The sequence below is a fragment of the Ambystoma mexicanum genome, chromosome 2q (genome assembly GCF_040938575.1).
Source record: "Ambystoma mexicanum isolate Mex_15411 chromosome 2q, UKY_AmexF1_1, whole genome shotgun sequence".
In the NCBI taxonomy this organism is placed as follows: domain Eukaryota; kingdom Metazoa; phylum Chordata; class Amphibia; order Caudata; family Ambystomatidae; genus Ambystoma; species Ambystoma mexicanum.
This window is the reverse complement of record NC_090924.1, coordinates 992,439,926-992,584,104: the sequence shown is the minus strand read 5'-3', so window position 1 is coordinate 992,584,104 and position 144,179 is coordinate 992,439,926.

Below are 144,179 nucleotides of genomic sequence, written 5' to 3'. Positions count from 1 at the left end.
TTGTCTGGGCAGTGGAAAAGTTCAGGAGCTTTGTTTGGGGAATGCAGTTTGAAGTAAATACAAACCATAAGCCACTTGTAGAACTATTTATGAACAAAGGATTGGACAAAGTGTCGGCAAGGATACGGAGATGGGTACATAGGATGCAGGAGTTCAATGTGGTGGTTAAGTATATTCCAGGAGTGAGGAATTATGCTGCAGACTGTTTATCTAGACTTACGAATACCCAAGAGGAAAACAAAAGTGATTGTGAAGAGAACCAACAGGAAATGATATGTGTTGTACAGGACACAGCTGTTACTAAGGAGGAGTGGTTTGAAGGAATGAGTAAAGATGCCAAGTTAAAATTTGTGATGGAAAACATACACAGAAGACAAGTACCGCTCAACAAGATCAAGGAAGCGGATGTACAAGGACTGTGGAGTGTTAGGGATGAATTAAGTGTGCAAAATGGATATTTGCTCAGAGGAGATAGATTGATTCCACCTGAAAATTTGAGAAAGAAGATTATTGATCTGGGTCATGAAGGCCACCAAGGTATCTCCAAAACCAAATCCAGGATAAGAAATACGTACTGGTGGTCAGGATGTGATGCAGAGATCGAGAGGGTCACAAGAAACTGTATCCTTTGTAGTAAATCGGATAAGGGGTGTGTGAGCAATGAGTACCCGATGGTCATTACTGATGTGCCGAACAGACCATGGTTGAAAGTTGGAATGGACATTATGGGTCCTATATGGAGTGAGGGCAGTCAAACATTTTGTGTGGTTATGATTGACATTCTAACGAGATGGGCAGAAGTGAAGATGATGTTGAGTGTCACGACTAAAAATATTATCAGTTTCATAGAAGAGGTATGTGGTCGGGAAGGATATCCAGGAGTTATCCTATCTGACAATGGTCCACAATTTGTTTCGAGAGAGATGGAGGATTATCTAGAAAAGAAGTCGATCAAACATGTTACTAGTGTGATCTATCATCCACAGACCAATGGTGTAGTAGAAAGGTAGAACAGGATTCTGAAAGATGCTATTAGATGGGCATGGGCCAATGGAGTGTGCTGGAAAGAAGCAGTTAGGAATGTCATTATGACACACAGGTTTACTCCACATAGTTCTACTGGTGTATCACCATTTGAATTAAGCAGAGGTAGAAAAGCCATCTCTAAATTGTGTCCTGGATGGATGAGTGAGGTGGTAAAAATGGGAGTGGTAACCAGTAATGCGGTTGATATGATTAGACATAGACAAAGTAGGAATAAGGCATGGCATGACAAGAAAAGATTCAGAGGTAATGAGGCATTGGAAGTAGGTTGTTTTGTGAGAGTGAAGTTGGCAGAAGTTCTGCGAGTGAAAGATATTAAGTGGTCGGATCCCATTCAAGTGATTGAGGTGTTCAAACATGCGGTGCGAACCAGTGATGGAAGGGTTTGGAATAACGGTAGAGTAATGGAAGTTAATAGATTAGTCAATGGTGAGAGTATGGATAAAAGTGATTTAGTTCAGAAAAGAGAGAAACAGAAAACTTCCTTACTAGATAATTCCATACATGTTCCAACGGTTATGAAGACATATGTATCAAGGTTTGGAAGAAGGTACCAGAGACCAATGTACTTAACTGACTATGGAGAGTAGCGTCTTCTTCCGAAAGAAGAGGGATGTGTAGCATGGTGTAGAAAAAGAAGGTCAGGCGCGCACTCTGGTTCCAAGTCATTTAATCCTGATGTAAGTAATAACAGGGTTGAATCCCAACACAGTTCAAAAAATAATAACAGGGCTGAATCCCAGATGCAAATAGTCCCAACAATGTTCAAAAATTAGCAGGGTTAAATCCCAACTGCTACAGTTCCAAAGCACAATAGTTAGTTCTACTCCTCCAAGTACTTTCAAGTCTCAAACTCTCATCAGGGAGGCTGTGTTAGCTGTGTTCCTTTTCAGGTGTTGCTAATTACTTTTTTCAATTTCAGTCTCAAAGGATTCTGGTTATTGTAGTGATGGCACAAGTGTTTCATTCAGGAGACTAGGAGCCAACTCCCCTCCAAACACAAATCTTACCCACAATTGGGGGAGGGGGGGGAAACCATGAATATGGCTCTCCAAAGTGGGGGCATAATAACCCCGGTGCTGCTGCCTCTGGAGCCCGGGTCTCCTGTAACATTAAGTAGAAAAAGAAGGTCAGGCGCGCACTCTGGTTCCAAGTCATTTAATCCTGATGTAAGTAATAACAGGGTTGAATCCCAACACAGTTCAAAAAATAATAATAACAGGGCTGAATCCCAGATGCAAATAGTCCCAACAATGTTAAAAAATTACCAGGGTTAAATCTCAACTGCTACAGTTCCAAAGCACAATAGTTAGTTCTACTCCTCCAAGTACTTTCAAGTCTCAAACTCTCATCAGGGAGGCTGTGTTAGCTGTGTTCCTTTTCAGGTGTTGCTAATTACTTTTTTCAATTTCAGTCTCAAAGGATTCTGGTTATTGTAGTGATGGCAAAAGTGTTTTATTCAGGAGACCAGGAGCCAACTCCCCTCCAAAGACAAATCTGACCCACAATTGGGGGAGGGGGAAAAACCATGAATATGGCTCTCCAAAGTGGGGGCATAATAGCCCCGGTGCTGCTGCCTCTGGAGCCCGGGTCTCCTGTAACATTAAGTAGAAAAAGAAGGTCAGGCGCGCACTCTGGTTCCAAGTCATTTAATCCTGATGTAAGTAATAACAGGGTTGAATCCCAACACAGTTCAAACAATAATAACAGGGCTCAATCCCAGATGCAAATAGTCCCAACAATGTTCAAAAATTACCAGGGTTAAATCCCAACTGTTGCAGTTCCAAAGCACAATAGTTTGTTCTACTCCTCCAAGTACTTTCAAGTCTCAAACTCTCATCAGGGAGGCTGTGTTAGCTGTGTTCCTTTTCAGGTGTTGCTAATTACTCTTTTCAATTTCAGTCTCAAAGGATTCTGGTTATTGTAGTGATGGCACAAGTGTTTCATTCAGGAGACAAGGAGCCAACTCCCCGGCAAACACAAATCTTACCCACAATTGCGGGAGGGGGGAAACCATGAATATGGCTCTCCATAGTGGGGGCATAATAGCCCCGGTGCTGCTGCCTCTAGAGCCCGGGTCTCCTGTGTAGCATGGTGACATCAGCTGCATGGATGTGGAATCTACAAGGATTCCAGAAGGAGAATGCGGAGGAGGAAGGAGAACATTGGAGAGACAGCTGGAGATACTGAAGTACCTCCCTTCAGAGACTCCTCATTTATATCCCCTTTAAATATCTATCTAAATACCCATTTCTTTATGTAAACCTATCAAATAAACCCCAGTTATATATATATTCAGCCTCAGCCCCTTTGTGATGCTACACTTCCCATAGGAATCATATCATTGTATTGATATCTTTGAGGACGCCCTACGTCAGTCTAAGAGGGAGCATAGACAGAACACAATTAAGTCTGTGTGCTATATTCATTTTGATACTCTTTACCATCCCCCACAAGGAGAGCTTTGGGAGCGACCACCCCTGTAGATCTGAATTGATTTTGGGTAGAAATGTTAAGAAATTAATCTGCTTCAATTCATTCATCTCCAAAGAGATCCATAGTCCCATATATTTCATCTTGGTGAGACCCCACGTGAAGCTCCATTGATCAAACATATGTTTTATACAGGATGGGGAAACTGGTGACATGTCAGATTTACTCCAATTCACCTTGTAACCAGAAATTATGGAAGATGTTTCTATTTCTTCCATAAGCAAGGCCATACTTAAGTCAGGGTCTTGCATACCCACCAGAAGGTCATCGGCATATAGCCAGATCTTCCCTGACACCCCCAACAGCTGTATGCTTGGCCATCTCCATTCTTCATCAACCTAATAGCCAGGGGTTCTATTGCGATAATCAGTAGCAGCAGGGAGAGAGGACATCATTGTCTGGTACCATTAGGTTACATTTTCTTGAGATGAGGCAGTTTGTAAGGACACTTGCAGGAGGACCCAGATAAAGGAGGTTCACCCATTACCAGAACTTAGGTATGAATTCAAACATTTTAATGGTCGCAAAGAGGTATCCCCAACCAATCCTATCAAATGCCTTATTGACATTCAAAGAGACAATGGGATAGGAGGTTCAATGTCCTTGTTCTAACATGCTCTCTGTACCAGGACTAATGCCTGGCAGAGGGACTCCCAGGACCCCTCTTGTTATTTGTTTTTTGTAAGTAACTTTGGGTCTCACCCTAAATTACTAGGGGAATTCAGACGTGGACCCCTTGCTCACTATTCTTAGAGAGGCACAGCTCCACCCTACTGATGACGTCCAACCAGACCAAAACACGTGTCTGGGGTTGCTGTTGGTACTCTTGTTCGGAGAATTGCCTAGCATTTCATCACTGGACTGCCCCAGGTCAGGACAACGACTGATATGTTTTGGATATTTCTCCTCTGTGAAAGATAGTGAGCTAAATACTATGGGTAAGGCTCTTGTAACCAGGACTAATGTCTAGCAGAGGGACTACCAGGACCCCCCGTCGTTAATTGCTCAAACATCAAAAGTAGCTTTCCCATATTATATGTCTTCCTTTCACAAAACCAGCCTGATTTTAATGGACCAGCTGGGATATCACTTTTTCGAGCTGTGTAGACAGAATTTTGCATAACTTTTACAGTCTTTATTTTTTTTTTTAAGTTATTGGACTTTGTAAGGCCTCTATACAACAATGGTGTTTCAAGGCACCACAAGACAAGCAAAAGGCGGGGGGACAAGGGAGAAAGATACAATAATCGTCCTACTAGGCCTTGTGAAATTTGGATTGTTCAAGTACTGAATGACAAATAGTCTCAGTCGGCCTACTGGATCTCACGTCTCGCAACGTGTGTCTCCCAGACCTCGTGAGACGCAAGAGAGCGAGCATTCTACAACAGTGATATATATAGAAAAGGACCATCATACAATCAGTTTGTGACACATCAAAACCGCCCACAATGTATCTTCTTGAGCTAGGGTTTGGTGATTGACAATTATGACGAATATGACACCTTCTGAGACGTTTCTTTGTTAATCTGTATTACTTCATTTAGCAACAGTTGCAGTTTGCAAGACACAGACAGGATTCTTTGTTACAGAGAACATAATGCTCTTGTTCAGTGAGCTACTGTGTTCGTAGGAGAGACACATTCCAAAGCATGCTATCTTCTAGTTTCTATTCTTGAAATAGGGGTCAGCCTGATCTAAGAGGGCCCAAAAAGGGGGGCTGTAAGGAGAGTATAATTCATGCCTTTAACGGCCTGTTTCTATAGTTTCAGCGAGAGCAGCTGGCACCTGGCTTGGTGATTAAATGCCTCTCTGCTCGCCTTCAAGGACTTGTGAGGGAGGAAAACAATGTATTTCTGTACTGCTTTGGCCTTTCTGTCTGGGCTGGTCTCTCAACATGTAACTTGTGGCCTTGCTTTGTGCAAGAGCAGAACGATATTAAATACATTTTTGCAAAGCGTTTGAAGAGAAAAGCAAGAGAAAGCAAATGGCGGATCCTGCGTGCACAAAATGGATGCTCTATGGTTATGCTGACGATTCTGTAATTGGCGATTCTGGACATATGATGCGATTGGTTTTCGGCCAACGTAATATAACATCTATGCTATGGTAGGGTATTTTCTAGACTCACAAACCCTCCTTTTGGCCGTAAGCCAAGAGCATCAACCATAGATCGCATCTTCCTCTGACCATGTATCTAATTCTGAACTATGCGTACTACTGTAATCGTCATCATCAATATTAATTGACATAAACTCTTTCATAGTTTGTGTTTCGTTGTTTGCATTCGTATCCACTTTGGGAGTTCTTTTCTCTGTTACCATGTGTATGCATTCATCAGTTCTTTCATAGCAAATAATTGGCAGGCAGTGTATGCAACAACAACATGTCATGAAGATTCAGGGTACCGTTGCTAAAATTGCAACTAGTTTCCATCCCCATGAGCGTAGTAACTCCACAAAACTGGAACTTATATTCAGTTCCCAACCACCTGTCGGGGGATGAAGGTCAGAACTCAAAATGTTTAACTTCTTTATTGCCTCAAAAATCGTAGGGGAAGAGTCACTTACAAATAAGAAGCACGCTGACCCCACAATTTTACAAACACCTCCACGGTCAGGCAAAACTATATCAAGAGCCATTTTATTCTGAAGTGTCATTAATTCAATTGCCTTCTCTTCTAGGGTAATATTATACAATATATCGATCGTTCCATTTATTGTTTTTTCAAAAATTCTGGACATTCTTCTTATATTCCACGAGTTTATTGCTAGGCCCCAATATGGTTTAAATGATTTTGCTATGTCTCCCGCAATAAATCCTGCTTCCTCATCCCACCTTGGCCTTGATCTTTATAATTTCGATATATCTGATGTTCAGGAAAGGAATACCCCGGGGAAGAGGATCCCTAAGTAACAGGTCCCATCCCAATTTCTAGGTAACCAGGCATAAGCTTTTTCTCCACATACAAAATAGACGGGATCGCCTACATATATTGGTTCTTCTTCTCTCTCAAGTACTGCAATCTTCATGCATCTATTGAATGTCCCTACTGAATAGGAAAGTTTCTTTCGTAGACAAAATGGGATATTGCGAGGATTGTAATTTACTGTATACGAGGGGGACACTACATCCTTATTCCCTACTGGGTTCATGTGAAATGTCATTACAGATGACTTATAAGGCACATACAGTCTGTCTACTGGCCTTACCACCACTGGCTTTATCACCCTTGTTCTGTTAAATATGGAACAACCTACAGGTTCCATTACCACTTTCTCAAATTCGTCTATGTTTGTCTTGTCTAATTGACCTGTGCCACTCTTATTCAATTTTCCATGAAATAATGCACTTAGTGATGCATAGCATGCTGTATTAAGGGGTAATGGCTGTACATACCAACCCATTCCTTTTCCGCCATGCTGGGGTAAATGGGTGCAGCCCCAGCAGTTAGTTTTGTTCAGGATTGAGTGAGTCATATTCAAAATTAAAAGCAACATGTTATTACCATATCCTTCCCTGTGTCTTTCTTCTATTGGAGGCAGAGTATAAGAGAGTACATGGACTGGACTGTCTGTGGGCAGGTGCTTTCGTGGCAGGCAAAAGATAACTCAATGGATGCACGCTCTCCAAATACCATAATACTGGGATACATACTACTGTGATAATTGTACACACGATACACAGAAGTGTTGTACAGCAACTCTTTCTTGATTTATTTATAGTCTCTACATCTATTACATCATCATTGTTGGTCCAGGAGGGAACAGAAGCAAGTATAGGCATTGTGTGTGATTCTTCTTCTCCAACAGTGTTCGTCGTAAATACTTCTCACAGCAGCGCCCGTTGAAACACCAATATGTTCCAAGGGGTTAACAAAGTGTTTAGGCCAGTTTTTGGCAGCCTGGATTGCTAAACGTGTGGCAAGATTAGTGTGCCTCTGCACATTGCTCAAATGACTCCAGAGCAAACATCAATTGCCTTTGTACCATAAGCGCCCCGCTTGTTCGCACGGGGTGATCAACAAATTGATCTATTTTTCAAAGATAGCACCGGGAAGCCGCGTTCCAGAGCTCCCAAATTGATGCAGATTGGTGCAGCCCCCACGCTCCACTTCCCTAGGACTCCAATTCCCAATTCATCCGTGATGGGAATAGAGGCAACAACAAAACATGAATATCAGATCACTTTCGATTTGAGAACGTAGGTTGTACCTTATTGCTCCAGGTACTGTGTGATCAATGAATAGTGCAGATGCACTTCCAGATGCAGGCTCAGGGTCAGCCTGTGATGCAGCAAGTGATGATGGAGGCTTTATGTCAGCCTGTGATGGTGCAGATTCAGCTGGGCAAAGTTGGGGCACATTTAGCCCTTTCTCCTTTTTAGCAATCTTCTCAGGCTTTCTCTCAGGCTCAGGCAGAACTTGTGGTAGAGAACTGGGAATTGTGTCTTTCAAGTCGAGGGCAGCTGTTTCTTCGTGGTTATCCGGATCAGGCAGTTCTTTCAATGGCGATGGAATTCTTTTCGTGTGGGTGGCATGGATCCACGCCTTGCGACCATCCACACGGACTGCAGTCTGCGTTGCCAGGAGTATTTATTAAGAGCCCCGCCACCTTGGTGTGAGTTATGACTTACTCTCGACATTTTTCACCAGGACCCACTCGCCCAGCTGCAGACAGTGCCCCAGGCCTGTATATCTGACAGGAAGAGCTTCCTGCACCTGCTGATGAATCAAACAGAGTTTCTGTATTAAAATGTCACAATATGTACTAAGCACACAGTATTCAACTTCACTCAGGCGCTTAGACTGTGGTGCACACCAAACATTTGCAGGTCTCCACAGGACAATCTCGTATGGGGAGAGTCCAGTCCTCGCTTGCACAGATGTGCGCAGGCACAACAAAGCTAAGGGCAGAGCGTCTGTCCATTTTAGTTGACTCCCTGAACAGATCTTACTTATTTTATTCTTTAAGATGCCGTTCTGATGTTCAACAAGACCGGCAATCATCAGGTGTCTGGCCGAATGGAATTGTTTATCAATCTGAAGGCCTGCACAAATCTACAATATCACGGCAGCAACAAAATGTGGGCCGTTGTCTGACCATATGACCCGTGGCACGTCGAATTTAGAGAAATATTCTTTTAGCATCACTTTTGCAGTGCTCATTGCTGTGCAGTCCTTGAGTGGGTATGCTTCCACCCATTTACTGAATGCACAGACTACCACCAAGATGTATTTGAGGTTCTGATATCTTTACAGTTCTATGAAATCAAAATGGATGACTTCAAAGGGCATATGGGGGGGGCAAAACTACCTGTTGGAGTAGCAGTTCCTTTTCCAATATTATGTTGCAAACAAGTCATACAATTCTGGACTAGCCTCTCAGCATTTTTTATAATATGTGGGTTCTGCCATACTGTAGCCAGATGCTGAATCATTTTCTTAGCCCATATGTGTGTGGGGCTGTGGCCCATGGCGACATTGCAGTTACGTAGGAGTTGGGCAGCATCCACTTTCTACTTTCTTTGTCCACCCAGCAACCTATTACATCTAACTCTGTGGAGCCCTCAGCCCACCCTTTTATTTCATCGGCAGTTGCTTCCGCCTGCATCTCTTTGACTGTGGCAATCCCATTCTCTATCATGCAGGCCACTTCTTCTGACTGAACTATCAACATTTTCGTGTGCAAATCAGTGGCAGTTTGTTTCGCTATTTTGTCTGCAAATGCATTTCCTTTTCCAACATTACATGGTACATTCTAATGCGCCTCGCATTTCGTTATTGCTAGTCGCTTTGGACACGTGAGTGCAGACAACAATCGTGCTATTAAAGGGCCATGTTGAATTTTAGTTCCATATGATGTTAGAAAACCCCTCTCAGCCCAGAGTCGACCAAAATTGTGTACCATCCCAAATGCGTACTGACTGTCAGTATATATGTTTACATTAAAATTTTCAGAAATTTCACATGCTCTTGTCAATGCTATTATCTCTGCAACCTGCACTGAATTGTATGGAATTCCTTTGCTCTCTACAATACTATTCAGTGTCATGATGGCATAGGCAGCAGTTGACGTGCCATCGGGCAATTTAAAACAGGAACCGTCACAAAACAGTTCTCTGGCTGGCTCTTTCTGTGGGGTGTCTGTTAGGTCACTTCTCCCTTTCGTTTCTTGTTCAGTAACCATTATACAATCATGGGGTGGGGATTTCTTCTCGCCCGTATCTTCACTGGGAGGGGGCATTAACTCTGCTGGATTCAAAGCACAACATCTCTGAATTTGGATATGTGGCGCAAAAAGGACAATTTCATATGTAAGATGTTGCGTCTGCGTTCTATTTAAAAGAATGTCTACTGTGTGAGGCACCATTAAGGTTAAGGTGTGACCCAAAACCATTCCCTCGGTTTGTTTTACTGACGGGGCAGCCGCAGCGACAGCTCGTAAACAGTGCGGCAAAGCGCATGCAACAGGATCCAGCACGGAAGAAAAATAACTGCATGGTCTATTTCTTCCTCCTTGTTCCTGAGTCAAAACAGCCAGCGCACAACCATCATTTTCATGCATAAAAAAACTTAAAATCCTTTTCATAATTTGGTGCGCCCAAAACTGGAGCTGAGCACAACGCAACTTTGAGCAGATCAAATGCATTCTGACATTCCTCACTCCATGGTAAAGGCAAAGCAATATCCTTCTTTGTCAATGCCACCATTGGTTTCACAATCATAGAGAAATTTGCTATCCACTGCCTGCAATATGAAGCCATGCCTATTATGGCTCTGACTTCTTTCTGTGACTTTGGAATAGGCATACCAGAGATACTTTCTATTCTCTCAGGTATCAGTCTCCTTCCCTCTTTCGAAAGGAGGTAGCCCTTACTTGCCTGCGAACCCCACTGAAACATTCTTTTGCCCTGACAGTGGTATCCCTGGAACCAAGTGATGGTCTATTGAGCACTTCTGTGCACCTGTGCCCACTAGAAAAGGTGCTCCTTATTCCCAATTTTCATTTCTACGCAGGGTCCTTTCTGATCAATGGGAATAGGCCCTGGCTCCGACCCCTGTCTTCGGATGTCCTAGCAGAACAATACATCATCCGATGTAAAGTCACCAGAATAGTATGTGTTGGACTAAGCATCAAAAACATTTCCATATCCTGTTTCATTCTGCTGATTTTGATTTTGGTTCTGATTCTGGTTTTATTTCCTTGGTTATTCTGATTTTGTGGCATTCTAGTGTTTCTATTTTGTCCTTGTGTTCCCGGGCAACCTCTATTCTGTCTTCTCGGGGCATTCCCATTCCTATTCTGTAAATGTGGGCACTTTGCTCGCCAATGACCTTCTTCCTTACAATATGCCAATTGGACCTCTGTGCATGTTCAAGTAATTCCCTCTCGTTTGTGTATTACCTTACCACTATTATTATTTGATACCTGTTGCAGTAACACTCTTGTTTTTAGATTCACTCTATCCCTTACCTCTTTCTCTTTCTCTGAATTTACTCTATTCTCATAATATTGTGCCATGTGTAATACTTCACTCTGTGATTGGTTTGCCATGCACTCTCACATGTCATTATTAAATTTAGAATTTTTGGCAGCAACCCTCTCACATATTTGTCAACAAATAGTCTTTTCCCGGTTCAGTGCTTAAATCTTGGCCACTAAAATGTGCAAACACTTCTCCAAATCTATTGAAATAGTCAGTAGCCAATTCATCTTTTCCTGGTACGCATTCAGTTAATTTGTCCCAGATAATTCTCCTTTCGGGTACCGAAATCATCAGTTTCTGTACTATTCGCGCTGGTAAAGCTAACATATTTGACAATGGCTTCTTGCCAGCCTTTCTGTCCGTATCCTCTTTTATCAAATGTTCCCAGGAATCACCCAGAATTTCAGAGTCATCGACATTCCTAATTTGCTTCCATATATCTACTGGGAGAATTACAGGAAATAATAGGTCAATATCGTTCATTGTAAAAATGGACGACTTCAAATAGGACTCAATTTCTTTATAGAATCCTGCCGGATTCTTTCTCAAATCAGGGATTGTTTGTTTTATATTATTCACCTCTTCTGTAGAAAAAGGGACATGTACATATTGTGCTGTATACTGTGCTTCTATTGCCTGCACTGTTTGTCCATTTATACCAGGAATTTCTACTTTTGGCACAAAGGTGGGATGGACTTCTCTCATGGGAAATATCGCTCTGGCCCTTCCTTCTTTCTCTCTCTTATTAAGCACTATAGCTAGATCAAGAGATAGAGCAGTCTTTCCAGTTTCAGTTAAACATGCTCTCTTATACACTGTCATTAATTCAGAGGGACAGCAATAATTTCTCTTAATATATTTATCTTGTAAATATTCAACCATTACTTGCAATACTTTCCTTTGCATTTCTATCGTATACTGTTAAAACGTATCATACACCTCCATTATAGGAATACTAGCACCCATAATCCATCTAAGTGCCTCTCGTGTACATATTTTTATTTCTTCACTAACAGGTTTTGAAGGTGGAAAAAATCGCCGCACGACATATGGTCTCACCTCTTATCTCCCTCTTTTACCTCTTGGTGCCGAAAACCAGGAACAGAAAACATCTCTGAATATAATTCATCTAGTTCATCTTTGAACTGAAATAGCCTGTCTATGTGCTCTTTTATTTCTGCCTCACTTTACCTCATACGCAAAAATGCATTCAGATCTCGTAACTTTTGCGGCGCTACCATACCAATTAATTGCTTCCACCTATTCATAAGATACTCTCCCATGCATTCCAACAATACCTGTTTTTCACTGAGCTTCTTGTAGTCATACATTGAACTCAGTGTCGATCCCTCGTCATTGCTTTCAATGTACATTTCTGCCTGTTCTTTCAGCTCTCGCTTCCTCTCCCTGCTAACGGTACTACGGGTTACTCTAGTGCTTCCTCTCTGTGCAGGCCCCGCCTCTGCAGCACTGTCTTCTCTGATAGCTGCTGATTCAAGCTCTGTAGGTGGAGGGGGAAATGGGATCACGTGTTCAGGGGGAGCTTGTACAGATGGAACAACTGGAAGGGGGGTGGCAACTGAGGTTGAGCAATGGGCACTGGTGCAATTGTGTCAATTTTACTTTTAGGGCGTTCTTGTGCCTCATTACGAGTCCGTCGGTAACCTGCTGGTTTTTCCGGCTCAGTTACTGCCAGACTCGTATTACCATTCCGCCTCTGTGATTCCCGGAATTACCGGGGCATTAAAACCCCGGTGGCCCAGGAATTCTGGAGGCAGAATTCAGTAAATCCCCATTCCCATTGTGTCCTATAGGACTCAATGGGAATGGGGACCATGGAAACACCGGCACCATCTCGTGATGGTGCCGGTGTTTCTACGTCCGCCTGCAGGCGGGTGGTGTTAAACCCGGCAGGTCAGACCTGGCGGGAATGACACCTCCACCTGCAGGACTCGAGATCACCCGGTATGGAAACAACGGTGGCGGCGTGTTTACCGCCACCATTATTTCCATACCGCGTGACTCGTAATGAGGCCCCTTGTCTTTTCTCATTCAAAATCTTATTTATTAGTTCATCTGATGCATGTAACTCTTGTTGTGGATATATTTTTTGCATGCCTAATTGAAGACTCCTATCTGCCCTTCTGATATCCTCATCCCATTTCTTTCCTTCCTGTTCTAGCGCTCTGTCTGCATTAGACTTGTGCCTACGTGCATGTTTCTCTCTACTTCTTAAACTGAGGTTAGCTTCCTTCCTCCAGTCTCTAATGACGTCAAATGTCGCAGGGCGTGCTTTCTTGCGCAGCAGTACTGATTCCAAATGCTCTATTCGAGGCATCTCAAAACTACCATTTTACGGCCATTGCAAATCTTCTACGTGTCTGGTTTGCCTATGCCAAATTTCATTAAACATTATTGCCCCTACTCCATACTTCACATACATCTCGAATGCTGGCGACCCTACGGGTGGTGCCGCCTGGCCAGTTTCCAAAGATTGTCTACCGCAGTGGAAAAATCCCACTAGAAAGGAAGACAATTTCCCAGGAATGTTTGATCTTATGCGTACCTTACCCTGGGCGTTTGATCTTGCAAGAGTAACTCTTAACCAATATCAGGGCTGTTAAGAATCGGGGCATGACTCACCTGATCAATCAGCTCGTCTCTCAAGATGCAATTGGTCCGTATACAGACGCAACCAGGGATCGTCGTGACTGCGTATCTGGCTCAATCTGCCTCGTTTCGGGACACTCGCCTTCTTGCTCTCTGGCCAGACACGTCGATCAGGGACCGGTTGTTTACAGATCTGCAAAGGAGTCTCTCATCACTTTCACCAGGGCACCCTGAACACCTCTCAATCCCGGCTATGGCCTCGTCCTCGATTTGTTTTTTTTCGTCTTCTTCAAATTCAATGTACACGATGGAGCAAATGGGGGAGGGTCCCTATTTGGGCGCCATTTTTTGCTAGGCCCTGGAGACCCTCGCGCATGGAAACAAGGCACAATCACCATACACGAACTGATATGCCAGACACGAGGGTCAATTCCCAAAATCTAGGGTTTATTGCAAAGCAAATAGTCGCAGTTGGCCGACTGCATTTCACGTCTCGCAACATGTGTGTCCCAGACCTCGTGAGACGCAAGAGAGCGAGCATTCTACAACAGTGATATATATACAAAAGGACCATCATACAATCAGTTTGTGACACATCAAAACCGCCCATAATGTATCTTCTTGAGCTAGGGTTTGGTGATTGACAATTATGACGAATATGACACCTTCTGAGACGTTTCTTTGTTAATCTGTATTACTTCATTTAGCAACAGTTGCAGTTTGCAAGACACAGACAGGATTCTTTGTTACAGAGAACATAATGCACTTGTTCAGTGAGCTACTGTGTTCGTAGGAGAGACACATTCCAAAGCATGCTATCTTCTAGTTTCTATTCTTGAACTAGGGGTCAGCCTGATCTAAGAGGGCCCAAAAAGGGGGGCTGTAAGGAGAGTATAATTCATGCCTTTAACGGCCTGTTTCTACAGTTTCAGCGAGACCAGCTGGCACCTAGCTTGGTGATTAAATGCCTCTCTGCTCGCCTTCAAGGATTTGTGAGGGAGGAAAATAATGTATTTCTGTACTGCTTTGGCATTTCTGTCTGGGCTGGTCTCTCAAAATGTAACTTGTGGCCTTGTTTTGTGCAAGAGCAGAACGACATTAAATACATTTTTGCAAAGCGTTTGAAGAGAAAAGCAAGAGAAAGCAAATGGGGGAACCTGCGGGCACAAAATGGACGCTCTATATTATGCTGACGATTCTGTAATTGTCGATTCTGGGCATATGATGCGATTGGTTTTCGGCCAACATAATATAACATCTATGCTATGGTAGGGTATTTTCTAGACTCACAGGAGAAGGGGTTAGTGCAGGTGATACAACGTGGCAAAAGGGCAAGTGCCATTGAAAGCAAGTAAGCAAAGGGAAGGGGGATTGGGAGAACTGGGTGGAAGAGGACTGGGACCCAGAAGTACTCAGTGGCAATCAGGCATCCAGTCATAGAGAAGGAGGAGGGAGTTAGGAGGGCAGGGGCAAAGTGAAGGAGGAGAAGAAAAGGACGGTCTTGAGAAGCTTCCAGAACTTAAGGAGTTCAGGCTCAAGCCTGAGAGGGGCAGGGAGACCATTCCAGATGGAGGCTCCTGTGGAGGACCAACATCTATCCCCACTCTTAGCTTAGAGAAGCAACAGATTTGCAGAGAGTTGGGGCTAGCAGACTGGAGGGCTCCAGCAGGGAGATATTTGGGAAGAGAGAGTTGGATATAGCAGGGTGCCAGACCCCAGAAAGCCTTGTGGATGATGCATATGGTCTTGCATTTGATTCTAGCAGCAACCGGGAACCAGTGGAGAGAAATAGGGCTGGAGAGATGTGGTCCCTGGGCTTGAGGCCAAGAATGCGTCTTGCCATCCTATTCTGGATTAGTTGAAGGACGAAGGCAGGAAGAAGGCAGAATGAGGAAGGGGCTGTTACAGTAGTCAAGCCTAGAGAGGACCACAGATCTGGAGACATTGAGTTTCTGGGAGAAGATGAGGAAAGGGAGAATACCTCTAAGTAGGTGCAGCTGGTAGTGGGCCTCCTTGGCAGGGTCAGTGATCTGAGGAGAGATGGAGAGAGAGAAATCAAAGATGACACCAAGGTTTTTTGCCTCACAGGAAGGTGAAGGGAGGGTTCCCGTACAGAGCAGACAGAAGGAGGGAGGAAAGTTGAGAGGTGGGTACCAATGGAATGGATCCCAGTCTTACTGGTATTAAGACAGAGATCCTGGGCAGCACACAATTGACTGCATGGCAGTCAGACAGTCAGGGATGAGAGAAGAGGAAGAGGAGGAGGGAGAGGGCAGCTTGAAGGAGAACTGTGTGTTGTCAGCATAACACTGGAATTGAGGAGAGAAAAAAGAGATAAGAAGGGCCAAGAGGGCAAGGTAAATATTGAAAAGCCACAGTGAGAAGATAGAGGCTTGAGGGACTGCGCAGGTGGAGAGTGGAACAGGCAAAAGAAAAGGGGCTAGTTGAACCTGGGAAAGTCTTTAGGAGAGTAAGAAGGTCAACCAGTCAAGAGCCAGACCTGTGATGCCAAGAGTGCCATGGAGCCAGTTTAACGGGGTGGCATGATTGACTGTGTCAAAGGTAGAGGAAAGATCCAGGAGGATAAGAATGAAAGGAGAGTTAGAGTCAAGATTAGAGTGCAGATCGTCACAGGTGTTCAGTCGAACAGTAACTGTGGCTCTGGCAGCTCTGAAGCCAGATTGGTGGTCGTGGAGACATTTGATTCTAGCAGATTTGGGTCAGTTGGGAGATGGCAAGCTTCTCAAGGAGTTTGCCAAGGAAGGGGGTAAAGGAGATGGGGTGATAGTTAGCAGGCCAGGGGGGGTCAGAGGAAGGCTTTTTATGGAGGGGGTGCAAGGCAGTGCTTGAGGGCTTGAGGGCTTGAGGGAATTAGCCAGTGGCAAAGGAGTAGTTACAGAAATCAGCATGAGAAGGTAAGGCACAAGGGAGGCAATGTTGTCCTTGATAGTTCTAGATGAGCAGGTGAGTACCTGTTTGGAGGTGACTTTCATAGAGAGGACTAGTCTAGAGACCTCATCCAGTGCTATGGGAGAGAAGGAGGAGAGAGGAAGGAGAGGGGAGGGGCAGTCAAAGGAGCAATTACAGCTGGAGGGTGAGGAGAGAGCGGGGTAGAGGACAGTTAGGACAGAATGTCCTGGGTTTTAATTAGCAGTCAGTGTTAATTCAACTAATTGCTCTGTAATTAGTGCAGTGTATTAGCGATTTATCTTTCTTCAATGGGAAAGTGATTATGGGATGTCTCAGAGAGTTCTTAAAGAACCTACCTCAAGGGATTCAGTAAACATTTCATGGAGGAGCGTCATGGCAGAGTAAGGAAGAATACTGCAGAATTCAACCTGTAGTCTAACAGTCGCTGGTGTTTTATTTCTGTTTATGCTTAGGATGGGCAAACACAATTCTTCCATTGAGACTGATTCTTCTAGGATGTTTGCAGCGTCTTCTAGAGTTTCGGTATATTAGTTTGAGTCAGAAGAGATTCTATGTCCGCTATATTACACCAGACCTCAGAGTTGTAAAGTTTATCATAGAACTTCCAGAATTTGCTATTGATTCCCTCTAGGATCACAGTGAGAGAGCCCATGTCTTCTCTGATAGCAGTAATAGCTCTTCCACTCTCCACTACCTAGATTCTATGGGTAAGAAGGTTCGGGTTCTGGTTCAAAGTAGTTCACTCTGCACCTAGGCATGGCATATTATTCCTTGCCTGAGAGGATCTTTTTCAGCTTGTATTTTTCCTTTCTGAGTTCTGCCTGGAAAGTTTGGTCTTTTGTGGCTGCATATTGTTGCTCAATTGCTTTTGCTTCTGTGGGTACATTTTATATTTCTTTTTCTTTCATTTTTCTGTAGCACCTTGTCAGATTCATTATCACACCTCTTATGAAGCATTTAAGTGTTTCCCATATTATAGCACTGGATATGCCTTCGGTTCACTTGTGTTAAAAAAAGTCATTGATGTCCTTTATAATTTCATATCTTGTGATTTCATTCTGTATTATGTATGTGTTCCTCCTCCAAAGGAAGGAGTTATTGAGTGCATATCTCAGTGCTAAACAGACAGATACTGGTACATGGTGTGTCACAGCAATGGTGCCTTTCTTTGGACCATAACAATGTGAGGTTATCCGACCCAAGGTCAGGAAGAAATCCAGTCAGCAATAGACTTCATGACATGATGAATGGAAACTGAAGTCCTTTCCAGTTGTATGTTCCAACCACCAAATGTCGGCCCAGTGGAACTTATTAAGCAGGTCGCCCAGTGCACGCCTACTTCTTGTAGTGCGTTGGGCCTTAGATGAGTAAATGTGGTCTACTATGCGATCCAAATCTATGTTAAAATCACTACCTAAAATAACTGAATTCATATTGCAAGTAAGAATGATCAGAATTAGGGGCATAGACACAACATAGTAATACTTCTGTATCTTGTATTCTGACTTTCACCAATATAATTCTGCCCTCTGAGTCTTTTGCACTTGAAATAAACTTAAAGGGCAGGTTCTTCTGGAACAAGATGGACACTCCCCTTGCCCTTGTGTTGTAGTTAGACTAGAATGTTTTGCCCACCCATTTGTGTCATAGCTTCTCTATTTCTATGTCATTAGGATGCGTCACCTGAAGCAATGTCACAAGAAGTGGATTTAGACAGAGCAGGATTTTGTTGCGTTTGACAGGGTTATTCATTCCATTCACATTCCATGAGATCAATTTGAGATGCTTGACTGTAGAGGTGAAGTTAAGAGCTGTCATGTTGAAATTGAAAGCAGATATCTGCATAGAAGGTATGGGTCAGAAGCCCACAACGCTGTGCCTTCTTTTTTTAAAGCACCCCCTATAGTGAGGTAAATTGATCAGCACCAGAGAAAGAGACAGGAGACAGCAGGAAACCCAGTCAATTGGTAGTATATTCTGATCTACCTCAAGATATTTCCATTACAGCGTATACGTGATACTTTCATGAGATTACGATTAAAAATCCTTCCGACACGTGAAATCCTGGCAACAAGAAAATTGATCCCGCTCAACCAACGATACTGCAGTTTTTGTAACCACAAAGACACAATCGAAAGTCTACACCATATTATAATGAGCTGTCCTGCATTGACCGAAATGAGAAATCGTAACAGAGACATGTTCGTCAAATCCCAAACCGCGTTACCTCCAGCAACCTGATGGGCACAAATTCTACTGGGAAATAACCAAAAAATGATATTCACAATCGTCCAATTCTGGAACAACATTATGGAAGATCCAGAAAACTGTGGGAGGTGAAATTAAAATCTATCTCTGTCATAATGGAGAGACATTGTAATCCTTTCAGATTTATTCTGCTGCCTTAGAAGGAAAACTACTGACAGAAAGAAGAATACGAAGTGACACAATTGAAGGAAATTTTTTAATGATTATGTTATAGCAATGCAGAGATGAGAGGTTTACGAAACAAACCATAACATTTAATTTAAAAAAAAATAATAATATAAGATGTACCACTAGAGCTGGTACCCAAAAAATGTAATACCGTTATGCATTATCACCCACCACCCATGTAAGTATGCCAGTGGCAAACACATATCAGTGTGTACCCCACCTCAGATGACACCACAATCTGCCTACGGTATTTCTCAGATAGCATCATGCTTCCTATTTCTTTCATAACAGGGAATAAATAGAGAAAAGTCTGCCAGTACCGACATGTAATCCTTTTTTACTGAGTAGCCGAATAAGGGAGTAATGATATTAGTTTGTGAAGGTTTTTTGTAGTACACATCTTCAATCTTACATGTCAGAGTTCATGAAACCCCAATTTCTTCTTGTTCTGTACGAACAGTGTCTGTCAAAATTAGAATGTATGAGTCTCATAGGTAATATTTGCCCCCAATGTCCCTTTCAGTCCGTAGTTCGTGTACTACATAGTGTGAGCATATCAGCAGTCATCTGTCCCAAAAATCCTTTGTTGTGTTTAAGGCAACGCTATTGAGTGATAGCAGGAACTGCGTGAAGTGAAACCAAATTTGAATAAAGTCACAAATCATCCTAATATTTAATTGGCCACATTACCAGAATCATACACCATTCTGTTATTATTAAAATGTATGTTCCATCTGATAGATGTCCATTGTTCCATAAAAAAGAAATACCTCTGTAATCGTTGCATTCTCCAATGTCTGTAATCCGATGTGTAAAATTCTGTAAAAACACAACCTCCATAATGTTGCAGTGTCTCTCCCTCATTCCGTCCAACCCAGAAGTCAAAGAGCAACGATCGAGCTAGGCAACCACTACGCATTAGCCAGTGCGTGCATGCCCGGATGACATTAACAGCCCGGAAGAGGGATACATGACCCGATACTGGGATGCATGGTACGAGGAGGCAAGGAGTCGAACGGAGGGGGTGTTTACATTAACTAACACATGGCACTGTGATTATTGGAGAGACGGTTACTATTCACCATTTTTAACATGTCTGTTGGAAATATAATGGAAAATGCAATAAACAGATATGTACAGATATAATAAGTTGCAATGTTTTACCTACATTTTGCACTTAGGTTTTGGTAACAGATATAAGAAGTGTATCTGTTTATCATCTGTAATTTGTAAAACATCAGATTCTAGAGATATAAATGGGGTATGTTATTGATCAGTTGTTTTGATGAATGAATTGAATAGTCTTCATTGTGATGTTTTGATGAATGAATTACTGATGTTATGGTTTATAAAAGTTCTTTGGAACTAATACAAATAAAATAAATAATAAGATACAAGATCCAGCTGATCAAGTCAAAGGGACTTTTTCAAACTGTCTTCCCATGCTCACAGTCATTAAGCCAAGAACATAAATCCCACGGGTCTTGTGTCAACTTCACTCATCCTGCTAGAAAGAACATCAGGATTGCGGGTTGGCCTCACAAAATGCCTTCCTTTTTGCCACAACATCTGTAAGGTAGTCCGGGTAAATCTGTATCAGGTTACCACACCATAAAAGTTATCATAATCTTCTAGCCTTTTTAGAACAGATTACCTTATGGAGGTTTTGACAAAGAGACAATTAACTGCCTGGGTAATCCAGTGTCCAACTTTGCAATCCTAAAAACCGCATCAATGCCACTTTCATGTGGAGAATCACTTCCGCGGCAGCCCGACAACACTTTAAATGCTAAATCAGTTTGGTCACCCTGAAGATCGTGGCTCAGGGCACTCAAGGAGGGCGTTGTTTCCACATTTAATTCCAGGTTAGAGTACCAATCTGCAAATGGGCACCCAAAAAGAGTTTGATGGATTGCACCAAGGTATAAGTACTCTAAAACAACAGAGGACACTGGTGATTCAATAAGAAAACCTATTCAATCAGGATAACAGGGTCCTATTACAAAGGATAAATCAGTTGGAAATGGAGGTAGAAAAGGAACTGACCAAAATTAGAGAAGATAGGAATGAGCTAGAAAGGCGTATTAGAGAAAATTAGAAGCTGAACTATCAGAGGAAGTGAACTGTAGGGATGAGCAAGAGAACAAGATTATTCTCTTGAAGGAAAAGCGCCTTCAATATGCATGCAGCATACAAGGCTCACAGAGGGAGAATGAATCACTTCAGCATGAGGTGCAGCAACCAAAAGATTGGTTGGTAGCAGAGAGCAGGGTGCATGAGATTAATCGGGCCTTTGTGTCGGAATTAAAAAGCCAGCTTTCTGAATACCAACAGGAAATAAGGGCAGAGAGAAGCAGGTGTGAGAGTCTCAACAAGGAAATTGAAAAATTATAAACAGGCCCTGAGACATCCTGATAAATCAGGATATGGGGCAAGACCCACTGATCAAGTTGAGGCACCCTTTCCAACAGGGGCCTCATGTTAGTCATTTACAACCTCTCATGCACAAATGAGTCAGTTAGAGTTATCCATGCTTAGCCCAACTGATCAAGAAGGCCAGTCCCTTTCTGATAGTGATGAGTATTCATCTCTACCACACATAAGGGAAAGTGGCCCGAGCAGTGTGTCTTGGGAAGTAAGGAATAATACTGTAAGTACTTCAGACCATGAAAACGCTTATGATGAGAAAGTCAGGGAGTTAGATTGGTTGAAGATGCAACTACAAAGAGACCACCTTGCATGCTTCACTGAAGGTGAAAATCCAGACCGTCAGTCTAGGAAGGGCATTCTAAAAACCTATGTATATTCAGGGGAAGGGTGAATTCCCCAGACTCCCTGGTAGGAGGGATGAGGAAACTGGTTTCTATCCTGAGCCTAAAAGGAACTCCAAGAAGAGTAACCCTGAGAGTTTACTTTGGTCCAGGCTAGAGGACTCCAGGCCAGGTGGTTCTAGGGGATATTCCCAGTCTCATAGAGATAGGGAGCACATAGGAGACAGGGAATGGAGTACCAGCATCAGTTCTGAGTCAGAAGGTGAATGGACTCCAGTGCAGAAGAAGAAAAAGACAGTGAAACAGAGCAAGGGATTTTTGAAAGACCCAATAAGGCAAATCAAGCCCATAAAGAGCTTCCTGGCCCCATACCGTAAGAATGCCAAGTATTTGGTATGGGAACACATAGATCTTTATGAGCAGATGATGGCATCCCTCCAGATGAGGAATGATGTGAATTGCTATGATATGATATGGCATTTTTAACGCGCCTATACACAATTGTATGGCACTTGATAAATGGACGTTTTCACCGGAGTGCTCCCGTTTCACTGCAGGACTGGAGGACCAAGACCATTATAAATGGTCCACTTATAAGGTGTCCAGTATTGAAAAATGTTTCCACCCGCTGTAACCCACAAGAGGCCCATAAGGCTACATACAATTTGCAATGTGGGGAGGATCAGGCGCTTAGGGAGTTTGTGCAGGAGTTAAAGCAAGCATTTGTTCAGACTTCCGGGCGGGTGAACACCAATAGCAGGGATGTCATAACTATATATTTCCATGTGCTCCCCAAATACATAATGACTCAGTTGGTGTGTGATTTTCATGAGCTTAGGACCATGGATTGGGTGATTGAACAGGCCACCAAGCTCTATGAGGTTGAAAAGCCTGCTGAGAGTAGAAATACTGCCAAAACCCCCAAACCATCTGACACCCCTGCTGCTACGAAGGTGGCAGAGATAGAAACTACCCCTCCATTGGATTTGGAGACGGGGAGCCTACAAGTAACCATTCTGCCAGCAAGCAAAATGGAAGGCATAAGCGACCCCCCAACCCGGTCAAATGGAATAGTAATCAGGCAGGGGCTCAGGACAATGATGTCTCTGATGCTGCCACCGATATAAGCCCTAGCTACAAGGGTGCCAAACCAATTCTGGGGTATGTATACACTCCCCGGCCCAAGGGGGGAGGACCAATCAGGTAAGCACTGCCCCGGGAAACTTCCCTCCAAACTTCCCTCAGGAGAGAAGTATCACTCCACTTCCCATCTGAACTTTCTCCCCAGATAGCCCCTCAACCAGAACTTCCCCATCTCCCCAGTTCCAGGACAATAGATCCCTGACCCTGAGAGCAGGGAGATTCAGGATGGAAAATGATGGGGGGAATTTTCAGTACCTGAGCTGCTCTGTGTGAAGGGACAGTTACCCTTTTCGGGTGTAGCAGAGGTATGACTTGAGACATCCCTACCACCCAGAAAAGGTCACGCAGCTAGAGCAACAGCTCCAGCAACTGACCAATGACCTGGGGTGAATTCTGAGGGCTCATTCCAACCCTCAACCTGACTCTACTTCCCAAAATTCTCCATCAACCAGGGCTGATGCCTAGGGGGGGGGTGATGGGAGGAAATGTCTGACAACACACAAGTTCCAGAGGAGGGGGCCCAGGTGGAGGGAAGATGCCAAGCCCTAAAGGAAGCTTCCTTTCTCACCCAGACAGAACTTCTAAACACCTCCCAACCTGAAAGTGTCTCTTCTACCCCAGAAATGTTAGAACCCAAAGAGCAAAGGGTAAGGAGAAGAGGCCAAAGAATAACCCACTTTGAAAGAGAATAATCCCTGGAGGATTCAGGAAACCAGACCTTCTCTTTCAAAAATGGGGGATCCCTCTCAAAGGAAAATGGGTCCCAAAAGACTCTGAGTGTGACAGGGCAAGTATCGATACTGACTCAGAACCAGAAACTATTCAACCCCTAACATGTGTGCCCGACAGAATTGAAATGGAGGGGGTGTCCTTTCTTCAAAGAGGTTCTGAAAACTGTCACCAGGCAAAAGAGGACAGTCAAGGAGCCAGGGAAAAGGAGGAATGCCCAACAACTCCCATTGCGAGTTGCAACTTTTTTTTTTACAGATTCATGAAATCTGACACAGAAAACTGACCAAGATAACACATGTCGGAGTTCAATATTTAGAAAATGACCAACAGGCTGTCAAATAACTCACACTTTCTTTGCACCTTGGATGAGAAAGAAGGCCGATTTTATGCACCGGTCAAGGAGCAGGGTCAGTATGAATTACCAGCTCTAGTGGATACTGGATCCCAAGCCACGCTCCTATCCAAAAATACCTTTGGCCAACTAAACTCAGGACGGGGGACGCCACCAAATTCCCTTCACACCACTTCCCGGACAAGTCAAAAATATTGACGGGAATGATATTTCCATCAAAGGGTTTGCAGATCTGGAAATAGAAATTGGACAGCATTGGCTGAAACATCCAGTGATAGCTGTGACTCCAGGGGGCACAACTTGTTTACTGATTTACTGGGGAATGATCTCCTGAGGAATTTATCACCTTGGATCGACTGTGTAAACAAGGTCCTCTGGACCAGTCAAATCGCCCTATAAAATTAAAAATGAATATCAATTATGTAAGCCTGAATGGAACCTGTCTGTATTGATCAACGTTCCGAGAATGTACAGTTCTATTTCAAGAATACCGAAGTATCAGACATCACTGTCATCTCTGTAGGAGAACAAACTGTTGATGGGAACCCTTTTCCATACTTGAAAATCAAGCTTCTTGAAACATCAACTTTTCTCCCATTTTTAAGTGTCAATCCACACTGGAAGGAACACCCTGAAATGTTACACCAGTCCAAAATCCCAGAAGAAACAACAAGTCCGGTGAAAACAGACAAGGAAGAACCTGCTCAAAGTCTGACGGACATTCAGAAAAAGGGCAAGCAGTTGTTTTTCCCCATTCAGTTAAATGGGGGGGGTGCCAGTGCTCACCAGAGTATGCCTGAATAATGGAAGGAGCTTCATCAGCAAAGAATTATTCAGGAAAATCCCAAATGATCAGACCAGTCCCATATTTAAACTGATTGACAAATGGGAAGTAGGTCTGGAAACCCCACATTTCAATCATCCCCTGCCTAGCAAGTGTATATCAAAAATGTCCATTGGTAACAAAAGCATAGAGCATAATTGTTGGGTCGTGAGAGATGTCCCTCCCACCTTTTATTTGGGCTTTGACATTCTCAATTGGTTCGCAATCACTTTGGACCTAATTAATAATAAAGCCTTGTCCCATCTGATGGTTAACCCCGTGGGCTTTGACAACACTAGAAAAGCATTTCAGTCAGCTCAATTGCTGCCTTATGCCATTGAAGTTCAAGTGTGAGAAGATGTTATCCAAGGGCAGGTGCAACAATTTACTCTGCCCCTCAAAATTAAGCGAGGACAGAACCTTGAACATGAGGACGCCTATATAAATCTAAATTCCCATCTCCAACAACAAGGTTTGTATTTAAATCTGACACCTCTAGTAGACCTAGCAAACAACTCCATTTGAATATTAGTGGATAACAGCGACCCTTGAAGTATAATTTTGGCGCAGACACCTTTATTGGGATGACTGTTGATGCCCAACATGATTCCATTGATTTAGGTAATTAAATCATGGGATCAATCTCAAATGACTGTTTCGACCTCAGCAATGGTATTCCTCCAGAAAATATTTTTACTAGGCATGGGGGGGAATTTCATGGGAATTTCACCCCTACAGGGTGGAAGAACTGACCTGTGACATTAGGAAGGCGGAGGTCGTTTTCAGAGTCAAGGACCACCACCTCAAATCGACTTCCCAGGTCAACACAATCAAAAGAGATCTCTCCACCAAACTGGAGAATACTGCTCAAATTGCCAAGCCTGAGGTCTTTCGAGGTTTCATGCAGATGGTCAAGGAAAGGATCAATTTTGCTGATGCCCGTGAGAATGTGGAGCAAAGACAAAAGCTGAAACAGGTATTCCTGGAATGCCAAGATATATTTTCATTGCACTCATACAACTGTGGATGCTCATCCATTCATTCAACCACCATTCCCACAGACCCTGAGATGGCTCCAGTATTTGTGAAACAATACTGGTTACCTCTTGTGTCCATGAAGACAATCACAGAGATTATTAAGAACTTAGAATCCTGTGGGATAATTTGCCCTCTCCACAGTATTTTCAATAACCTGGTACTGCGGATACTGAAACCAAACAGCCAACAGAGACTATGTGCAGACCTGAGGGAGCTGAACGGACGGGTCCACATGTCAAGATGACCCCTTTCCTACATCGATCAGGGACTAGCCCAGATCCATGGGTGAAAGGTGTACTCCGCCAATGACCTGACCAACTGTTACTAGACAGTACCCGTGAGTAGGGAAGACCAGAACAAGCTTTCCTTTACCTTCGGGGAGCAGCAGTACACATGGTTTGAACCCCCTTTGGATACATAAACTCCAGCAATGAGTTCAACATCTTCCAACATAAGGCCATGCCCGATGTGGGAGAAAGGGGAAACCAGGCCTTTGTGGATGATGTTCTGATCAAGAGCACAACTGTGGAGGAACATATAGCAGAAATCTGTTCTGTTCTAATCCAGTTGCAGAAAGCTGGAGAAAAACTGTCCTTTCAGAAGGCACAGTGGTGTAAGACCTGAGATCACACCTGAGAGTCTTAATCCTCAAGATCCTGCTACTCTGCGAGAATTAAGAAGTCTTCTCGGACTCACTAATTATAGTCAGAAGTTCATTGAAGACTACACAGAGGTCACTCGACCCTTGACCCATTTATTGAAGGCCGGAGTCAAGTGGGATTTGGGTCCAGAACAATCTGAGGCAGTTAAACAACTGTAAAGAACCCCTTCCCATGATCCTTGTTTGGCTTACCCCATAAAGAACAAGTTCTTCTTGGAGACAGGGTTCTCAGATACTTGCCTAACAGCGGTATCATACCAAAAGCATGAAAAGGTGCACAAAGCCATCACATACGTGAGCAAGACTTTGTCCTCTGTGGAGGAAAAATTCAATGACTGTGAGAAGGCACTCCTGGCAACGGTGTGGGCGTTGAACAATTACTGCGCATTCATACAGGGGGAGCACATCATTGTCGAGACTCCTCAACAACGCTTGCAATCTCTACAAAGTGACTGAATCTGTTTGTGGAACGTTAGTAATTCCAGAATTACTTCCTGGATTCTGTCCATGCAAGGCTTTACTTTGGAGGTCAGATATGGCCAAAACACGAAGAGTCCCCTAGCACAAGCACTTGCATGATTGTGCTCAAGAAAACTGTCTTGAGGACGAAATTTTAATGACCTAAAACAACATGGAGGTGTACTTAACTTTCCCACACAAGGTCTATGAAGAACACACATGTCAGGGGATATCCACAGTTTATGTGAATGGGTGCTCCTACCATGTTAATAACAAGGGGGGAAAAGAACTGGTAACTGGCATTGGAAATGCCTGGGTGAATGATACCCCGGAACCCTCTGCTGGTTATAAAATAGAACCCTAAAGTAGTCTGTTTGCAGAGATGATGGGTGTTTATCAAGCCATCCTCACTGCAGTGCACCACCAACTCAATAAACTGGTCATAATCACTGACTATGATTATGTCAGGAATGGGTTCATGGAGCACCTGATTAACTAGAAAAATCGAGGCATGTTTTGTGCCTTCAATAAACCCTTAAAGAATGCCAAACTGATCCAGTCAATTGGTGTTCTGGTGACCTCCAATAAGATGGCAATCTATTGGAAGAAAATAAGGGGTCATTCCAAAATAGAGGGGCCAGATAAGACTGAAAATGACCTGGCTGACCAGCTGGCTAAAACTGGAGCTCTGCAGGGGGATTTCATAGAAACAGAATCATTGCTGGGTGAAATCCAAGTTGCTGCCTTCACCAGGTCACAAACTCGTGCTCACAGCAGACTCTCAACAGCCCAGTGGAGTAAAGATACCCCAGATGAATATTTGATAACTGCACAGAAAGAAGACCCAATCATTGGGAAATGTTATCGACACATTGATGACCCTGTGCGCTTTCTTCTAAAAGAGTTGTATTATACCGGTAAAGAGGACCTCCAGATGTTGAGGACGTTTTCCAAGATAAACTGGATCCAAGACGGTTTGTTGGTAAGTAAAGCCCTTTCTGGCTGTGACCAGTGGGTAGTACCTACCTCATTCCGAAGCCTAATGTTGAGCCACACCTGTGATTTGCTCCTCTGAAGGAAACAAGTACATGTTGACTGTGACATTCTTGTTTACAAAGTGGGTAGAATGTCTTCGAGCCCCGAATTGTAAAGAGGAGACAGCTGCTGCACTAATGATCAATTACATCTTCTCTCATTTCGGCCTCCCAAAAAGGATTGAGTTGGACTGAGGAAGCCATTTTACCAGTGGGGTGATGGCAAAGATGTGGGATATTATAGGGGTAAAAAGAAAGCTCAACATTGCCTACCACCTGGCCTCAAGTGGGGAGGTGGAGAGCTACTACAAAACAATTGTGAGAATCTTGGCAGACTCTGGACCCAGTTGCGACATCTGATTACCGCTTGCTCTATAGGACTCAGGAGCAGACACTGATTAATGTGTCCAAAACTCATGAGTACATTGAAAATTTAAGGAAGCACCTATAGCATGTTTTTGCATATGCTCAGCGCAATTTAGAAAAGTCAGTTGAGGCCTGCAGGACTTCTGCGGCTGGTTAAAGGTGGATACGCAAACTGTGGAATCCAGGTCCAGTTTAACCAACAGGGTGATCTCTCAAGGAGAATACATTTGTATCAGGCCTCAGGCAGGGGTGTGTGTTGGCCCCTTGACTCTTTAATCAATACCTGTCTGATGTTGTTGACTGCTTGGGTGAAGGGGGTCTTATTTCTCCAAAGGTCAGCCAGTTTAAGATCTCATGGATGGCATACGCCGATGACATCTTGATATTTGATAAAGCTAGGATCGGCCTTCAAAGGCTGTTGAAGTCATTTGCAAATTATGCCAAGGAGAATGGGCTCATAATTAACCCTAGAAAGAATGCATTCCTGGCATTCACAAGGAGAAGGAAGAATAGTAGCAACACCTCCTGGTTTCTTGAAGGGGTAAACATTAAAAACAGTCTTAGCATTGTATATTTGGGGTTTCATTTTGGGGCCCATACAGGCATAGGACACATTATAGAGATTCTCCTCCAAAAGGCAGCCCATCTCCACAGCCCACCTCCAATGCCAGATCACTAAAATCGATCAGACATTTGGCAGATTGTCTCTTAGACCGGCCCTCGTGTTTTATGAAGGGAAAATGTCCCAAAATGTATTTATAGCCTTGAACTATATAGTAATGCCATATTTAATATATTTGTCAGAATTTAGGGTAACATGGCGATAGATCTTGGGTATTCGCAATGCAATACCTCTAGAAGCCATCAGGTTTGTACTTGGGGTGATACCCTTAACTGTTTGTGTTAGTGGCAGCTCTTGATGCTATACTCAAAATAAGCTTCACCTATTGCAGATTCCTTGTATAAGATATAAGGTGATTCCATCAATTGTAAAGAAGCCTCTCATTTGAATTCCAATTATTTGATTCAGCTGTGGATGAGATGTAAAGCAATTCTTATCAGAATTAGCCAGGATTCGGAGACCCTAATTTTTAATCAGATGAAGGTTAAAAGGGCTATGTTTGACTTGGATTGGGCAATTACAACTGATGTATTCCATCTTTTCCCATCTATGGGACATCTATCCCACAAGCATAATGTCATGGAACTTTATCTACACTGCTTTACCAATTCCCTAATCAATGTCATAGGGGAATTCTTCTAAGGCTACGCTGGAATCTACTCCCTACTAAGGAGATTCTGCTTAGGAGAAGCTTAATCATGGAGACGGGGAGTGTATGTAGATTCTGTAATGTTGGTCTGGAATCAATAAAGCATCTGGTTCTCAAGTGCCCTGCATTAATTCTGTGCAGGACAAAATATATGGGGCCTCTCCTGAAGTATCGATTAGGATGTATTGATGAAAATCTACAGAAACATTGCTTAAACATTCAAAATGCTCATGAAGGTTTAGCTCTATCAGGCTTTATTAAAACCCTTAATCTCTCATAGTACAAGTGTGTCAATATTATTGGTTATCAACTCTGGAGTGCTCTGCTTTTAAATTGATTCTTATTTTGGTTCCTGAGTATTTGAAAAGGTTATAAAGAAATGCACTTTTTTAACTTTGCTTTTTATTCTAAATGTTTGCAGCAATGGATTGGTATCTTGTAAATTATGTAAATTATGTAAATGCGTTGCTTATTTGTAAATTGAACTTGTGTACCTTTATTTGTGATATTCATTTAGTAAAGGTTTCATTTAAACCAGATACAATAAAAAAGTCAGCTGAAGGAATGAAGATCTATTATGATCTAAAGACCACCAAGAAAGAATATGAATTAGGTGATAAGTTTTACCTGTATAGTTTTCAAAGGAATCAGGCCAAGCAGCAGAAATTCCTTCCATCTTGGCGTAGTGCCTTTGAAATTGTAGATAACATATCACCTGTTGCCTACACGATCTGCATCCCAAAAGGAGAACAGACAGAAGCAAAATGGGTCCACATCAATTAGTTGAAAAGCTGTCATACCATACACGCTTTATGACTGATTGAGGTGCCAAATGAAAATTGAGCAGAGGAACCATCTAAAGAATGAAAAGGAAGGATGAAAAATTTGATGGAAACTACGACAAATATATAATAGCCGGTAGACATTTACTTGGTGCTCATGCCAAATGGGACGAAAATAAATAAAATGTGTTTTTCGGAATGGTGAACATTTCTTTTTATACTTGTATGCTGTTGCTGTTTTTGCTTCAGTTCATTGTTGCTTCAATTGTATGTAAATTTTCTGCATAAATATGTGTGTAGAAAGTACTGAACCTCTTGTTCTTTCTATTATTCAAGAATTAACCTCCTTAACTTCCAGTCTGGAGGAGAAAGGGGAGTCCAGTTAGAACCCCAGGACCCCAGAAAGAAGGAAGGAAAGGAGGTGCTGTCCTATACCACCCAACCAAAAGATGGAAGAGGAGGCTGGAGAGCCCACTCCCAAATGAAGGAAGAAATGGGTGTTGTGCTACACCCCCTCCCCAGAGACCGAAGGAGAGACTGAAGTGCACTCTCCCTAATGAAGGAATATCAGAAAAAAGAGGGTCATCTAATGAAACCCTACTCTACCCTGCTCTACCCCCCAAAGAGTCATGGAAGAACAGGGGGGCATGTGGGGTGCATTCAAAGGCCCAAACTGAAGGTCCCTTTCACATGAAAAAAAAGATTTTCAAACACTGGTCAAAAACGGCTGTGCATGTGTGTCTTTCAAGTTAAAACTGAAGGCTCATGTGGGAAAGGCCTACCTGTCACTACCAAAGGAAAACCAGTGTTTCAATCCACAAAAGAAGAAAGAATGAAAGGTTCCTCTCACACAGAAAACTGGATTTTTAAACAATGACACAAAAACGGCTTTGCATGTGGGTTTGCACTTTAAATGTGAAAAAAGTACCACTGCTAACAGTGCACATAGTGGAGCATGCAGAGATGCTGTTCAGTGCCGATCAACGGCGTGCCACACAGCAGCGGAGGAAGGAAGTGTGGGCAGAAGCAGCACGCAAGTGCGCCGCTGAGGGCGTGACAGTGAGGAGTGTCAAGGACTGCCACAAGCGGTGGGGTCGACCTCAGGCTGAGGGTTCGTAACCTCATCTCCACACACCGCCAACACAGCAGTGGGACAGGTGAAGGACCCCCTTCCCCACTGAGGCTGCAAGCATGGGAGGAGCGTTGCAGCAGTGTCCTCCACCTTGAGGGCATTCATGGGATAGGGGAGGCTGAGGCAGGAGTGAGCCCACCTGCAGATGCTGGTAAGTGGTCAAACATGAATGCCATATGAGAATATGTTGATGGCATTACAGTGCCAAAGGACCCATTAACCCCCCCGCCCAGGCAGTGCATGACTGGCCCAAAGGACCCATTAATAGCCCCCCCAGGCAGTGCATGACTGGCCAAAAGGACCCGTTAATAACCCCCCCCAGGCAGTGCATGACTGGCCAAAAGGACCCGTTAATAACCCCCCCCAGGCAGTGCATGACTGGCCAAAAGGACCCATCAAGATCCGTATGGCACCCAATATCACAACAATGCATACCCCCAGCAATCAGATGCATGTAACGAACACTATACAATGACCAACCTGTATGATGCATGTGATGCACCCATCAGCCACCACCACAACACTAATTGCATGTCCTCTGTGTCCCCACAGCCGTATCCAGTGACAGTGACACTGCACAACAGGCCAGGCAATCAGCACCGGCACATGCCCAAGCCACCGCCCCCACACAAGAGGATGCTGCCAGCAGTTCGGCATCTCAGCCCCCACTACCAACTGCAACAGATGTGCCGGCCACCACCACCGACATCCCCACTGTCTCCACGCTGCCTGAGGCAAGACAGGTGCCACGGGATCCCACCATGCCCACCCAAACCAACACAGAAGGCAGCTGCACTGCAGAGGAGGCGGCCTGTAGTGACAACAGTGTCCCGGTAGAGCACTCTGATACTGGGCCACAGGGGGAGACGCCCACATTTGATGACCTGGGTTCCTTCCATCAGCTGGAGTTTAGCCCCACTTCACTCAGAAGTCCCATGAGGTCACCCACCCCATCCATGGCAAAGCTGAATTCCCACATGCAGCGGATGGAGGAGCAGCAGGCAACCCTCACCCAGCTGGTGGAGAGGCAGCTTGAAGAATCTAGGCTGCAGAGGGAGTGCTATTGCACGTCAGTGCGTCGCCTCTCAAGGTCTATTGGACGCTTTGCAAGCACAATAGTCACCCTGGCACGCCATGTGCGGGAGGGTAACAACAACACCTCCAGGATCATTGAGGCCATGTTGATTGGGCAACAGGCAAATCTTGCACGGATGCCATCCATACCGGATTCTGTGCCATCAAATACACCACCCCATCAAGCCCCACTACTGCCAGTCCAAGGAGGCGCTCAAGTCGGCTAACGGGGCTCTCGGGCAAGGATGCACAGGCACAGAAGCGCACACGGAAGTGATGATATGTGTGTGGGGCACTGCAGGACACACGTGGACTTGAAGGGTGTGAGGGGTGGGTACGTTTGGGTAGTGGAGGAGGTTGTTTTGGGTGTTTGAACATTGGGGCCTGGGTGGGGGTGGGTGCGTTTGGGTGGTGGGGACGTTGTTTTGGGTGTTGGAACATTGGGGCCTGGGTGGGGGTGGGTACGTTTGGGTGGTGGATGGGCTCGGGTGTACAGCTTCCCTAACCATTTCACCTCCTTCCCTGTTGTGAATTCATCAATATATCATCATTTGAAAGCAAAACATACATGTGTGGACATCTATCATTTCATTTGCAACAAATCATTTATTGTCATCACTCTATGCATTGCTGTGAATGTGCTGTGTCTCAAAAGTAAATGCGAATCAGCTCATCTCGTGCTCTTTGGACATCAAGTGCATCCCCAGGGGGAGGTGGTGCCACCCCATCCCCATCTCCATCCCCATCCCCATCCCCATCTCCATCCCCATCTTCTTCATCTGCGTCTGGGGGCATTGGGATGTTCCTGCGCAGGCACAGATTGTGCAGCATGGCACATACGAGCATGATTTTACCCGTCTTCACTGGGCTGTACAGCAGTGATCCCCCAGATCTGCTCATACAGCGGAAACGGGCCTTCAGCAGTCCGAATGTCCTCTCAATCATTCCACGTGTGCGGACATGTGCCCTATTGTATGCCTCTTCATGCCTGTTCCTTGGTCTCCGTACAGGTGTCATCATCCATGGCTTGAGTGCATATCCAGCATCACCTACATGGGATGAAGATGGGGGGACATGTCAGTGTTTGTGGTATCATGTCTTAATCTGATGCTGTGCTATCTTGTATCATTGTTCATTCATGCATAGGTGCCATGCAGTGGTTTGAAGTGTTCATTGGGCATCACAGTGGATGTCCCCAACTGGATATTGCCTACACATTTATGTGAATGTGTACTGTGCCCTGCGGGTGACATTGGATTGTGAGTATGTCATAGTGCAGTGATGTGCACACTTGGCAGAGTGACTCCACTGTACTGAAGTAGTCAATGCACAATGTCTCATTTATAGGCAACGCGTGCATTGGGAGGGCAGTGTTCCATTTGTGGGTGGGTGTCTGCAGTGGCACAAGGTGTATGGGACAGTGACAGGATGGGCTGTGGCAGGATGTGTACAGGCACACTATGGTGACCTGTCATGTCTTCCTTTGTGATGTTTGGTATCCGCTGTCTATTTGGTAGATGCAAGGGGGGGTGATGCATGTGCGGTCCAGCGGCACACTCACATTGCTCATTGGCCTGGACACATACATAACGCTTCAACAGGGTCAGAGCATTGTCAGCTGTACTCACCCAATAGCCATGTGCTTTGTCCGGCATAGCGTTCCATGTACCGTGGCAACGTGGAATTCTGCAGTACCATTGAGTCATGGGTTGAGCCTGGGAAACGTGCGCAGCAGTGTGTAATCAGTAGCGTGGCATCACATACCATCTGTACATTCAGTGAGTGATACTGTTTCCTATTGCGGAACACCATCTCAATTGCACGTGGTACTGTCAGCTCAATGTGGGTGCAGTCAAGTGCACCTATGCAATTTGGCATGCCTGCTATGGCATGGAAGGCCAACTTTGTGGCAATGACCTTGGGGAGGGTACGGGGTAGGGCTATGTGTTCCGACACATGGCGCAAAAGGGCATCCAGTACCTGTACCAGGATTTTCGATAAACAGGGTTGTGATATGCCGTGCAGCTCACCGACTGTGTGTTGATAGGTGCCAGTGCCAAGGAAATGCAGCACAAACACAACCTCCAGGAGGGGGGGTGGCAGTGGGGGTGTCTATGTGGCTGCTGATGTTGTCCTCAATCATGGCAGCGATGTATAGGATTGTTGGGCGGTCCAGCTGGTATAGTGTGTGGATCTGTCCTGGGGTAAAGTTCCAGGGTGAGGCCCTGATGCGTGGTATTGCAGGCTGCCAGCGGGGTAGTGGCGGCTGAACAATGGGTTTGCCATAGGTGCAGGGTTGGCTGGTTGGCGCCTGCGCCTCCTCCACCTCCGCCTCCTCCTCTGCACCATTACTGCCATCATGTGCAGTGCTGCCTGTTGGTTGAGTAGGTCCAGTCCAAGTGCTACTAGAGCTGCTGCCTGCATGGTTCTGTGTTGTGTTGGGCTGGGTGTGGCCCTTTTGTGGGCTCCCAGTGTGCTGCTGGGTCCAGCTGGGCTGATTAGGTGCACCTGTGCCCTGATTCTGTTCAGCAGGCACTGTTTAACGTCATGTTTGCGGTGGCGGTGGTACTGCCACTGTGATCACGGTTTTAATGCAATTTTTCTGGCGGTGTTTCCATGTCCGCGCTAGTTGTGATGCTCGCGGTGTTTCGTGTTGCCGGTAACGGAGGGGTTTCCGTGCAGGTGGACTTTAAGGGACCCTTAACTCCGTGGTGGTGGTTTGAGGAGGTGCTATTTCCAGGGCCGCGGGTCATGATTGGGCGGACGTGGAAACGGTGCCGGTATGGTTTTCCTGCCGGCGTTAACTCCGGACCGGTGTACTTGTAATGAGGCGTGTGTTGACAAAAAGTAACGTATATTATATTTTGCATGCAAAATATCAGCAGACATTTGAAAAGAAAAGCCCACTTTGGTTTCCATGGAAAGGTTTCTGTCGCCAGAGGCAAACCCTTTTGCTGGCTGTGGGACACATGGAACAAAGAACTCCCCCACTAGACGGGTGGCATCCTAGTGTTTAAAACTACTGTAAAATGTGACCTCCCTGAAAGGTGGTGTTCCTGAAGGCTGGGCTCTGTGCAGAGACAACTGGCCTTGGCTGGAGCATGACCAGAATGTAGAAATAAGGTGTGAAGACAGTGGGGCTACAATTAAGAGAGGCTGAATCTCCAACTTCAAAGACCAATCTTCTAAGACAAATAGACTGATTAAAAAAACTGTGGTTAGAGGCAATCCCATTGAGAACAAATGGCTTGAAGGCAGGAGAATTGCCATTTGTCACACATGAAGATTTACCATTCATTTAAAAGGACTATTATCATTTAGGCCTTTTTCCCAGCAACCATAAGTCGGATTTTCTTAATTTATGTGGCATGTTTTAGGTAATGTCTGTGTCTCAGGGAACTGTAATGGCCATCTAGAATAGGTTTCTAGCTGATCTAAAAATATTCAAAATTTGGGAGTTGGTGAATGGATGATGAGTAAAATTAGGAATATGGGGAAAACAATACATTTTTCTAACAGTTATGCTTTTGGTGAAAACAGCAGAAAAGTGTCACATGGCCATGCAAAATGGTGCAGACCTGGCTAACATTTTATTTACTTCCCCATGATTAGCTGAATTAGAATATATATATATATTATGGCAGTTGCAAGTAAATTTATGAAGTTTTGCCAACTAACTAGATTGTTGCCAAAATTTGACATTAGAACAAATGGGGATTGAAAATGGGAATTGCCATATGTTGCTCCAGACCCCTAAACCAATCCTGAGAGGGAGGCTGTATTTGGGAGTTGAGAGAAGGGTAAATGTCCAATCCTAGTTGTGAGAACTCTTACAGTGTAATTCCGCAAGATTGTAAACTTGAGGATGTCATCGCTGCTATATAAGGGGGACTGCACTAGGAGAAAGAGACAGTGCTGTGAAAATTTACCATCAGGAGGGTTACTGAAAATTACCATCTGACAGCTGCAAGGAAACACCAGAGGAGATTGCTGAGAGTGCATCTCGGTGAAGCTGTCTATTTATAGGAAAGCCTAAAAGCTGAATCGGTCCTATGGCGGAGAGCGGAAAGCCATCCTTAAGAGTAAAGTGATCAGACCCTGCCCTATCTTTCCAGAGTGACCTGAAATGCAAGTGGCTTTCCTGAACTTTAAACTGAGGCTTTCTATGTAAGTAGAACCTACCCCTGGGAAACCAAAAGGTGGGTGAATCGGCTTGCCTTAAATCCTTACCCTTTATAGTGGGCGGTAGGGGAGGGGGCAAAACTGTTCAGATCCTTAGCCTACTTAAGTAAACATATTAATGTAATTAATTCCCCATTTGGTGGAACACTACAGGGTGATTTTTGTTAACATTCAAAATTAACACAGCACACTTCCCAGTGTACTAAAAAACTATATCCTATAATTTAATTGTGTAATCCTGTCTGTCCTGTTGACCCAGACTTCTTTAAGGAAGAGGGGTGTCTTTGTTCTAAGATCAGTCCAATCTTTTTGCCTAACTTTCCACTAACACCGGTCTTTAAGGGGGGCTGAAAATCCAAAATTCTCAAATCATCCCAATTTTTAACATCCAGCTTCCCCGGCTTTTCAATGGAGGGGTTTCTAAAATCCAAAATTCCCAAATCATTCAACATTTTCTGTCAGACTTCCCCAACCCAGATCATAGTAGGGGGAGGTCTGAAAAATATGAAGCTAAATCACCCTGTGTTTATTTTAAAGCGAAGGTGTGGATGAACTAATGTCATATGCATTTGCACAAATTTGTAAAAATAAACTGCTAGCCTTTTAAGCGCGCAGGAAAATTGAAATTGCACAGCATTGCATCTATTGACCAGCGCTAATTATTTATTGAATTGTAATTTGTAGAAAGTAAAGAATTGTGATGTGTGTTATTTTCAACTCAAGTTTGTGAGTTGTTTATGTTGAGAGAAATGTATAGTGTTGTGCCATGGATAAAGTGGTGTTTAACATTTCAGTGCGAGTTTCATAACATTGAATCGAAATAAACCTAAACATATTCCCTGTATACCGGCCTGGTTCTTGGCTGATTGGTAACTCAGGGGGAGGGATCCAAGGGGTATTAGATGAATTGGAGATAGGGCTGAAGAGAATGATCTGTTAAACAGTTTGTTGCGTGACACCTTGAGTGAGGAGGGAAGGAACTCCCTGTGTTGAGGGTGGCCTCTCAATAAAACTGTTACACCATCTTTGAGCAGGTGGTGTTTTTAGGTATTTCAGTAATTTCTAGGTGTTGGTTAAAGCTGTAATCTGGTAGAGGTTACCTCACTCATTATTTCACAAATACTTCCGGCTTTGAAGTATTTTTGGGATACCGTCAACAGTTTTTGGGCCAAAAATACATTGGCAGATTTTTCCTAGAGATTCTGGATGTGTAAGGGGCAGACGGTAAAAAAGTCCAGTATGTCCAATATGACCACTTCCACCGAACGTGTAAGGAATGCTGAAGTATTTGTAACTAAATATTATAAATAATTTTTTTTCTCACTCTAGGTAAACAGGATATTACAGGATGGAGTTCTGCAGCCTTATAAATACATGTAGACTTCTGCCTCAGTGTGTAGGTAATTTGCGATACCCGTATAGCATATGCGTTTTCTCCAAAATATAATCCCACTCTGCTGTTGGTCAAATAAAGGCACCCTGCCTGGCCCTTGCTTTTTGTTGATGGTGCCTGCTGCAGTTCAGTGTTTCCCTGGAGGGAATAGCAGGCTAAGAAGGCGAGACAAGAGAAAGGAGCCTGAATTGCATAAAAGTTCTTAATTTTCTTTTTAAATGGGAGACAAGGTGAAGGAAAATTATGTTTACTGGGAAACGCATGGCTGCCTCTCTGTGTGCAGTCTCACCTCTGTTGACATGAGGACTGTGACGAGGACATTCATTAGGGCTTCTTGCTGATCATCCTGCAAAATTGATTGGTGCTGGCAACCCTTCTGATTGTTGGGAGGTTTGGTGCCATGTTGTTCCTTCTCACCTCCCCTTCTGACACTCATCAGTCTATATTGAACAATCCTTCCCAGTTCTGCTCAGTGGTCGAAGGTGGCGGGAGTAGTTGGGAGCGGTGCTTCTCTACTTTTTTTCATGAAGTGTTACTGTTCCCATCGTTTATTTTCAACAGAAACTGCTCTGGTATAGTTTTGTTTTAAAATAAAAGTGTATGAAGAAGTTGAAACTTGCACTTCAGTGCAGTGCAGTGCACTGAACATTCCCTTAAAAAGCAGGCGTGTGTGTTTGGGAGGTTGTATTGCCTGTGGTAGGGGGCGTGGTGATGGGGTTTTTGCGTTTTTGGTTTGGCCATGGGCCTATTGCCCTATAAGCCAGTGCGAGCCTGCCAGCAGGGAACACAGTTCCACTACTTCTTTTTGTGCACTTCGACCAATGGTTCTGGCTCACCTGCCATCTCACAGCACTTGTCCCCAGCCCCTCGCTCTCCAGAGCACTTTGTATTCACAACACGCTGTAAAAAAGTTTCCTGACACAGACTGCTGCAGTGGCTGATGAGCTGAGGAAATGTAATAATTCTACGTGGGATTCGGAGCAAATGAGATGTTGACTGGAGCATATTCTGCCGACACTTTCGATAGTTGACTCTAGCAGGGGAGCGCCATTTCTTGGATAATAGTCACAGGCAGTGCCCGAATTCCACGGCCTCGTGCATCATCGACAAGTCACTCCGCAAATCGCGTGCCCTAAAGACATTCGATATTTTAATGACCCTTTGCTATTCTTTGCAACAACTCAGGTGGTCGCCCTGAGTTTCTGAGAGGGGGGCTGCGTGACAGGCGGAGAAACAGAAAGGACTGGTCCCTGTGCTGGTGGTCGCAGTCAGCGGGAGAGGAAGCGATATGATAAAGCATCTAATTAGCAGTGGAGGCAAGAAAGCAGAAGACCCTAGCGGCACCAGCCTGAGATTAATCCTGCTGCTGGTGGCCCATCATGCTGTACTGTACGCGGCTGACACGTTCCAGTCCAGCTTGACTAGCTGCAATAGATTCATGTCACATTGCGGAAGCCAGGGATTTGTCATTTCGTGTTCCTGAATGAGTGCACAGCAGACACGCCTGTTCCTTTCCCAACATTGATGTTTATTAACACCACGGGGACCCGAGTCCAAACATTTGCTTAAGCATACCCTGCAAACGAAAACATCTTAGAGTTGAAGCTGAGATATATAAGATTCATTCCAAATAATTTCCAACCTCATTTTCCTAAATCCGCAGATAGAAATGGTCATCGTCCGTATGGGTATTGTCAAGCATGCAAGACTGATCAATGGGTTTAGGAGCGAGCTTTCATTAAAAAAAAAAAAATGCAGAACATGCTTTCAAGTCAGCACTACCTGAACACATATGTTAAGTTGCGCAAGGGCATTTAATCAGGTAAGACAATTTCTCATTTTGGAAGAGGGCGAACGGCTCCCCAACTGGTCTCTGACTTCACACAGTGCCCACTCCTGAAGTCTCCAATCTTGTGGACTCCGGTTTTCCTGGCGACATTTAGAGAGTAATTCATAGAATTTCGCACAAAAGTCTGCGCCAGCCGCGTGCAATAAAATCGATTTCCGTGCACAGTGCATTCATGGATTTTAGCCTCCAAAACCAGCCGTGGCGCAGAGTGGCGCAGCGACCCTGCAGCAGTGCCAGTTACGCCCCCAAAAACGCCCTCGCGCAAGGAAAGCCATCAAAATTCCCAATTCATCGCAAAGGGCTGCGCTAACCCTGGACCAGTTTACAGGGCTGCCAAACAGCAAACGCCAAGCGGGGAACGTGTATTACTGGGGTGCGCGTGAAGTTACACACGCGAAAGGGCCTGTGCGAGTGGGGTACGTGTATGGGGTTGGCGGGAAGTTTCACACGCGATTTCAGCAGGGTACATGTATTATGGGGTTCGCGGGAAGTTTCACACGCGATTGGCCTGGGTACGTGTATTTCAGGGGTGCGTGAAAAGTTTCACACGGGATTGGCCTGGGTACGTGTATTTCAGGGGTGCGCGGGAAGTTTCACACGCGATTGGCCTGGGTACGTGTATTTCAGGGGTGCACAGGAAATTTTACACGCGATTGGCCTGTGTATGTGTATTTCGGGGGTGCGCGAGAAGTTTCACACGCGATTGGGCTTCTGGGCTTCGTATGTGTATTTCCGGGGTGCGCGGGAAGTTTCACACGCGATTGGCCTGGGTACGTGTATTTCAGGGGTGCTGTCATGATCTCTGCTTCCAAAAGGTCAGGGTTTTCCCAACTCCCTTGGAAGCAGATCCATAACCCAGCTTCCGAGTGCCAACCAGTCCCAATTGGGACCTTTTGGACCCAGTCCTGGCGCCAGTGGCACCAGGCTCATAAATATGCCCAGTCCCAGCGCTGGAAGCGCCGGGCTCATAATGCTTGGGTGGACTTACCTGCAGCAGACCATGCTGCTTACTTGCCTGCCAGTTGAGCCTCTGATCCTCTTCTGTTTGGAACTACTTTTCCTGTTGGGTGGGGCAGGAGCCACTCCCTAGATTCAGAACACTGGAACTCTTCTGGAAAGCAGGAACTCTTTTCTTACCTAGGCGTGGCTGTGGAAGGAGACACCTAAGCACTACAGGAGGCTATTTAAACCACACCCGATGGATGAATCTTGCTTTGCGTTATTCTGCATCCTCTGCAGCAGAACGCTCATCGTGTCTTCTGCATCTGATCCTGGGCCTAAGGAAAAAGGCTTACCATCCTGAACCCAGTCTTCAGCAACACCTATAAAGACAAGAAAGAACAGGTTAGCATTAGGGGCTTCAGTGACAGCTCTTCACTTACCTGGTCCATCGGCTGTCACCAACGCCTCGCGCTGCATTCCGGCATCTGAAAGACAAAAGCTTACCAACTCTTCGCACGCTCCGGAGGCCTTCGGCGCTGCATCCCGCATCTGAAAGACAAAACAAGGTGCGTTTAAAGACATTGGGGAACTTTAATACTCACGTGCCATTACTCCTTTCCACATCTAACCCAGTGGGTATTCCGGCACCCTGCAGCCGCTCTGAACTTGTACCTGCAAAATAAAAAGACAGTTAGAGCTCATCGTGAAGCAGGCAACAAGCGCTTACTTACGTGCTTCCAGGCGCTTCTATTCATCACACGGGCTCCATCTTCAACTCACTTCAGCCCGTCATCCGCCATCGCCGGAACCCTGCAAAACAAGAAACATCATTACTAAAGACTTTAAAGCCATTAGAATTACTCGAAACTTACAGTTCGTGCAGTAAACGACGGACAGCAGTCCTCTGAAGTCAAGAGGCCTGCTCCCCTTATCCAGTGAAGAAACTGGTTACAGCACCCTGCCCCGAGGCAGATGGAGAGCACGGCGTTCACTTACCTAAGGTGAGAGCGTTAACCTTTGGGGTTCTACAGGAGAAGAGAAAGGGAAGAAGAGAGAGACATTCAATAACCCAGTTCCTTAATCCCATATTTTCTATCTGCAGACATCTTACCCTTCAAGTCAGACATACAGTGCACAGAGGTCCAGCCCAAAGAGCCAGCCGTGTGTTACACATCACCTTTGAAGATACGGTATACGCCCAGTCAAGACCGGCGCTTCTACGGGAATCAGGTGAGCGTTACAGAACGCAAAGCCTACCACAAAACTCCCGTCCAGGCGCTATGGAAACCTCGGATACCGACCAGCTAGCCCAGTTACTTGGGGAACTAAGGGCAGAAGTGCATGCAGCCCGTCAGGAAACGAACGCTCTAAGAAGGGAACTGATTATTTCCAAGGAGCGAACAGATGATCTCGCTAGACAATTGCTACAGTCACAAGCCGGACAGACCCCGTTACCCGCATCTGGGGGAAATCTTCCTTCTACATCCTCTATGAATCCAGTGCAGATCAACCTACCTGGGAATGTACCTCTGGCTCCGCTCGAACGATTTTCTGGTGACCCAAAGAGGTTTGCAGTATTTATCAATCAGTGCCGGTTGCATTTCTTATGCCGGCCAGCAGCCTTTCCAACTGATCAAGCTAAAGTAGCTTTCGTGATTTCGTACCTTAGTGGCAATGCGGCAGACTGGTCGATCCCTCTAGTAAATCAAGATGATCCGGTCCTCCATGATTTTCAAGCTTTTCAGCTCAGTATGGAAAAACTGTTTGCAAGACATTCACAGGGGCAGGCCTTGGACAATGAGCTTCTTTCGTTGCGACAAGGTAATCAAGACCTTTTGGCTTATATTGCGTCTTTCAACAGACTGATAGTGGAAACTCAATGGCCTGAGGACAAAAGGATTACGCTGTTTTATAGAGGTCTACGTGGAGAGCTCAAAGATGTGTTAGCCCAAATAGTGAATCCCCCACAAGATTGTTCGGACTATATAGACTTAGTCGTTCAAATAGATCACAGACTGCAGAACAGGAAGGCCGATCGTTCCAAGTTTGATGCTCGAGTATTTTCCAAACCGCCAACTCCTTCCAAAGGAGTAGACTCCGTGGAACCCATGCAAATATGGGGTCCGAAAGGTCCTCTAACACAAAAGGAGCGGGAAAGGAGAAAACAGTTGCAATTATGCCTCTATTGCGGAAACTCAGGGCACTTTCTTCGAGACTGTCCGGTGAAACCTGCCAAGAAGGCAGTAGGAGCTGCAGTTACCAAAGTTACAAACTCTGAGCAGGGAAACGACCTCGCCCGACAAGAATAGAGGTCCTCTTGCCGAGCGTGAAAACCAGTTCCGTGACCTCGCATTTCATGATACCTATGGTCCTCATTAGCCCTGATAATCCGGATCGATTACATGCAATTGAAGCTTACGTCGACAGCGGTGCCATCGGCAATTATGTGGATTATGAAATGGTTTTGAGGATGAATCTAACTCTTTGTCCCAAGGCTGTAAAGGACGTCATTACTACGGTGGATGGTACGGAGATAGCCTCCGGGCCAGTAACGCATACCACTCAAGAGGTGACGCTAGTAAGTCAAGATGGACACCATGAGAAGATCGTGTCCGATGTGATCAAGGCCCCTCAGTTTCAGATTATTCTAGGAATACCTTGGTTAGAGAAACACAATCCTCTGATCGATTGGCGAGCAAGAACGGTCCAGTTTCCAGAATGTGTCTCTACTTGTCACCCTCCACCTGGTGTTGCACTGGCAGCAATTTCTTCAGAGACTCCCCAGTTACCTCCCGAATACCTAGAATACCAAGATGTTTTCCGGAAGGATCAGGCTAACTCTCTACCTCCTCATAGGTCTTATGACTGCCAGATAGACCTGATACCTGGATCTACTCCTCCTTGTAGTAGAATTTATGCCCTCACCGAGCCTGAGAACCTTCACCTTCGACAATACCTGGATCAATACCTGGCAAATGGGTTTATTCGTCCTTCCAAGTCCCCTTCTTCTTCAGCTTTGTTCTTCGTTCCAAAAAAGGAAGGAGACCTTAGAACTTGTATAGATTATCGCTCCCTGAACCAGATCACCGTTAAGAATAGATATCCGTTACCTTTGATCCCTGAACTCCTGGACCAAGTCAGAAAAGCATGCATATATACAAAGCTGGATCTTAGAGGAGCTTACCACTTGGTACGAGTAAAAGAGGGCGATGAATGGAAGACGGCCTTCCGCACCAAGTATGGGCTATTTGAATATCAGGTCAAGCCCTTCGGACTTTGCAATGCCCCGGCCGCCTTTCAATATTTTATGAACGATGTCCTCAGAGAGCTCATAGATGTGTGTGTTGTTGTTTACATTGACGACATCCTCGTTTATTCTTCATCGGAATCTGAACTACGGAAACACGTGAAAATGGTCCTCGAAAGATTGCGTCAACACAAACTTTTCGCTAAGTTGGAAAAATGTGTTTTCAACGTGACTGAAGTTGAATTCTTGGGATTCATATTATCACCTGGCGGAGTGCGTATGGATTCAAAGAAGGTCGATGCAGTTCTCAAATGGCCATCACCATCCTCCGTAAAAGGTGTGCAAAGCATGTTAGGCTTCGCTAACTCTTACCGCAGGTTTATCCCCGAATTCTTTCGAATAGTCCAGCCCATCACTGCCTTGTTAAAGAAAAACAAACGTTTTGAATGGTCTACCGAGGCGGAACAAGCTTTCAGGATTTGAAGACTAAATTTATCTCTGCACCAATCTTAAAACACCCTCGCCCCGAACTCCCCTACATCATGGAAACTGATGCTTCAAGCCTTGCCATGGGGGCAGTTCTATCACAAAAGGACCTGGTAACCAATCAGTTGCATCCCGTGGCATTTTGGTCCCGCAAATTCTCGCCTCCTGAAATCAATTACACGATTACTGACAAGGAAGTTCTGGCTATCAAGTCTGCCTTTAAGGCTTGGCGGCATTATCTGCTGGGGGCCCGACACACCGTTACTGTGATTACGGATCACCGAAACCTGCAATATTTGAAAACCGCAAAAGCCCAATCCTCTAGACAACTCCGTTGGGCATTATTCTTTGCCGAGTTTGACTTCATAATTACCTATCGACCTGGTACAAAGAACGGTAAAGCTGATGCCCTTTCTCGGATGGGAGTGGAAGAACACTTGATCAACCCTAAACCTGTACCAATCATTCCCGAACAAAGAATTCTGGGTGTAATCACCACAGAATCCATAGAGGAAGTTAAGGATAAAGCCAGGCAACTTGTAACTCCAGCAGACATACAGAATTGGCATCTGCAGGGAAAGGACTTTGCAGTAAAGGACAACTTATTGTATTTCCAAGAACGATTATACCTACCCAGCACAGATTTACAGAAAAAAGTAATCTCTTGTTATCACGATTCTTTAATGGAAGGACATCCCGGTATGGCCAAGACCTCAGAAAAGATCAAGCGCTACTTCTGGTGGCCGTCTTGGAAAAAAGATATCAGAGAGTTTATAATGTCCTGTGGAGTATGCGCCCAAAACAAGAGTCAAAAGGAAAGACCAGCAGGCCTCTTACGCCCTATTGACATCCCACCTCGCCCTTGGCATACGCTTTCTATGGACTTCATCACCGATCTACCTCCATGCTCCGGATACAATACGATTCTAGTAATCGTGGACTTATTCTCCAAGATGGCGCATTTCATTCCGCTCAAAGGCTTGCCAACAGCAGCAACTCTGGCCCGAGAATTTCTCGAAAACATCGTCCGACTGCACGGTTTTCCTTCGGTTCTAATTTCGGATCGAGGTAGTCAATTTATTTCTCATTTTTGGCGAAGTTGCTGTCGGTCGGCTCAAATTGATGTGAGACTATCGGCCAGTCACCACCCTCAGACCGACGGACAAACCGAGAGGACCAATCAAACTCTGGAACAGTATTTACGCTGCATGCTGCAACAAAGTGAAAAAACTTGGAAAGACATCCTTTGGATAGCCGAATATGCCTACAATAACTCTGTCCATTCGGGAACTGGGAAAACCCCGTTTTTTCTTTTGTACGGCAGTCACCCTCGAACCTCAGAGTTGGATCCCCTCCAAGATCTTGAAACACCAGCAGTAGACTACCTGCATTCTACAATCACCCAAGCCTTTAAGGAAGCTGTTTCTCACCTTCAAAGGGCTAAAGAACAATACAAGAAAGGAGCAGATCAACATCGGAAGGAAGCCCCTCAATATCAAGTAGGGGATCAAGTCTGGTTATCCACCAAATATCTACCTCTAAAAGGGCCACGCACATTCAACCCAAGATACCTTGGTCCCTATTCCATCACTACCATAGTAAACCCAGTAGCGGTCAAGTTGGACTTGCCCCCGCACATGAAGATACATCCGGTCTTCCACGTCTCTCTATTAAAACCCGTGCAACCTCAAACCCGACTAACTAAATCTCCAAAACCTATCCTAGTTGATGGAGAACTCGAGTTTGAAGTCAAAAGCATTCTGGACTCCAAGATCTCCAAATCTAAACTATTTTACCTAATTGACTGGAAAGGCTACGGCCCCCAAGAGAGATCCTGGGAACCTGCTGAATATGTCCACGCTCCTCGCCTAATCAAAAGATTTCACCGAACATTTCCTGACAAGCCAAAACCCCCGGAGAAGCCCGGTTTGGGAGGGGCCTTGAGGGGGGGTACTGTCATGATCTCTGCTTCCAAAAGGTCAGGGTTTTCCCAACTCCCTTGGAAGCAGATCCATAACCCAGGTTCCGAGTGCCAACCAGTCCCAATTGGGACCTTTTGGACCCAGTCCTGGCGCCAGTGGCACCAGGCTCATAAATATGCCCAGTCCCAGCGCTGGAAGCGCCGGGCTCATAATGCTTGGGTGGACTTACCTGCAGCAGACCATGCTGCTTACTTGCCTGCCAGTTGAGCCTCTGATCCTCTTCTGTTTGGAACTACTTTTCCTGTTGGGTGGGGCAGGAGCCACTCCCTAGATTCAGAACACTGGAACTCTTCTGGAAAGCAGGAACTCTTTTCTTAACTAGGTGTGGCTGTGGAAGGAGACACCTAAGCACTACAGGAGGCTATTTAAACCACACCCGATGGATGAATCTTGCTTTGCGTTATTCTGCATCCTCTGCAGCAGAACGCTCATCGTGTCTTCTGCATCTGATCCTTGGCCTAAGGAAAAAGGCTTACCATCCTGAATCCAGTCTTCAGCAACACCTATAAAGACAAGAAAGAACAGGTTAGCATTACGGGCTTCAGTGACAGCTCTTCACTTACCTGGTCCATCGGCTGTCACCAACGCCTCGCGCTGCATTCCGGCATCTGAAAGACAAAAGCTTACCAACTCTTCGCACGCTCCTGAGGCCTTCGGCGCTGCATCCCGCATCTGAAAGACAAAACAAGGTGCGTTTAAAGACATTGGGGAACTTTAATACTCACGTGCCATTACTCCTTTCCACATCTAACCCAGTGGGTATTCTGGCACCCTGCAGCCGCTCTGAACTTGTACCTGCAAAATAAAAAGACAGTTAGAGCTCATCGTGAAGCAGGCAACAAGCGCTTACTTACGTGCTTCCAGGCGCTTCTATTCATCACACGGGCTCCATCTTCAGCTCACTTCAGCCCATCATCCGCCATCGCCGGAACCCTGCAAAACAAGAAACATCATTACTAAAGACTTTAAAGCCATTAGAATTACTCGAAACTTACCGTTCGTGCAGTAAACGACGGACAGCAGTCCTCTGAAGTCACGAGGCCTCCTCCCCTTATCCAGTGAAGAAACTGGTTACAGCACCCTGCCCGAGGCAGATGGAGAGCACGGCGTTCACTTACCTAAGGTGAGAGCGTTAACCTTTGGGGTTCTACAGGAGAAGAGAAAGGGAAGAAGAGAGAGACATTCAATAACCCAGTTCCTTAATCCCATATTTTCTATCTGCAGACATCTTACCCTTCAAGTCAGACATACAGTGCACAGAGGTCCAGCCCAAAGAGCCAGCCGTGTGTTACACAACACCTTTGAAGATACGGTATACGCCCAGTCAAGACCGGCGCCTCTACGGGAATCAGGTGAGCGTTACAGGTGCGCAGGAATTTTCACACGCGATTGGCCTGGGTACGTGTATTTCAGGGGTGCGTGGGAACTTTCACATGCGATTGGCCTGGGTACGTGTATTTCAGGGGTGCGCGGGAAGTTTCACACGCGATTGGTCTGGGTACGTGTATTTCAGGGGTGCGCGGGAAGTTTCACACGCGATTGGCCTGGGTACGTGTATTTCAGGGGTGTGCGGGAAGTTTCACACGCGATTGGGCTTCGTACGTGTATTTCGGGGGTGCGCGGGAAGATTCACGTGCGATTGGCCTGGGTACATGTATTTCAGGGGTGCGCGGGAATTTCCACACGCGATTGGCCTGGGTACGTGTATTTCGGGGGTGTGCGCGGGGAGTCCTACACGTGAATTGGCAGTGTGGGTCCTCCCAGGTGTCCCCTCTACCCCCTCCACGGCCCCTGCAGGCAGCCCACACCACAGGGGACTACCCTGCACCCCTGGTCATGTCCCGCAGGCAGCCCAGCCACCATGGGCATGCCCCCCAGCCAAGCCATATGTCACGTTGCAATATGATCACCAACTCATGTCTCCCAGCACCCCCACCCCCCCCAGCAGTGCAGGGCACATGCCAGCAGGCCCCCACAAATGTCCCACTCATGTCCCCTTGCACCTCTACCCCCAGCAGTGCAGGGCACCTGCCAGCAGGCCCCCACTCATGTCCCACTCATGTCCCCTTGCACCCCCACCCCCCAGCAGTGCAGGGCACCTGCCAGCAGGCCCCTACTCATGTCCCCCAGCACCCCCACCCCCCAGCAGTGAGAGGCACCTGCCAGCAGGCCCCCAATCATGTCCCACTCATGTCCCCTTGCACCCCCACCCCCCAGCAGTGCAGGCACCTGCCAGCAGGCCCCCACTAATGTCCCACTCATATCCCCCAGCACCCCCACCCCCCAACAGTGCAGGGCACCTGCCAGCAGGCCCCCACTCATGTCCCCCAGCACCCCCACCCCCCAGCACTGAGGGGCACCTGTCAGCAGGCCCCCACTCATGTCCCCCAGCACCCCAACCCCCAGCACTGAGGGGCACCTGCCAGCAGGCCCCCACTCATGTCCCACTCATGTCCCCTTGCACCCCCACCCCCCAGCAGTGCAGGGCACCTGCCAGCAGGCCCCCACTCATGTCCCACTCATGTCCCCTTGCACCCTCACCCCCCAGCAGTGCAGGGCACCTGCCAGCAGGCTCCCACTCATGTCCCACTCATGTCCCCCAGCACCCCCACCCCCAGCAGTGCAGGGCACCTGCCAGCAGGCCCCCACTCATGTCCCCCAGCACCCCCACCCCTCAGCACTGAGGGGCACCTGCCAGCAGGCCCCCACTCATGTCCCCCAGCACCCCCACCCCCCAGCACTGAGCGGCACCTGCCAGCAGGCCGCCACTCATGTCCCACTCATGTCCCCTTGCACCCCAAACCCCCAGCAGTGCAGGGCACCTGCCAGCAGGCCCCCGCTCATGTCCCACTCATGTCCCCTTGCACCCCCACCCCCCAGCAGTGCAGGGCACCTGCCAGCAGGCCCCCACTCATGTCCCACTCATGTCCCCCAGCACCCCCACCCCCCAGCAGTGCAGGGCACCTGCCAGCAGTCCCCCACTCATGTCCCACTCATGTCCCCTTGCACCCTCACCCCCCAGCAGTGCAGGGCACCTGCCAGCAGGCCCCCACTCATGTCCCACTCATGTCCCCCAGCACACCCACCCCCCAGCAGTGCAGGGCACCTGCCAGCAGTCCCCCACTCATGTCCCACTCATGTCTCCTTGCACCCCCACCCCCCAGCAGTGCAGGGCACCTGCCAGCAGGCCCCCACTCATGTCCCACTCATGTCCCCCAGCACCCCCACCCCCCAGCAGTGCAGGGCACCTGCCAGCAGGCCCCCACTCATGTCCCCCAGCACCCCCACCCCCCAGCAGTGCAGGGCACCTGCCAGCAGGCCCCCACTCATGTCCCACTCATGTCCCCTTGCACCCCCACCCCCCAGCAGTGCAGTGCACCTGCCAGCAGGCCCCCACTCATGTCCCACTCATGTCCCCTTGAACCCCCACCCCCAGCAGTGCAGGGCACCAGCCAGCAGGCCCCCACTCATGTCCCACTCATGTCCCCCAGCACCCCCACCCCCTAGCAGTGCAGGGCACCTGCCAGCAGGCCCCCACTCATGTCCCCCAGCACCCCCACCCCCAGCACTGAGGGACACCTGCCAGCAGGCCCCCACTTATGTCTCCCAGAACCCCCAACCCCCAGAAGTGAGGGGCACCTGCCAGCAGGCCCCCACTCATGTCCCCCTGCACCCCCACCCCCCAGCAGTGAGGGGCACCTGCCAGCAGGCCCCCAACCATGTCCCACTCATGTCCCCTTGCACCCCCACACCCCAGCAGTGCAGGGCACCTGCCAGCAGGCCCCCACTCATGTCCCCTACCCCCAGGTCATGACGATCCTCAATCATGGTCCTTATGGCCAGCCTCCCCAGCCCAAAGACCCAACCAAGTATTGCATCCACCCACATAGAAAAGGCAATTACATGATGCAACCCCAATGGCAAGTATGTCAATGAACACATGTCCGTCACACACACACAATGGTTGCAAGTGAATGTGAAAACCCATATCATGACATGCATGAAACCAATGAGATAATACCACACATCGAAGTATGAAGAAAAAAATGTATTAAACGCAACATGAATGGAATTAAAATCAAACAAACAACAATGGGAATAAAAAAAGAAAAGCTGCATGTCCGTAAAGTAATGAAAAACAATAAATCATAATCCAAAGAAAAGGTGTCCAAAGTCACAGTCCAACAAAGCAAATCCAAGGGAAAAACGAAAGTGAAAACCATTGCTCCATTGGGAAATCCAAAAAAAAGAGATGAATCCAATAGTGAACTATATACAGATGAACAATCCAGGGTCCATGATCCCAACTGAAGAAATAAAACCTATCAAAAATACTACCTAATGAAAAACTATATACAGAAACGTGGTGCATTGTCCAAGCACAACCAAAATAAAGAAAAAACCAAAGGAAACCTAACACTATCTAACTATTTACAAGGGCAGCAGGCTAGTCCGACGGCTCACTTTTGGATGTCCCGGGCCAGGGCATCATTGAACTCCTGCTCAATGTCCCGGAGGCGATCCTCTTCCATGGCCCGAGGGTTCGCAGGGTCGACGACATGTTCTCCTCCAACTCCCTGCGAATTGCCTCGAGGCACTCAGCCCATCTTAGGGCCCTCCGCATGGAGTTCTCCGCCCTGACCATCGTGAGCTGTGCCTCTTCTGCCCGCTGCCGCTCCGCATCTATGGCATGGCCTTACCGCTGCCACACGGAAGACACTTCCCGTCCTGGGTCCTCCTACCCTCTGGCCGATGCCTGCCCCTCCGATGACGAAGGCCCTGAGCCATCATGGCTCCCACCTTGTTGCTGCTGCTGTGCCTCTGTCCGTACCCTGGCTCTTGCTGCTTGTACATCCTCCTCCGGCTGGGGTGCAGTTGTTGAGGTGGCCACCCCTGCTGGACGTACGACTCCCGACTGTGGCAGGGATGTGTCCTCCACCAGCCTGGCCGCAGGGTCAGAGGCAGCTCCACAGGGCACCCAGGTGACACATGGGTGGGAAGATGGCATGGAGTACGACTGGTGCATAGGGGGTTCAGTTGAGGAGGGGGTCGGAACAAGGCCCAGCAAATGGAGGAATCCAGCCCTGGTGACCTGTCCCAGTAGGTCGACATGGTCAACGAGCCATTCGAGACGACATGCAGTCTCCCCATGAAAAGACTGCATTTTGCCTCGCATGGCCCGTTGACGCAACGCCACACCACCCAGGACAGGCTCAACCCGGTCCCAGATAGCCACGTCCGCAGGCAGAGGAAGGCCAGTTGTCGTAAGCGTATCCCCGGCCTGAAAATGGGTCTGGACGTAGGTATCCCTGCTGGTGCAGGATGATGCAGTCACAGGATCGGTGACAGGATTACACACAGGCACCTCCGTGGGGGCCTGTGCTGCCTCCTGTCCCTGCCCCTGCACTGCACCACTATCACCAGTGGAATCCCCACCTCCAGACCTCGTCTCTGTCCCTTGCACAGCCTCCTCCTCCACCAAACCCCCCACCAACCTGATGACTCCATGCCATCTTCCTCCGTCGGACCCTGTGGGGTCTCAGCTGCCCCTTCTGCTGCTGAGGAGTCCAACTCCGACCTCCGCCTCTTGGACTTCCCTCCAGCAGCTGCGACCTGGGACGCGGCACCAGACTTCTCACTCCCCGACGAGATGACAACCTGGGAGGGGAGCCGGGCCTTGCGTCTCCGGCTGGCGGTGCGATCCCTGCCGCTGGGCTCCACAGCACCCTCTCCGCCCTCTTCATCAGTCGACACTGCAGCCAGGGAGAGATAGGACACAGGCATCAGGGCACTGTTCAATGGACTCATACACACATGACAGTTGCACACGAGTGTCATTGGCAAACTTCAGACATGGCATCACAATCCCCAACACACATGTCATTTCAAATCAGACACATGAGCTATTCCACAGCCATATCGCAACAGCCAGCACCATCCATACACATACAACAGCATGAGCAGACAAAGGTGAGCCAGACATCACATGAGACACAGGGAGTGCACTAGACATGCACACACGCCACCACACTTACAGGCATGTGTACACCTCCAACAAGTGTCGCAGTGATGAGATCGGCATCCATGTCACATCTGGCAATCAGTCTTCTACATATCAGTCTCACATGCATCCATGTTGCATGACAGTTGCACGCTTGTCAGATACACATACATGCACATGTACACAGTGCAGATACATGCAGCTGCAACCAACATCCATGTGTGACACCACAACCTTGACAACTGACATACACAGTCATTCAAACATGTGTGCTCACACATCTGCATTTGGCCTGCATGCTTACCTACAAATACACCATCCATGTGTCTCACACATGAAAGGACTCGCATGTGTCAGCATCACGGCCCTGTACATACACACCCATACATGGCCCTACAAAACCACATGTGCAACCTGCACACTACTGGCACACCACCACACACACAGCTTCCAATCAGTATGCATGTACACTTACCGCTCGACTCCAGATGGGTGTGCTTCTCAAGGACCTGGACATGGAGCACTGGGCATACGCGTTCCAGGACCCTCATTTGGTCTTCCAACAGGTGGCCCCGGTGCCCCTTAGCATCCGCTGCCTTCAAGAGGCACCAGGCCTTGTTGAGGGTCCTGGATCTAAAGTCTTCCCAGCGCTTCTTGACATGATGGAATTCGCGGACTGCCACCCCCTCCACGTTGATGGCAGTCACGATGTCCGTCCAGATCCTGGTCCGTCCTTCCTTATTGGCGCACGACCTTCCGAAGAGGGCATCATACTGCCCCAGGACTTGATACACCAGGACACCAACTTCGGTGGCAGTGAAGCTGGTGGCCCTCTGCCTCTCTGGCTGGGGGTTGCTAGTGCCGCCAGATGGTGTAGTGCTGGACATGGCAACCCCAGAGGCAGGAGTGGTTGGGCAACTGGGTCCTGGGGCTGGGCTGTGGAGTGATGGAATCCCAGTCGGGAGTCTTCAGTTCCAGCAGGGGTGGTCACAGCAACAGCACCCCTGGCTGACGTGCAGGCAGCAAATGGCAGGGCACGTGGGCAGCAGGCAATCAGGCAGCAGCAGGTGACAGGTGGGAGCGTGCTCGGGGCTCTGGGGGGCAGTAATTCGGCCTTCTGGGCAGGAGCTTGGTCTTCCGTATGTGAACGCGTGGCCAGCTTGATATGGAGTGATTTGGCACGTGAAAATCTTGCACGTCAGCATGTAATTCGAGGAAAGGCCCTTAGCGTTTCAGCGCATCAGCACACGTATGCGATTTCTATGGACAAAAGGCCCTTAAGCGCGTCTGTGACGTGCGCGCGCAGGTGTTTCCCTGAACACGGGTGCATGTTACACGTCCAAGAACTGCACGTCTGAGTGTCAGCTCGTGTAATTTGACGATAGGGCCTTAGCGCGCATATGCGGAAGTGACGTTGGACGTGTGGGCCGGTTTAAAAGGTACGTGTAGGACGTCATTTCCTTGTACGTGCGTTTCGTGGAGAGCGAGTGGGTGAATTCTGTACTTCTTGTCGGTTCACACGCGATTTACTTCACAGCATTTCTAGTTCGTACTCCCTGTTACCTCTGACAGCATTTTTATGATTTTCTGTTGGGCCTGTTTCCTCAAACAGCGTTCACTTCTTCTTTTCGCTTGTCTCCTCAGGCAGCATACAATTCTTCTTTTGGCGGGGGTGTTGCCAACGCGCACACGCGCGTCTTTTTCACGCTCTTTTTCCAGGCAGACGGTGAGTCACGCACGTATTTACCAACTGTGCTTGCCCCGTGTGTCGCGTACCCCTTCAGAGGTCATTGTAGGCTGCGTGTAACACGCGTACGCTTATATTTGTGTTTCTGGGTGCCACAGCGTAGTGCGTGTTCATTTTTCCACGCACGTGGTCTACGAGGGGTTGCGTGCACTTTATTTTCTGTTTTTGGGGTGCCTGTGCGTTGCGTGACCCGTCATCTTCCCCCAGGGGTCACATACAGCCTTTCTAGTGCACTAGGGTACGAATTCCATCTAGTACCCTACCCCTTTGACCCCCAATTGCCCAGGACAATAGTTTGCTGCAACTCCCATACGCACAACAACATCAGTGCCATGGCTGGGAGGCGAGCAAGCGGTAAGGGAGGCAAAGGGGGCCAAGCTTCAACACGTGGGTGTGATGGGCACAGGAGGGGACGTGGCTGGGATTTGCAGAGTGCCCCTATCCCCCCATGTGTGGAGGACCAATCAGGGACACCCATGCCCCCCCCCCATGGTTGAGGGAAACGTGGATGACACCATCCCAGCTCAGCCCTTGTTGGTCCGGCCCATTGTGGCACCTGACCTGGCTCAGGAAGACTCCCAGGCTGACTTCCAGGGCAGCAAGTCTAGGCCACGTGTGGCGGTGCAAGTTGGTGTCACCAGGCCACGTGGATCTGGGGACACTATGTCATCTGCTGCCCTGAGTAGGCAGGGTGGGGAGGCTGCAGGGGCAGCTGCAGCTCCATCCACCCCAGCTCTGACTCTCTCAGCCAGGACAGTGTCGGTCCCAGTCCATCATACTGACGTTCCCCCTGCCAACATCACACTCCAGCCAATGCCTGCACCAAGTCCTATGGTCAGTGTGCATTCGCACACTCCTACTACCCAGTCCACCGGTGCTCCTGCCCCTAGTGACCGGAGCGGCGTAAGCCACTCACGATCCCCACCACCTTCCAAAAGAAAGAGGAAGAGTGCTCGTCCACTACAGGCTGATACCCCAGACACGGCTACGCAGTCCGGCACGCCAAGGAAGCCTAGCTTCAATGATGCCGAACGTGATGCACTTGTGCAGTATGTGTCCGCACATGACCGCAAAATGTTGATAACTGCAGGGTGCAAGACCACACCTGCTCAACGTCAGGCACACTGGCAGACCGTCGCGGACATCATAAGTGGCGTTGGATTTGTGAGGCGCACAGCTGGTGATTGCTACAAGCGCTGGAATGAACTTAAATGCAGGGCAAAGAAAAAGCTGGCCTCAAGTCATGCCGCTACTCTGATGACTGGAGGTGGGTCTCCACCAGAGGACATTGAACTCACTGTACATGAGTATGTTGCTGGGACCTACGTCACAGAGGAACAGATCCAAGGTGTGGGAGAACTGCCAGATTACGAGGCATTGTCCGGTGAGTGCACATGCATGTGTGTGTGATCCATGTGTATGTTGTGTGTGTGAGGGGTTCGGATTGAGTGCCATGTGAGGGTGTGTGTGCCTGAGTGGTTTGGGTCACCCATGTGCTTCATCCAAAACATTCTGCGCCCCTGGATTTGGGTATTACAGTATCCCTTCTGCCCACAGTAGACATTTTGCACAACATCACGCCAGTTGCCCTTCAAGTGGCATCTTGCAACAACATTGTTCCGTATTTTTCAGTGTTCATTCAGGCTGATTGTTCCAATTCCCCCACTTTTACTACGCATTTCTCAGCCCTATTGTCAAACAATATGTGACATGCCTACGGTACATGCCATCTGTGTGATGGCATGTGTCATGTATGTGGATTGGACATGCCACTCACAGGCCAATGTGTGATGGCACTGCTAGCCAGCATGCAGCTAATGTGTTGCTCTTCCATCTTGGTGTCATCAGTGTCTGCCATTTGCCTCCCCTTCAAACTCAGTGACAGTGCATGCATGGGAGGGTTATAGTCATGTGGGACATGTGTCAATCAAGTACTGGTTCTGTAGCTTGTCAGACCTAATTGTGTGCCATGGTGCTAATGCCTGTGTCCATTTTTTGTCTTTCATGTTTTTGCAGGGGATGACGCACTTGATGCTGATGAGGTTGAGGAGATGGTGCAGAGCCAGGAGGGATCTCAGGCACGACCGGGCACCAGTGGGAGACGTGGTGTGATGGTGGGTGAGAACTCACTCTTGCTGCAGACCATTCTCTCCAGGGGTGTCTCTGGGTGCACCTCCCCAGACCTCTATTCAGGTGTCGATTCGGATGATGAGACCTATGTGGCGTCGCAGGTAAGTGTTCCTGGCAGGGATTCTGTTCTGTCGAACCCACCTGCAGCAGGGGTAGAACCCTCTATAGGGATGTCAGTGTTGGTAGGTCCGCCTTTGGTGGTTACGGATGCAGGGTTACACTCCGCAACATCTGATCTTGTTCCTGGGCCAGCAGATCAGAGAGGGAATGTAGTCCTGCAGCCTCAGGCAGTGCCGGCACAGCAAGGCGCAGTTCCCCTTGCCCCAGACAGGTGTGGTGCCCGACAATGCCGTGGCCGTACGCCACCAGGCAATACCACATGCAATACCACATGGGAGCAATCCATATACGGTATGGGAAAACAACAGGCAGCATCATCTGAGATGATGGCTCAAGCAATGGAGAGGGTGGCCACTTCCATTGCCCCCCCTGAAAGGCAGATGGAGCAACTACAGCTTGCAACAGACTCCATTTGCCAATCCCTCAGGGAGGACATGTTGGCATCCAACAGGGACAGACGGGTGGCACTGGAGACTCTGCGGGAAGCCATTTCTATAGAGTCCCAGGGCCACAGGGAAGCCCTGAGGGTAGAACTCCATCACCTCAGGGAGACTCTTGTTGACCTTGAGGCTTCCACTAACTTGAGGACAGAACAGCAGATGGAGCGGGTCACACGTACGCTCTCAGCTGAGATGCAGGCAACTCGGGATGAGGTCCGGGCATCACGTCAGGTGGTGCATGGGGATCTCCGCACTATAATCCTCCAGAACGAGACCTTCCACACCCGCATGCTTGCTACCATGGAGGACTAGACTAGGGCTTTGCGTGGGCTGCCTCCCATAGCACCACCACCTCCTGTGGTGGCAGCAGCACAGGGTGATGAGAGCGACCACAGCGATTCTGATTCTCCCACGATAGCGTAGACGTGCAGGCCATGAGCCCATGGAGGTGTTTTTTTTCCCCAACATCCACACAGGTGGCTGTTGGTGTGCACCCTGTCCTTGGACCTCCTGGGTGGCCTCTCCCAAACCCCCTGGCCTCCACATGGCCATTTTTTGATTTTTGATTTTTTGTTACAGTGTGTTGCCTTGTGTGGCTCCCGTGGGCATCCACTGTATTCCGGCTGGGCACATGCAGGCTTGTCCTGAGTTTGGGTTAGATGCTTGGGTTTGTGAGACACACACCCCTCCTGCTTCCCGTTTCCATGGGCTTGCAAAGGGTGTGCCCAAGTGACAGTGACTTACACAGTGACGTTGGACTCCCATGAGCTGTGTGGGCAGTCTGTAGTCAATACTGTGTAGACATTCCTTGTGTATATTGTTGTTGTATTGTACACTGCATGTTGTAATTATGTATGGTTCTGCTTCCATGTCTCCCTCAAAATTTGCAGGTTCATTCCTCATGTCTTCACAAAGCCATCTACTTTTTGATCAAAGATTTTATTGATTTTAAACATAAAACAACATTACACTTATCTCTCTGCAGTACCGGGTAGGGACGTGGGGAGGGAGGGGAAAGTTTGGGGTAATAACGTAAGGGAAGGAGAGGGGTAGACAGGAGGGGAGAGGAACATATGCAAAATCTACAGATACATGTGATAGAATGCAGAGAGAGAAAGACAATCAATCAAAATACATTCCAAAACAGATTCAATAAACTCAACTTCCGGGAACCTGGTCAGACAGACTGTCAATTTGACAACAGATGATCTCGTGGCATAAGACATTCTCGGCAGAGGCGTCCACCCCCCACTCCCGGGGCAACTCTCAGTCACAGAGGCTGTGGAGCCAATCTTATCTTTAGCTAGCCTCTTCCCATCTTCTCCATATTTTGTCCGCTTTCTGCAGGCAACCCCTCGCTGCGTACACTCTATGTTCCATTATAGCACATATGTCCACATCCGTGACCCACTGTTCAAAGCTTGGCGTACGTTCCGATCCCCACAGTTGCACAATGTTCCGCCTGAGAACTGCCACCGCAGTCGACCAGAGCAAAAAGCCATCTACTTTTGAGATGGAGTTCATGTTGTATGCAGTACACAGACAAGTTTTGAAGCCTGCAAGACTAAAGTTGGAAGGGGGTGATGTGGTGGCATATTCAGGTTGTAAGACTACGACTACTTTAACTTAGTACTGTCATGTTTTAGTTATGTTTGAGCTTGTGTAGCTGCATTGTATTGTTGGTAAGTATTTGGTCATGTGTGTTGTTAGTTCAACATTAGTGGGAGCATATTGTGTGTGGCCAGTTTCCATTAGGGACACTGTACTTTGTGACACTTGTGTCAGGTTTTCGGGATTGCTTTGTTTGCTCTCACATAGCATGACATGCCATGGTGTGTTGGGTGGTGGTGCTGGGGAGGGGTTGGGTGACATGGCACTGTTCTCATGTTGTATTTTGCAAGGGGGTAATGCATTTAACAGCATATGTGTCTATTGATGACACAGCATTGGTGGTGTTTCTGTAGGTAGGGATGCACACACTGTGACACTTCCAGGTGACCAGGTGGCTGGTATGGTTGTGACAGTTGACTGTCCCTTGTGTCATCATCGAGTGTCAGCTGGTATGTGGCAGGGCTGTGTGCACTCCACAGGGGTGTGATTCTAAGTGAAGTAATTAGCCACCAGCTGCGTTCAGGCTGCCTCACCCCGTGCCCTTTCCCCTACCATGCGCAGCGGGCGTGCATGTGGTTGGGGATGTGGGGGCACCACCATGTCCACCGGCAGGCCCCGGCATGTTGCAACGTTGTGCAGAACACATGCTGCCACTATAATCCTGCACACTACTGGGGTAGCATATAACAGCTGCCCGCCTGAACGGTCAAGGGAGCGAAAGCGTGACTTGAGCACTCCGAATGTGCTCTCCACTATGCCCCGGGTTGCAATATGGGCTGTGTTGTATCTTACCTCGGGTGGCGTGGTGGGGATCCGAATTGGCGTCATCATGTGGGTGCTCAGAGAGTAGGCACTGTCCCCTGGGGAGGTGGTGATGGGTATCATTAGTAGGGTTGTGACATTACTCAGTATCTGGCATGCATGCATGTGCTGTGGCATTTATACTCACCAAGCAGCCATGTATCGCCATGCCGCCCAGCTTCTAGGTCCCGGTTTAGGGTTGACATTCTGTAAATGAAACTGTCGTGGGTGGACCCTGGATAGTTGGCATATACTGAGGTGATGATTCACTTGGCATCACATACTACCTGCACGTTGATGGAATGCCAGTGCTTGCGGTTTCTATAGATGTGCTCCGATGCCCTGGGGGGATGTAGAGCCACATGGGTGCAATCAATGGCACCTAATACTTTGGGGAATTGTGCCACCCCATAGAAATCCTGCACGGCAGCCTGCCTTTCTGCAGGTGTTCTGGGCAGGTATATGTGCCTGCGGACTGATGGGCGTGCAGTCATGATGGCCAAGACCTGGTGTAGGCAGCGTGACTGCGTGGCCTGTGACACCCCCCCACTATGGCACTTGTCCGCTGAAATGATCCAGTAGCCAAAAAGTGCAGTTCATTGAGGACCTTCTCCAGGGGGCTGAGTGCTTGGGAGCAGAGGGTGGGTGATGTGAGGTCATCCTCCCACTCACTGACCAGGTCGAGTATTATGTGAGGTGGAAACCTGTACCTCCCATACACCTGGTCATCAGGCATCCCAAAAAGGCTGGTTCTGGGTGTGAAAATTCTGGGCCTGACTATCCTCCTCCTGCTGTATCCCACGACCACTGCTGCTAGGAACGGTATGTTCATCCTGGCGTCTGAGCTTGCTTGTTGTTTGCGCGCACTTTTATGCTGCGCGGGTCCACGTACGCCTGCTTCCTGCTGGCGTACGTGTTTCCGGATTAGCGTGTCTTTTTTGCCGCGCGCATGTGGACGTTCTGCACATTTGCCTCCTGTACTTCCCTGCCCATCCCAGTAATACACGTACCACGCTCGCCCAGGTCCAATCGCGTGTGAAACTTCCCACGCACCCCCGAAATACATGCTATTTTTGACACAGCCGGTGTCCGTGTTTGTCGCGTACCCCTTTGCACATCATTTGTCCTAAAGGGCCACAGTATGGGACATTAATGAGTGCTGTATATACGTGCTTTTTGTTAAGGCGCACATTTTTTTAATGAGCAGGGACACTACCGCCTGCCTTCGTGTGGCGGACATGTGTTGATGTACATAGTTGACTTTTGGTTTGTGTCATGAGATCGCCATTTCACTGCTGGGGGGTGGGGGTACAAGGGGACATGAGTGGGGGCCTGCTGGCAGGTGCCCTGCCCTGCTGGGGAGTGGGGGTGCTGGGGCACATGAGTGGGGGCCTGCTGGCAGGTGCCCTGCACTGCTGGGGAGTGGGGAGGCAGGGGGACATGAGTGGGGGCCTGCTGGCAGGTGCCCTGCACTGCCGGGGGGTGGGGGTGCTAGGGGACATGAGTGGGGGCCTGCTGGCAGGTGCCCTGCACTGCTGAGGGGTGCTGGGGACATGAGCGGGACATGAGTGGGGGCCTGCTGGCAGGTGCCCTGCACTGCTGGGGGGTGGGGGTGCTGGGGGACATGAGTGGGGGCCTGCTGGCAGGTGCCCTGCACTGCTGGGGGGTGAGGGTGCAAGGGGACATGAGTGGGGGCCTGCTGGCAGGTGCCCTGCACTGCTGGGGGGTGGGGGTGCTGGGGGACATGAGTAGGGGCATGCTTGCAGGTGCCCTGCACTGCTGGGGGTGGGGGTGCTGGGGGACATGAGTGGGGGCCTGCTGGCAGGTGCCTTGCACTGCTGGGGGGTGGGGTGCTGGGGAACATGAGTGGGGGCCTGCTGGCAGGTGCCCTGCACTGCTGGGGGTTGGGGGTGCTAGGTGACATGAGTGGGGGGCTGCTGGCAGGTGCCCTGCACTGCTGGGGGTGGGGGTGCAAGGGGACATGAGTGGGACATGAGTGGGAGCCTGCTGGCAGGTGCCCTGCACTGCTGGGGGGTGGGGGTGCAAGGGGACATGAGTGGGGGCCTGCTGGCAGGTGCCCTGCACTGCTGGGGGGTGGGGGTGCTGGCGGACATGAGCGGGGGCCTGCTGGCAGGTGCCCTGCACTGCTCGGGGTTGGAGTGCTGGGTGACATGAGTGGGGGCCTGCTGGCAGGTGCCCTGCACTGCTGGGGGGTGGGGGTGCAAGGGGACATGAGTGGGGGCCTGCTGTCAGGTGCCCTGCACTTCTGGGGGGTGGGGGTGCTGGGGGACATGAGTGCGGGCATGCTGGCAGGTGCCCTGCACTGCTGGGGGGTGGGGGTGCAGTGGGACATGAGTGGGGGGCTGCTGGCACGTGCCCTGCACTGCTAGGGGGTGGGGGTGCAAGGGGACATGAGTGGGGGCCTGCTGTCAGGTGCCCTGCACTTCTGGGGGTTGGGGGTGCTGGGGGACATGAGTGCGGGCATGCTGGCAGGTGCCCTGCACTGCAGGGGGGTGGTGGTGCTGGGGGACATGAGTGGGGGCCTGCTGGCAGGTGCCCTGCACTGCTGTGGGGGTGGGGGTGCTGGGGGACATGAGTGGGGGGCTGCTGGCAGGTGCCCTGCATTGCTGGGGGGTGGGGGTGCAAGGGGACATGAGTGGGACATGAGTGGGGGCCTGCTGGCAGGTGCCCTGCACTGCTGGGGGGGTGGGGGTGCAAGGGGACATGGATGGGGGCCTGCTGGCAGGTACCCTGCACTGCTGGGGGGTGAGGGTGCTGGGGGACATGAGTTGGGGCCTGCTGGCAGGTGCCCTGCACTGCTGGGGGGTGGGAGTGCAAGGTGACATGAGTGGGACATGAGTGGGGGCCTGCTGGCAGGTGCCTTGCACTGCTGGGGGTGGGGGTGCAAGGTGACATGAGTGGGACATTAGTGGGGGCCTGCTGGCAGGTGCCCTGCACTGCTGGAGGGTGGGGTTGTTGGGGGACATGAGTGGGGGCCTGCTGGCACGTGCCCTGCACTGCTGGGGGGTGGGGGTGCAAGGGGACATGAGTGGGGGCCTGCTGGCAGGTGCCCTGCACTGCTGGGGGCTGGGGGTGCAAGGGGACATGAGTGGGACATGAGTGGGGGCCTGCTGGCAGGTGCCCTGCACTGCTGGGGCGTGGGGGTGCTGGGGGATATGAGTGGGGGCCTGCTGGCAGGTGCCCTGCACTGCTGGGGGGTGGGAGTGCTGGGGGACATGAGTGGGGCCTGCTGGCAGGTGCCCTGCACTGCTGGGGGGTGGGGGTGCTGAGGGACATGAGTGGGGGCCTGCTGGCAGGTGCCCTGCACTGCTGGGGGGTGGGGGTTCTTGGGGACATGAGTAGGTGCATGCTTGCAGGTGCCCTGCACTGCTGGGGGTGGGGGTGCTGGGGGACATGAGTGGGGGCCTGCTGGCTGGTGCCCTGCACTGCTGGGGGGTGGGGTGCTGGGGAACATGAGTGGGGGCCTGCTGGCAGGTGCCCTGCACTGCTGGGGGTTGGGGGTGTTAGGGGACATGAGTGGGGGGCTGCTGGCAGGTGCCCTGCACTGCTGGGGGTGGGGGTGCAAGGGGACATGAGTGGGACATGAGTGGGAGCCTGCTGGCAGGTGCCCTGCACTGCTGGGGGGTGGGGGTGCAAGGGGACATGAGTGGGGGCCTGCTGGCAGGTGCCCTGCACTGCTGGGGGGTGGGGGTGCTGGGGGACATGAGTGGGGGCCTGCTGGCAGGTGCCCTGCACTGCTGGGGGTTGGGGTGCTGGGTGACATGAGTGGGGGCCTGCTGGCAGGTGCCCTGCACTGCTGGGGGGTGGGGGTGCAAAGAGACATGAGTGGGACATGAGTGGGGGCTGCTGGCACGTGCCCTGCACTGCTGGCGGGTGGGGGTTCAAGGGGACATGAGTGGGGGCCTGCTGTCAGGTGCCCTGCACTTCTGGGGGGTGGGGGTGCTGGGGGACATGAGTGCGGGCATGCTGGCAGGTGCCCTGCACTGCTGGGGGCTGGGGGTGCTGGGGGACATGAGTGGGGGCCTGCTGGCAGGTGCCCTGCACTGCTGTGGGGGTGGGGACGCTGGGGGACATGAGTGGGGGGCTGCTGGCAGGTGCCCTGCATTGCTGGGGGGTGGGGGTGCAAGGGGACATGAGTGGGACATGAGTGGGGGCCTGCTGGCAGGTGCCCGGCACTGCTGGGGGGGTGGGGGTGCAAGGGGACATGAGTGGGGGCCTGCTGGCAGGTACCCTGCACTGCTGGGGGGTGAGGGTACGGGGGACATGAGTTGGGGCCTGCTGGCAGGTGCCCTGCACTGCTGGGGGGTGGGGGTGCAAGGTGACATGAGTTGGACATGAGTGGGGGCCTGCTGGCAGGTGCCTTGCACTGCTGGGGGTGGGGGTGCAAGGGGACATGAGTGGGGGCCTGCTGGCAGGTGCCCTGCACTGCTGGGGGGTGGGAGTGCTGGGGGACATGAGTGGGGCCTGCTGGCAGGTGCCCTGCACTGCTGGGGGGTGGGGGTGCTGGGGGACATGAGTCGGGGCCTGCTTGCAGTTGCCCTGCACTGCTGGGGGGTGGGGGTGCTGGGGGACATGAGTGGGGGCCTGCTGGCAGGTGCCCTGCACTGCTGGGGGCTGGGGGTGCTGGGGGACATGAGTGGGGGCCTGCTGGCAGGTGCCCTGCACTGCTGGGGGGTGGGGGTGCAAGGGGACATGAGTGGGACATGAGTGGGGGCCTGCTGGCAGGTGCCCTGCACTGCTGGGGGGTGGGGGTGCTGGGGGACATGGATGGGGGCCTGCTGGCAAGTGCCCTGCGCTGCTGGGGGGTGGGGGTGCTGGGGGACATGAGTGGGGGCCTGCTGGCAGGTGCCCTGCACTGCTGGAGGGCGGGGGTGCAAGGGCACATGAGTGGGACATGAGTGGGGGCCTGCTGGCAGGTGCCCTGCACTGCTGGGGGGTGGGGTGCGGGGGGACATGAGTGGGGGCCTGCTGGCAGGTGCCCTGCACTGCTGGGGGTGGAGGGGGTCATGCGTTGGTGATCAGTAGTGCAAGCTGACATGTGGCTTGCCTGGGGGGCATGCCCGTGGTGGATGGGCTGCCTGCACGACATGACCAGGGGTGCAGGGTAGTCCCCTGTGGTGTGGGCTGCCTGCAGGGGCCGTGGAGGGTGTAGAGCGAACACCTGGGAGGAGCCACACTGCCAATTGACGTGTAGGACTCCACGGCACCCCCGAAATACACGTACCCTGCTGAAATCGCGTGTGAGACTTCCCGCGAACCCTACATTTACACGTACTCAGGCCAATCGCCTGTGAAACTTCACGCGAACCCCAGGAATACTGTAACGCTCACCTGATTCCCACGGAGGCGCAGGTCTGGCTTCGAGTGCTGATGCTTCTTCTATGGTGAAGCGCAGGACTCTGAAGATGGACAGGAAGGGCCCTCTACTCTGGCTTCTCCGGCTCGCAGGAATATTCCCCTGTGCGTGAAAAGGGAGTATTACCTACTGACTGAGTTATGCTCAAGCCTCCCACTCTCTTCCAACCCTCCACGATACCCTTCAACGATTCCCCGTGAAGTCTCACCTTAGGGTCAGGAAGGATGAGCTCTCCATCCTGCTTCTGATGCAGGGGCGCGTTGAAACCCAGTTACTTCACTGGATTGAGGATTGACTATTCAGGTAAGGCTCTGTAAAAGTTCTGTTGCAAGTTCAAAAGTCCAAGCTTAATAATAATGTTCATTGTCTTTTTGCAGCAAGCGCTAATGCTTATGTCTTTTTTCCCCTTAGGGGCTGGGGTTCGGAATGCCGGAGATATGGCACCGACCCGAAGTGTAACTTGCAGTTCCAGTTCCAGTAAACGGCAGGTTAGTTCTGGATGAGAGCTCGGGAACTGTCTTTGCATACGCTCATTCAATGTCTTTGTCTTTTTTCCCCATAGGGGCCGGGGTCCGGAAAATGCCTGGAAGCGGCAAGACCTGAAATGAAATGGTAATTACCCAACAGGTAAGTCTTATTCCCTTCCTTCTCTCACCTCTTATTCTTGTCTTTTTCTCTAGGCTCTGGGAAGTGGCTGTGTATCCGGATGATCGCTGCTGAAGATGGAGGAACCCAGGAAAGGTGAGTGAAATGCAGCGCTGCAGCGATCGTAACGAAATGCTTTTAAAAATAATGTCTTCCCTTTCAGGATCGTCGGTGATGTCTCCGTGGTGCAGATTTAGCTGATATGGTCTCTTATCTCCCTTTGCAGGTGACCCAGGATGCTGACAGGCGTAGCTGAAGTCCAGATGCAGGAGCTGACACGGTGAGCGTCCAGCTGCGAGGAGCAGAACAACGCGAAGCGTGAGTTGCTGATCGGGTGTGGTTTAAATAGCTTTGGAAGAAGTCCCAAGTGTGTATCCTTCCTCTGATTAGGTATGTATCCTTCCCCGACCACACCCGGGTGGAAAGTAGTCCCACAGGTAAAGTAGTTCCATTCAGGCCTCAAGAGGGCCTGGATGTGACAGCATGGTCTGCATCAGGTAAGTGCACATTAAAACACTTGAACACATGTCTAGCTTTATGAGCCTGGCGCCTAAGGCGCCAGGACAGAGGTCCAACATGAGCCTGGCACCTAAGGCGCCAGGACTGCGTCCGAAGGGCCCCAGCTTGGGCCCGCTGGCACTCCCCTGGGGGAAATGATGCCTGCCTCTGGGGTCGCTGGGTCGGACCTGGCTCCTTGGAGGTAGGCATCATGACAGTACCCCCCCTCAAGGCCCCTCCCAAGGTTCTTCCCTCCGGGGGTTTGGGCTTGTTCGGAAATCTCCGGTGAAACCTTTGTACTAATCGAGGTGCGTGGACATGGTTACTAGGCTCCCACGATCTCTCCTGAGGTCCATATCCCTTCCAGTCAACAAGATAGAAGAGTTTCGACTTTACCACCTTGGAGTCTAAAATGTCTTTAACTTCGAATTCTAATTCCCCTTCAATTTGAACTGGATCTGAAGGCTTGGACAATCGGGTTCCTGGTTGTACTGGCTCCAAAAGTGATGCATGAAAAACTGGATGAATACGCATGTTGGACGGTAGATCCAGTTTAAAGGCCACTGGGTTGATTATAGCTTTGATGGGATAAGGTCCTATGAATCTGGGATTGAAGGTTCGCGGGCCCTTGAGGGGTACATGTTTAGTTGCTAGCCATACCTGGTCTCCTACTTGGTAAGGAGCAGTTTTACTTCGGTGCAAATCAGCGTTTTCCTTATACTTTTTCTTGGCTTGCTGTAAATGAGTCGCAGCTTCTTTGAAGTCTCGGGTTATTGTGGAATGCAGATGATTTACTGCGGGCATTTCCAGGGTCAGAGGTGGATCTAGGTCAGAGGTCCGAGGATGGTGACCATACAAAGTATAAAAGGGGGTTTGTCCGGTTCGAGAATGCACTGAATTGTTGTATGCATATTCTGCGATCCAAAGGATGTCTTTCCAATTTAACTCGGATTGGTGTAACATGCACCGAAGATATTGCTCGAGAGTCTGATTGGTTCTCTCGGTTTGTCCGTCGGTCTGGGGGTGGTGGCTAGTGGATAACCGCACATCTATTTGTGCTAGTTGGCAACACTTCTTCCAAAAATGTGAGATAAATTGACTTCCACGATCCGAGACTAATATGGAAGGGAAACCATGTATGCGAACTATATTCTCCAGGAATTCCTTGGCCAAGGTGGAAGCTGAAGGCAAACCCTTTAAAGGGATAAAGTGGGCCATTTTGGAGAATAGGTCCACAGTTACAAGGATTGTGTTGTAACCAGCACAAGGAGGCAGATCTGTTATAAAGTCCATTGACAGGGTGTGCCATGACGCCGGTGGAATATCCAAGGGTTGAAGTAGGCCGGCTGGCCTTTTCTTTTGAGCCTTGTTTTGGGCGCAAATTCCACAAGACAGTACAAAAGACTTTATGTCTTTTCTCCAAGAAGGCCACCAGAAGTGGCGTTTGATTTTTTCCTCCGTTTTAGCGATACCAGGGTGTCCTTCCATTAAAGATTCATGATGATGGGCAATAACAAGTTCTTGCAATTCTTTACTTGGCAGAAACAACCGCTCCTGGAAGTAGGGTAAGTCATCCTTAACGGTGTAATGAGGACCCTTTTGACTCCATTCCAGTAAGGTTGAAGAGTCTAGAAGTTGTTTTACTTGCGTTTGGATATCCTCAATAGTTTGCAATGAAGTTAAGCCTAAGATTCTTTGCTCAGGTATGATGGGCACAGGTTCTAAGCTCGAATTAGGTTCTTCCATGCCAATCCGGGATAAGGCGTCCGCTTTTCCATTCTTGCAGCCAGGGCGATAGGTAATTACAAAATCAAATTCCGCAAAGAATAGAGCCCATCGGAGTTGTCGTGAAGATTGAGCTTTGGCCGTTTTTAAATACTGTAAATTTCTGTGGTCCGTAATTACGGTGATGGTGTGTCTTGCCCCGAGAAGGTAGTGACGCCAAGCCTTGAAAGCAGATTTGATGGCCAGTAACTCTTTATCGGTAATTGCGTAGTTGATTTCAGGAGGAGAACATTTTCTGGACCAAAAGGCCACTGGGTGTAGTTGGTTCGTTTTTGGGTCTCTTTTTTGCGACAGGACAGCTCCCATGGCCGAACTGGATGCATCGGTTTCCACTATGTACGGGAGATCTGGGTGCGGGTGCTTCAGTACAGGTGCAGAGGTGAATTTGGTTTTCAGGTCCTGGAAGGCTTGTTCGGCCTCAAGAGTCCATTCGAAGCGTTTGTTTTTCTTTAGGAGAGCAGTGATGGGTTAGACTGTTCGGGAAAATTCCGGGATGAATCTTTGATAGAAATTGGCAAAGCCGAGCATGCTCTGAACTCCCTTCACCGAGCTTGGAGATGGCCATTTGAGGATGGCGTCCACCTTTCGCGAGTCCATTCGGACTCCTTGAGGTGTCAGGATGAATCCGAGAAACTCAACTTCTGTGGTATGAAAAACACATTTTTCGAGTTTTGCAAATAATCTGTGCTGGCGCAGTTTCTCAAGAACTGCCCTAACATGTTTTCTGTGATCAGATTCTCAAGAAGAGTACACCAGGATGTCGTCAATGTAAACAATGACACAGACATCGATAAGTTCCCGAAGAACATCGTTCATAAAGTACTGAATGGCAGCAGGTGCATTGCACAAACCGAAGGGCATCACCTGATATTCGAAGAGCCCAAACTTGGTGCGGAATGCAGTCTTCCATTCGTCGCCTTCTTTTATGCGCACCAGGTGATAAGCTCCTCGGAGATCTAACTTGGTGTACACACAAGCGTCTTTCACCTGGTCGATAAGCTCAGGGATCAAGGGCAGAGGATAACGATTCTTAATCGTTATTTGATTTAGGGCGCGATAGTCTATACACGTTCTAAGGTCGCCTTCTTTTTTTTGGCACGAAGAACAGGGCTGAAGAGACAGGAGACTTGGACGGGCGAATAAAACCATTGGCTAGGTACTGATCTAAATACCGACGCAAATGCAGGTTCTCAGGTTCCGTAAGAGCATAAATCCTACTACAAGGTAGTTGAGCATTGGGTACCAGATCGATTTGGCAATCATAAGACCGATGGGGAGGTAACGTGTTAGCCTGTTCTTTCTGAAAAACGTCTTGGAATTCTTGGTATTCTGACGGTAGCTGTACAGGGGTGGAAGTTGCTGAGGCTAGACCCATAGCTGGATTTCTTGGATAACAAGTTGGTTCACAATCAGGAAAACTTATCTTCTTTGCTCGCCAGTCAATTCTGGGATTATGTGTTTCTAACCAAGGAATTCCAAGAATTACTTGAAATTGTGGGGCCTTGATCACATCAAACACGATTGCTTCCCGATGTCCATCCTGACCCACCAGTGTCACTTCAACAGTGGAATGCGTTACAGGCCCTGAGGCTATTTCGGTTCCATCTACTGTAGTAATGACATCTTGGGTTACTTTCGGCGGGGAGAAAGCTTAATCCTGGAAGCCAATTCACGGTCTATGTAATTTCCAATAGCTCCACTGTCGATGTATGCTTTCATAGCATGCAACTGCTGAGGCTGTTTTGGGTCCACGAGCACCATTGGCATGACAAAATGCGAGGTCAAAGAGTTAGTTTTCAAGCTCGGCAAGCGGACCCCTACGCTTGCCGGGCTAGGTCGTTTCCCGAATCAGGTGTCACTAATTCGTTATCAGTAGCTCCAACCACCTTCTTAAGTGGTTTAACTGGACAATTTCGAAGAAAGTGACCGGAAGTCCCGCAATACAGACAAAGTTGCATTTGTCGCCTTCTCTCTCGTTCTTTCTGCGTTAATGGTCCTTTAACACCACCGATTTGCATAGGTTCAGATACGTCGGTACTCTTGGAGTTAGCGTGGGTTTTGATCGGTGCTCGGTTTTCATACTTGAACCGATCTGCTTTTCTATTTTGAAGTCTGTGATCAAGTTGAGCCACCAAGTCAATGTAGTCTGCGCAGGCCTGGGGTGGGTTTACTATCTGAGCTAGAACATCCTTAAGCTCTCCGCGCAGGCCTCGATGAAACAATGTGATCCTTTTGCTTTCTGGCCATCCAGTTTCCACAACCAGTCTGTTAAAGGTGGCTATGTAGGACAGAAGATCCTGATTACCTTGTCGTAAGGATAGCAGTTCGTTATCAAGGGCCTGTCCTTGAGAGTGTCGAGCGAACAATCTTTCCATGCTGGCCTGGAAGCCCTGAAAATTCTGGAGAATGGGATCATCCTGATTTACCAATGGAATAGACCAATCGGCAGCACTGCCACTGAGGTAAGATAGTATAAAGGCTACCTTGGTCAGGTCGTTAGGGAAGGCTCCGGGTCTGCATAGAAAGTGTAAACAACATTGGTTCATAAAGACGGCATATTTCTTGGGATCCCCCGCAAAACGTTCCGGCGGGGCCAAAGGCATGTGTACAGGTAGATTAATTTGTACCGGGTTACTCAAACCCATTGATGTGGAAATGTCTCCGGAATTAGGTAAAGGAGTGTGCCCTGTCTGGGCCTGTAATAACCTTTTGGCTAGGTCATCTGTTCTTTCCTTGGATAAGATCAGTTCTCTTCTGAGAGCGTTAGTCTCCTGGCGGGCTGAGTGCACCTCTGCCCGTAATTCCCCCAAAAGCTGGGCCAGCTGGTCAGTCTCGGAAGTCTCCATAGCGCCCGGGTGGGAAATTGTGGGTAGGCTTCGCGTTCTGTAACGCTCACCTGATTCCCACGGAGGCGCAGGTCTGGCTTCGAGTGCTGATGCTTCTTCTATGGTGAAGCGCAGGACTCTGAAGATGGACAGTAAGGGCCCTCTACTCTGGCTTCTCCGGCTCGCAGGAATATTCCCCTGTGCGTGAAAAGGGAGTATTACCTACTGACTGAGTTATGCTCAAGCCTCCCACTCTCTTCCAACCCTCCACGATACCCTTCCACGATTCCCCGTGAAGTCTCACCTTAGGGTCAGGAAGGATGAGCTCTCCATCCTGCTTCTGATGCAGGGGCGCGTTGAAACCCAGTTACTTCACTGGATTGAGGATTGATGGGAGTTCAGGTAAGATTGACTATTCAGGTAAGGCTCTGTAAAAGTTCTGTTGCAAGTTCAAAAGTCCAAGCTTAATAATAATGTTCATTGTCTTTTTGCAGCAAGCGCTAATGCTTATGTCTTTTTTCCCCTTAGGGGCCAGGGTTCGGAATGCCGGAGATATGGCACCGACCCGAAGTGAAACGTGCAGTTCCAGTTCCAGTAAACGGCAGGTTAGTTCTGGATGAGCGCTCGGGAACTGTCTTTGCATACGACCATTCAATGTCTTTGTCTTATTTCCCCATAGGGGCCGGGGTCCGGAAAATGCCTGGAAGAGGCAAGACCCGAAATGAAATGGGAATGACCCAACAGGTAAGTCTTATTCCCTTCCTTCTCTCACCTCTTATTCTTGTCTTTTTCTCTAGGCTCTGGGAAGTGGCTGTGTATCCGGATGATCGCTGCTGAAGATGGAGGAAGCCAGGAAAGGTGAGTGAAATGCAGCGCTGCAGCGATCGTAACGAAATGCTTTTAAAAATAATGTCTTCCCTTTCAGGATCGTCGGTGATGTCTCCATGGTGCAGATTTAGCTGGTAAGGTCTCTTATCTCCCTTTGCAGGTGACCCAGGATGCTGACAGGCGTAGCTGAAGTCCAGGTGCAGGAGCTGACACGGTGAGCGTCCAGCTGCGAGGAGCAGAACAACGCGAAGCGTGAGTTGCTGATCGGGTGTGGTTTAAATAGCTTTGGAAGAAGTCCCAAGTGTGTATCCTTCCTCCGATCAGGTATGTATCCTTCCCCGACCACACCCGGGTGGAAAGTAGTCCCACAGGTAAAGTAGTTCCATTCAGGCCTCAAGAGGGCCTGGATGTGGCAGCATGGTCTGCATCAGGTAAGTGCACATTAAAACACTTGAACACATGTCTAGCTTTATGAGCCTGGCGCCTAAGGCGCCAGGACAGAGGTCCAACATGAGCCTGGCGCCTAAGGCGCCAGGACTGCGTCCAAAGGGCCCCAGCTTGGGCCCGCTGGCACTCCCCTGGGGGAAATGATGCCTGCCTCTGGGGTCGCTGGGTCGGACCTGGCTCCTTGGAGGTAGGCATCATGACAAATACACGCACCCCACTCGAACAGGGCCTATTGTGTGTGAAGCTTCCCACGAACCCCAGATTTACACGTACCCAGGCCAATCATGTGTGAAACTTCACGCGAACCCCAGATTAACACGTACCCTGCTCGCCCAAGGCCAATCGCCTGTGAATCTTCCTGCGCACCCCCGAATTACACGCACACGCTATTTTTGACACAGCGGGTGTCGTTGTTTGTCGCGTATCCCTTTGCACGTCATTTGTCCTAGTGGGCCACAGTATGGGACGTTCATCAGAGCTGTATATACGTGCTTTTTGTTAGTGCACATTTTGGCACACATTTGTGTCATGCGCAGAGACGCTACCGCCTGTCTTTGTGTGGCGGACGTGTTCAGGCCTGTGCGCGTCTTTGCCCGTGCGCTGTTTTTCCCTATTCAATTCCATGAATACGTGTTGTAGGCGAGCGTGTGGGCGTTCCGCGCACTTGCCTCCTGTATTTCCCCCGTGACGCCCACATTTTCACGAGTTGTTCCCCATTCCGCGTGTCACGTCCCGTGTTACACCTACTTTTGTTATGAGCGCCTCTCTGTGTGCGCTTTTGCTGTGGCTGTAGCGCACGCTGTTAGATGACCTGTGCGCCAGCGTGCGCCACGCAGATTTTCAGCGCACATCCCAGATTTTACTTGCACACGAACTTCCATGAATCGATGTGCGCGGGTTTCGCTGTGATTTTCGCACTTGCACTGCGATTCGCACGGTTTCGCACGCTTCCGCGGGAATTTTCAGCGCACATTAATTCCATGAATCGGCCTCTCAGTGTGCCGCTCTGGGAACACTTTTCGCACCCGCAAGCATCAGTAATCGCAATAACCTTAACCTCTCCAAAATGCGAACCCCGGACTTCACTGCTCGGACCTGCTTTCAAAACTCTGCCAAGAGCTTGACTTGCATTGCTTCGAGGTCGCCAAACAGACCCCTACAAATTCAAGCAACCAATTACAGGTCTCAAATGCCTGACACAAGAGTCTGTGAAATGTTACTCTTTCTCAGCTGGGTTTTCTAGACTGCTGGAGGAATGTTAAGAGAGGAAGTCATGAACTGGGGGCTGGTGGAAGCATAGAAGAGATCATTTATTAGACTAGGTGGACTTAAGGTGACTTCCTTTTAGAGTCATATTTTATACCCATATTTGTTTTTTTTTTTATTGTTGTTGTTTGTAGGGCTTCTTTTGTGTGCTTATCCTCTTAGTTTAAAATGTATGGATTATGCACACTGTATTCCCTAATCCTCTTACTTATCCTTAGCTTTTTTCCCAGTTTTTCCATAAATTCCTTTATTATGACTTTCCCTTTGAATGTAGTTTCTTCAGAGGTTTCTAGGCGCGGACCCAGGGATCGAACCTGTGCTGCTGTTCCGTGTCCTCTTTCTTCCAAGGCGGGCACGTTGCCACTGAGCTATCCTGTATTATTTTCATTTTTGAGAGTTTTCCTTTTACTCTTATTTAGTGTGAAGTGTAAAGTAGAAGCACAGATAGAGGAGAGCACACCTGGAAACTCATTGGCTCCCCTTCTTCGGAAGAAGAGGTGGATGTGGATGTGCTATTGAGTTCTGTGGTGCAAGCACAGCTGTTCAGCTGCTTCCTTGCTCTTTGGGACATTAAGCCTAACACTTTGCCCGATGAAGGCGATGTGGGTGTGTTCATGTTGAATGAGTCTGGGCAGAGGTGCTGAGGAAGGAGAAGTAGAAGCCTGTTGTTTTTTCAGGTTCATTCCGGGTGCCGCAACCTGCACAGGAATAGAAGGTGGCACACTTGGCATAGGTCATGGGGGCTGCTGTGAACCATTGGCAACAGTGACCAGACATGCCTGGGGAAGTTGTGTTGTGGGAGCGTATTGTGGAGGATCTTCTGAATTTGATGTGTGTGGAGGCAGCAGTGGTTGTGGCAGAGGTGACTGTGCCGGAGGGTCATGGTTGTACCAATCAAGGAGATAGATGAGGGGAAGTGTAGAAGTTGTCCCATATGTTAGTTGAACATGGGCAGAATGAGGTGCCATGCATGGTGGCCTAACAGTAATTGGCTCCGAAATCAGGCGTGGAAATGCAGGCTGCAGTGGAGGAGGTAGCTTATGAGGTACAGAACGGATCTAAGTTGAAAAACCGAATACCAAAAGTTTGAAATACAAAATTGTGAAGCCCACTTGTTCGCATTTCGTAACTCAAGCTTTTGGGATTTGTTTGTATGTCCCCTGCTGTGCATTTCATGTATGTGGGGGACACCCCTGCAACCCCTGCAGCCCATAATACTGAACTACAGGAGCAGCAGATACCCCTGGAACCCCTGCTCCCCTTGCGCAGTATTATGGGCTTCAGTCTTTTTTATCATGCCAAATGTGCAGCAAATGTGCATTCAGCTTTTTTATTTCGACCTTCTCGACCGAAACGGTACAGAACAGGTGGAGGCAGTGGAGAAGGATGATGTGGTGGCTGCACTTCTAGCTCTCATTGTTATTCAATGGACAGTAGTCAATGGCAAGAATTAGGCAACTCCTGGAGACTTTCTCACCTATTTGATCAACCACATGTTCCTTGGTGTGGCACTATTTCACAGTGCTAGTCTTTGCAGGTGGATTTCTGAATTGTGCTGTCAACACTCTGTAAGAAAGTAGTGAGCCATGATAAAAAAAAAATCCCGGTAGTGTGCTTTGGATAGGACAGTGGTGTGCAATCACATTTCACCAGGTGCACCCATGCATGGTCCAGTACCAACCCTACTTTTAGAGCAGCAGTGGCATCTTCCAGCACCTCATGGGCTGCGGGATATACATCATTTGAGTATTCACAAATGGCTTGGTACCAACTTTGTCTCCTGTGGAAAATCAAACACTTCATCCTAGAAAACAACTTCAGATCTGCTGTCCAAACCTTGATCCTCTCCTACCTGGATGGTGGCAATGCCCGTTTGGAAGGCCTTCTGGAAACTACCCTGGCACCCCAGAGATATGCCCTGCTTGCTGCAACATGACTCATCAACCACATCACACTGACTCTCATCAAACTACACAGTCTCCCACTGCAAGCACGTACCATCTCTGTTCTTCAGCACGATACTGTCACCAACCACCACCCACAGTCCAATTGTCTATGCTCAACCTATACCGGGAAACAAGTTTACTTCCTTTGAATATGCAATAGGTCCACCGTCAAGCTGCTGGGCTTGGACATTATGGTGTGTGCCATAGAATGCTGACTTGAGGGCATGGTTTATTTTTGTGAATGTTCCATATGAGACTCGAATGTGCAGCAGATAAGACTATTTTACAATGCACGCTTTCATGGGAGAGCAAAGATTTCCATTAAGCATTCAGACATGTGTATCTAGCCCCAATGACGTCTCAGTGAGTTAATATTGTAGTTGCCCGTAATAAATTACTTTTTGGCTTATTTTGCACGCGCATGTATCAACCATCTGTATAACTATATGTGCACCAACACCGTTTGCAGAACCATGCGCAGTGAGAAACTCTGAGTTAGTGAGGAGTGTGTGCCAAAGCCGCTCCCTTCTGCTTACACAGAGTGCAACCCATGTCTTTAATGAGCAGGAGTTATACAGACACCATCTGATGACAATGTCCTTTTTTGCTAGGATACAATATGTAGCATAGAGGGTGTAGAATGTCTTTGCTGCCTCAGGTCTTCTAAGCACCTCAGAAATGCACCCTTGCATATTGGGAGCAGGTCTTGTGTTGAGTGTGAGCCCTCTTCCACATGCTGTATAAAAGAGGCCACCTTTGTTTAAAGAGCGGGTTAATGAATGATGCCTAGAGTAGCTACTGTCCTATTTCCTTGTGACTATGTGTGTCATCTCAGTTTCTTGTCAGCTGTGCTCGCCAGACAATTCAGGTCCTGTTATCAAGATGTACACGTTGGTTTCATTTTCTAGCCATTGCACCAGTGTCATCACCAGATTAAGGGACCAAACATTCAGGCTAACACAGTTTGCCGCGTCTTCAAAGGGCTGCCTCACCATACAGATAAAAGCCAGTAGCTTGGCCCTGACTTGGTGTGCACGATGCCCCATCATATGTGTGTCTGTGACTTGCATTGCTTCTGTGGGCAGGGCAGCACGTGGAATTCCAGCTGGTGATGTGAGAAGGTGTGATGCACTTACAATTGATTGCAGCACAATTCTGATAACTCATGCTGTTGTGGAGGTCAGACGAGTGGTTCAGGAAGCCATAGCATGGCTCTGTTCCCGAGCAGAGATAATGGAATCATGGACCACAGGTAAAGTTGGATTTCTAACATACAGCCCCTCCCAAATGTTGTTGGGGGCATAGGAGAGTAAGTAGAAGGGCTTTGCTGTTTGTGTTTTCTTGGGTGTGGCTTCAACATGCCGAGGCTCACCATGACACTGTGGAAGGATCACAAGCCTGACAACGGCTGAGCAAAAGACAGTGTTTTTGTCCTTAAATGCTTCGTACAGGAGCAGAAGCCTAGGGTTTGGTGAGGTTTAAAAAAGGCCTTTAGGTAACCATGACATAAACAAAAAAACAGGTTGTTTTGCTTGCTTTTCAGGGAACTTTTGCAAAGTTGACAAATTTGGATCTCTGACACAGAGCTCCTTCCAAATGTTGTTGGTCCTAAGGGAGTAAGTATATGGGCTTTGCCATCTGTGCTTTCTTGATCAGGACTTACACATGCCCAGGCTCACCATGGCACTGTGGAAGGTTCACAAGTCTGACTACTGCTGAGATTAAGAGAGGCTTTTTGTCCTTACCCATGGCATGGTCAAGTAAAAAATCCTTGTGGTAAATATGACATAAAATGCAGGCTGTATTCCTAATCAGGATGGTGATGGAGGGTGATGTCATTGTCGAGTAAATCTCATCTATGGGGGTGATTGTTTCCTCTCCCCTTGCTGCTGAGGTTGACTAAATTAAGCAGGTAGAATAAAGAGTAAACTTGTACTACCTTAAAAGAGTAGTTAATAGATGTTGTCATTTGGACACGGTATTAGCATTAATGAGAAAGCAACTTGCCCTGCAGAAAAGGTGCCATTTTGACATCAATGTCCCTCATTTGAATACAGAGGAAACTGTTTTCGAGGAGTTTGACAGGGCTAGAGTGTGCATCTCAGTGGATCATCTGTGTGTACGGGAAAGGCAGTGCAAACATTCTGTGCATCACGATATTATGTAACAGTCCTGCGAACTGTGGTAGTGCCGAGCAAAGGGAATTGAAATGTACTACCGAGGGATGAGCTAATGCATGCCTGATTGACAATTATCGGAATAGCACATGTTCTCAAGGCATGTGTAAAAGTATTATTTTTACTGATGTTCACACTCGTAAAGTACCTTTCAATTTAAATCTGATTTCAATTTTCACGCCGTTAGGGCAGATATATTGGAAACAATGTCAATTGGTGCTTTCATAAAAAATTGAAAACTCATGACATAAGAAATAAAATAAGCTCTTCATCCTCATGGAAGTCCGGTTATATCGTCAGTTGAATGTAAAAACCTTTATCACAGGTTCAAACCTCACAATGGGGAGAAACATGAAAATAGTGTTCAGTTTGTTATTATTATAATTGTATTTCTTTATTAAGTGCATATGGTTATATCAACCTTTTATATTGTAAAAAAAATATACATGCAGAACAATAGAATTTAAAACAACATGATAATTTACATCAAAAACACAATCGCTAAAATTCATATGTAATCATCAATTAAAACATGACATACTCAAATATATCAAATATAACAGTAATATAGATTCAATAAGAATACAAATGATTAAATAATCATTAGTAATATACTCTACTCTACCATGTACTTCACTGAGAAGTTGTGTCTAATGCAATATCATCTTGGTTACATGGGAGCGATTTGTAACTTTACTTTAGCCCTGACCCATATATGATAAGCAGCAGCAGTAACACCAAGAGACTAAGCACCGTACAGTGTGCGCCAGAACTTGTCTGACTCATATAATTTAAATGTTACATACACTTTTTCATTCTTTGCACTTAGGGCAATGCAATGCGTATACATATGGTGTGCAGTTTCCACCTGTAACCTACATCATCTGCAAAGCCGTTCATTCCGGGGATACCCTTCCAGGCTCCTGTATTTACCAACACTGGAAGAATATCAAAACGTAGGTACATGATGAAGTGAATCAGGACAGGAGTGCACAATTCAACTAGATAATTATGAGGGTTTTCATTAAACATCCCCTGTTGTGTAAAAACAGTGTATTTGCACAATTCGGCTAGCCGTGCTAATGACATCACCCAATCATTAATTTGCGTATTGGTACCAAGTTTACTAAGAAAAATGGCACCTCAAAATCCGATGTACAAAAGAGGTCAGTAGCCCAAGAATGAGAGTTAACCAAATTCTCCATACGCTTGTATTTGTATTTGTATTTTATTTTTTTATATAGCGCCTTAATCCAAGACGCTTTACCCTTGTAGCAAGTACTGTGTGAAAACTGCTTGGTGTGATCCACCATATGATACAAAGCGAATCACCCCTGCTCTTGCAGAAGGTGATGTTGACCCATAACTTGCACACCAATATCTTCCACAGAGACAGTAGTGATTGAAGTCCTAGTTCTAATCTGATGGCCTCCACCAGGACAGACCTCGGAAGGCCAACTATTGATTGCAATATGTTTGCTTCTAATGCAGGCAGCCAAGAAATTGCCCGTTCAGGCAGTACTTCTAATGAATACATGATTCCCGGAATAATGGAGGCTTTATAGGCAATGATTTTAGCCTCAATCAAACGACCACCAGAATTATCCATGACTTTTCTAATTGCCAACCACTTTCAAAGGAACAGTATCAGATTCTAGAATGGCCTCTGAGGGAGTAGCAGCTTAAGGCAGCAGCTCCTGCTCCCACCCTAGCAACCATTGGAAACCTAGTTAATATTGGCTGTAATGTCGGGAAAAAAGAAGAATGAGCTTGTGGACAACCCTCTACCTAAGAAGCCTAAGCAAGGGATGGAAGATCTTGAAAATGAAGAAGCTCCAAGCAATGCTGAAATTTTTAAACTGCTTAAGCAAGTGGCCAGTGATATGGTTGAAGTGAAAACAGCTTTTGGTGATTTATCTGGAGCTGTCAATGGTCTGGAAACACGCATGAAAGAGGTTGAAGGCAGAACTTCAGGTTTGGAAAGAGAGACTGCAGGCAGTTATAGGGCCTATCAGGAATTACAAGACGGTGTGTCTAGGCTCCAACTGTCAAATATGAACTTGGAAATCCAGGCCAGAAATAACAACTTACGCCTGATTGGCATCAAAGAACAACCTGAACTCGACTTGTTCACCTTAGTCACTAATATTTTTCAAAAAAGTTTGCCAGGAAGCAATGTGCAGTCCAGAGACTTGGATGTGGTGTTTAGGGCTGGAAAAATGGAAACCGGGAAACCAAGACAAATAATTGTGAAGTTTTTGAGAGCCAGCATGAAGGAAGATATTCTGACTATTGCAAGGAAACAGTCCTCTCTGTTCTGGGAAGGAGTTTCTTTTAATGTTTACCCTGATTATCCTAAAGAAGTAGTCCTTAAAAGGAAAGCATTTTGGGAGGCAAAACGCTTGGCCAAAGAAAGAGGATTGAAAGCCTCCCTTTTGAAACCTGCAATCTTGAAACTGTTTCTACCAGATGGAGTAAAACTCACAGAGGTTCCTGAACAAGCCTGTGCCTGGCTTAAGGGTTATCCTTGCATAATGGCTCAACCTAATCCTTAACGTTTTCTTAGTATTTTTACTGTCCGCATTGTATTTAATTTAACTGCTGTTTATTTATTGTTCCCGTGATTGTTTTTGTTGTTGCTCTTATATTAATTTCATAGTTATTCATTTGTTTGATATTGTTGTCAATGGCTTACTTTAATTGTATTGTTGTTGTCCAAATTTTGCTGAAATTCGAAATACGGCAGTTTAAACGTATAATGCGCGTGTTTTTCTCTGTTGCCGGCAGTCATGGGCATAGTACGGGGCTACTCGAGTAAGGGACCTTTGTTGTTGTGTCACGCGACGTTGCGTGCTGAATGACGACGGCCTACTTGCTTCCGGATTCATACGGCGTCACTTGCTCCCGTTCTCGGATGCGTTTTCTGGTCGTTTACTCTTGTCCGAGGATGCGTTTGGGCTTATATGTGAGTACGTTATGCCGCTGAAAGTGCTCGTTTTATGTTGAAGTTATATTAGGTGATGGATAGCCATTTTCCAGATGGTTGTAGACACGATACACCTGATCGGCATACGTGCTGACAATGTGGCAGGTTAGGTGATGGTGAAGGGATAATAATGGTATATTGGTGATACGCTCATTGGGCAGCATAGTGAGTTTTGTGTTGCTCATGTTTTGACGGATTGGGCAATGTCTGAGGTTGATTACCCCGTACTCCAAATTGAAACAAGCCGCACGTATGTGTAGAGAAACAAAATCATTACAGGCAGAGAAATCAATTGATGAAAGTAAGTGGTGCTGAGATGTACACTTTATGGTGGTGCTATTATGGCAGTTCTATTATAATTGTGGGGCAATGCAATACCAGTGACTTATATGGAGTGCCATCTTTGATCCCAGACCAATATTCCTCGTGCTGATCTGTCGTTTACATACCATCAACACTGCTGCCTTGTTCAGTCAGTTAGGGGGATACCTATTTTTATTGAAGGGGTGTTGATGTTTGTAATACGGCCATGGTCATGGATCCCCTTGATCTTTGTAGGTGCACATCAAATGGGTATTATTGTTTGCTATGTATTGCATTATTTTTGAGTGCCGCATTGAGGGGTTCTATGCTGATGTTTGAATGGTTATTCGAAAATGTGTGCCTTTTCTGCTTGGGGGTTGAGGGTTAGGGACACTGTTTGCAGCATTGTGTGGGAGTTGTAATGGCTGTGAGGGGAGTAGCTGTGGGCTGGATAGATATAAGTTGGTGGTGTGTATGCATGGATTAGATGCTTTGATCTAGGTAACTTAAATGTGTATGTATTTATGCATTATTTCTACACACTAAATGCTTTCTTTATATTTGCTCCTCTTTGTTATGTTTATGCTTCATGGCTGAGGTTTTATGTGTATTTTTACGTGTGAGCTGATGTTCCCCACATCAGGGACCTTTCCTGTTGGTACTGCCTAACACCTATGATCATATCCAATCAACATATATGTGCTTTGATCCTTGGGTTTGTTATATTCCTATGTCCATGACATCAACTGTTGGAATATTGTAGTTGTTCCTCTTTGCTCCATTGAAGTGGTGCGACTTGGCGCCTCACTGTAATGTGCTTAGTTGTATTTGCTTGGCCCAAATTTATGTGAGTTTAGTACTTCACATATAACTGAGCTGTAACCAGATTTGTCTTTATATTCTGATGCTGCCTGTAAGGGGTCTATTAGTTTGTGTGGGGGCAAGGCTGATACTAGTGACGGGTTGCTCTGAGCTTATCTATTGTGAATGGGTTGTCCTTGTTATTTGTGGGCATTGTAGTATTAAATCTTTGGTTAGTGTGCTGATTTAGGGTGGGGATGGGAGACTTGGGTTTGGAGTTTACTGTGAGTTTATTGTCAGTAGACATTATACTTCAGTTGCCTGGCTGCTGTATCTGTACAGTGTGCCATCTACTTGTTACCATTTTTGTAGCGTATTCTAGTAGTTTGCCGCCCCCTTGTGGGTATGTGCGTTCCTTTTACTTTTCTTTTCTTTTTTCTATTCTCGTTTTCTATCCTATTCATTGATTGTAATTGCATATGTTATAATATATTCCGAAATTATACTTGTACCATGAGTACTAAAGTTGTGGATCATCTGAATATTGTCTCATGGAATGTTAATGGAATCAACAATGTGGTGAAAAGGACTAAGATTTTATCTCATCTGCGTTCCTGCTCTTGTGACATAGCATTCCTCCAGGAAACGCATTTAGAAGACCCAGAGGCTGAAAAATTGAAAAGAGGTTGGGTTGGTGATACTTATTTTTCTAATCATTCCTCTAGTAAAAGAGGTGTTTCGATACTTATTAAAAAGAATCTGCCTATATCAGTCATCAGGAGCAAGGGAGACAAAGAAGGAAGAATTATTTGCGTCTTGGTGAGAATTCAAAGTGTGGACATTCTACTATGCAATCTGTATGCACCGAATCTGGATGACCCGATCTTTTTTCATGAAGTGGCTCAATTGCTTCAAAGTTTTAATATGGACTCCATTGTGGTGGGTGGTGATTTCAATCAGGTCATGGACTCTGCTTTGGATCGATCGAATGGAAATTATACGAGGACACCAAATAGATGCAAACGATCCCTGGAGAATTTGATTGAGGAGTTCAGACTGGCTGACATCTGGAGGCTGGAGCACCCGTCGGACAGGGATTATAGTTTTCATTCACAGTGTCATGACACTTATTCTAGAATTGACTTTTTTTTTACTTCTGGCCGAGTGACTCCCAGTTGCTATGATTCGGCTATTGGCCTTATTGCCCTATCTGACCATGCACCTATTTCATTACGATTGTGCTTGCAATACTCTTTGGTTAAATCTCCGAGATGGAGAATGAACTCTTATATATTGAAGAATGATCGGATCAGACAGGAGGTGACAGAGGAAATTGATAACTTCATCCTACTTAATAGGACTGCCGATGTTCAACTTTCTACAGTTTGGGAAGCTCTGAAATGCTTTATTAGGGGGATACTGATTTCAAAAACTGGCAAAGAAAGGAAATTGAGAATGAAAGAAATTCAGAGACTCTCTTCTGAAGCTAAGCGCCTGGATGTTCTGTTTGCAGCAAGTAGAGATGAAAATGCAAAGAATGAATTACGAAAAACTAAGTATGAACTTAACAAACTCGTCTCTAGCCAAGTTGACTATGCACTGTTTAGACAAAAAATTAATTATTTTGAGAATGGTGAAAAGGCTGGGAGATTGCTGGCACATCGACTGAAGATGGCTGAAAGTGCTCGTTTCATTCCTGCTGTAAGGAGTCTTGCTAACACATTGGAGACGCAGCAAAAACAGATTAACAATTCATTCCGTGACTTCTATGAAAAACTCTATGCCTCAGATCTGTCCTGTGGAATTGATGAAATTGAAAACTTTCTTGACTCTCATGTTATCCCTAGCCTGACAACAGATGATGCGATGAGTTTAGAAGGGAAGGTGGAAATAGATGATGTTCAGCACGCAATTTCAAAACTAACAATAGGTAAATCACCTGGCATTGATGGATTACCTAATGAATTTTATAAGGCCCTCCCTGATTCCGCACTACAGCTTTTGTGTGATGTTTTTAATGCTGCTTTTGAATCTGGTTCACTGCCGGACTCAATGAGACATGCATTGATTACAGTGATGAGGAAGAAAGACAGATCTGCTACCAGATGTGAGAATTATCGACCGATCAGTCTGATTAACTGTGACTGCAAAATACTGGCCAAGATCCTGGCTGTTCGGTTAAATAGGGTGGTTTCTTCTCTGGTACATGAGAACCAAGTGGGTTTTGTCTCTGGCAGGGCAGTGGCGGACAATATGAGGCGCCTACTATTGACCATTGAGAAAGGGCATAATCAACCATTTGCCAGTGCGATCATTTCCCTGGATGCTGAAAAGGCATTTGATCGTGTTGAATGGAACTTTTTATTTGCATGCTTGGGGAAAATGAAATTTGGGCAAGATTTCCAGCGATGAGTTAAGTTGTTATATACCAACCCTTCTGCAAGTGTGCTGACGAATGGCCTTATTTCCGATCCGTTTGAGCTTCATCGCGGTACAAGGCAGGGTTGCCCTCTTTCACCTCTCCTTTTTATTATATCTATGGAACCTCTAGCAGTGAGCTTAAGGGCGGATGTACGCCTTCAGCCGGTAATTGGAAATGGTCGGAATAATTTGGTTTGGTTATATGCTGATGATTTGTTGATTGCCCTTCAAGACCCGGCTGTTGTTATTTCTTATTTGATGCAAGACATTTATTCATTTTCCGTGATATCGGGATATAAGATTAACTGGAGTAAATCTGAGATCCTTCCAATCAATGGGTTGTGTCAACGACATACATGTGTTCGATTTCAATTCAAGTGGTGTGCTGAAAAGTTGAACTATCTTGGCATATGGATTGGAGCAGATGTAGTGAAGCTGCCTGCCATTAACTTTGCTCAGATTCTTCCGACTCTAAAATCAGATTTGATGAGGTGGAGTCTTTTGAAGTTGTCGACATGGGGCAGAATCAACTGTTTGAAGATGAACCTGGCTCCTCGGATAAATTACTTCCTGAGCATGCTCCCCATTAAGATACCAGGAAACTTCTTTAAGGAGATCAATGGGATTATGCAGAAGTTTATTTGGAATGGGAAGCCTCCGAGACTTGCAATCTGGAAACTTCAACTCCCATTGAAATTGGGGGGAATGAATTTGCCTAATTTCTCAGATTACCATTTATCCTTTTCCACTCGACATTTATGCAAAGTTATTGACTCTGGAGATGTACAGTCTGAGCATTTTGACCTCTTATCTTGGGAATGCAGTGCTGTATCCCAATTAGACCCGAGAGCTCTGCTAACCACTCGAAGGAATAAATCAAGAAAATTCAGCGCCCTTACTTCATTCTTACAAGACTGCTGGTGTGAACTCTCAATCCGTTTGAGTGCAGATCCATATTTACATCCAGATGCTTCCTTATGGAATAATCCAGCCTTGAAGTATCAGGGCAAAACTCTGTTTTGGATGGAATGGTTTGTGGCTGGTATCAAATACATTGGAGATTTGCTTGATGGGGAAAACTGGTTAACGTTCGCTCAGCTTGGCCAGAGGTATGATATGACGGAATGCTCATTTGCCGAATATCGAAAGTTGAAGATTATTATTTCGGCTTGTATTGAGGTGCCACAATTGACTGTTCAGAGTCCAGCCTGGGCAGCTATAACTGTATGCCTCGGTGCATCTCACCCTGCTTCTACTATGTATAGTATCATAAAAGCTACTCGGAAAGGTGATCCGAGATTACCTGCTCTGTGGGCGGAGGAACTTGGGGAAGATGTGAACTTCAGGTGTTGGCGAAGGTGCTGTGAGAACACTCGTTTGGTGAGTTTGGATTGGTCCCTCAGAGCTTCTCAAACGAAGTTGTTGTTTAGGGCCTATTGGACGCCGGAGAAATTATTCAGGAGACAACTTTTGGACAATAATCTTTGCTGGAAATGTAAGTGTTCTAGAGGATCTCTGAGTCATTTGATTTGGTCCTGTCCTAAAACGATGCAGTTCTGGGAAAAGGTATGTGAAAGATTAAGTTTGGTCTTGAACATTGCAATCCCCATGAATGCCTCATTATTGATTTTAGGCGATGATTCTCTTCTGGAGGAAATTGACTTTGGTAAGAAGGTTTGGCTGCTACGTGCATGTATGGTTGCTAAAAAATTCATTTTGAGGTCCTGGAAATCGAGTAATTCTTTCAACATTGATGATTGGGTGGAGGAGCTTCTTACAATTTCAACATATGAAAGAGCTATTTACAAACTCTCTGATGACATTGACAAGTTTTGGGACATCTGGGGCTGCTTTCTTGACACCTGTGGGTAAAACAGAACTTTGATCTGGGACAATATATACATATCCTTGTACACTACTGTGTGTATGTAATCTATAGGATGTGCATTGGTTGTTTTATAATTGAATTTGTTGTATGGTTCCTGTAATTAGTTTTCTTAATCCTTCTTACTTGCATTTGCTCTCTCTTTTTTCCTCTCTCTTTCCTTCTTTTTTTTTTTTTTTTTCTCTCTTCTTCAATCGGTTCTATTTTTAGTACATTGATGGTTATTTTTAAATTGGTTGTGATATGTTGCTTATTTACATTGTATTGATTGGCTGTGTGTTTATTGGATTATTCATGTTCATGATTGTTTATGTAAAATAAAAATTGTAAAACTAGCAAAGGAACAGTATCAGTAAGATGCGTATAAGTGGGTGAAGCCTTGATATACCCAAATACTTATATATATATTGGTTTGCTCCAATCGCGTATCACCTATATGCCAACTATAAGAAGTACCACCATAGGCCTTCTTACCAAACGTCATTATTTTGGTTTTGTCAGCATTAACATGTAAGCCATTGCTTTTGGTGTATAAGAGAACCGCATTCAGAGTGCGCTAAAGACCTATTGCAGTCCTATCTAAGATGACAGTTTCGTCAAGTAACATCCTCACTGCCATAATGTGGTGGATAGTTGTGTGCTGACTTCAAAGCCAGTTTAAAGTCAGCCACATATAAGTTAAATAGCACGGGCGCAAGGACTCACCCCTGCTTAAACCCAATATTTGTACTAAAGGACTACGATAATACACCCTTCTGCGACAAACTAACTTTAACGTTGGTATCGCAGTATAGCATTTAAAAAAAATAAAGAAGGGGATCAATGCCCCAAATGTCCAGTTTTTCCCATAATTTGAAGCGTAAAACAGTGTCGAATATAGTGAACAAAGCAAAGAAGTTAGGCTATTTCGGGATTATTTTATGTATCTGAGATTAAGGTAATCTCTGGCTTCCCATTAAACAGAGAATCATCTTTAAAATCCTCTCCCTCACGCATAAATGCCTCCATGATCTGGCTCCTCCGTTCCTTGCCCAAAGAATAGTCATGCCTATTGCCTCCAGGCCTTCTAGAACTGCCTACACCAACTTGATTTCCATCCCTAAGACCCGCAGAGTGTGTACAGGTGCCGCCAGTTTGCCAGCTACCGGAGCATCATACTGAAACGCCTTACCCATGCACCTAAGGGGGACTGACTCTCACCTAGCTTTCCGCAAAGCCAAAAAAACCATGCTATTTGTGTAACCTGCTAGACTCCCATCGTTGTTCTAGATTCCCAACGTTGCTCTAAATTCCCCACAGGGTTCATTATGTACACCCCGTCACATCGCCAACTGCAACTGTAACCTAGCACCCCCATCTATAACTAAGTACCTCATGTTGTCTATATAACTGTAATCTTGCCTACGTACACTTCCATGCAACAGCGACTCGATGCTTTTGGGCTGCAGCGCACTATACAAATTAAAAAAATAAATAAATAAATAAATAAGGTAAGAAAAACCCAGATAGAATGGCTAGTGCTGAATCCCTTCCTGAAGCCAGACTGATATGTATGCAATCAGTGGTTAGGAGTGGCCCAATCGGAGAGCATTTCTAATAGTAAGATGGAAAACATTTTAGCACTACAGTCGAACATTGCAAGTAACCTGTAGCTGTCAGGCTGTGAACGTGAACCATGTTTTAAAACGTGTATCAGTATAGATTCACGCTAAGAGTTTAGTATGTTACCAATCTCACATATGTGGAGAAAAAACTCTTTTAGCAAAGGATCATTTTTGAGTATGGCATTACACAGTCCATCTGGGCCCACTGCTCTAGATGGTTTGGTTTGGCTGATGATACCCACCAAGTCTGCCTCATTATCATGAGACCAGACAGGTGTACCAGTCTAAGAGATCTACCTGACCCTGGGACTGGTCTCCTTACTATCCCAGTATCATGTGTGAATAAAGGAGCCCCACTCTGCCTCAGAAATACCACAGACCTCTAAAGCATCCGGGCCCCCTCTATGGGTCTGTATCAAATACCAAAACCTTTTTGTATCGTGTGTTCTCATCAAAGCATTAATAGGTTACCACGTAGAGGAGGCATATTCAAATTGATAGGCCCATCACCAATACTTATACTGAGTATTGGCTCTCGTAGTAGCTTTCTTTATATGCATTTCCAATAGAAAGTCATTTTTCTTAATCCTACGCAGCTGTGTATGTAGGGCTCTCTCCTGTTTTGCAATACCAATATTAAAAGGAATACCAACTTTACCATCATGTTTGCTGACAATGAAATGTCTATGTTAGTGGGTCCATGTTAGACGTAGCATCTACAAACATAACAGAGTGGCAGTCTTGACACGTTGTGAAGTTATTGGGTCTTTCTGACAACATACCCCTCAAGAGTACGAAAGGACAGATTGAGGTGAGTATTGCCCGAAAATGAGTTACACCCTGGCACACCGCTGGCTGCAAAGAAAATATCAAAAGTTAGCCAAGAACACACACCGGAGTATACCAAAAATAATAACAAGAGTAATACTCACTAAAGAAGAGTTTAGAATGTCTGCCAAAGATATTGTATATGGAAGTTGTAACCCTGGAAATATAAATAGAATTATAAGCTAACGAATCACTATAAGACAGTAGAAAAAAACAATAAGGTTCAGTAACAATCTTACCAGTGTTTAACAGAGCGATATTTCCTGGAGAATGTTTAGGTGTCCTTATTCTGTACTGTGGAGGTGAATCCAAATAGCAAAGTTCCGTAACAGACTATTGCCGACGGAACGAGGACGCCTACAAGAGTCCTGAATTACACCTAACACCGACGAAACGAGGACGCCTGTAACCAAGTCCTTAATCCAAGCAAGGTTCAAAGAAAGTTCTTGAAAAGTTCAGAGGATAAGAAGAAAGCAGTCCAATGGGAAAATCTGAGGTCGTAATTCAAAAGCAATAATGTCAAAACAGCATGCGAAGAAGTCCGTTGAACGTACCGGGTAGAAAATCTGTCGCTGTAGATGAGCCGAGGACACAGAAGAGAGCAGTCCAGATACAGAAACAGGGTGGAGGTAAACAAGAGCAAAATGAGTCACAATGAAAACGTCACTGGAAACAAGATTCAGACGCAGCGCTCTGAATCCTGGGTGGAGTCTTTAAGGCATCAGCTGACTTGACGCATAGCATCTCACCGTTCACGTACCAATGGGAGTATATGGATAGGCTGCCAGTGTTTCCAAGACAACCCCCAGCATTCCTGAATGAGACGCGGCGCGTAGGGGTTTTACCCTTGCAAGATGGATTCCCACGCTGTTTGCTTGAAGCTTTTTGTGATGTACACACAGGATTAGAGGAAGTGAGCGAGTACCTGACTTGCAAAGGTGAGCTGTATGTTCGAGAGCCTGAGCGTGGTGCATTCCTGACAGTCTAGAAAGTGTCCAGCATGTTCCCAAAATTCCATAGGCAAACAGGCATAATTTCACTGCAAGTTATTTCACCTCGAATTAAAGATGCATTAAGAATGTTGATATTGACTGTCAACCCTATAAATCTGTTCCCTGTAAATTCACAGTCGGATTATAACTCATTCTTTCATACGGTCTAGCAATAGCTAAATTACATCTAATTGTTAACATAGCATGATCACTCATTTCAAGTGAATCGGACGTTCTGGAAATAAGTTCAAGATTACCCGACAACTGGTGTGTAGACCATTTGACCAAGTAAAGTGCTTCCTAGGTAACTTGGTGTCTAAAGGAGACAACTCAAATTCAGCCTCAGAGTTTAACCACTCTTTACCTCGTTTTACCGCTAATAACACCGGCTCACCTGTTTTGGAGCCAGGTGGCACAGGGGTGCAATCAGCATTAAAGTCGCCAGGCAAAATTATTCCACCCTTGTGTGACTGTGTGGACCACATGTGGAGAGTATCAATAACCACATTCAGAAGATCTAACGTAAAAGTACCGGCGGGTGATCATATAGTGTAGCCACCAGTGTATCGCCTGAGCCCAATAGAAACGTGACAAGCAAGGAACCAAGGAAGTTAGCATTTTCCATCGTTATAGTAAAAGGAGTACGTGAGTATTCACACTTGGCACCTATACAAACACCCCATTTAGGTCGACCAGCTGTCGGAGGGGAAGAAAAACAGAAGATTACTGAGTTACCAACCAACACAAAAGAAGAGGATAACCAGGTTTCCTCGAGTAAAAAAATACAAAACCTCATTAGCTCTTTACGGCCCAAGGGGTTAATTAAAAAGGAGTTGTGTCCTTGTGAGTTCCACAAAATGGCATTGAAGGATGACACATCAGATGCACCAAGTCAGCTAATCTTATCCTGTGGCCTGGACCAATTAGCCTGCACTCTCGGTTTTGCCCAGTTGTTACTCTGCTTGCTTGCTAATTTTTTGTACGTGACCTAATTAAGCATGTGTGCTATAAAGTCCCCCCCTTTATAGCTATGAATTGAACTGTACATTGGCAATGTAGAAGGGTGAAACGCAAAAACTCCAAAACCCAAATCACACAAGTATTTAGCATTATGACAAATTTGGTCTACTACCAAAGGTGATATAAATGACACCAGTACGCAGATTGTATTACTATGTGCTAAAGGCAACTCAAGACTTTCAGGGGTCGATTCATGGAGCAAACGTGCACCGAAAATCCCAGCGCAAGCAGGCGCAAGGTAGCGCAAGCGCGAGAAACGCAGCGCACGCGCACGTGTGCGATGCAAGGAAGACGCTGCGCGTGTTTCCCGCTGTACGTGCGCCCTAACCAGCCATGGCGCACGCAGGCATACACTGCGTGCGCTACGCGCACAGCAAAAGCGCACATAGCACGGCACACACAACCAAAGTGGGCGGAACAGTGGGCGTAACACGTGGAATGGGGAATAACGTGTGAAAAAGAAGGCGTAACTGGGGAAGTACTGCAGGGAACTACACGGAACGCCCACACGCACGCGAACAACCCGTATTCATGGATTCGAATACGGGAAACGCGTGCACAGCAAAAGACGCACACAGGCGTCAACGCATCCACCGCATGAAGGCAGGCGGAAGCGTCCCCGCGCACAGTATAAAAGTGCACGCAAACAACAAACACGTATATACAGCTACAATGAATGCCCCATTTGTCGCAGCACTGATCGTGGGACACCGCAGGAGGAGGAGAATAGCCAGGGCATGCATTTTCGCACCACAGACAAGCCTTTTTGGGATGCCTGACGACCAGGTCTATGGCAGGTATAGGTTTCCACCCCACATCATCCTAGACCTGGTCAGGGAGTGGGAAGATGACCTTACATCCCCCACCCTTTGCTCCCAAGCATTGAGCCCCTTGGAGAAACTGCTCAATGTCCTGCATTTTTTGGCCACTGGGTCATTTCAGTGGAGTACTGCCATAGTGGGGGGAGGTCTCACAGGCCACGCAGTCACGCTGCCTACACCAGGTCTTGGCAATCATGACAGCGCGCCCCTCAGTCCGCAGCACATATACATGCCCAGAACACCCGCAGAAAGGCAGGCCGTTGTCCTGGATTATTTCAGGGTGGCACACTTCCCCAAAGTGCTCGGTGCCATAGATAGCACCCATGTGGCCCTACGTCCACCTAGGGCCACTGAGCACATCTACCGAAACCGCAAGCACTGGCATTCCATAAATGTACAGGTGGTATGAGATTCAAAGGGAATCATCACCTGTGTCTATGCAAACTACCCTGGCTCCACCCATGACAGTTTCATATACAGAATGTCCGCCCTGAGCCGGGCCCTGTAAGCTGGGCAGCATGGCGACACATGGCTCCTAGGTGAGTACAAATGCCCTTGCACATGCATGCATGTCACACACACACACACACAAATAAACAAACCCCAATAATCACAACCATTTACACCTCCCCAGGGGACAGTGCCTACCCTCTGAGCAACCACATGATGATGCCAATCCGGAACCCCACCACACCACCCCAGGTAAGATACAACGCCGCCCATATTGCAACCAGGGCCATAGTGGAGAGCACATTCGGAGTGCTCAAGTCACGTTTCCGCTGCTTTGACCGCTCTGGCGGGCAGCTACTCTATGCACCACCAGTAGTGTGCAGGATCATTGTGGCAGCATGTGTCCTGCACAATGTTGCAACACGGCAGGGCGTCCCGGTGGACATGGTGGTGCCCCCACATCCCCAACCACAGGCACAGGCGCTGCCCATGGGAGGGGACAGGGCACGTGGCGAGGAAGCCCGGACCCAGCTTGTGGCCACATTTTTCACCTAAACTCCCACCTCTGCGGAGTGCACACAGGCCTGGCACATACCAGGTGACAATCGATGATGACAAAGAGACAGTTAACTGTCACAACCCTACCACCCTGAGATAGTTGCCATGGAAGTGCCACATTGTCTGCATCCCTCCCTAGCTACTTAAACACAAGCTATCCTGTGTGACCAAAAGGCACACATATGACGTGACATGAGATGGCCTATACACAAGTATTTCAAGGTGCGATGTGGCAGGGAGGGGGGAACAAGGGAAGACAGACAACGGTACTACTAGGCCAGGTGTCATTTAGATTGTGCAAGTGCAGGGGTAGGGGGAAGGGAAAAGTGCAAGGGGAAGGGGATGGGGGGAGTGCAGTACAGGGTAAGTAGACCAAAAAACAAATACATAGGCCAGCTGGTGGCAACTGCAAAGGTAAGTGCAGACAAGTGCTGGGAAGGGGGGGCTGTAGGGATAGAGAGACAGTACCGCAGTGCAGGGGTTGCCAGGGAGGCAGTGCAAGTGGAGAGTGGCTGGGCCAGGGACCGGGGTCGGTGAGAGTGGCCCAGTTGCAGATCCAGTGCAGTTCCAGTGAAGAATTTTGCAAGGGAGTGGCAGAGAGAAAGCAGAAGCAAAGAGGAAGGTCTTGAGGTGCTTCCCGAACCGGAGATGGTTTCCCTCAAGTTCTAGTGAGGCAGGAAGGCTGTTCCAGAGGCAGGGCCCTGCCGCGGAGAGAGATCTACCCCCAGTTAGTTGCTTTGAGAAGCGGATGACCCTGACAAGCAAGGTGTGCATCACACACACCTGCAAAACAGCCCATGGCCATCACTGTTATGTCACTCAAACCCTCCCAAACCACAACATGACATGGCAAGCAATACCCATACACCAACACAGTAACAATAAGGTACACATTGCCATGTCCAAAATGTACAGTGGCATCAGACAATGATGCCTGACCTGGAATCAGATGAAATGACTGACCAACAACCTCCCACCCAAAATAAGTCATTTCCAAATGCATTACAAGAGTTGTAGACGTAACATAACAATGAATGCCAGTCTACATGCACATTGTGCATTGCAAAATCAACGCTGCAGCTTCTGTGTGCTGTGTCCTACTCCTGCAACACACTGCTCAGCGCACAGCACAGTGAACAGCCATTGTGTGTGATGCACACCCTGAGCATCACATCTAATTGACAGACCACATCAAAAAGCAAATTAGGCATGTGCAGGATCCATAATTGGTCACAGAACATGTGCTGCAGGGACACAGTGGCCACCAGAAGGCAAACAGTGTACACGTGGATATGCAAGGGTGGTAGTACATGTAGTGCATCAGAGTGCAAATGTGTGGGTCAGCAAGGACATGCACTCAACATATGCATGTGCAATCAAGTGACCATCAGTGTTCCCTACACATCACATGTGAACATTCACCATATGTACACCCCAGCATGTCAAACCATAACTATCCCCTCGCACCTGAAAGGTAAACACAACACATGAACAGGCATTGATCAGCAGAACACAACATGTACATAGGATACCACCATTACAATGTCAGGGTTCCCATCACAATGCAGGGCAAGGCAACTATCAACAACAACCCCCCCCTCCCTCACAAATGACCATGACCCACTGAACAACTGCACCTGGGTCATGGAGCCTTCAACCCTCAATTCTACCTGGCCACAGGATCATCTTTACCCTTTGTCACCATCTCCCACATTGTGTGTAAAAAGGTGCCTGCACCCTCAGAATCCACACTCATTTCCAAAATCACAAAATCCAAGGCATAAAAATTAACCAGAACACCCTCCAGTAGATGACTTGACATAGCAGTACCTCACAAAGGCCAAGTACTACCACAATGATACAACAACCAAGGTAGCACAGTAAAACAATGTCACAACAGGATGTGAACCATGTGTGGTACATAACATAGAATGATGCACCATGAACGGATGTGTACTGTCACAGGTCCAGTGTACAGGCGCGGGAATGTCACGAAACAACCACCCCCACCGTGTCCCGGGTGCCTACAAGGTCAAACTCACACAGGTCCCTTAGACCCTGGTGGGGAAGGAGGTTCAGGGATATGCAGTCAGGACAGGTGTTGGCACACTGGATAACTGGAATGAGTGGCAGGAGAGGGGAGGAGGAATGACACATGAAAGTAGGGAATGCACAAAAATGTACTACCTGCATGAACACATACACAATCCAAACAAACTTGGACATCATTGTCATGGCCTTCTGTAGTCCAGGCTTAGGAGTGGCACGAACAAACCACCCCCTCTAGGGTTTTGGCGCCTGTAAGTTCGGGGCTTACACAGGCATCCGCAACCCCAGCGGGGAAAGAGGGTTAGGGAACGTTGCTTGGATAGGTACGGGAAGCAGGAACACCGGGTAGAGGGTACAGGGTTCAAAATTGCATAGGATTCCGGGTGATTAGGGGGAAAAAAAAATACCAAATTGAATTACACATACATCCATGCATTAGTGCACCCCCCAGCAAGCCTATGCAGAGCAGTTTGAAAGAAAAACAACAAGACACTTAGCTCTGGTTTTGAGTGCTGGCCTCCTGCCTGCGCACTCTCAGGTCCGGTTACAGGAGCACTGCAATGCTGCAAAGAGAGCCACAGTCAACAACCTGTACATGCCAATTACACAAAAACACACCCCCAAACATGCCCCATAGCAACAAACTACTCTACAAACAGACAATCTGGTGTAGATGCTTCGTACCCATATATAACATTACCCCTGTGATGGGTCATACACAGTCAATGCAGTAAGTCAGCCGCTGGTGGGTGCGTGGCAAATGGAACACCAATGTGTCACAATTCACACAACATGCAATGTTCCCTGGGTAAGCAGACATACCCATATAGCAAGCCATGACTTCAGAGCAAGTTGTGTACCACCATGACCGAAACAAAGTTGGCAGTGCATTTATCATAATGTACATGGAAATGAAATGCACTGCACCCGAGTATGTCCCTTGCTGTATGTCCCTGTGAGCTGCCCCTTTCCATGTCTCTGAAGGCTACATGGTTGATGCAAGTGCCTCGATGGACCTTGGTGTACTGGAGGGTATGTGCCACTGCCCCTGCATGTGTCCCAGACAACCTTACAATCAACAGCCATCAGTCCACCAACACATCTGAGCTGCATTGTGTGCTCCAACACCAATATTCGTCCAAGCTCACCCTCAGTGCTGTGACTAAGCCTGCATGTGCAACTCGCCTGGTGCAAGCTTTGCTGTGTTGTGGCCCACCTGTGCTGCTCACCTTGCCTGGAGTTCCTTGGAACACGTCAGCAGTTCTAGGATGTAGGTCTGCAATCCCTGTGCCTCTGCTTGTGCACACATGTGCATGTGGGCACCAACAAACGTGTCCAGAATTCCGTCATCCAATGGGCCATGTCTGCTGGCAAAGGTGCTGTAGAGGCTCATCCCCCTACAGAAATGGCATGAAACACATGATTAATGCTTCAAAGTCATCTGTGTGTGTCTCTTCAGGCATCTCATCACTTGACCATGTCAGAGAGTCACATCATAAATCACACCATCAGTCCGTCTTTCACATCCAAAGTGTGGAACACTATCTACAGCATGAATTGCCACAAGCACATGTACAGTAAAGATAAGAAACATACTACACAATGCATAGCAATGAATGTACACATTAATCATGAAACACCCCATCTAGCAAAAGCTGAACAGTGGACAATAACACCAAAATCATCCCAACTAGGGGTGTAAACACAAGTCACACAGCACCGGACATGCCACAGATATGACAGTCCAAAGCCCTTGTGTAAAAGGTTGTGACACCGAACCATCCTTGCGAGCCCATGGATAAGGGAGGCAGGAGTGGCATATGTGAGTCAAGGACCCCAAGCAGCAAACACATACAAAAGACAAGCCTGAAGGGCCCAGCTGGAACAGACAGTGGATGCCTTCAAAAGCCACAAAGCACCGCACCATCACATGAAAGCACAATAGACAAGCAATTTTAAACTATATTAACTAATTACACTAACTATGGAAAACCTACATTACCTAATTAAACTAACTATCAAACAGAAACTTAACTAACTAAACTAAAAGAAAAATCAAAAATGGCCACATACGACCCGGGGGGAGGGGAGGCACCCAGGAGGGGGGAGGTACAGGGTGCTGCTCAACATCCACATGCGATGATGCTGAGCCAAAAAAAAAACCTCCATGGGTTCAACGCCTGCACAGCCCGACCTATGTGGGAGATAGATGGTCGTCCGAGTCTGGCTCATCCTGGAAAGGAGGATGTGGCACAGTAGCCTGGCCATGCCTAGATGCAGCTTGCCCCTCATCGGCAGCAAGTCTGCCGGACGGGTGAGCCTGGTTCTGTGTGGCGATGTGATGTAGGTCTGCATGCAGAACCTCACGTGATACACGTGCTTCCTCTTGCAAGGTAGCATGTGTAACACAGAGTTCCTCCTGCAAGGCCTGGCTGGACAACCGCTGCACCTCCCGGCAAGCCTGTAGCTCAGCTGAGATGGTACGCTCAAGCTGTGCAAACCTCTCCTCTGCCTGCTGCCTCTGGGACATCAGAAGGACACCCAGAGTGGATCTGAGGGAAGCATACTCCTCCCTCAGGGCATCCATGTGCGCCTCTGCGTGAGCAGCAATTGCTTGACGCAGAGACAACATTTTAGCCTGGCATGCCCTGTCTGAGGCCGCCATGTCCAGCCTGAGCGAGCGGGCCGTGGACCGTGCCACCTGCTGCTGGAGAAGCACCTGCCTAGCAGGGGGGAGCACAGACCGGGCCACATGCTCCATGCTGTCAGCGATGTTCTCCATTGCTGCCCCCTGCCGTTCTGAATTGGCAGTCATGTCTTGCTCCCACTCAGTATACTGCAGTTGCGCGCGGCGACCGCGTTGCCGGGCTTGACCCCTGCGGGACCCAAGGACCGGGGGTCCTCGCTGTGTTGGCACCGCCCGCGGCTGCACGACTACATGCCCCCATCGATGTGATGCCCCAGGCACATCAGTGACTGATGTGGAGGATGACCCTGCGTCCCGATCCACCACGGGCGGAGGAACCAAGACTGTCTGATCCCTCAGTGCAGGTGTCGCAGACAGAGGAGTGTCCACATCAGAATCACTCACCCCTGACACATGGACTTGATGCTCATCCAACTCAACATGGATGTCAGAGTCGTCATCAAGGCTGGACTCATAGGCAGCCAGAGACAAGATGGACTGTAGCACTTGGGGGTTTTCGTGGACTACCACCCCACGACCCCCACTAGTGCCGGGTTGATGTAGTGGTAACAACCCTGTGTCTGGTATGACAACACCAAGCTCTGCCTCCATTGCATCATCACCTGAAAAATAGAGAGAAAAAAGGTCACTACACATGTCAGAAGCACACAACACACACACACCGACAGCAAACGCATCAGGCAGACGTGTGACACACAACATATAACCTGGCATGCATGCTGGGTCAACTTTGAATTGCTTCTGTGATCAGACCTGTTGAAAGGTGGCAGTTTCCATGGAAGTGGGTCTATGCAGTGCAGAATATGTGTACGCCACTCACTACCTACATGTACAAGGACTCCATGGTGTGTGCCAGGAAATGTGAAGGCAGTGCAATGTCAAATTCAGACATCACGTGCATTGTGCATTCAATGTGTACCATATCTAGAAGCCAAGCACCCCTCCACCCCAGTACCAAAGCAGGGATGCCTAGCATGGTATCAAAAGGCTGACCATACACCTGTGTATTGACAGGCAGTGTTGACTGGCATCAACAGCTTAATGTGATTCAAGTGACAACACTGCAAATGATGCTGGGACAGTAAGCAGGACACATGATAAAAACTCTGGATTCCGCCCATGTATGAAGAAGACACAATAACAGTTGGACAGAGTCATTGGCCATTGAACAGGCTGAGGCCTGTGAGCCACACAGATTGTCAGACCCTAAACATGTGTGCAACGCAGGACTGAGCCACAGTTGACATGGGAAGGCTGATGAGATGGCAGGCAATGTATGTAACCAAGGACTTGTATTACAGTGATCATCCAGTCAAGGACACATAGGGGCATGCATGCAATGCACATGGAGCATGAATGGGCACTCATGTCCCTGTGGGACATCTGACCTATGCACAGTACAAGTGAGATACCCTGCATCAAGTACTAAGGCTGTACCACACGGCATATGTTTGGCAGATTGTACGCTGGAAGTTAGCATCTACACAGGACGCATGAACAAGAAAGTACACATTGGCAAGATTGAAGAACACCAGTGCAAAGGTGGAACTGGGGTGCAGAGTGGCGGAGGAGGGGCAAGGGAGCATGCCTACATGGGGTCCCCGCATGCAGGCAGAGGAGACATGCATGACGGAAGCATTGCATTACTTACACATCAGAACCATGTACACGTCACATGTAGTGGAAATCATGCACAACACATCCCACAAGTGAAACACACACGTCCTCAACAAACACGCATCAACACTCACTGGACTGGGCATCAAAGTCCAGCATCTCTCCCACTCCTTCGACCAATTTGGGTGGTATGAACTCTGCAACGAGTGTCTCATGCGGAGTGAGCTCTTCCTCCTCTGGTGCAGGCCCACCGCCAGTCACCAGAGTCAAGTTGTAATTAGAGGCACGCTTAGCCTTAGTGCTGCGTTTGATGTCATTCCAACACTTTTTGCACTCTTGCGCCGTGCGCACCTCATGGCCGAATGAACTGACATGTTCCGCAACATGCTTCCAGTGGGTGTCACGTTGGGCAGCCGTAGTCTGACTATTAGCACCCACTAGCATGTCACGGCTGTGGCCCCGCACGTAGTCCACGAGGAAGTCCAGTTCCTGCTTGCAGAAAGGCTTCTTCCTCGACGTGCAGGAGGTTGTGGCTGTGTGTGGGGTCCCAGCCTGTGCTGCAGGTGCAACCTTCCTCCTCTTGGACTGTGGCGCAGACCCTGGCTGGCTAATGCCGCCCTGACCAGTATGGCCAGTGGGTTCGGTGGATTGAGCCAAGGGAGTGGCAGGTGGAGGGATGACCAAAGGCCTGACTTGTGTCAGTAGCAGCTGGGTGCCCACTAATGGACCCTGCGCAGCAACATCAGCTGTGGCAGGGTCATTGACCGCAACGGTCCTGGTTGGCAGACTCACAACCGGGGTGCTGTTGGGTGCATCTGCCCCTGCACTTGCCAACACCCGGCTGTTCGGGGCAGCAGATGACATGACTGCCCCAGGGACACGTGTCTTGGTCTGAGCAGCCCGGCCTGCCCCTATGGTTTCCCTCCTGGCCTGTTGGAGATCTACCAAGGGCTCCTCAAGTGCCAATGCAGCCTGCGCTGGCAGACCCTGAGCCTGGGTGGCGGTGTCCACAGCTGCACCTGCAGCTACCACTACCCTTGGGCCCGTGCCAGTCTATGGAACGGACTGCTGGGTCACACGGGCGCCAGTGCCAGATGCAGAAGCTGCATCCACCGGAACCACAGGGGGTGGTGACATGACTGCACCGACACATGGCACAACATTGTGCTCAAGTGTCGCACCCCTGCCTCTTCCCCCTCTGTGGCCTCCCTGGACACCCTGGAGTCCCCCTGCTCCCTGGTCACCATGGCCACGTCCCCGACCAGGCGCACCACGAGGAGGATGCCCAGCTGAGGCGCCCCTCACCTTTGGTGGCCTCCCAACCATGGCACAGATGTAGTAGTGCCGGCACAGATGGAGTGGTGCCAATGGGAGGTGTACACCACAATTGACCTGGGCAATTGGGGTGAAGGGGGTGTGAAGCAAGATGTTAACAGCCCCCCTGCACCTGCAAGGCTGTATGGACCTGCAAGGATCTAATCTCTCTCCCTGGCTTTTCAACCAGTATCTGGCACTTCTTCCCCACCGCAACGCCGCCCTCTGCCCCAACTTTCAGTGCTATGCGGACGATACCCAGCTCATTTTCAGGCTACCCTCGGCCTCCTCTTCTCCTGCCCTCATCTCTGACTGTCTGTCTGCTATCCAGGAATGGTGTGCTGCCAACGACCTCCGCCTTAATGCTAGTAAGACTGAGATTCTACTCATCGGCACACCCACTCCCTCCTTCCCTGCAGCTCTCATCTTTGACTTCACACTCTCCTTCTCTCCTCATATATCTGACGTCTCTAAGAAGTCACACTACCAGCTGCACCTCCTTAGAGGTATTCTTCCCTTCCTCTCCTTCCCCCAGAAGCTCACTGTCTCCCGAGCCCTGGTTCTCTCGAAGCTGGACTACTGTAACAGTCTCTATCTTAATCTGCCTGCCTCCACTCTCCACCCTCTGCAACTCATCCAGAACAGAACTGCGAGACTTGTCCTTGGCCTCAAGCCCAGGGACCGTATCTCTCCAGGACTGAAATCTCTACACTGGCTCCCAGTGGCTTGGGATTAAGTTCAAAACCCTCTGCATTGTCCACAAGGCCTTCTGGCGCCTGGGGCCTAAATACCTGCAACTCTCTCTTCCTAAATATCTTCCTTCCCGAGCCCTTCGCTCATCCGTCTCCAACTCCCTCAGGGTCAGCCGCTTCTCGAAGCAACGAGCTGGGGGTAGATCTCTCTCCGCGGCAGGAGCCTCCCTCTAGAACAGCCTTCCTGCCTCCCTGAAACTTGAGGAGAACCATCTCCGGTTCCGGAAGCACCTCAAAACCTTCCTCTTTGCTTCTGCTTTCTCTCTCCCTCTCCCCTGCTAAATTCTTCACTAAATTCTGCACTGAATCTGAAACTTGGCCACTCTCACCGACCTCGGTCCTGGGCCCAGCCACTCTCCACTTGCACTGCCTCCCTGGCAACTCCTGCACTGCGGGACTGTCTCTGTATCCCTACAGCCCCCCCTTCCCAGCACTTGTCTGCACTTACCTTGCACTTGCCACCAGCTGGCCCTATTTATTTATTTATCTATTTATTTCTATTCTACTTACCTTGTACTGCACTTTTCCCTTCCCCCTACCCCTGCACTTGCACGGTCTGAATGACACCTGGCCTAGTAGGATCGTTGTCTGTCCTCCCCCTGTTCCCCCCTCCCTGCCTCGTCGCGCCTTGAAACACTTGTGTATAGGCGCGTTACAAATGCCATATCATATCATATCATATCATATGTGACCCCGGTGATGTAGTGACGGGTCACGCAACGCTCAGGCACCCCAAAACTGCAGTAAAACCATGCACGCAACCCTGCAGCCTACGAGCGTGGATTCAACCTCCCGCAGTACACGGTGGCACCCAGTAACACGAATAACGTGTACGCGTGGGACACGCAGGCTACTATGACATTGAAAATGGGTGCGATACACAGGGGCACCCGTAGTGGGAAAAAGAGCGTGTGCGACTCACCGTCTGACTAGCGCGATGCAGAAAAACATGCGTAGCCAATACCCCCGCCAAAAGAAGAGATACGTCCTTGATAGCTGTGAAGTTGTGATGGAGCGCGAAACAACAGGAAGCAGCAACACACGTCTGGCTCCACGACACGAAAGGCACGTACAGCGAACTGCTGGGCCCGCTCACCTTTAACCCGTGCTGAGGGAAACGCCTGCGCGCGTCACATTACTTACACGCATGGGCCTTTTCCTCGGATTACACGCGTACGTGCAGTTTTTCACGCGTGCTGAAATGCCCATGCACGCCTGTGCGCATCACATCACAGGGGCGCTTGAGCTTGAAGGGCCTTCTGTCCAATGAAATTGCGTATGCGTGCAGATGCGCTTACGCGCTAAGGGCCTTTCCTCGAATTACACACTCACGTGCAGAATTTTCACGTGCCAAATCACTCCGTATCAAGCTGGCCACGCGTAAGCACGCGGAAGACCACACTCCTGCCCAGAAGGCCGAATTACTGCCCCCCAGAGCCCCAAGCATGTTCCCACCTGCCATCTGATGCTGCCTGACTGCCTGCTGCCCACGTGCCCTGCCATTTGCTGCCTGCACCTCAGCCAGGGGTGCTGTTGCTGTGATCACCCCTGCTGGAACCCAAGACTCCCGACTGGGATTCCATCGCTCCACAGCCCAGCCCCAGGACCCAGTTGCCCACCCACTCCTGCCTCTGGGGTTGTCATGTCGGGCACTGCAACATCTGGCACCATTGACAACCCCTGGCCAGAGAGGCAGAGGGGCACCAGCTTCAGTGCCAGGGAAGTTGGTGTCCTGGTGGAGCAAGTCCTGGGGCAGTATGATGCCCTCTTCGGAAGTTCCCGCGCCGACAAGGAAGGACGGACTCGGATCTGGACTGACATCGTGACTGCCATCAACGCGGAGGGGGTGGCAGTCCGCGACTTACAACATGTCAAGAAGCGCTGGGAGGACTTCAGGTCCAGGACCCTGAACAAGGCCCGGCGCCTCTTGAAGGCAGCAGATGCTAAGGGGCGCCGGGGCCACTTGTCGGAAGATCAGATGAGGGTCCTGGAACGCATATCCCCAGCGCTCCACGTCCAGGTCCTTGAGAGGCAGACCCGTCTGGAGTCGAGCGGTAAGTGTACATGCATCATGGTTGTGAGCTCTGCGTGTGGTGATGTTTCAGTAGTGTGCAGGTTGCACATCTGTTTGTATGGGGTCGAGTATGGGTGGGGGTGTACAGGGCTGTGAGGCTAACACATGCAAGGGGTGTAATGTGTGAGACATGGATGTTGCTTGTGTGTGTAGGCTTGCATGCCAAATGCAGTTGTGTGGGCACACATGTTTGGATGAATGTGTATGTAAGTAGACATGTTCGTGATGTCACGCATGTATGTTGTTTTCAGCTGCATGTATCAGCACTGTGTACATGTGCATTTGTGTGTATTTGACAAGGGTGCAACAGTGATGCAACATGGATGCATGTGACAGCGGGATGTGGAAGCCTGATTGGCAGATGTGACATGGATGCCCATCTGAACACTGCGACACTTGGCAGAGGTGTACACATGCATGCAAGTGTGGTGGTGTGTGTGTGTACATGTGTAGTGCACTTCCTATGTTGCATGTGATGTCTGGCTCAGCTTTGCCTGCTCATGCTGTTGTATGTGTAAGGATGGTGCTGGCAGTTGCGATATGTCTGTTGTATGGCTCATGTGTGCGAGTTGAAATGACATGTGTGTTGGGGATTGTGATGGCATGTCTGAGGTTTGCCAATGCCACTCATGTAGAACTGTCATGTGTGTATGTGTCCATTGTACAGTGCCCTGATGCCTGTGTTTTATTTCTCCCTGTTTGCAGCGTCAACTGATGAAGAGGGCGGAGAAGGTGCTGTGGAGCACAGCGGCGTGGATCCCACCGCCAGCCGGAGACGCAAGGCCCGGCTCCCCTCCCATGTTGTGATCTCATCGGGGAGTGAGGAGTCCGGTGCCGCATCCCAGGCTGCAGCTGCCGGGGGGAGGTCCAAGAGGCGGAGGTCGGAGTTGGACTCCTCGGCAGCAGAAGGGGCAGCTGGGACCCCACAGGGCCCAACGGGGGAAGATGACACGGAGTCATCCAGGTTGGTGGAGGGTTTGGTGGAGGAGGAGGCCATGCAAGCAACACAGACGGGGTCTGGAGGTGGGGATCCCACTGGTGCTAGTGGTGCAGTGCAGGACCAGGGACAGGAGGCAGCACAGGCCGCCGTGGAGGTGCCTGTGTGCAATCCTGTCCCTGATCCTGTCCCTGCATCATCTTGCACCAGCAGGGATGCCTACGTCCAGACCCGTTTTCAGGCAGGGGATGAGCTCACGACAACTGGCCTTCCTCTGCCTGCGGACGTGGCTATCCGGGTCCGGGTTGAGCCTGTCCTGACTGGTGTGGCGTTGCGTCAACGGGCCATGCAAGGTGACCTGCAGTCTTTTCATGAGGAGACTGCACGTCATCTCGAATGGCTCATTGACCGCGTCGGCCTACTGGGACAGGTCACCAGGGCCGGATTCCTCAGTTTCATTGGGCTTGCTGCGACCCCCTCCTCAACTGAACCCCCTATGCGCCAGTCGTCCTCTGTGCCATCTTCCTACCCATCAGTCACCTGTGTGCCCTGTGGAGCTGCCTCTGACGGTGCGTCCAGGCTGGTGGAGGAGGCATCCCTGCCACAGTCGGGAGTCGGACGTCCAGCAGGGGTGGCCACATCAACGACTGCACCCCAGCCAGCGGAAGATGTGCAGGCAGCAGGAGGCAGTGCACGGGCAGAGGCACAGCAGCAGCAGCAACGTGGTGGGAGCCATGAGGGCTCGGGGCCTTCGACATCGGAGGGGCAGGCATCGGCCGGAGGGCAGGAGGACCCAGGACAGAAAGTGTCTTCCGTGTGGCAGCGGTTGGGCCACGCCATAGATGCTGAGCGACAGCGGGCGGAAGAGGCACGGCTCATGATGGTCAGGGCAGAGAACTCCATGCAGAGGGCCCTGAGGCAGGCCGAGTGCCTCGAGGCAATCCGCCGGGGGTTAGACGTGGACACGTCAACGGCCCTGCGGACCCTCGGGGCCATGGAGGAAGACTGCCTCCGGGACATTGAGCAGGAGTTTGATGGTGCCCTGGCCAGGGACATCCAAAAGTGAGCCGTCAGACTAGCCCACTGCCCTTGTACATAGTCATGTAGTTAGTGTTAGGTTTCCTTTGTTTTTGAATTTTTTTTGGACCTTTTGGACAATGGGCCACATTTTTGGATATAGTTTTTTTTTATTAGTTAGTGTTGTTAGATAGGTTTCATTTCTTTTGCTGGGATAATGGACCCTGGCTTGTTCATCTGTACATAGTTCACTGTTGGATTTTCTTTTTCTTTTACAATTTACCCATGGAGCAATGGCTTTCAATTATAATTTTCCATTGGATTTTCTTTTGTGGACTGTGACTTTGGACACCATTCCTTTGGATTATGATTTTTGGTTTTGCTTTTTTTCACAGACATGCTTCTTTTCATTTTTTTACATTCCCATTTCTGTTTGTTTATTTTTGATTCAATGAATGTTTCCTTTAATACATATTTTTTTGATCAAACTTCAGTGTGTAGATTCACTGACACCCATTGGGTGTATTTGAGGGACATGTGTTTGTTTCCAAAACTTACAATTGGTGTTCTATCATGTGATTGCCATTTCTAAGTGGGTGGATGCAATACTCGGGTGGGTGTTTTGCATTTGGAGGCTGACCATAGGGACCAGGGATCTAGATTGTGATGACATGTTGGCTGGGGAACATGCGTTGGGGCCTGCTGGCAGGTGCCCCACAGTGCTGGGGGGTGGGGGTGCAGAGGAACATGAGTTGGACATGAGTGGGGGCCTGCTGGCAGGTGCCCCACAGTGCTGGGGGGTGGGGGTGCAGGGGAACATGAGTTGGACATGAGTGGGGGCCTGCTGGCAGGTGCCCCACAGTGCTAGGGGGTGGGGGTGCAGGGGAACATGAGTTGGACATGAGTGGGGGCCTGCTGGCAGGTGCCCCTGCACTGCTGGGGGGTGGTGGTGATGGGAGACATGAGTGGGGGCCTGGTGGAGGCTGCCCCTGCACTGCTGGGGGGTGGGGGTGGTGGGAGACATGGGTGGCGGCCTGGTGGAGGCTGCCCTTGCACTTTTGGGGGGTGGGGGTGATGGGCGACATGAGTGGGGGCCTGGTAGAGGCTGCCCCTGCACTGCTGGGGGGTGGGGGTGGTGGGAGACATCGGTGGGGGCCTGGTGGAGGCTGCCCCTGCACTGCTGGGGGGTGGCGGTGGTGGTCGACATGGGTAGGGGCCTGGTGGAGGCTGCCCCTGCACTGCTGGGGGGTGGGGGTGATGGGAGACATGAGTGGGGGCCTGGTGGAGGCTGCCCCTGCACTGCTGGGGGTGGGGTGGTGGGAGACATGGGTGGGGGCCTGGTGGAGGCTGCCCCTGCACTGCTGGGGGCGGGGGTGATAGGGGACATGAGTGGGGGCCTGGTGGAGGCTGCCCCTGCACTGGTGGGGGGTGGGGGTGGTGGGAGATATGGGTGGGGGCCTGGTGGAGGCTGCCCCTGCACTTCTGGGGGTGGGGGTGATAGGGGACATGGGTGGGGGCCTGGTGGAGGCTGCCCTGCACTGCTGGGGGTGGGGGTGACAGGGGACATGAGTGGGGGCCTGGTGGAGGCTGCCCCTGCACTGCTCGGGGGTGGGGGTGATGGGAGACATGAGTGGGGGCCTGGTGGAGGCTGCCCCTGCACTGCTGGGGGGTGAGGGTGGTGGGAGACATGGGTGGGGGCCTGGTGGAGGCTGCCCCTGCACTGCTGGGGGGTGGGAGTGATGGGAGACATGAGTGGGGGCCTGGTGGACGCTGCCCCTGCACTGCTGGGGGGTGGGGGTGGTGGGAGACATGGGTGGGGGCCTGGTGGAGGCTGCCCCTGCACTGCTGGGGGTGGGGGTGATAGGGGACATGAGTGGGGGCCTGGTGGAGGCTGCCCCTGGTGGCTGGGTTGCAGGGGGACATGCGTTGGTGGGCAGTAGTGCAAGGTGACATGTGGGTTGGCTGGGGGGCATGGCCATGGTGGATGTGGTGCCTGCAGGACATGTGCAGGGTAGGCCCCTGTGGTGTGGGCCACCTGCAGGGGCCATGGAGGGTGTAGAGGGAACACCTGGGAGGACCCACACGTGCAATTCACGTGTGGTGCTCCCCGCGCATCCCTGTAATACACGTACCCTGCTTATATCGCGTGTGAAACTTCCTGCGCACCCCAAGATACACGTAGCCAGGACATTTGCGTGTGGAACTTCCAGCGCACCCCTGCAATACACGTACCCTGCTGATATCGCGTGTGAAACTTCCCGCGCACCCCGAAATACACGTAGCCAGGACATTCGCGTGTGGAACTTCCAGCGCACCCCTGGAATACACGTACCCTGCTGATATTGCGTGTGAAACTTCCTGCGCACCCCGAAATACACGTAGCCAGGACATTTGTGTGTGGAACTTCTAGCGCACCCCTGGAATACACGTACCCTGCTGATATTGCGTGTGAAACTTCCCGCGCACCCCGAAATACACATAGCCAGGATATTCGCATGTGGAACTTCCCACGCACCCCTGATATACACGTACCCTGCTGATATCGCCTGTGAAACTTCCCGCGCACCCCGAAATACACGTAGCCAGAACATTCGCATGTGGAACTTCCCGCGCACCCCTGATATACATGTACCCTGCTGATATCGCGTGTGAAACTTCCCGCGCACCCCAAGATACACGTAGCCAGGACATTTGCGTGTGGAACTTCCAGCGCACCCCTGGAATACACGTACCCTGCTGATATCGCGTGTGAAACTTCCCGCGCACCCCAAAATACACATAGCCAGGACATTCGCGTGTGGAACTTCCCGCGCACCCTTGATATACACGTACCCTGCTGAATTCACGTGTGAAACTTCCCGCGCAAGCCCTGATGTACACGTACCCTGATGGAATCGCGTGTGGAACTTCCAGCGCACCCCTGAAATACACGTACCCAGCTGAAATGACGTGAGGTACTTCCCACGCACCCCAGTGATACACGTAGCCCGCTTGCCGTGCTGGAACAGGGTTAGCGCAGCCCTTTGTGCTGGATTGGGGATTTTGATGGCTTTTCCCTGCGCGAGAGGCGTTCTTGGAGGCGTAACTGGCGCTGCTGCAGGGTCGCTGCGCCACTGTGCGCCACGGCTGGTTTTGGTAGCTGGAATCCATGAATACGCTGTGCGCAGAAATGGATTTTAGCACACGCGGCTGGCGCAGGGATTCGCACGCGCACACTGTGCACCAGCCGCGTGCGCCACTTGTGCACTAACTTCTATGAATTACCCTGTCAATGTCATTAGAAGTAATAGTGCAAAAATACAGTATAAGGTGTAGAAGTTAAAGAAGCCATGAATGATTTAGGAACGGGCTAGCGGCTGTAGGTTCAATCTTCACAATTTTGATGTATTTTGAACCAATGTATCGAACGGAAATCATAGATTGTTCTGACTTCTCAAAAGGTGGCCTATATAGCGTTTCAACCCAAGTAGGCCAGGTAGAGCTAGAGTAAGTTGATGCTTCAATGGCTGCCACTAGAGGAGCAAGGAGATGACTGAGTGTTGTTGAGTTGGGTTGAAAGTTGAAACCGTTACATTAATAGAGCAGGCCGGGAATCTTCCCCTGGCTCCTGTGTCATGTCATCGGAAAGCTGATTGTTATATATAATGTTATTATAAGTTCATTAACGTTTTAAGGTAGAAGCAGTTAACATTTTCCCTGCTCAAAGAAATACCTATTGAATACTCTGACAGTTTTAATCCCAATCAGAAAACATGAAAGGCACAACTGGTCAACGTTTGATCACAGGAGCTATCGTAATGAATACCTTATCTTTCTTTGAAAGAACTCATAGAACATGAGAAAAAAACATTCACCAGATTTAAAAACTCAAAATAACCTTTAGTTCACCTTTCTATATAATTGGCAGTTTGCTACAAGCAGACACTCTGATCACAATGACAATGAATATTGTACGGTTTAATCATAGCTCATGAAAAAAGTTTACACCCATGTCTTAAGACATTAAAAAAGGGTCATGTACATGACCCAGCACAGTCAGAAAATGCATTGACTCTTTTTTTTAACAATACCATGTTGTCAGTTTCTTTATTTTTTTTACAAAGAGCGAAAATCTACAATGGTCAATACCAGGCCCAAATGCTTAAGGGACAATCATCAGAAGAGATATCTCTATTTGGTGAAAATCCCTCAGCCGTATCCGTCCATGCCAGTATGCACTGGCCACTGCAGAAGCTGAGCCTCATAAAAGCCACAATAGAGGGAAGGCAAGCCTATTTCTGCCATGGGGTAGGCGGGCATAAAGATGGAGATGGACCACAAAAGACAGGCAGGCTGTAAAAATACAAGGGAGACAAGACCAGAAATGTAAGGTAGAAGACTATGAACAACATCTTTTGAGTCCAGTTTCTAACAGAGTCCTCAACAACCTAATGTCCTTGCATTCGAGAACCACTGCTCTCAACTTTCTAGAACCCATAGCCACACATCCCCCTTTCTTCACAGAAGATGACCTATCTTCAATGCATGTAATCCTTCAAGTAACTAGGCTCCTTGTACCTCAATCCCCATCGAGAAGTATCTGATGGGACCTTCCTGCTGGCAATTCTCCTCATGAGAATGGTATCTCTGAGCAATTATTTATTTCCATAGAATGATTTAGTACTCTCACTCTCATCCTTCCGCACATCACCACCACCTTCCAGCCACATTGCTCTTTCCATATTCACACACTGCCATCGGAGGATTTTACCATCCTTCCCTGCACTTAATGTATCTGAATGGGTTCTGACAATCTATTATTGTCCCTTCTTGGTGCTACTGGTAACTTTATCCTAAACCATGCACCTGTTTGAAGATTCCTTAGGTTTCTTAACTCCTTCCTGACCTATCATATAGCTGTTTATTCTGCTTGTATTTCCCTCTGATATTTTTCTCTATGGCTCTCGTATCAACTCCTACAGTGACACTTCTCCTTAGACATCACACCCCGGAACGAAATGTGTATTAGGTTTCCTGCCCCTACTAAATTCAAACAGGGAACTCCCTGAAGTGATATGTGGTGTAAATCTATGAGCAACTATGGTTTCCCTCACTGCTACCTTTCAATCCTTGTTGTTGGTCCACACCCACATCATAGTTTCTTAAATTATTCTGTTAAATCTTTCCACCACCCCATTTTTTTGTGGGTAATAAAACACACTTGTTCGATGTAATTTGGAATGAATTTCCAAATACTTTTTCATTTCCATTGTTTTGAACTTTACCCCATTGTAGGAGCATAGTAGTTCGGTAAAACTCAGCAGTAAGCCCATCTAAGCCAAGGAATCTCCCAGGATTTATGGGTGGATGGCTATATAGACCTTGCAGGCTTGCATAGGGTCCTCAAACCCAGCCCTCACCGCAGGTCGTAAGCAGGGTAGATTCAAGTTTTGAAAGGCATGGAGCACCAGCGCAGTACCTCTGAGTGCAGTTGCATGCAGTTGAGTGCAGTGAGGTGTTTGGTAATGAGATAAGGAGGGTTTGAATTGGTGTATTACTAAGCATTCCGTGCAAGCTTGTTGACTAACTTTTTCTGCACATTGCAACTCACCTCGCCACCTAATTCACACACTTGGAATGTACAACTGTCAAAGTAAATCAACAGACTCAAGCACCATGGGGGACTAAGGAGATCTTGATAGAGGGTGTGCTTGTTGGGCATTGTGAAATACCAGCCCCACAAAGTGACAAGATGATCACTGACTTTTTTAATCAGAAAGGTTTGACTGTGGAAGAAAAGTGTATTGGCCAGAATAATGTGGATATTATGCCTCCTGAGTTTGGTACATAGAGTGACACAACCTGCAGACCCCAGTAATAAGTTAACGAGATTCCAGTGTGGACTGGAATATCAGCAATGAATTTTCTTTCCTACAGTACGGATTAATGCAGGTGTACTTCTTCATTGGGCTCATTGCAGAACACCCAACCAATGTTTATGGAACATCCGTCCAAGGACTCCATTGTCTCATAATTTACATACCTTCTTGCAATCAATCCATTCATTGTGTAGCTCAGTGGTTCAAACAATATCACCAATTTGGGGTCAGTAACAATTTCTGCCATTAATGTGTTGTTAATGTCATTAGTCAATTTCCATGCCATGATAATATGCATGTGGGAGTCAAGCTTCATGAATGGTTGTATGGGCATCAAGCCAAGACCTTCACTTATTCATTCCACTAATTCATTCAGGCCCAATTAAGTCTCCCTGACTCCTGAACACATGGGGCCTCATTCCGAGTATGGCGGTAAGGGATAGCGGCCACCGGTAACGAGACCGGTGGCGGTAATCCCTTACCGCCATACTCCGAGTTCCCTTTGCGCCCTCGCCCTTAACGCCTGCTTTGAGCAGGTGTTAAAGTCGAGGGCGCAAAGGGGCCTCCAAGCCAATAACCGTGACCGTAATGAACGGTCACCGTTATTTGCATCTTCCCCATTCCCATTGAGCCCTATGGGGGCTCATTTGGGAATGGGGAAGAGCCTTGGTGAATGGGGAATTACCGCCCCGCCAACCTTGGAATGGGGCGGTAATTCCGCCATCCACCAAGGCGCTGCCGGTCCGGGTACGGCGTCAACCAAGGCGTTAATAGCGCCATTGGTTAGCGCCGTACTCGGAATGAGGCCCATGGCCCTGAGGCTGAACGCCTTGGTGGGGACCAATCAAGGGCAATGCCATTTACCCCAGGGGGCCTCAGGACTCAAGAGTTTGTGGTTATCAAGGAATCTGGAAGGGTTTCTCCTCAATCATTTCTCCCCAAAGCCAACCCCATTAGTCCTAAATCACCAATGAGGAAGAAAACTAAAATCCAAAAAGGGCTCCATCAAAAAGGAGATCGGCCATATTCTTGAAGTACGAGGATGTAGCTCTCATCAAACCACTGAAGCAGTGTATGATAATTGATTGCAAATCTGAAAAGATGAAAAATAAAAATAAAAATAAAACATCTAAACCGCCAGGTATATTAGAGGAACCAGAAACTACCCCTAGCATCTCCACATTCAGGATTCTCTTGAAATGTTGCTGGTGGCTGCTAGCAATACAAAAAAGATGGGTTTTAAAATGGAAGGTTGCTTCTTGAAATCGATCACCACCTCTAATATCAAGACAGCTACTTTGATTGGTTCAGCATTACAGCATGTACCGCCAAAGGTGGACTGGGCCCCTGAACCACATGACATGGATTATTCCTCCCTACACATGGCACAAGAATGAGGAATCACCCTCATTATTAAAGTTTCTGCAAGTGCAGAACCATATTGGCAGTTGATCTAGAACTCCAAGAATACTACTTTAATGTATACTTTAATTCACCTGATGGATGATTATGTTCATACTTCCTACAACCCCGGGGTCTATTGAAAATGAAAGGGAATGTGGCAGGTGATTGGGAGCAAGGGCACACTGGGAATGGGGGCAAGGAGGCAATTTCCCCACGCTGGCTGGACTGTTGTACCCAACGCCAGAGCTGCAATATGTGAAATACATAATACAAAAAGGCTACAATTCTTCAGAATTTAGCTTGTCTCAAAAGAACTGAGTGCTGAAGGCCTTCCTGGCTTCTGTTTAGATGAGCTGAGACACTCAACATGATGTAATCAGTCTTGCAGATATGTGGAGGCAGCCCCGGCACATCCACTTCCACAGTGGGTATGTGACTAGGCACATGGGCATGTTCACAACACCCTGCAGCATTGCACACATTTAAGTGACCGATCATGTGGCATGCATCTATTTGCCCTGGCAAGTTTCTTGATCACTTGTAAGTTCATTATAAAAGAGTTTAATAGCACCCCAATAAGCACCCACAGATGGTATTATGTGATTCTCAAAGGAATGGCTTTTGGATTGTTTGTGATACTCACTTTTGGAGACAGTTGAAAACTATGTAAAGAGAGCTGTAACTCTGAATGATGCCATTATTAGACTATAAACTAAGGGACTCATTCAGAGCTGGGCAGATTTTAAGAAATACTGCGGTACAAAGTTACCTCCTCCATCAGTGGTATGTCTGAAAATCTGTCCAATTCAGAGTTTAGCATTGGCAGAGGTGGTATTTTTGGGATACCTCTAGAGGTATTTTAGAAATACCACCTCCCCTGGTGGTAAAGTAAAAAGGTATTTTTCAAACAGTTCTCAGCCATTTCCACCTTCACACCACTTCTGTACATTTGTTTGTTTTCAAATGTGTCCATTCTGACCCTTTTATGCATTATATGGTAAGGTGGTGGGGGGCATCAGAGATGCATAACTTTTTGCACCTGTGGGGTACATTTATCCACCCAGCAGAACTCCCTTACAACACCAAACTACATTTTCAGCAGTTACCAGCAGAATGGCTGCGCTGGCTCCGTTGAGCATCATTGCCTTGCATCAAAAATGCGTGTTGCGGTCACCAAACTAATGGCTACGCTGTCTTTACCAGTCACATATGGGGCCAGATGGAACATGGAACAACCCGAGAATGGCTGCCAGTGGTTTCCTTATGTGCACCAAAAAAAAGAATTCAAAGGCAGCGTTGCTACGCTTCTTACTGAAAAAGAAAATGTTTTGCATTTAAAATGACTGCGCACTGATGCTCTTTTCATCTTTTCAACATTACCCAGTTTGGTTCCATTAAGACACATTCATGTACACCCATATTCGGGGTGTAGACCAGCAAATGGGGCATTCCTCACTGAATGGCATGTTGTGTCAGGCAAATTCTGTGAAAGAGCAGCGAACTTCACTCCAAGCTGTATGTAAAATGCTTTATGTTTTGCAACAAAATAACCCAGAAAAAGCCTTTACAAGAAGCCCTCTCTCTATTTGCTTATGTCAGTTTCATTGGACCCTTGCCTTGGACAGACTCCTGCATGGTAGAAATTGACTGGGGCGATGGAAATGCTCAGAACATAGATGCGAGAGAAAACCCCATTTGAAAGTGACATCCAGCAGAATTAACCCACATGTAAAATGGTGCTTTTGCCAAACAAGAAAATGCCTTTTAAAAAGTGAAATGTTAAACTAAGGCTTTTTGCTTGTATAGAAATGTGATGGGGGTTTGCTTTGAACATTACCCGATATTTATTTTGATAAGACTTGCTTTTTGGTTAAGGTAAAGAAAAATAAATAAATAAATAACATTACTGTGAGGCCGGCTTTAGGTTTTGACAGGCCTTGGCTTCACAGGGCTATGCCTTTCCTGGGAACAGAATCATCTGCCCCCAAGTGGACCATCCCCCTGGAAACTATGAATGGGCAAGGGGGAGAATGTAACACCCTCATCAGACGAAGCAGCATTCTGCAGCCAAATGACAATGAACTTCCAGAACACCTAGGTGAGATAGGTGAGACGTCCTGGTGACACCTACCCTCAACTCAAACTGAAGGGCTTCAAAGGCAAATCTTTGGCAACACTGGACTAAGGCCAACTAGAGCCTATCATTTGGCTGTGGGTTGAAAGGAATGCCCATATTTGGAAGACAAAGCCAGGCCACATGGGTCAAAAGACTTTTCTTATTTAGTAAACTTCAAGATCTTTATCTCTGCAACCTGGAAACACAGTAATGCGAAATTTTAACAGTTTGAATGCGCCATTAAAATAAGATGTTGTAGTTTTTCCTAGCAGGTTGGAGACGCAAACGCCAGAAAAATGTAGTTCATGTGAAAAGTATACATGGGGCAGCTTTGAAAATGAATGAAAACATGCCCTGTGATAATCCGTATACCCATATAAAATTGTAGAATTTTAGGTGCAACGATTCCCACCAAAAATGTAAAAAGATTATTAGAAGGACTCAACAAAATCTTACAAACTCGGGAGTTGGAATGCCATGTTCCGTGTTAAATATGGAATCTGCCTATGTGATTTTCAGAAGCGTAACACGTGTAAAAAGGTTCATTTTTGTGTTATAACTGATTTTGTCAAAAGTAACTGTGGGATGGCTCTGTACCTCACAAAACACACCCCATAAGACTGAGTCCGCTCCTTCAGTCCAATCTGCTTCTGGGGAGGAGGCGACATTACAGATTGATCTATCCAATTCTTAGAGATAGGTCTAGCTTAGTTCTGCCCCATAGAAAAATCCTGTGATGTCATGCTTCTTATATGAAGGGGAGCCATGGTGAGCTCTAGACATACACTCTCTACTGACTTTTCCAGCTCCTGCGCACCCAGAGATACAGACATTCCAGATTCTACCTGCAAGATTCTAGATTCCACTTCCAGGACAGGGGTAACTGATCCAGGTCCTCCTATCCAGGCAGAACCACCCTGCAGAACTCAAGCCCTACAAATATTCCCATAATCCAGGGAGAAAGCGGGAAAGGTGGCAGAATCCTCATTGGGATTCTCCAGCGCTACCTGCTCTGCCCCGCTACCTGCTTTATCCAGCTGATGCCCCTCACTATCTACTGAGACCAGACCCCGGTTGCCAGCTGTCCCCTCATAGGAGAGCCTGCTGCTCTGTTCCGTGACCAGATGCTTGTCCCGCTGTCCAGAAACCCAGTTGGCTGTCCAAAATACCCAATGCAAGTGATTATTGTAAGCACAAACCCTTCCCCACAGCAAAACATAGCATATCCCATTTTGATACCTTGCCATTTGTTCCACCCTATAAGTAATCCCATAAATTCCCTAGTAACTTGATAAAATTATCAGAATTCTCTGTGCATCCTGTGTTTCATCTCCATGTGTTAGCGCCATTCTTTCCCATCCTTTAAGTCCATTGCATAAGTCCCTAGTCATATTTGGAATAAACTAATTCATTCCCACATAAAAAGACACGCGGTGTGTGGGGCAGGGGGCGGTTAAGACTGCAGCTTAACCTTTTCATGGCCGGTGTTCCTCTTCTCAAGACACTAAAATATAGTTTCAGTAAAACTTGTCATTTCCTTTCCAAAACTGATTTTCCCTGTGCAACTGATTCTCGTTACAAAAAATGCGTTTCCTTTCCCGTTAAGAATCTCATACTGTCATCCCTCCAGAGTTACTCTTTCATTTCCCTATTGTACCTGTGATGTGTCTGTCCATTAGCATCAAAATCGCATTCAGATTTTGTCTTTTTAACCCATTTTCCAAGCCCTTTGGCTATTTTAAATCGGTGAAAACTAAGCAAATGCAATTTCTCCACGTGTGATTTAGCTGCACTGTGTTTTTCCTTCCAAAGTTGATTTTCCGAACTGTATGCCCATTGTTAGTACATTGCCCTGTAGTTTGCTAGTGTGCTTACATCTTTGATACTGCTATACTCATTTTTAGCTCATTCATTCAACCGCACTTGTAAAACAAGTATTTAGTAATTCTGAGTGCTATTTTGCTCAATTTCAAAGGGTTTCAAATCTGATTTTGCCTCCCATTCAGAGGTGGAAGGTCGGAATTCTGTTTGGTGCCTATTATACCTGACTCCTTGCTACTCCTTTCTACCGACAATAAATTTTGTTAACAGGGGTTTGAGGGAGCGTTGCCGGGGGAATACTAACTGTGGTGCTATCAGAAAACACCTCCCAAAAATAGTCTTGCCTGTATTCACTTGTGCATTATAGATCTAATGGTAGAAGGTCAAACTAAGTGTGTTCTATCAGTTTACAGTGTAATTATCACCACACTGGTGATTGCTGCCCCATCTTAAAATTGTGTGATTTTCATTGAAGTTTAAAAATAAATAAATATTGTATTATTACACACCAACCTGGTTCATGGTCCATTGTGACCTGGGGTATTTGTAAAGGTGGGTGTGAGACGGGTTGGGTGCCATCTCAAGTCGAATTCATAATAAATCAAATACAAGCATTTTGATTGTGTGCTGCATCGCCTGCCAGTAGCAAGGGTCCTGGTCTGGATTGCCACACCCCTTTAGAATCCTTACACAGTGAGGGCTTGTTCGCTGGGATTTGAGATAGTGTTTCCACCCGTGACAGCTTAGCACAGCAGGCTAATCATAAAGGTAGTAATACTTTTTGTGGTTCGAAAGGTGTGTTACACTGTAGAAGCGCCTTCCCAAAACATAGAGCCTAACTATCAGGCCTGTGTGTAAAAATAAAGTAAAATCAACCGGAACTAGACACAAAGCAACATGATACTGGTTTACTCTAATATAAATAAATGAATAAAGAAAGAACACTCTCCATATTGACCATAGTAGAAATATACATGGGTAGGCAGCACGTTCTATACAAATTATTTGTCAAAGGGGAATGGGCACAGCAAGATGAGGTGGTGTGGCTAGGAGAAATGATGCAATAGGTCACTGCCATGAATATGGATGTGTGGGAAGACGGTGGCCTATTACATCAAGCCTTGAATGAGTTGTATATGAATCTGAAAATTAAAGAGGAGCAGATTAAAATGGTCAGAATCACAGCCTACCTCTATCTCCATATGGGAGTCATGGAGGCAAAACATGAAGAAAATAGAACCCTTGCGCACAACCAGTCTGAGCTCTTAACCCAAATCCAGACTGAACTAAAACTAGTAGGAGAGAAATTGCAAAAGAGCCAAGATTCTGAGGTAGGATTGGACAATTACACCAAACAGCTAAAAGAGGACTAAAAGAAACTGAATCAACAACTAAAATATAACAGAACCTGCTCAGATCAAATAACCATCTTACAAAATCAGATCAAAAAGTTGGAAGAGGAGAATAGTAAATTAATCAGTAAAGAACTCTACCTCCAGACAGAATTTAACCAAGAACATCAGACATTAAGCACAATCAAACAGCAGCGGGATAACCTGGCTGAATAGAGGGGTGCCCTGCATCAGGAAAATGATGCCCTATGTCAGGAAGTGAGCAACCTAAAAACAGATTTACAGGAAAGAGAGTTAGACTTCCAGAAACTAATTGAACTAAAAGTAGAATGTGAAAAGTTATTGGGGCACACCAGAAGAGTGGAAGGTGCTCTAGAAAAGAACACCCAAGCTAAAAAATGCGCAAAAGCAGGAGATGGATCTCCAGCAACAAAAATTGTCTCAGTATTCCCAGATCAAACAGGCAGCACAAAAAGATAATGAGACCCTCTGTGAGGAGAACAGTGGACTCCAGAGTCAGGTAACAGCTCAAGAAAAGGTGAAAGAAGTAAGCCAATCCCTGATAGCAGAGCAAAAGGCTCGGGCCTTCGCCTGGTGTCATTAAATAGGGGCTGAAAAGGAGCAACTGGAGCTGTTAGAGAAAGGGTATGCTAGGCTGAATCCCAATTTGAGGGACTCCGAATAAGTAGAGAAGGACAGGGCAACCTCTGATCACAGTGTGATGCTGTCTGTACTAAGGACCTCAACCCCATTTAGCAATTTGTATGCACAAGGCACTGCTGACTTCATGTCCGCCGGTTCACAAGAACTGGGAGTCATGAGGCAGCCAGACAATAATAGGTCTAGCGTGATTGAGCAGGTAGGCCACCGCCCATCAGAGATTGATGGACGGACCTCCTTGCACAGATTACAAAATGTTATGGCCAAAATATCTGATCAAGAAGACTCCTATGAGGAGAAACTCAGGGAGCTAGACCTACAGAAGCTTCACTTACAAAGAAACCACTTGGTTCACTTTGCAGAAAAACAGCATGAAATGAGGCCCCAAAAGAGCATTCTTAAAACCTCAATCCAAACAGGGCAGTGCGGGGACCCTCTGCTAACCCTGGAAGCAGAGAGGTGTCAGAAGACCACTCTCCCGTTCAAAAGAGGAAATCCAAGGGGAGTGACCCAGAGAGCCCAAGGTACAACAGGGGAGAGGAAACTAGGCCCCACCATTCTGAGAGCAAATCACAAGCTCAAAGAATCACGAAGCACCTAGAAGATAAATAGGGGACCTCAACAGTAGCAGCTCTGAGTCTGGTGGCGAGTGGCCAAAAGAGAGCTCTGGTGAAAGACCCCATTAGGCAGATTAAGGCTATTAGGAATTGTATAACCCTGTATCACAAAATGCAAAATATTCTGTCTGGGAGCATCTGGAACTATATGAACAAATGATGGACTCTTTTCACATCAAAAATAGCCAGAACTGCATAGATTATGCCAAATGGACGTTCTCTCCGGAGTACTCCAGCTTCTTTTTGGGGCTGGAAGACCAGAACCATTCAAGGTGGTCCACCTATAAGGCGGCCATCTTGAAGCACTTGTCCGCCCACAGAAACCCCCAGAAGGCTAGCAAAGCGGCCTACAATCTGCAATGCGGAGAGGTTCAGACCCCAAGAAAATATGTGCAGGAGCTAAAACGTGCCTTTGCACAAACCACCAGGCGAGTGCGCACGAATAGTGGAGAATTCATCACCACATATTTTCATTCACTCCCAAAATATATAATGATCCATTTGGTGAGGGATTTTCATGATGACAGGACCCTGGACTGGGTAGTAGAGCAGGCTACCTGGATCTATGAGGTCCAAAAATCAGCAGAAAACAAAAAACAAACAAAAACCCCCAAACCAACCAGCACCCCCGCTGATGCCAAGGTGGTGGAGGTGAAGGTGGCCCCCATTTTGGACCTAGAAATGGGTGGGCCTAAAAGCAAACCTTCCCTAAATCATCCAAATCAAAGGCAAAGAAGGCCTTCTGATCAATCAGTGGCAGGTGTTAGTCAGCTAGGACACCCCACCAATGGGACCCCTAATGCTCCTGATTACATCAGTCCCAGATCTAAGGGCAACATGCCTATCTTGGGGTATGTATGGATTCCCCCAGCCCAAGGAGGGATCCAACCATGTGAGTACTGCCCCAGGAAACTTCCCTCCAAACTCCCATCAGGAGGGCAGTAATCCCCCAAATCCTGGGTTAAGCTTGTTCCCCCGGTACCTTCCTAACCCCAACCTGCAGGACAACCCTCCTTTCTTTCCCCACTTTCAGGAGTCCAGACCACCCAATCCGGGAGAGGGGAGGCCAAGGGTGGAGGGTTACCAAGGGAATCCCCAATGCCCAGGGTACTTCGGGAGAAGGGATAGTTACCCTTACTGAGAACCACCTAGTTTTGAACAAAGACCCTTGTACCAGCCGGAGCAGGAATCCCAACTGGAGCGCCAGGTGCAGAACCTCGCACAGGATCTGAGTCACATGTTGAGGGCTCAACAAAACCCTCAGATGAACATGGTGGCTCAGAACCCCTCAAATCAAGGGTCTGGCACCCCAGAACAATGACAGGGAGAGAACCCCAACAACCCACCGGCTCCAGAAGAGGAGGCACGGGAGGAAGGGGATTGTAAAGCCCTAGAGGAAGCTTCCTTCCTCACCCGTGAAAAGCCCCTGGACACTCCGGAACCAGAACTAAAATCTCTTTCCCCTGAGAACCTGCAACCCAGGGAACAGAGGGTTGGTAGGAGAAACAAAGAAATCAAAAAGACCCATTTTGTGGAGGAAGTCAGTGTCCTCCAGTTTGAAGGGGAATAATCCTTGGAGGATTCTGGGAAGAAAATCTTCTCCTTCAGGGACAGGGGAATTTCTCCCAAAGAAAAATGGCTCCCAAGAGACCTGAATGAAGACTGGTTGGGTGTGGGGACTGATTCAGAGTCAACCATCCCTGAACCACAGAATTGTCATCCTGAAGACAAAATATTAATCGAGGGATCCTCCCCACAAACTGGTTCTAGTGACTGCTTCCAGGAAAAGGGCAACAGCACAGTGCTAAGGAAAAAAGGGATTCCAAAATCCCACATATTTCAGGATGGCAATTTTTTTTTTTACAGATTCACAGACTCCGGCACAGAAAAATGTCCAAAATCCAACTGTGTCGGAGTCCAAAATGAAGAAATTGACCGCCCAGCTTGCCCAAAATGCCCATTACCTTTGCCCCTTAGAGGAGAACGAAGGTAGATTCTATGCTCCCGTCCAAGTGCAAGGGCAATGTGCATTTTCAGCAATGGTGGGCACCGGATCCCAAGCCACTCTCTGTCAAAAAGGGCCTTTGAGCAGCTAAATTCAGGAAGGGGGGAGAAACAGCAGATCCCTCTTACCCCTCTTCCTGGACAACTCCATATCTTCGACAGGAAGTAGATTCTTGTCAAGAGGTTTGCGGATCTGGAAATTAAAATTGAGTGACATAAGGTGAAACACCTGTCATAGTCATGACTCGGTTGTCTCACCTGATAGACAGTGTAAATAAATTCCTCTAGACTCAGACTAACAGACCAATAAAATTAAAGTGTCAACCATGTTAGTTTAAATGGCACATGCCACATGGTTGAACAAAAATCGGATCATATTGAGTTTCATTTAAAAAATAATCAAACACCTGACATTACAGTAATTGCTGTAGGACAACAAACTGGTGATGGGAATTCCTCTCCATTCCTGAAAATCGACCTTCCTTCCAGTTTTAAGTTGCATTCCACACTGGAAGGAATTACTTCAACATTTTATACCAATTCACAATCTGAAAATCCAAACTCTATGGTAAAAAGTGATGAAAAACCAGCTCAAAGTTTAGCTGACATTCAGAAAATAAGAGAACAGCTGTTCCTCGCTATTCATTTAAATGAGGGGAAAGAGTCTGTTCTCGCCAGAGTGTGCCTGAAAAATGGGAAGAGCTTCATCAGCGAAGCCATGTTCATCAAACTCCTAAAAGATCCAACCATTCTCACATTTAAACTGATTGATAAGTGGGAAATGGGAAATGAGGTCACCATCCCAGGACGGACCCGACAATTCCCACTTGACTTAAAAATTAAAAGAGGACAGAAACTACAAAATCCAGACACATATGTACACCTCAATGCCCATCTTCAACAGCAGGGGTCGGGGTTGACCCCAACACCATTGGTCAATGTAGAATACAACACCATTCCAATAGTGGTGGATAACAGCGACCTCAGGAGTATCGCTCTGGACACAAGCACCATTATTGGAATGGCGGTTGATGACTGACATTTTTTCATGGATCTAGTAAATGAACTTGTAGTACCAATCCCCCATGACTGCTATGATAATAACAATGATGATGACATACCACCCGGCAAGGGGGGAATTTCCTGGTGTACTCTTCCTGCCCTTACGGGGAGGAAGAGGTGACCTGTGACATCAGGCAGGATGAGGTGATATTCCTGGTCCACAATGACTGCCTCTCCTAACTGAAACCATCTGTCCAGGTCAACACTTTAATTAGAGACCTCTATACCCAGCTGGAAGAGGCGGCTGAGATAGCGAAACCCAAAGTCTTTCCAAACTTCAGGCAAGTGGTTGAAGAGCGGGTCAACCTCGCTAATGCCTGTGAGATTGAGGAACAAAAGCAAAAGTTTAAACAGGTGTTCTTAGATTTTCAAGATCTCTTTGCGGTAGACTCTTACGACTGTGGTCGCACCAAGGTACATACTACCTCAATTCCCACGGACCCTAGAATGACTCCTGTGTTTGTGAAGCAATATCGCTTGCCTCTCACATCTATGGAGTCCCTGACAGAAATAATCAAAAATCTAGAGTCCCGTGGGATAATTCGTCCAGTCCACAGCACCTTTAATAATCCGATGCTATGGATTTTAAAACCAAATGGCCAATGGAGACTCTGTGCAGACCTTAGGGAGCTGAACAAACGGGTTCACATATTCCGATAGCCTCTTCCCTACATTGACCAAGGGCTGGCCCAGACAAATGGATACTGGACTGTGCCCGTCAGTAGGGAGGACCAATACAAGCTGGCCTTTACCTTCGTGGGCAGCAGTACACGTGGAACCAGACTCCCTTCGGATGCATAAACTCTGGCAACAAATTCAACATCTTCCTACTCAAGGCCATGCCCAACTTTGGTGAAAGGGGTAAACTGGCCTATGTGGATGATGTCCTAATCAAAAGCTCAACTGTGAAGGAACACATAGCAGAAATCCACTATGTTCTGACCCAGCTGAGGGTTGCTGGAGCAAAACTGTCCTTCAAGAAGGCACAATGGTGCAGGAACTATGTCAAATTAGTGGGACATGAAATAACGCCTGAGGGTGTGCTCCGAGACCCCCGAACGACCCATAGAGTCAGAGTTTGCTCAGAAGCACTTTAAGACAAGATAGCAGCACCCATGAGATGGATGGGGTTGCAGATATATACTTCAACACCAATCAATAAAGACAACTCAACGGTTTGGCAAAGGGAGTCTGTTTAATGACAAGTATAAAAAACGGGGAGTCATGAATATCAGCAATGGTGCAATCTTCCTTCTCGCTTCAACTCCAATGAACGTCATAAAAATCCTAACATGTATACTGAAAACTCATCATCATTGACGTGTAACACTCAAAAGTTGACATGCAATTCTATTGGTTCGGAAAAGGTAACTTTACTATAGATACTATATCTGTATATGGTAGCGGAGTGAGGGGATTGGGTAAACACTGTCAGGTGGGCATCTAAGCCCTTCCTTCGAAAATGACTACTGCAGACGTCACTAAAATTACGACGTCCCATTGGTTCTACTAACTATAGGACCCTAGATTACTTGGTCCACTGTGATTGGGTTAGCACCAACCCCATGCATACTTTTTCACTTTGCTTAGCAGCATGCAGAATGGTTGGCCAGGTGCAGGGTGCCCCTCAACTCACCCGGCCTTCCTCCAATCAATCATCACTTTAGTGGCTATGTGTCAATTATTTCGCTGTGGTTGGCCTCGAGACTGCATCTTCTATCTAGATATCTTCTCCAGGCTCACAGCCATCCATAGGTGTGGGGGTCTTTCTTTTGTTTGTTTGGCTGTTCACGTGATTCAGACACCGTGGATTTGCCTCTTCTTCAACAATTTGTGTATTTAATTTTATGTTTACCCACCACGTGCCTTCGCCTTCTTATCTTGCCCCTTCAAAGCATTATATTCTGGTCCTTGCTTCAGTTAAATGTAGCTACTACTCGTTCATTTTGATGGATACGACCTTGGTTCCCTAAGCACGAGTTGGCTCTGCTGAGTTTCGTTTCTACCGCTCAGCTCCTGATTTAGTTGAATGTGAAACATTTATTCAATGGCCTTAGTAATTTTAGTTAATTCTGCTTTTTGTGCAAAGTGGAAGTATACTTCATATAATGTGCTTCATTTGAGGTAGATATGTATATGGTGCTTGCTGCACTATCCCTCTACTAAGCATAGCAAGCTGCACGATTCTCTTAGCTTTCTTTCATTTTCAAGCATATGTACACATGTAAACTGGTTCAGTATCTTCGCCATGCTCATTGCTAAAACTTCTTACTTTGACATTGTCTTTTCACTTTAGGTTTGCGATATCCTTTGTTCATGGTGTTTTGTCTCTTTATGTCATTTTCTGGTCATCATTTCTTCTCCATATGAGTCAGGATTAGGTTCTTGTGTTGTCACCATTCGTCTTCCATTAAGACCTTTTTGGTTTCTTTGGGGACTGTACTCAGGCGATCGTCGGTTCGTCTCATTTGTTGATATGGCTTTCTCAATGGGTACCTTACTGTCCATGGTTTCCTCAGTACTGGTACTTCAATAGGCATCGTTCTTCTGATAGGTACCGGACAGAGCCCCACTGCAGCTGTCTGCTGGTTTATTTGCTTATCATATGTCACATATCTCGGTGTGAACGTTCCTGGTACTTCAAAATGGACGGTTGGAGTGCGGGCTGTATTTGGGACCTCCTCTACACTCCCCCCTCTGGGCGATTCATCAACCACTTTCACCAACTTCTTTGGATCTATCTTCTTTGGTTCCTCTGTATTCACCTTCACTTCATCGCCTGGGTCCATTCTTTCTTCATCTTCTGGCTCTATACATTATGGTCTGATGAAATGTCTCTTTGGAGTCCATATTTTTATGACTCCTTTTAGACTTCCTGCTGTTCTCACGTGTTCGTCTTTATTTCATGTCATCAGTTGACACTGTCCATTTGGGCTGCAGTAAACCCATCTTTCCACATAATTTCTATACTTCTTGGGATAAAGAACTCTTGTTCCTTCTGATGAATGAATGCTGGCCTTCCTGCCTGCCACTCTTTTTCACCACTTAGCAAGCCCCGCCCAATTGGTGCCTTCCTGCTTGCCGCTCTTTTTCACCACTTAGCAAGCCCTGCCCACCTCGTGCCTTCCTGCTTCCTGCTCTTTTTCACCACTTAGCAAGCCACGCCCACCTGGTGCCTTCCTGCTTGCCACTTTGTTTCCCTACTTAAGGAGCCCTCCAGCTTCTTTTCCTTTGCAGATGGGGAATAAGTGCATGTGGATCTAGGTCACCTGGCCTAAGCCCTGCCCACCTGGTACCTTCCTGCCTGCTGCTCTTTTTCACCACTTAGCAAGCCCCGCCCACCTGGTGCCTTCCTTCACCATCACTGTCTTGTGGCCAATGCTGGTTTTGACTTTTATGGACTTCATTCATTCATTCATGGCGTGTCACTCTTTCTCAACTCTCATGCTGGACTTCCTTTGCATCTTGTACTCATGGTGGCCCTGAATCATGCTGTTCCCATCTTCATCTTGTATCCTGGCTTGCAACATTATGTGATACTAATGACTTCTGCAATTGTATTCACTCTCCACTCTTGCTTCTCCACTCTTTTTGACTGCTTACTCTCTTTTCTCTCCTCCTTTGCCTTCTCCCTTTTCCTATCTCCTCACCTTACTTTCTTCTATGCACTTACTCTATCAGAATTGTCCCTGAACTGCAATGTGATAGCAACCTCGTCTGTTTCCTCCACCCTCCCATTACTGTTTTTTTCCTCCCCACCACACCTCCAGCACTATCTGAAATGTCGTCAGGCCTAGTATGATAGTCGCTTGTTTTGTTCCTCCCCTCCCTTTCTGCACCCCTCTCCCTCACCTTTTGTTTTTCTCCGGCTCTACCAGAAATGTCTCAGGCCTAGTACGGTAGTCGCCTGTCTGTTTACATTTCCTTCCCACTCTCCCCCTCCCTTCCTTATCTATGTCTTAGCTCTTGCACTATCTGAAATGTCGTCAGGCCGAGTACGATAGTTAATTTCACATCCTTACTGTTCATGGCCTGTAAGAATGTGGTTGTATTTTCCCTTGTTCCCTCTCTTGCCTTGAAGCGCTTTGAAACACATTGTGTATAGGCGCTATACAAATAAACGATCATATCATATCATATCACAAAATCTCTTATTTCTTCGTCAGTCAAGTCTTTGGGCCTCCATCCTGGCTCAACATCAATCATGATCTTCATCCCTGTGGCTTTTTTCGCAGTTTTCTGGCATTGGGAGATTATTATCTTGATAACACAGAATCCAAGCAATATCATCACTAGCAGGGCTCCCAGGAACTTGAATGCATCTGCCATCCATTGTGGAACCCATGAGAATAGTGATCCAAACCAACTGTCATCATCAACTTCGTCCATCTCATCAATCATCTGGTTCTGCAGTTTTGTCAGCATACCTATGGCTTCTGTTGGAGTTCCATTTTCCTCATCGTGAGAAGGTATAAATGTGCTACATGATTCTCCGATTTTTGCACAAACTTTTCCATCCATGGCTGTGATCATGTCAAGCACATATCTATTCTGGAGAGTCATCAGTCAGACTGCTCTTAACTCCTTCTTGATTACATTGAATCCTTTGATGGTTGTGTTGATGGTCTGCAGTAACTCCTATCTGCAACCGTTTAGTGTTTGCTCCAACTTGGAATCTTGGCATGAAAATTATCGTGAACACTGATGAGGTGAGGCTAAACAGCCTGTGTTCATATGGGATTGCACGAAAGGCTTCTTCTGATTTGGCCGAAAAGTAGTTCTCTCTCTTCATCTGAGTTAGCAGTTCCACTGATCTCCTTTTCCTCAGGTGAGCATCTGCTTTTGGGAAACTGTCAATATTCAGGTCACTTTTCGGGATCACCAATGCTGGAACATGGACATTCACTATTGTGCATATACCTCCCCAGTTTCTTGGCAGTCTGATGTATGCTCTGGATCCACATGCCCAATAATGATCCATAATTACTGCAGTACCCTGTATCATTCCTGGAGCATCAAAGCCTCATCCACAGTTCTGATTCTCTCCCATCCTCCTGTGCCATTATTCCTGAAGCATAGTTTTGGGCTTTCCAGTGGCACTATCTGCAAGGGTCCTCCTCTGCCTTCGACCCATGGCCAAGAATAACTTTGCAATTCTTGGCCATAAGGGCTTGCATAGTGTTTGTGAATTCTAGATTGCTTCTTTGCAGGATCCAAGGACCGTCCATGCCCTGCAAATTACTACTCCTTTCTCCCATCCGTCTGGTGAAAGCATTGTTCCCCAAATCTGCATTTGACCTCTGTTCTTCCAACTTTGAGCCTCTTCTGGAGATTTTCCTTGGACATTTAGTTTCTGGTTCACTTCCCATCTGATTTCAGCTCCTTTCACTCCAGGTTTCTTGTACCTGATCACATGATTCCTAGTATGAGCTCTATTTCTTGTCTTTATGTCTTCAACATACTCATCTTCATCAGGATCAGTTTGTTCAGTTGCCCATTTCAGTGAGGCATCACTACTCATTAACTAGCCTCTAGTTTCGAACATTGCCACGTGTGAAAGACAGTGTGCTGTCTGGACATCAATTTCTACAGCTACGAAGATCTTGGCCTTCCCCATGCTGTATGGAAGGAGTGCACACACAAAGCATTCCCCTTCTGAACTTTGTCTTCCAACTTCATTCATGTGTTGGTACCAAACGTTGTTTCTCAAATGTGCTGTGCTGTCCAAGTAATCGTTTAGTTCACTGTCGTCTCTGTGCATGCTTCTATTGATCCTTAAGGTTTTCATGTAGTTTGCTATAACTACATCCCTGAATGCATCTATATGGCTCTTTCTTACTGGATGATTCTCAGGTATCCTGGTCCATTGTGCAGGCCTCCTCATCTGTGCCATTTGAGTAGACAGAAGTCTGGCAGTTCTTTCCTTGTCCTCATGTGTCTTTTTCTTTCTGGTTAGAAATGTCCACATGCATTCTGGCATTGGTTCAGTATATGGCTGTACTGTAGAACTTGTACTTGTCCCTTTCACTGGAACATATATGCTTGGCAATGTTGTCTCTGTGGGTTTATTCTTCATCTACTCTAGTCTTTTCCTTTCTCTGGCTATGAATGGGCATAATTAATCTATTATCAGTTGTGCTCATGCAGAGATTTTCTTCGAGTTTGCTTTTGCCTTTCTTGGTGTTGATTCAAGAGTTTCTGATACAGCTGTCTCTGTTGGCTTTCTTTCCAACTCTTCATGTCTTTCCATGATGTCCGCTTCCTTCAATTGGCTTTTTACTTTGCTTGAAGTGAGATTTCTCATAGTAGGCAGTGTTTTCTTCTCCCATGCTTTGGATTGTGCTTCTGCATTCATTGACACTAGGCCTGGTGTGTGTGCATTCAATGTTTGCATGTGTGTGGTTGTCAGTAACCTTTTTACATTCATACTCTGCCGATTTGCTCGTTACCACAAGTGTATTTGTGTCATTGCTAATCACATCCATCTCAAGTTCATTCATTCCACCACCAGATCTCCTAGGGACTGGAATTACTATAAAGGGTCTGGGTGCTTTTGTGGGTGTCATACGTTCATCATTAGGTGGATGTACTGGGATTGGAACGCTTCGTACACCAATAAAGCATTTACGTCCAGAGAACGGTGAACGTCTTTCCTCCTGCGGGACGACTAGAGTACTGTTCTGGAGCCCCATCTCGATCATCTGTAAAAATGTGCTAACTTTTTAAACAAATTCTAAATAATATTGTCTCTGTATCCTGTTTGTTCTATTTGTGAGCTGTAGAACTTAGACAATGGTCTCTCCTTGTTAGACCACTGGATTTGTTTATTATTTCTGGCTACAGTTTTCTTGTTTAGGCTATGGGGAGTGTCAAAATCAAGCAATAATTTAACAAGTCTTTTTACTGTGCAAGTTCAAAATGTATCAGCTCCCAGTCTACGCCTCTGATCTGCTTCATTCCCAAAGACATGCTGTGTTCTTGTCAATACAAAAAAAGAAAAAGAAAATGAATGAAATCATTGACACTTCTCTTTCGATCTGTCCTTCAGCGGAAAGTTTTAAATCTTCTCAAATAGTTCTGCTGATGGTTAGAAAGTTCAATTTGCATCGCAATACCATGCAGAAGCATGCCCATCTGTGCGGAATTCGCTGGGTCTCTGATGTATGTGAGGATGTCATCATCAATCGGTCTCCTCACAAGCTCTGGAAAATGCTCGATTAGGCGGAAGAACACATTGCTTGCCAACCTGCTTCTCTTCTGGTGACAGGGACATCTGTCCTGTCATTGCTGGAATTTGGGACTGTTTGCTTTTCACTTTACTTTGAACAGTGTCTACAATTTCCATTTGCGTGGAGAGGCACTTGTATAACTATGCTATTTAGGATGATGCTCAGGTGTTCTGTATTTGCTGGATCTCGAAGAAAAGTTAATATATCTGTCATTCTCCCAACAAATTCTGGACACTCTCGATTAGGCGGAAGAACAATACGTTGATAAGCTCATTCGATTCCTTCTCAGCTTGGGACATTTGGCTTTTCCTTGCTGTACTCAGGAAGTAGGAGGAACTGCTCAGCAATCACATTGAGCAATCTCCTTATAGTCTTTTCATTTTCAGGATCTTGAAGAAAGTCAGTGACACTGGTGAGCCTCCCAACCACTGATGGGTACGATCTTACCACTAGATCGAAGTATGTCACCACATCTTTGGTGATGTCGCTACTGTGGGACACCATAAGTAATTCCGAACAAGGTTATTGTGTGGAAAGAGTCAGGATACTGTTTTTTCTTTCAGTTTATGTGTCCTAGATCAAAATTTGGCATGTTCTCTTTTCCTTATTAAGGCTTCAGTGTGCCTCAGTCCAAAGTTCAAATTCGGCAGGCTATGTTGTGGTTTAAAAATGCAATTTTCTTCTTCACCCTGCAACTAGGATGCACAGAGTGTCCGTTTTTCTGTCCTTATCCTCCTTTTTGCTCAGAGGAATGTCCAAAGTAAAACCACAACTTTTGCACAAAAGCGCTTTGTCTTTGCTTTGATGCTGCTCATGCAACCTTCTTCCTCATCATGGATCTTGTCTGCACGTGCTGTGGTTCTTCCCCGTCATCTGTAGTCTCTCCGTGCTGGGGTGCAGCCAGGGGGCCTTCTCCGATATATGGCTTGATGTCGCCCAAAAAGATCCAAGCTCATCTCCCTTGTAGTTTTACTGCAGAGGGAGTGCAGTCTTCCACTGTAAAGGGACTGTTAAACCTTGGCTCGTCCCACCTTTTCCTCGTATGTTTTTTTTTACCAACACAGTGTCTCCAGGGAAAATGGATGGAACACAAAGTCCTTGAGCTGTGCTTTCAGTAATATCTCCTTCTGTGTTCTGTGCTACCCTGCATCTTTTTCGTCGTCGCTGCAGCTGGCCTGAAATTACAGTAAGACAAGATGTCATGCAATTCAAGTAATTTAGCATTTGATATCCTAAGATTTCTCCTGTTGACTGGGCATCACATCTAGCTCTGTCTCGGGGTGTCAGTGGAGTACGCATTCTTCTTCCTGTGGCTATTTCATGCGGCGTAAGATGATGGGCAGAACCGGGTTGATTCCGGAGTGCTTACAATGCCAAAGGAAGGCAGTGCAACCATCCCTTTCTTAGAGTAAGCTTCAAATTGGCTATCCTTTCCTTTAATAAGACGTTGAGCTTCTCGTATATTCCCTTACCTTGCGGATGATACGCCGACAAGAAGTTGTGCTTTATACCAAGCTACAAGCTAATCTGCACAAAAACTTCATTTACAGAGTGGGTCACATTATCTGATCTCATGACTTCGCATACCCCGCACCTGGGAAATACCTCCCTCACTGGAAATTTAGCCGGACAGTTAGAGTCTTGGTGTGTACAGGGACCTACTTCTATCCAGCTAGAGAATAGAGACACCACAATAATTAAATTCCTCTACCCGTTAGACACTTGAATCATATCGACATAATCGACATGCAAGGGTTGAAAAGGTCTGTTAGGCCTTGGGATGACTCCTCTAATTACGTTCAATGTGTGCTCAGCTGTGAATTGTTGGCAAATTATACAGTTCACCAGAAAAAGTGCAACATGCTCTGCTAAGTTCGGTATGAACCAGACTTCCGCGAGCGTTGCCGATAGATTCTCTTTTGTCATGTGTGCTGGGTAGTGTTAACAGGGCTATAGGCATTACTGGTTTACCAGTGCTGTCTTGTCGCCACAAGCTGTCAGAGGGGTTTAAAGAACACCCTTGCCACTTCCATACATTTTTCTCCTCCTCTGGTGCCCCCCTTAGAGTTCCATCAACTGTGTTTTCCCCAGATTGTTGTAACTTTCAGGTGTACTTCGTGCGACACTCATTCTCTCATTAATGTTAATAACTTCCATATCCATGATTGTCTAATTCTTGGATGCCATACGCTTGGCTTCTGTGGCTGCTGCTTGATTTCCTCGTGAGATAAAATCTGTCCCCTTCGTGTGGGCAGCCGGCACATTTCATGACCGATATGCCCACTGGGAGCTGTAGTACCTTAATCAGTCTGTGTAACAAGGCTGCATGCTGTACTAGCGTGCCGTCCGCTCGGAGGTAGCCCCTCCTTTTCCAGCACGCTAAGTCTGCGTGCACTGTTGATGTAACATAGGCAGAGTCACTGTACACCTTTATTTCCTGGTCCACATGATTCTCAATCGCGAGTATCAACGCCAATAATTCTGCAGCTTGTGCTGAATGATGAGACGGTATTCGTGCACTGAGAAACACTCGAAACTCTCAGTTTGCTGTGTGCTTCATTACAGTAACGCCTGTATATCTTTGTTCATCGTTTTGATCGATTCTTGAAGAACCGTCAATGAAAATAATGTTCCTCCTGCCAGTGAATCCTCTTTCACTCTGGGAATTTCATCATAGAATTCTTCATAATTAGCACAGTCATGTATTGGCTCTCCTTCAGTGACTGGCTCAGCTATGAACATGGCTGGGTTCACTATTTTTCATTAAACTATCTTGATTGAGGGATTCGATATGATCACTTCATAAGCAGAAGCTCTCTGAGATGTCAGTGTTCCTTTAGGCTTCTCTAGGATGGCAAATAGCGAGTGCTCAATGAAGAATGTCATTGAGCATCCCATTACAATGGTAGTAGCTTTCTCTATGGCGAACGCTGCGGCAGCTAAAGTTTGTTCGCACAGGAAATGGCCTCTCATCACTGGGTCCAAATGTCCACTAATAGTATGCTAGGGGCGTGAACCCCAATGTGGTTCTCTGCATGAGAAGTGCCGTCATAACGCTGCCATTCGTGTGCAAGAACAGGTAAAATTCCTCTGCATAATTGGGGATTCCTAAAACTGGTGCCATGCAAATGGCTCTTTTGAGCTCAGCAAATCCTTCATCCATGGTCTCAGACCATTCAATATTTTCTTTTGTCACTTGTGCCTTCTTTAGGGCCTGAAGCAACGGTTTGGTGTATGAGCTGTAATGGAAAACCCATGCTCTGACATAATTGCAAAGGCCTAAGAAGCTCTGCATCTGCTTTACCGTGAGTGGCTTGGCTGTGTTCAGTAGGGCTTCAGCTCTTTCTGGGGTAACTCTTTTCCCTTCATGAGAGATCAGCTGACCTATGTATAGCACTTCTTGTTGACAATATTGTAACTTCTCTTTGTCAACTTTATATCCTTTCTCAGCCAATATAGTCAATCGCTGAACAGAATTGTGTCTGCATTGCTCCTCTGTCATGCTGCAAATTAAGATGTCATCCACATATTACAAGACAACACTCTCTAATGTAATATTGCTTAGGTCCATCTGCAGGACTCTGTTAAAGATAGAAGGAGACTCACAGTACCCCTGGGGTAGCCTTGTGCTTTTCAGATGCATCTGTCTGAACGTGAATGTTGTCAGATCTTGTGAGTCACGGTGCAATAGGATTGAGAAAAATGCATTTTTCAAGTCAATCACTATGAAATATTTTGCCTCATCAGGTATATTACATAGAATTGTAGCCGGGTTCAGGACTAAAGGGAACTCAGCCTCAACAATATTATTTATCGAAATTAGATCTTGAATTAGCCTCCACGACCCCCCTTTTGATTTTTTGATAGGGTATGGGATATTGTCGTGCTTTCAGCAGAATTGCTCCTGGCTTCAGTCTAATCTTCACTTCTCCGACTCCTTTCAATAGGCCTATCTCATAGGGTCCTGTGTCCCCACTGAGACAGGCACCTGGGCCATGTCACTATTGAAATAATCAGGGCGGTTTCGTGCTAAAATCATTCTCTGAGGCACTACTCTTTTGATCATTTTCATCCAAAAGGTGAGGCTCACCTCCACTGTTGTTTCTCCTTTGTCTGCTTGTTCATCATACAGATCATCATCAGTGACGTCAGTCAATCTATATCCCTCTTCAATGGCAATTACTGTGCACCACTGTCGGCCTTCATCATCATGACCATCGATCAAAACCACTTTTCCTCACATTGCAGCTGTATGTATTATTAAAGGAAATAGTTGTCTCCTTTCCTCGTGCATAGTATTCTTGGCCTGAACAAAAATTCGTCTGGGGTCCTCATGGTTTTCTCAGCAAGACCTGGCTTTGTGTCCTGCATATGCTCTAATCATTTTGCATACGTTTGAATAGTGCATTCCTGGAGTTGCGCATACTATGCCCTTCTCCGTGAATGAGATTGTCATATTTAGTTTTGTCATTACATCTCAACCCAAAATGTTTACTGGGGTTTGTTGTGAATATAATAGAGGCACTTTCTCCCATAGAGACTGGAAGTGCGTTTGTAAAGGGAACACGATTTGTAGCTCCTGTGAAACTCTGAGTATTCATAGCATCGCCGGACAAGGAAAACTTGCCTTCACGTATACATGAACGTGTTGCACCTATGTCAACTAAGAAGGAATATTCTTTATCCCCTATAATGACATCCACCCTTGGTTCCCGTTGAGGGTCTGGTGTCACTGATAGGATAGAACACATCAGGGTTCCCAGTGAGCTGTCATAGTCCATATATAATTTTTTCCCACCTTGGGCGAATGGACTTCCCCCATCGCCGGTGTTATTCCTCATACCAGGGCTCACGGTCTGCCCTGTGCTCACTGTATGTGACAGTTGCATTAGTGACTGTAGGGACTGGCCTTGTGGAAAACTCACCGAATACTGAGGTTGTAAGCCTTGTTGTGCTCCTGGCGTTTGTTGTTGCACTGTGTGATTTTGTGCAACTCCCTGCTGTAAGAATGCAGGTGGATTCGCCGTACCTGCTCCTCTGCCTTGGCCGTTCTGAATCATGCCTTGATTCGTGCATGTGCGCGCTAAATGCCCTGTCATCCCACACAACCAACATACTGGTGGTGGTTTGATCACTTGCCCATTAGAGATATCCTGATTGTCATTTTGCATATTTTGAAAAACCCCTTGATTATTATGGAAACCTCCCTGGTTACTCTGCCATCCTCTCCCTTGAAATCCTCTTCCCATGGGGTAAAACCCAGTATTGCCCTGATTATTGTGCTGTGTATTATTGACATGTGGCATGCTCGACTCAGCTGTGTTAGTTATCATGGCTCCTTCGAGAGCATATTTTGACAATTTCTTCTGCACTAATTTTGCCTCTTCACCCTTTCATGCAGCTTCCTTTTTGCGATTATTTTCTTGCAGCAGTCTACAATAGTGTGCAATGGTCAACTGTATTTCTGACCATGGCTTGACCTCGTTTCCCACCAATTTCTTGAGCTTTTTCTGTACTGGTTCTGGCAGCCCTTGGCATAATATATGGTAGAACACGGGTATAGATTTCCCCCAAGATTCCAAAGTCTCGAGTACCCAGGCGTCTTGAAAATGCTGTATGTAAATTAACAGGTTTTCTGACTCCTTCATTTTACGTGTCATGATAGCTTCCATATCGGAAGTATCCGGGTATAACACTCGTAGTGCTTTCCATACCGTGGCTCTGCAATTGTTAAATGCAGCTCTGTCATGTGCAGTATTGTCTTTGGTCACACCAGGGTAACCTGTCGTGTCCACACATTGGCCCTCATTACGACCCTGGCGGAATTCGGAAAACGATGGCGGAAATGCAATACCGCCATCGAATAGCGCTCGGTGCGACTATGACCCGTCACCGCAAAGTACGAAGCCTATAGCGACACCGTAGTGAACGCCAACGCTAACTGCACCAAGCACGCGCACGCGCGCCATGCCAAACCGTAAACACCACCATGGCACAAGGGTACGCTAATTCCGACCCTAGCGGACATGTACCTAACGCCATCAAGCATGGCGGAATGTACCATTCCGCCATGGTGAGAAGTACGGCATCGCGAATCAACCGTAAACGGCCCCACTGAGTGCCTGTACACCGCTCCCTGCCCACAAAGTACAACTCCCCGTAGGTGCAATGAAGTCACAATGCAACCATTGAAATGTACAAGTCACCCATGCATGCCAACGAACAAATGAAACACAAGAGGGGCCAATGGGAGCTGCAGGGCACAGATGGCACGAATACAGAAGCCATCCCAATGGACATGACCACAGTCCCCCACCAAGAAACGCACGCAAACACAGGCACCTGTGACCAGCAATATTCCGAAAATCACATCATTCCACCAGTCCACCTGGCTGACCGGCATCTGTTACACAAAACCCAATCCCCCGCCCCTGAGCATGACAACATTCAAACAGTCATATTGGCAGCCCCCATCCCTGACCTCACGGGCTTCGTAGGCAAACGCGCCCAGTACAGTACCACGCAACTAAACTCCGAAGCTGGAACCCAATGCAGATCTCCTCACAATACATCGCTCCCCAAATAGGAATATGCCACATCACTTGCAAAGAAGAACACTACACGGGCCAAATCAGAATAGAAATTTAATGCACAACAAAATCACCAAGCCCATACAGCCATCAGGCCATGAACTCCAAAACACATTTCACCATTGTGGGCTGCATCCGCAAGAAATGACCAGCCACTACTTGTGTGACGCCCTGTTCCATCATGGTACACAGAGCCACATTCACGTACGAAAAGGCAACATGGAAGCGCACAGAACCGCAGGGCCGTCCCAATGGGGAGGCACTAGTCCAGCTGAAAGGCCGAAATGTTGCTCCGAGCCACCAGTACTGCGTAAGGGCATGTGGCCCATTGGCGATCGTCCCATAAGATCGTAATGCTGCTCCACTGATTAACACGAAGCAGCAGGTGTCGGGAGTAAAAGCCATCTGCAGGAGTGGCATACAGATGGCAGTGGCAAAAGGGGAGGAGATACCTGTCAACCAAAAGAAAAGAAAAAGAACAGAATGGCCATCAGAACTACATTCGAACAACTCACTTCAATGATCACACTAAATCCACAGCCATATGCATGCTAGCCCACTCCAAAGGTTCATCACCACCCAAAAACCACTTGCGACTCATAACTATCTATATCGAGGTGTAAACACCATCACAAACGAGTGTACCTGTGCATGCGTCTGTGAAAACAGAATCCATCAGATGGGAATGTTAACGTGCATGGACACAAGTGTCTGAGGGCGCGTCGAGACAGGGAGGGCTCAACAAGGCCAGATAGACGATGGTCCCACTATGGCAGCCCTGCATCACATAGCGTAGGGGAGGCGGATAGATTCCAAGAAGCCCTGTACATGGCAAACTCTGTATCAAATCACCTGCCCATGCATCCATTCATCATTCCCTCATCCCGGGATTAAAACGCCTGAATATTTACTCACATAACATTAGAAATATCCATTGAGTCTGTGCGTTATGCAGCCTGCAAAATCCACAGTGCCCCAGCCCGTAATTCCAGTGTAGTGAAGTAACATGTATTTGGGAACGTCCGGCCTCATCGCCCACGTCGCTATTGCGCATCCCAAACCATTCATATCAATCATTGCATCCTCGCCATGGCCCCTGTCCCAAGGACATTGAACAATAGTACGTTACATTTGCAGTCAGACCTGTGGGCATTTCCTCGCCGCTAGCTGAAAACCGAAAGCGCCGCCCTTCGAATTCCTCATTTGCAACATCACGTCGAAGAGGCATCTGTGGCCGTTTGAAATCACTAATTAATCCATCGAGTGCCGCTGTGTGTGAAAATGGCAACTGCCTTCACCCACAAATGGGACGCCCCGCCCGTCGTTGCAACTCGGTACAGTGATGCATGAGGGTCCACCGTTACTCGAGTACTACGTTCCACTGACCCTTCACAAGTCTGTTCGCGACTGCACAGATAGTATGTGAAACAATGGGACCACAGCAGAATGAACATATCAACCAATGTTACACGGCCATCGGGTACAAATACATGATTGCAATAGCAAGATGCCATTCCCCGAATTGCAGCGTTGTGTGCGGGACGTGCTCGGCCAAAGGGGAGAGCAGTTTGCACAGGTGGAATGAATCACCACAGGTGGAGGCCATACAGCCTGAAAACACATAAATTGCACACCCAGTCTCCTCCCACAACCACACCGAAATGCTACCGGCAGGACTCGCGATGTTGGCCCTGGGGGACATGATAGCACTGCAAGTACTCCAACTCCAAGAAGAAGACGAACACCAACTACAACCGGCCGCACGGAGGAGACGCAGGAGGAGGAGGAGGGCAAGGCAGGGCCAGCAAGGGCCGCCAGCACAGCCACTACCACCACGCAGGCAGCCCGCAATCCCACGCCTCCGAGCACATCCGTTCAACCTCACTGATGAGCAGATCCACACCCTCTACCGTCTGGACCGGGACACCATAGCCGCCATTGTGGACATGACACAGGCTGACCTTGTCAGCATGATAGATAGCCCAACCGCCATCCCACCCCTACTGAAGGTGGTGTCTGTACTACACTTCCTGGCCACAGGCACCTACCAGCACACAGTCGGACAGTTGCATGGCATTTCTCAGCCACTGTTCTCACGGACACTATTGCAAGTGCTCGATGCCCTCCTGCAGCACGCAGACGACTACATCTCCCTACCACGCTCGGAGCAGGAAATTACCAACACAAAAGTGGGATTCCATGCACTTGCCGGCATACCGGGTTGCATTGGTGCCATCGACTGCACCCATGTGGAATTGGTCGTCCCACATGCCATGGAGGCCCAGTACCGCAACCGAAAACAATTTCATTCTCTGAATGTACAAATGGTGTGTGACTCCAACAGGATCATTACACATTGTTGTGCCAGATTCCCTGGATCAACCCATGATTCTATGGTCTTGAGGAACTCTACAATACCACGCTACATGGAGCGACACGCAGGGAACAGATCCTGGCTACTCGGTGAGTCTCATTACATGCATGATAATGTGGGGTATGTGATTCGGCAATGACCTGGCAGGAAGGGGGCGGGGGGGTGTGCGTACGTAGCAATGGCATTCCACATCATACGTTTATCGTCCACATACAGGTGATGCTGGATATCCACTGAAGAGATGGCTCCTCACACCAGTCCGGAACCCACGGGACCAGCATGAGGAGGACTACAACCATGCCCACTCACGTACCCGTGTAGTCATTGAACAGGCATTCGGCCTACTGAAGGGTCGTTTCCGCTGCCTCAGCAGGTCTGGCGGGGCACTCCTGTACCGCCATGTGAAGGTTGCAAAGATGGTGATGGCATGTGTCATGCTCCACAACATGTGCGTACGTAGAAATGTGCCCATGCCCCCTGATGCAGAACTGCAAGCACCTGATGATGGTCATGATGAGGGTGGGGATGTGGCAGCACCTCAAGGAGTCTGCGAGGCACCGGAGGGCCGTGACATTCGTCAGCATCTCATTGATGTATGCTTCTAGCACTCACGCCTGGTGGCTGATACATGGACACGGGACTCGTGCGTGTGTGTCTGGGACATGCACAATATGGACTGTACGCCTATGATGGCCTAGTACACAAAGATCAATGTCCACACATCTCATTGGTTGATCGTGCACTGTTTATGGCATATGTGATATCATGTTGTACACCCTATCGACCCGCCACCCAAGTGAGCCCAACACACCCCCTCCACCCTCCTACCTCCCCCCCGAACACCAGTGTCCACAGATGCTCATTGTCAGTGGGCAGTCGTTATTGCAAGCCCCCTCTGCGGGTATCAGGGGCACCCCTGCCTGTGGAGCGCAGGTTCCTCCCAGATCTACGTTGGGGGCTGCCCTGGACGGAACTTGCAACGGATGATGTCTCTGCCTGCTCACGTCCATGCATGTCCCTAAGGGTTTGCGAGAGCTCAGTGAGCACACGGCGCACTGCGGCAAGTTCGGCACATACGTCCTTGGACGTCGCATGCAGTTCCCCCCTCAGGCTCTCGGTGCTTCTCTCCATTTGGACTCCCAGGCTCTCGGTGCTTCTCTCCATTTGTGCCCTTAGTGTCTCTGTACCTCTCTCCATTTCTGCCCTGAGTGTCTCAGTTGATGTTTCTATGTCTGCCTTAGTGCCCCCACATTCATCGGCATGGTCCTTGAGGAGCGTGGCCAGTTGCTGCTGTTGCACGATTAACTGGTCGAGGGACTGTTGCCTCTGCTGGGCCATGGCCATTTGCGGGGGTGTCACAGAGGGGCTGTTGACCTCATGTTGCCTTGCCACAGGGCTTGTGGGGGATGGCCAGTCGTCGTCTTGTGGGTGCCCCTGCGTGGTATCCTCATGTTGTACGGGATGGGACAGACAGGGGGATTGGGACAGGTCATGGATGGATCTGACTTCGACATCCCCGTCTTCTGTGTCGGAGCATGCTGCCATCAATGGGGTGTCACCTATGGTGCTGCTGCCACCAGAGGCAGTGCCTTCTGTGGCATCCGTTGGGGGGACCTGTGGTGGTGGTGGTGTGGGCATGCTGGCTGCTGGGGTGCCTGTTGATGTTCCCTCCTCTGTGCTGCCACCTGATTTGTGCTGCTGCCGTGTCTTGATGCGTGCAGCTGAGGTGGAGGGTCTTTGGCCGTTGGTCTTGGCCCTCTTTGCAGGTGTGCTGGTAGGGGTGTCCTGAAGCTCGTCGTTTGGATCGGACCCTGTGGTGGAGTAAAGGAGGGCGAGGGTTATTGATGGGTCTGTGGGAATTGGAATGGCATTGTATCACATGCATTGGGGTGGTACCTGAGGGTGATTTGGGTCGGGGCCTTGGAGGTGCTTTCATTTGTGTGTAGAGTGAGGGTGCAGTTGTTTGGCAGCCTGCAGTTAGGGTGTGCCTGCTGCACGTGTAGTGCGTGTTTTAGGGGTTTTTAATTATTTATGTATTTATTGTGGGTTTTAACGTGCGCTATCAGGCCGATGTGTGTGGACGTTCTCCTGGACATGTGTTTCTGTTGCACTATGTGGACACATGGTACTTCACATGGATGGACTTTGTGGATTTGGCATTGTTTTATCTGGCCCACCTACCTGAATCTTCGGATGTCTGCACTCCTTTCTCCATCCCTCCGACTCCCTCTATGCTCTCCATTCCGATGGTGGAGGCACAGATTTCTTCCCAGGGGGTCAACTTGATGGGTGATTCAGGACCTCCCCCGGTGGCTGTGGCAATGTTGCGGTTGGCAGAGAGTATGCTGCGGACGCGTATCCGCAGGTCGTCCCATCGCTTTCGGCATTGCTGTGGGGTGCGGGGTGCGGTCCCCACCGCACTTACCCGCTGTGCCACCAGAGCCCATATGGCCTTCTTGTTTGCAAGTGCCGTCCTGGTCATTTGCGTGCAGAAGACGACGGCAGCATTCTCCTGGAGGGTCTCTGTTAGCACGGTGAGTTCCTCACGGGAGAAGTGGACCTGCCGCTTGCGGTCGCACGCTTTCTTCGCTACTTTTCCCATTTTTCTTGGTTTCGCTAGGGTGGATGACGGGTTGGGGTGTGTCTCAGGGTAGTGTTTTTAGTGGTTGTGTGGTTTTAGTGGTTTTATAGGTGTACGGCGGGATGTTTCCCGTTCCGGGCCCATGTTTTTACTTCCGTTTCCGTATATTTCCGGTCACCGTACTTTCCGGTAGGCGCACACTGCGGTGTCCGCTGTGATGGGTGGCGGTATTGCACCTAGGGCGCCGTACGGCGGCGGTGTGGGCCGTTTTGGGGTCATTTCCACCATCGCGGACTTTGCACTTCCGCCATGCCGTGGTGCTCGTGCCCGATGGGTTGGAATGGGCCGCACTTTGCTCCTTCGTGCAATGGCGGAAACGCTATTTACGCTGTGGCGGTCCGGTCAGTCACTTTCCGCCAGGGTCGTAATGAGGGCCATTGTCTGCTCTATCACCAAGTATGGCGATTAAGAGTCCTTTGATATCCCCAAAAGCTAACGTGTTCCCTCACGTCATTGTTTCAAGCTTGTGTATCCATTTCCCGCCTCCCGATGTTAATTTTGTAAGCTTGTTTTTCAGGTTTTCCGGATCCATGTGTGGCAATGGAATATATTGTGGTCTTGCTCCACCTTTCACAAGCAACGGTGGCGGAGTTCATGGCTGTTCATCAGGCCATCCTCACTGCCGTCTAACACCCACTCCACAAACTGGTCATAATCACTGATTCAGATTATGTCCGGAACGGGTTCGTGGAGCACCTGGTCAATTGGAAAACCAGAGGCATGCTGTGTGCTAATAACAAACCACTTAAACATGGCAAGCTAATAGAAAAGATTGATGATCAGTTAACCTCTAATGGGATGACCATCTATGGGAAAAAGATAACGGGTCTATTCCAAAATAGAGGAGCCAGAAGACTCGAAATGACCTGGCTGATCAGCTGGCTAAAACCGGAGCCATCCAGGGGGATCTCCTTGAGATTGAGCCCCTGTTGGGGGAAATCCAGGTCAAAGCAGTCACCAGGTCCCAGACAAACGCTCACAATGAACTCTCAACTGCCCATTGGAGTAAGGAGACCACAGATGCTGATTCAATCACAGCACAAAAAGGGAATCCCATTATTAGGAAATGTTATCAACACAGGAACCGGAGAACTTTCTGCTGACATAAACTGATTACATTGGGAAAGAGGACATCAGGGTGTTGATGAAGTATCCCAGAATGTTCCGAATCCAAGACAGTTTGTTGGTAAGGAGATCCATCTCTGGATGTGACTAGTGGGTGGTACTTACCTCATTCCAAAGCCTGATGCTAAGTCACGGCCATGATGCGGCCACAGCCTGTCATCAGAGGTTTCATACTACCCTAGAAATCTTGTAGGAGGTTGCATACTGGCCACACATGGGGCAGGACCGCAACCAATATTTGAAGGGGTGTCGTGTGTGTGTGTGCACAATTTCAGCCAAGTTCACTCACACACGGAGCTCCCCTCCAAAAGAGGGGGATGACACTGTCTTTGTCAGATTTACAAGTAGATTTAATCGGGGCTGTGATTAGCTCCTCTAGGGGAACAAGTACATGTTAACAGTAACATGCTTGTTTACCAAATGGGCGGAATGTCTCCTGGCCCCAAATTACAAGGCAGAAACATCAGCTGCCCTGATGATCAACCACATCTTTTTGCGTTTTGGCCTACCTCAAAGGATTAAGTCAGACCGAGGAAGTCACTTCACCAGCGAAGTGATGACAAAGATGTGGGAGATACTTGGGGTAAAAAGAAAACTTCATATTGCATACTGCTGTCCTCTAGTGGGGGAGCTGAGAGGTACAATAAAACCATTCTGAGGATTCTAAAAAGGTTTGTGGCAGATTCTGGGCCAAGTTGGGACATCCGATTACTGCTTGTCCTGATAGCTATCAGATCTACACCATCTTCTGTGACCAAAATGTCGCCATTTGAGCTAAAGAGTGAATGAAAAATGGTGCTACCTAAGCATCTGCTCTATAGAACACAAGAGCAGATGCTGATAGCCTCCACAACTCATGAATATGTTGAGCATCTAAGAAAATACCTTCAGCATGCTTTTGCATGTGCTCAGCAGAATCTGGAAAAATCAGCAGAGGGGATGAAAACGCAATATGATTTAAAAACAACCAAAAGGGAATACCAAGTGGGAGACAGGGTCTACTTGTACAATTTTCAAAGGAACCATACTAAGGAGAGAAAATGTCTCCCTTCCTGGCACAGTCATTTTGAAATTGTAGATAACATTTCACCTGTCGCCTACAGAATCTGCATCCCCAAAGGAGAGCTGTCAGAAGAGAACTCGGTCCACATTAATCAGTTAAAGAGTTGTCACCCCAGGCACACTTTGCAGCTGATAGAGGAGCCCAAGGAAAATCAAATAGAGGAGACCCCTGTAGAATAAGAAGCAAGAAAAAGAAAAGGCAATAGGTAGGTCCATAGGTATATCTATCTAACAGGGAGTACTTTTCTTCATTACATTGCAAAAGTGTATCACACAACCATGGTGTAAAAATAACTATCTTTGTCTTGTTAAGGAATTATTTGCTGATATTGTTCATGTACTTTAAAGAATATAATGTATGATTGTCCCAATGATGTCAACCTTCCGGGAAGACAGTCAGTGAAAAAATTCTCAAACCTGTCTATATCTCCTTTTTAGTACTAATTTCATTCCTTTGTAGACCAAGGAGGATCTCCCCGGGGACCTGGAAAGGGAAGGAAGGAAAGAGGGTGTCACTCCACACTCCATCGAAAGACAAAGGGAGGATTGTGGCATACCCTGATGGAAGAAGAACTCTGCCAAATGAACCCCACCTTGCCCTACTTTCCCTCAACAAGAAGTCTCCAGGAAGCGGGGGGGATCTGTGGGGTACATTTATCCGCCCAGCAGAACTCCCCTACAACACCAAACTGTATTTTCAGCAGTTACCAGCAGAATGGCTGTGCTGGCTCCGTTGAGCACCATTGCCTTGCATCAAAACTGCATGTTGCAGTCACCAAAATAATGGCTGCACTGTCTTTACTAGGCACATATGCGGTGATATGGAACATGGAACACCCCGAGAATGGCTCCCAGTGTTTTCTGTATGTACACCAAAGAAGATAATTCGAAGGCAGCGCTGTTCTGCTGCCAGCTGAAAACTTCTTACTGAAAAAGAACATTTTTGCATTTAAAATGACTGTGCACTGAGGCTCTTTTCACCTTTTCAGCATTACCCAGTTTGGTTCCAGTAAGACACATTCATGTACACCCATATTCAGGATGTACACCAGAAAATGTGGCCATTCCGCACTGAATGGCGTGTGGTGTCAGGCAAAATCTGAGAAAGAGCACAGAATTTCACTCCACGCCGTATGGAAAACGCTTTACTTTGTGCAACAATATAACCCAGCCTAACCCTTCACAAGAAGCCCTCTCTCTATTTGCTTATGTCAATTTCATTGGACCCTTGCCTTGGACGGACTCCTGTGTGGTAGAAATTGACTGGGAACCTATAACACAAAGGGAGGTTGAGGGATAATATTATACTGCTACACAACCAGTGTACCCCCAAAAACAATAGGTACAACCTATAAAAATTAAACAACGAGTACTGGTGTGCAGTTATTGAGCTGCAGGGGATAAAACACCTACTTTCCAATAAGCTGAGGACAACAGAAAAACCCCACAATCCAACTGAGTGCTGTGTGTTGAACAGGTTACTAACAAAGAGAGATGTAACAAATTGTTAGTCCACACAGATGATAGAAAAATATACAATTTTATTCATAAACATCACATGCATATCAATGATCAAAAATAGAAAGTAACTTAATATGTAATGCAACTTCTGTTGGTTTAACACATATTAACAGGCAAAAAAGAATACAACAGGGAAGGGAAACCCAAATCAAGAGGGTTTTCATGCTTAAAACCGACAATGGGCCTCATTATGAGGCTGGCGCTCCTGTAATGAAGGGTGCCGGTACGGGACCGGCACCCTTCAT